Here is a 144,179-nt window from a genome sequence, read left to right on the forward strand (position 1 = left end):
TAACTAAATTCTTCATCTATGGGCAGTTAGAAATATTCTCGGCAGTTGGTCAACGATTGATAAGAAATTCCATCCGACGCCGACATAGACAAAAAAAAACCGCCAAATCTAACACCGTTCTTTGGTTGTCTTAATTTTGGTTGACTGTTATTTTGAATAACGAATGACATTATCAAAATAGTAGTGCTTATAGACTGTTTACCCGACACCTTGGAAGCCTCGCTAAAAGCAGCGGCATTTGTCTACCGACTATCGGAATCATATTTTGACCGTGCTTGCAAATATCACTAACTGACCATAGATGACAGATTTTGTGAATATCGTATTGACATATGGATCGGTATAAAATCATCGGTAGCTACGCCTAACGATTTTAAATGATTTAAAGCAATTATGCACATTCCACAGCGAAAACGAATTTTTTTCAGTGTTAGTTTCTTGTTGTTTGTTATTGTTTTTACACGTGCTATGAATTGTATACATGGGTTTATTTTATGTGTGTGTAACGGTATGCGAAGCTAGATTCTATGTATTTCTTAGAAGGGAATGGCTGACACATGTGTCGAGGCGGTTTGCTATCCATCACATCGTAAAACCTTCAGTAGCGCAAAGAAGAGGGCAGAACGTGAAAAATGTCAAATTACTCGTATGATATATTATTTAAAATGACGATGGTAAAATTTGGTGATACAGGGCTGCAGGTTTCAAACGCGCTACCTCTGGGTCAATAGTCGAGATAATAATAATATTATTTGTAAGGCTTAGCCATAGAGGTTCTCACATGTATTTAATAATTTTAATTTTTCACTCTCTTATCATGGCTTCTAACCTGTAATAGAAAATTTTGTAACTTCATATCACTGACAATCAATAATTTAACAATTTATGTTGCGCAAATCTGGGATAATCGATTTTGGCCAAGTATTGATTGGCATGATTTACAACCTTCATCTGCAAGGATCGTATATCTATTAGCTTAAACAATACAATACCTAGTACAACTAACAGTAGCTGCTTATATTTATACAAGAAAACTAAAAATAAATTGGTAAGTTCACATGCTAAGTTCAAAATAGTTCGTCTTACTTAAACTTGCTTGAGGTCTTGTGGAAAATATCCACATTTCCTCCAGACAGTTAACTAACTAGTAATTATTATTAATTCTTCCCCGAGGCATCAACAATATTACGTTGGATGTGCATGTATAACGTATCAAAAACATATGTTATCAGCCTAGCGTGAATTTATCCGCAACATAGACTCTTACTTCATCATGGATATCATATTGATAGGTCACCGTTCAGAAGTTTATACGCCATAGCGGTAATTAATTAAATAGTCTTCTGTTGGCGTATTACAGGCTGCAAATACTAAGCATTCCTTTAAATTGGGGAGGCTGGTTTGGGTACCGCCGACCCGGGAACCATTTATTAGATAACCAACACCTCTGCCAGGTCACCCCAAGTGGTGCGCTATTTTTGGTGATTTAGCAGGGGTGCCCGGGATCATCGGATGAGATATGTTCAGGATGCGCTTGTCCAGCTGCGTGACGTGCCAGATCAGGAGAAGCTGGTTTGGTAGCTCCAAATATGGTCTCTCGACCAATCGCCTTGTGCTGCAGTGGGAGGGATATATGCATACGTCCGTCACTGCTGGACACACTGATCCCTAGATTCCTACCCAACCCGCAAACTCTTTACCTTCCCAGAATTTCCTTTCTTTCCTTTCCTTATAAAAAACGCTCCACACCTCATCCCAAAAGATGACATAGACTCTGACGGAAATTATTTTCCTCAGGGCCTTCTGTGTGGGGTTAATTTAAAAAATATATATATTTCGGAGATGAACTCTGTTGAGGACAGAAAAGGGTAAAAACCAAACTACTTTATCACGGAACAATGGAATGCCTTATGACTACAATACATCAACGCTTATGGACAATTGTTTCGGTTACCGAGGTCTTGCAGTGCCAGCGAAACGTTAACTTCAGGATGTTGCAATGAGCCATAAAGCAACCAACTCTCGATGTAAGCTATTAAATTCTCGAAATGCTCTAAATAAAAGTCGTAATCGGTTTGTTAAACGCCCCAAAACCAAAACATGAATGCATCAAAAACATTCATAAGAGGAACTTACGATGTAATGTTACCAATATTGTAACGTCAATATTATTATCTTTTTTTGTTATTCCTCTTGTAAAAATGTCTATTCAACACACGTTTGAAATGTTTAATAAAGTCATTTATAGTGATAACCTATAAACCTACCTTAACGCAACCTATTAAACCCAGTATTTTTATCACTTTTCAAAAGTGTGTTTAAATAAGTTGAATTGCAATTGCTACAGTTAATTGTACAGTTATCTTTTTTACTATTTCATGTGCGAGGAACAAATATTTTTTGTTGATTCATTGCGTTCTTGTTTTCTATATTTTATAATGTGCTGTGCCAATATAGATAACATTGTATTGCTCAACGCCCGCATTCAGTCCGGAATAAAAATATGATTACGTTTTTTTCATATCACATTAACTGAATATTACCAACAAAATCTCCCAAAGTACCTACCATTGCTGAATATTACCAAAAAAATCTCTCAAATTACCTACTATTGCTGAATATTACCAACAAAATCTTTCTAGACACATATTATTGCTGAATATTACCAAACAATCTCTAAACCTACCTACCGTTGCTGAATATTACCAACAAAATCTCTCGATCCATCTACCGTTGCTGAATATTACCAAAAAAATCTCTCAATCCATCTACCGTTGCTGAATATTACCAACAAAATCTCTCAATCTATTTACCGTTGCTGAATATTACCAACAAAATCTCTCAATCTATCTACCGTTGCTGAATATTACCAACAAAATCTCTCAATCCATTACCATTATTGAAAAATGAGTTTAAAAAAACATCGGGGTTGCTGTAAAAAAATTATAAATCATCAAAAATACTAGTTTCGGTTATCTGCAAGTTAACCCTGTGTGAAATCTGGTAAAATGAACTCAAATTTGGTTTGAATTTAATCGTCATTTTCAATTTGGATCGTATAATTAAATACAGTAGTTACCTACTAAAATTAAATTTTTAACTGAAAATTATTATATTTTATCTCGTTTCCAAAGTAAGAACTCATTTATCAAGAATTCAGACTATCCCGTGATTTTTAACGGGTCTGCTCTAGTGTATTAATAATATTATACGTGTCTTAAATGTACGTAAGTTGCACGTCTCTCCTCGATCTTTTATATTTAGCGTCAACAATATAATATTATTATTTTATTATATTCAAAGTAAACATCCTAAAACAAAACAATTTTCCGCCGCCTCTGCATTTATACAGTTTAATAATTAATATTCCCCATCACGTTATAATAGTACAACACCTGACATATCTGATTTCTAAGGCTTGCAGTGAAGGACATTAAAATTCTTAAGTTTGACGGTAAAAACTTTTGCATGTTCAAGCGAGAAGGACAAAACTTACCTACCCTTAAATTTAAAATGTGCGTGGGTTTTGCCAGGCTTACAATTCTCAAGGGTAGTATTAATTAAAACTAACTAACGACCGCCTCCGTGGTCGAGGGGTAAGGCTTTCGACTAGCAAGCTTAAGGTCACGGCTTCGAATCCCGGCGTGCGCAAGTAAATTTTATTTAATTTAATGTGTTTTTTCGAAAATTAATCAATTAAAATAAAATATAGTATTTTTGCGGCACGTTCCAGAGTGGAATATACTCTCAGTGTAAGACCACCATTCAGATTTGAAACGTTCCTTAAAATGGCTTTAGCCGTATTTGGTGACCAGATCTGAATAGCCATGTACTTCCTAAACTTCCTCTTTCCTTCCCTAATATCTTCAGCCTCACAACATTCCCCAATTGCATATGCCATAGTCTCACTGGCTCCAGATGGTTGGGAGTTGTTGGGACACTTGTGCAGTTCCATATTAAAAAAAAACTATCACGCCGTTTCCCCGTTTAGTCTTGGCACACATATTCCTTATTTCATTCACATTCATACAGTAAATTCAAGCTTTGGACAAAGACACTACCAATACCATGCAATAAAAGCTTTCAACAGTTTAAAACTTGAAATTAAAATTGAGGAAGATAAAAATAAATTCACACACAAAATTACAAAATGGATTAAAGAACAAAAAAGACAATATTACCAAAATGTCATAGCATAAAATAAAAATAAAACCTACACGTAACACACAAAACCAATATAAACACACATCACTCACAAACACACAAGATTTATTTTCATTGTATTATTTTTTAACTTAAAATGTATTATTATGTATTTCGTATTTTTAATTTTAAATTTATTATTTTATTTTTAAAATTATTATTTTCTCTTTGAATGTAATATGTAGATTAGATTTTCATATTATAAAATGAAGGCCTCAACACGGGCAAGCCACCCAGTGAGGCCTACATTACTGGAAAACATAAATTGAAAAAAATAATGTTCCAAATAAAATAAAATAAAATAAAAAAAATTTTTTTATGAAACTATATATTTTTTTAAAACCCCATAAATTCTTTGAATTTTCAAGGATTTCGATAAATCAAAATATGATATTGGTTTAGAATCACGCGGAAGAGAATTCCGAAGTACAGGCGTGTCGAAAAAATGAGAATTTTCGGTAGAAAAATTGGTTCCGGGAGGTACATTTGAAAATGAGTAATTTCCGGTGTTACTCTCCATTTCTTGGTCACGATCCGAAGAATTACTGGAAATTCGCATCCTGCGGTTTGGAAACACAGATATGACATCACTCTCATCAGAGCTACTCTTACTCGAACTTGAATTAGAGGAGTGGAAATCGTCGCTCCCGCTATCAGACATTTCAGAGGACGCCCTCGACGTTATATTTTTTCAATTAACTAAAATAAAAAATAAAAATAATAAATGAATCTGAAATTTAAACGGTTTACTACGATCTTACAACTATTAAGATAATATTAGAATAATATTTACCAACGCCGCAGCACCACACCCGACGTAGGCGCGAATCAGAACACGACTGACGCAATCGACGGAAATCGACGATCGGCAATCTTTGTTAAAACACGAATCGACGAAAGTCGACGATTGGCAATCAAGCGGTTAAATAACCAACAAAGCATCATCAGCACATAAAAGGCAACAGACTTTAAGAAATGATTTTTCCCAGCAGTGATAGTAATGGTTTTATAAAAAAATATGTTTTTTGGCAGGCTTGGTGTAATTCCTATTATTTTAACAATTGACGGATTTACTCATGTAACGTACATACAATAAAAATATTTAATGCTAAGTACTACATAGCTTTGCTCTGTCATCTTCATTTTAACGGAAATTTAACGCTCTATTCAATAGGCCGCTGATCAAATAAATTTTATTATAAAAGCTACTTCATTAAGTAGATATACGAACCGAAAAGATTAATGGGTTCGGTTAAAAATAATACCCAAAAATAAATTTATTAAAATGATTTACGAGCTAAACCAAACATATTATATTGTTTGAAGCCACGAAATAGCAAATAGTATGGAGATATATTTATAATAAGGTGTTCAAAATTACTACACAAACATAAAAATTCTCTAAACACACTCAATACTGTGAAAATAAGGATTAAGTACAAAAGACACACGTCTTTCCTCGCACATTTAACCCTCCCGTTTTGAATAGGAGTAATTCACCCAAACGAGTTATGTTTTTATTTGTGTATTTGTTCACGTCTTGAAGGTTTTTAAATGAATACTTGAATTTTACATGAATTTTAATAGTTAAGTTGTTCAGGACTGCAATAATTACTTTATAGTGCATGTGCAGAACATAATAACTGAGTATGAACGATATAAGGAGGTACAATACAAAATGTCATGGAGAATAATTTTGTTCAAAAGAGTTCAATACTTTTTGTATTTTAAATTATTCATTGAGTTATTTTATACATAATTTGAATATTAACTAATATAAACAAGATAATATTTCATGTTGGAACTTTAAATACTTTTACAATAAACATAACATTTCTTTTTAAATACATTCATTCTTCAGACTTTCAGGCATTTCATCATACATCTTTAGTCCTTTGTACATTGTGACTGTGATGCAAACATAAGTAGCCTACCGATATGCTACTCTTTCATTCAGATTTCTAAACTTGATCATTTTTTCAAGTGGAGCTGTGGAATTATTCTGGGGATTACGTCTGGGGAATTCTAGCAAGGAAAACAATAATAATGTTCTTCTTTATATTTACAAGCATAAGAAACGATTTTGGGTTCACCCACACAACTAAATAAGTGTTAATTGTAGGAAACTCGTCGCCGCCAAGGTACTACATGGAAAAGTTGACTTGTTGCATTGTTTCCAACCTCAATCTACGCCTTCTTTGCTAAATCCCTTCTAAGATATTCCGGTAAATTATGGTTAAGTAAACATGGATATTTTCTCACTTACAGTACAAAATTAACATTCAAATAATGTTCGGACGTCATTTTTATCAAACTGGTAGTAGATAGCGTGCTACCTGTACTGTCAGTAGCGTGCAACTGAAGTCAAACCCGTAGTCGACGCGTTGCTTCGTGTACGAACGCTGGCAAAATAGTAAATGAATACTCACGAGCGCGAGCGTCGCGTATGCTACGCGCACAGAGTCGCGTGTAAGTATCACTGTTTACGAATGGCCAACACCAAAAAATTAATAATCAAATAAAATTTAGAAAACTACGGTTTTCCAATATTACTTAAGAGTAACTACTTAAATTACCAATGAACTTGCCCTTAATTTTTTGTATAGCCGTTTGACATGCGATTACCATTCCGTTTAATGTGGCCTTAACGTTGGATCAATGGGTTCGTGTATGCAAATATTTGCACCAGTGAGGTAAACACGCCCTCACCTATTCAGACAAATAATTATGTCTACAAACCCATACGCATAAGTACCGCAGGGAGGTATTGCTTGTTCAGCAATCACAGGAATTGGATGGTAACCAAAATATTGAATACACAATACTATGGGTACATTCATGAACTAATTCAATGTATTTTAAAACGTGGCATATCTACAGTTTACGTGTATAGAAATTCACACAAAACTGTAGCTACAAATAATACATATGTTTAAAAACTGTGTACCTACAATATATTAATATTTTACACACTTTACAAATGCAAGGCAAAAAAGTCCCGATAAACTACTTTTTAGCAGTTTGTCTAACGGGTTCTTTACATTATAAATCTTATTATTGATTTTGCATGTTTATGAGCACTACGTCAATATGCTTCTATCACATTTTTTGTGATGTACGTCTCTGCACGTATACTATAAAATATCTTTAAAAAGCTGTATTCGGCCAATTGTTGATTTTCCTTTGTGAAAACACGCTGAACGTTTTCTACTGTCATTGCAAACAGCACTCTCAATTCGGTACTGTCATATCACAAGACAATACAACTACTAGAAATGTACAGGTGTGGCGCATCCTCCTTTGAAAGACGCTATAATATGTCCTTGTGTGTACAAGTATTATCTTGCAACAGACGTGCCACAAGCCAGTAGTCGTGAATGAATAAATATTACATACCAACGTCATGTCAAGAAGAATATGGGTAAAATTTACGTTGCTAGAATGTGAATGTCAAAGTAAAGAACACTGCAGAGAATTTCGTCGATACGCCCACAAAAATTATTTTCTTTTTCGTACGATTACATTGCTAACAGCACCGATGTAAAATTAAAGTGTGCTAAGTGATGTCTATGAACGTCTTGATGATTAATTAGTGCGGGATATTTTTGCTGTACCCGTGTTAAGACCTGGACGAAAGTGTTTTTTTTAATGATTTTTTTTTTCATTTTTTAAATGAGTTTAAAGATATGAACCCAGAATTTGAGAATCTGCTTTGTTTGTCGTATATGAATGTAAAATAAGATAAGTTCCCGGCGTTGCCCGGCTTTGGGCAGATTTTTTCAAAATCAGAAGTAGACAGTGATCTTCTTTTTATTTTGATAATATTTCAAAATGTTATCACTCTCGGAAAAAACTGTAGATTTGTATAAAAAATCAAATCCACGCCCTGTGTACGCCCGCCTAAAAAAGATATTCTTCATTATATAAAATTGTTCATACGGGTCGAAGTAAATTGAGGGCCATGGGATTGATGTTTGCACAAACGTTATTCTATCATTCGGAATAGAAAAAAAAACGTTTTTGAGATATTCTCTCTTTATATGCATAGCACAGCTCCGTGAAAGTAACATTTAAAAAAAAAACAAGTACAAAAAGTATAAAGTTTAAAATTTAAAAATAAAATTGCCATGGCCGAGAATGGAACCCCAATTAACTGCTTGGAAAACAACTACGCTTAATATTACTATTTTAAGAGGCAGCATAAATTTATTTCTATGTAGAAAATATATTTTTTATAATTATAGAATACTCATATCACTACTTAAAAAATTATTGTAGTTACAAAATATTACCAAATTATCAAAAGTATATAAAAAAACGAACTAAAGATATTAAAATAAAAGAAATCTGGTAAAAACATACTAATTATTATTTTTTTGATAAATTAATGTTTTTAAGACAAGATTTTATTTTATGCATAGCACAAAGGATAACAATTATTTTTATAAGCAATAATTGTTCGCCTGAAACACTCATCCACATTGAAAAAATCTCCTGATAAAAAATACATGACGCCAACGGGACTCGAACCCGTGTCCATTCGATTTCCGGTCGAAAGCTCTGACCACTGAGCTATGGAGGCTTATCTCTTACCCGCGAAATTATTCAATATATGCTAGTGTTTCATTCAACAATTACTGCTTGTTACATTTTTTTACCTGAGAATTATTATCGAACAATTATTGCTTATAAAAATAATTGTTATCCTTTGTGCTATGCATAAAATAAAATCTTGTCTTAAAAACATTAATTTATCAAAAAAATAATAATTAATATTTGACAAGTTCAAGTATTTCACCTAAAAATGTAGACAATTTGTCTCAACGCCATCTAGTGAGAGAGTTAGCACTTACAATTTCTCATATAAAATAAAGTTGGTTGTTCTCAGGTGAAAAAAATGTAACAAGCAGTAATTGTTGAATGAAACACTAGCATATATTGAATAATTTCGCGGGTAAGAGATAAGCCTCCATAGCTCAGTGGTCAGATTTTTCGACCGGAAATCGAATGGACACGTGTTCGAGTCCCGTTGGCGTCATGTATTTTTTATCAGGAGATTTTTTCAATGTGGATGAGTGTTTCAGGCGAACAATTATTGCTTATAAAAATAAAAACATACTACATTATAGCTAGGTACCTAAGTACTTTACGATTTATTGCTTTATTAAAATCAGTTCCAATTTTGAAAATGACACTTAAACCCAAAGCAAATTTCAGTTCTAGAGTTCTTTTAACTAGAGTTAAAGACAAACGCGCAACCGAAATTAGTATTTTTTATTAGATTCTGACAAAATATAACATCACAACTGCTAATCTACAAGTAATTAAACAGTTTTCATACACCAACACTAAACCAGCCTTTAATTCAGACATACACCAGCATAAAAGACGAACACAAAATCAAATGCACTTATCGTCATTTTTTTCAAATTTGGAATTATCTCCTTACAATACATATCATTTACGCAATACCGCATTATCTAATAACCTAAAACTTCCAGTAACGAACTAAAAAACATTGACAAACGGATATTTTCTTAGCAGCCTTTTTAACCAGTGACACGAGCTTTCTTTGGAACTCTCTAACTTCTTTATATCTTTCTACATGTATTTATGTCTGTCTGTATGTTTAGTCTGTTTAAAAATCTATGTACACTCTTCGTTAATCTGTGAGAAATAGAAAGGATGCATGCGAATTCTCCAATTAATGTTTATCACTGTCTGTATCTGGGTTATCTCCAAAAAAACCTCATTTTATTTAAATTATTATCTAAAAATAATTTCCTTATAATTGTGTAATGTTATCTTTCCTGAAATGAGTTTAATTGAGCTCATTGGGGATAATGTATCATAAATAGTATTTTGTTTTTTAAATGTTTATAAGACAAGGTTTTATGCATAGCACAAAGTATAACAAATTATTATAAGCAATAATTAGTCGCCTAAAATATCAATTCAAATTGATACAAATAATCAATACAAATAATTCAATATGTACAAATACTTCAATCAACAATTACTGCTTATTATTTTTATTCTTATTTTTACTCGGGAGTTATTTTCAATTTATTTTTGATTATTGATTTTGACCGGTCGGTGGCCGAGTTGACATCGCGTTTGGGTCCCACCCAGGCGTAGTGGGTTCAATTCCTCGGCTGGCTAAGTCCTCCATCACAACATAAGCAAAATTTTCAGCTTACTGTGGTGGTAGTAGGAGATTTTCAAATATTGTCAGGTTATGCCGGGAATGTTTGTCTTTCTTTTAAAAAAAAAATAATAATTTGTTATAAATAGTTTTGTTACTAATTTGTAAAATATTTTATCACTTAAATAAATAAAATTTAAATTATTTTATAAAATCATTTTTACGGTAATTTTTGACGGGTTTTATCCAACAAGTAGTCTCAGTAAATTCTAAGTAACTAAGATCGCCATATTTTAAATTGTGAACGTTGTTTAGTTGTTTACCCCACCCTATCCTTGTGTATTTTGTCACTTTGTCTACTGTACCCACTCACGTAGAATACGGCAACAGTCAACCTACTCCCCGCGCCGCAAATGACGTCATCAACGTGACAAATGAAGGGGTAGGTTCCATGTGGTAATATGTGTTAGGCGGTAGAGGTAAGCAGATTACTCTATTGTTTATTTGTGTAAGAATACATAGTATAATTAATTAAATTGCTTCTGTACTTGTGTAATTGTAATATTTAATCATTGAAGACAATATTAGCGACTCTCAAACAAAAATTTGAAACAGAAAATGTTTCAGTCGCATCTAGCAATTGAACCCAGGACTTCAGCCTTTTCTAAATCTTCTGTTCAATAATTTTATTTGATAGAAGTTAATATTGAGTTAAACGATACATATTACAATTCAAGAATTTACTAATTAAGTAATTCTAAAAATATTCATCCCAGACTTGTAAAAAAGTTAATAGATGTCGCACATTAAAATAAAAATGGAAATATTTTACCAAGACACTATCTAGATAGCATTTAGTTCGGGAAGAATCTTGCAATCATACATAAAGACATGTGTTGAGAAAATTAAGATAACGTTAATTAATTATTATTAAAATAAGTGGAAAAAAGTTTTAAATTGCTTCTATATATCATTTTATTGGAATTATACAACGAATTGTCAGCTTCAAAAATAGAAATATTATGATAATGCTGGTGGTTAGTCAAAGGATGCAGTAAAATATGACCGAAAGGGATAGGATCAAATTAGATCAGTTGTGGAGCAAATCTCTGGCAAGGCTGAGAGCGTTGGTTCAATTTTATATTTTCATTTGAGAGTTGCATTTTTTTCAATGATTAAATATTATTAATTTGACCCATCCATAGTGGGAATAAAATTCCTTGTAAAAAGCCTGTCAAACGTGGCTCCTTGGCTGTCAGTTAAATTTGGGTGATTGTTGTAATACTCAACTTTTTAATAATATCGTTTTTTATGCTAATTTACTGGTTTGTTGATGAACGGAGGCAGATTAACGAAGCTCGTGGAATTTAAAGACGTTATTTATGGGATCAATTAAATCAGTTCAAACATAGAGAGACTAAATTCAGACACTTATTTCGTATGGTGACCGGATAAATCACCACAATGATAATTCATCACATCTTTAAAAAGTTATATAAAGTCATGGAAAGTGATGAAACAAAAACTTTTTAAACTCTGTTAAGTAGGTTATGTTAGGTTAAAAATACATTTTTTTCATCGTTTCTAATGACTGTATATCACTTTTTAAAAGTGTGTTGAATTGTCACTGTGTTGAGTTATCATTGAACCATATTTAGGTATTTAGTAAGACAATGCATATTTAGGTTAGTATTTCAATGTAATTTACCAATTTAATTATAATTTTACGTAATTTTTTTTTTCTTTATTTATTTTAATTTCTTTACATATATTATACATAATAATAGACAGTAAATAATAACAAAATATATATTACCAAATTGTAAACACAAGAAATTTAAACCCACTAAGGCACTGCCTGAGTGTGGGTAATATAAAATCGTTAGGTACTATATTTCAAGTACCTAAGTATAATATATATAAGTAGAAAAAGTTTTTTTTTGTTTATAGTTATTATAAAAGTAAAGAGAAAACATTATGTACAATAGTTTATAAAGTTTCAGCAAGTGAGTTGTAGAAAGGATCAATAAATTTATATAAAAAGCGTTTCAATATCTGCGTCATTCAGCCATAATTTTAGCTCCTTAACATATTCTAATTGTATGACGTTTGACTTCAGATACCTGCAGTGTTGCCAGTATATATCAATAACTTAACAATATCGGAACGATAGGCGGAATAACGGTATTGCATTGATTTACCTAGCACAGTCGCACAATGGGAAACGACACACGCTGGCAATACTGGCGTATATGTAAATTAAGGCGATGCAATACGTAGTAATTCAAAATAATGTGTTTTTGGTTTGAAAATTTTGTCGCCTAGAAATGTTTCAGATGTTTTAATTAAATACTGCGAGTAGAATACATCTTGGCCTTTAAAATGATCCAGTATTTTTTATATAAGTCTTTTTATAAGCTCAGAAAAAAATAATGTATAAGGCCTATGAAAACTGCTTTAAAGTTCAAAATCTCCTACTTACAAACCCATTTTCGGTTATGGTTTTATTGTATAATGTGGCGATTTAAGTTATTTGTAAAATGATCGAAAAACATTTAAATGTTTATGCCCGAACATCCACAAAAAAAAATAAAAGGTACTTTTTGGCCATGTTTTTTTCATGCATAAATATAAACAGATGGATTGTGTTAAGCGGAAATTTAAACCTTATCGCCATCTACGTAAGGGTTGTTATTTATAGCGGCTAGATTCAAAATATTACACGACGTAGTGCATCGCCTTAACGTCAGATGGCTACGGAAAAGTTAAAAATACTAATTAATTGACAGTGTCGAATTGAAATTATTATTATTTATTTTGGCTTTCACCCATTTACTGTGATATTAGACATACACAATTTGCATTTTTTCATATAAATAACTAGAGCAAATTACAGAATATAAATATACATTTGAATATAGAACATAAACAAAATATAACGTAAAATGAATAAACCTAACATAATAATAACATAACATACTTAACATAAACGGTACAGAGTTGAACAAATAATTTTAAGCAATAATTAGTCGCCTGAAATAATAATAGAAATTGAAAATATCTCCGGAGTAAAAATAAATGCCGCCAACGGGAATTAAACTCGTGCCTTCTGATGTCCGGTCAGGTGCTCTGTAACCACTCAGCTATGTCGGCTTATTTCCAACCCGCCAAATGATTCAATATGTACTAGTACTTCAATCAACAATTACTGCTTATTATATTTTTTCACCTGTAAACAACCAACTTTATTTTTGTAGGAAACGCTTTGCTAAATTTCTCACTAGATGGCGTCGAGACATATAATATCGTCATTTATTGGTGAAATATTTTTGACTTGTCAAATATTATTATTTTTTAATGATAAACTAATGTTTATAAGACAAGGTTTTATGCATAGCATAAGGGATAAAAATAATTATCAGCAAAAAATATTTGTTGAGCTGGTTACAGTGGGTAATTACAAAATTATAAAAATTGGAAGATGTGCACAATAATAATGGGCGATTTTTATTATTAAAAAAAAACAGATTTTTCTATAATTGGTGCCATTTTTTTAAACAGAACTATGTATAGACAAACTTTTAAACAAATACAGCAAATGGGAGTATATAAATATGATTGCAAAACATAAAGATAACGTAACATAAACATAACACAAACATAACATAACATAACATTAACATAACCTAAAATTAACATTATACACTTAACAAAAACAATACAGAGCATGTGTAATTACAAAATTATATAAATAGGAACCTAATAATAATCATATTTTGACCGTGCTAGCGAACATCGCTAACTGACCATAGATGACGGATTTTGTCAATATCTTATTGACATATGGATTCAGAGGCGGATTTGCCCTTAGGCCTATGTAGGCCCGGGCCTAGGGCGGCCAGATATTAGGGGCGGCCAATCGTGACAAAAAAGTCACAGATGATAACAAGAAATTACTTCCTAAGTACCTAAATATTCTACGTACGAAATAGCGATATGCAAGAGCGTGTTCACACACAGCACACAGCGCGCCCCCACGCCCCGCAGCCGCCCTCGCCACACCTATCATGCTCCGTCGCTCGCCCGCTCGCGTATTTCCAATCCCTACCGTGATTCAGTTGCGCTAGTGACTGAACCGCGTTAGGTATTGTTATGCATAATAGCTAAAAGTTGTCAATAAAGTAAATTCATTATGTATTCTATAGTCTATATCAGGGGTCTCCAAACAACGGCCCGCCAATATCATCAATCCGGCCTGCGACAATCGACAATTATACAGCGCCCTTGAAGTGTTTTTGCACAAAAACGGCGCTATACAAGTCATCCAAGTATAATTATTATTATTTTTTATTAATTGAACTGGAAAGTTAATTATGAAGTATTATTGAAGTTCTGAAAAGGAAAATGTATTAGGGGTGGGTAGGAATCTGGGGATTAGTGTGTCCAGGAGTAACATACGTATGAATACATCCCTCCAACTGCGGTGCAAGGCGATGAGTCAAGATAGTCCGGCTGGAAAGGTCAAAAGGCCTCCCTCACTCGATCCGGCCCGCCACGCAGCAGGTGGGCAGACGTATCCGCCGCCAAGACCTGGACAAATCTCACCCCATGAACCATGAATGATAATGGCAGGAAAATTAAAACGGTTTTGACCCTAGGAACTTACTGAAAAGTTTGGATACTCCTGGTCAATATGATGGGTACTGAGAAAGGGGCGGCTACATGTTCTGGAGCCTAGGGCGGCCAAGACTGCAAATCCGCCTCTGTATGGATTGGTAATATAGTCCTGCCATCCTTGCCACTATTAAAATACATATGCCGACTAGGAATACAAGACAAAATATAACATTCTTCTGTAATACATACTCGACCAACTATCAGACACACTCACTGACCAATAGGATGCATGATCTGGGCAACAAGTATTGGGGTGCTATTGATTTATTTATTAACTCCATATATGGAACTAAGCATAATCTACACCAACACTTTGTCGAATCCTACAAATTAGAGTAGCGTTGGTAAATTAGTTTGAATGATTTGTCTTGTATGTAGTGTTGTTGTAATTTCTTTTTTACTTTATGTTACTCTTACGTTTTACTAATATTGCTTCATATTTAGTTTTTTTTTGAATTGTTTCTAAATGTTTTCTCATTAGATATACTTGTAATCACAATTTTACAATTGTGTTTTTTTTTTTTTTTTTTTTTTTTTTTTTTTTTTTTTTTTTTTTTTTTTTTTTTTTTTTTTTTTATAAATTTAATTTAGATTAAATTTGATAATATTATCATTAAGTTCTGCAAGTGTTTTAGTTTTTTATTATTGTGACAGCTGTTTCGGCTTACAAGGCCATTTTCAAACTGTGGTTAGTCCACATTGAGACGACGTTTTTATACTATTTCAAATGTAAATTTTGAAGGTGCATACATTGATTTATTACTGGTTACACCGATGACATGATCTATTGTTGGTTAAACCAATCTATGTTTTCCCCTCAGTAAATGGTAATGGGTTCTTAATTATTTACTAATGACTTTATTGCTATGAATTATTTGGGTGCATTATACTGCTTGGGTTTTGTGAAAATACTAAGAAGTGGTGAGTAAATTATTTTCCGTACTTTATTAATTAGTGTTAAATTTGGGTCATTCGTTCGTTTATTGATTTCTAATTGTTCAAGTAAATTTAATCTAATGCCCTTTTTTTCTATATGCAATGGTTTAGGACCCTTGTTGTTAAGTGGGGTATGATTATTCACCAAGAGATGTTCTGCGAATTTTGAGGATGTGTTTTTATTATTATAACATCGTATATGTTCTTGGAATCTAGTTGAGAATGCCCTCCCCGTTTGTCCGATGTAAGTGGCGTTACAATCGGCGTGGTCACATTTTAATTCATATATGCCACTGTTATTGAGTATAGGGATTTTACTTTTAGAGTTTTTAAGGCTTGTTCCTAAATTATTGTTTGTTCGAAAAGCTATATTTAAACCACATTTTTTAATTTCTTTTGCAATTTTTTCAGATATTGGGCCGAGGAATTCGAGACATGCAAATTTTTCTATATTTTTGTTATTTACCGGATATATTAAATTGATTTTATTTTTATATTTCTTATTTTTTATTATTTTTTCAATGTTATTTGCCTCATAGCCGTTATTAATCGCGATCGTTTTTATCGTTTCCTTTTCTTTTACATAAGCTTTATTGTCTAAGGGAATGTTAATGAGTCTATGTACCATTGAATGGTACGCTGATAATTTATGAGACCAAGGATGATTTGAATTTGAATTTATTGTTGTATCTGTAAAAGTTGGTTTTCTAAATATTTCAAAGGTATGTTTATTATTACTTTTACCAATTGTCAGATCTAAAAAGTTTATTTTACCTTCAATCTCATGTTCAACTGTGAAGCAGATTTTATTATTAACGGGGAGGGCATTCTCAACTAGATTCCAAGAACATATACGATGTTATAATAATAAAAACACATCCTCAAAATTCGCAGAACATCTCTTGGTGAATAATCATACCCCACTTAACAACAAGGGTCCTAAACCATTGCATATAGAAAAAAAGGGCATTAGATTAAATTTACTTGAACAATTAGAAATCAATAAACGAACGAATGACCCAAATTTAACACTAATTAATAAAGTACGGAAAATAATTTACTCACCACTTCTTAGTATTTTCACAAAACCCAAGCAGTATAATGCACCCAAATAATTCATAGCAATAAAGTCATTAGTAAATAATTAAGAACCCATTACCATTTACTGAGGGGAAAACATAGATTGGTTTAACCAACAATAGATCATGTCATCGGTGTAACCAGTAATAAATCAATGTATGCACCTTCAAAATTTACATTTGAAATAGTATAAAAACGTCGTCTCAATGTGGACTAACCACAGTTTGAAAATGGCCTTGTAAGCCGAAACAGCTGTCACAATAATAAAAAACTAAAACACTTGCAGAACTTAATAATAATATTATCAAATTTAATCTAAATTAAATTTATAAAAAAATTAAATGGAGTTCTACGAATTAAACACAAAAACAATAAAAAAATTTACAATTGTGTATTTTGTACCTTCTTTCAAATGGATTACATCTATTTACTGTCAGTATCTCCTGTATAATACAGATATTCTCCTATGTAGACTGCATCATGTATCACTTGTATGTAAAAGCCTTTTTAACCGATGATTTTATTAAAATAAAATCATCGGTAGTTACGCCTATCGATCCCATATTGTAATGTTATCGCTTTCACTGTACTAGACCCCATGATACTTGCTTATCTTCTTTTCAACATCTCCTTCCCACGCCCTTCAACCTCACAACATACCTTAATTGAGGATGTAATAGTCTCACAGTTGAGCTCAGTCACTTCTGTACTTAAGATACATTAGGAGACTAGCAGGAATGAAGACGTTTCCGAGAAGTTTTGTATTAGATAAATGATTTCATGCTCTAAATAAGATATAGTTAGGATAGTAGGCACCTGGAAGGTTGTATGAGACACAAGAAACTCGGGCATGATTGCATGCATGTTTAATATGCATTAAACCGTTGAAATTATCAAGGGGTCTGAAGAGGCAAGCGAACATAATATTAATGTAATAAAATATTTCGTATTTACATTAAATAAGCATAGAGACAGTAAAACTCAAGTTTACGGTTCTTCATTTTCAAACTATCAATACCTATTGAACAAAATTAATTATATTGATTTAATAAAATTATATTTTGATGGGAATACCGCACAAGAATCCCAACTACTGCCAAACGTTTGGAGCCAATGAGACCATGGCATACCCAATTGGGTTTCGTTGTGAAGCTGAAGGTTGTGAGGAAGGGAAGGAGATAGGAAAGGAAAAGGTAGGAGAGTACCTGGCTTTTCAGTGCTGGTCACCAAACACGGCTAAATCCAACACAAATTCATCAAATAAAATTTACTTGCGCACGCCGGGATATGAACCCGCGACCTTCGGATTGCTAGTCGAGAGCCTTACTTCTCGACCGCGGAGGCCGTCAGTATACTAATTAATACTTTTATTTATCAATACTGGGTTTATACAGATGTTCTCACTTACGTTAGAACTATCCAGTTACAAAAACTCAGTTAAGTTACAGACAAAAATCTACAAATTACATACATACAGGTAAAAATGCAATAGCAGGTTACGTACAATTAAATAATAATATAAAATTATACATAAGCTCATTAAAATGACAAATAATACTAGGAGAGTTACAGTGATACATAATATAATTATCTAAACATAACTAATTACTTATACAAAGTTAGTTAGTATACATAACTGAACTGCCACATTAAAAATATTTTGTATTTGTTTAGTGATGAATTGTCCACCTTCTCGGTATAATTATTTCCCTTCATTAGTTTTCTGGGCGGGGAGTAATACATATGGTAGTTAGTCCCAGAATTACTGCACTGAAATAAATCCCGACTTCTTGTATTACGTAGTCGTATATGAAAGCTTATCAATGCAAGCAAATCTGGACTATCAAATACATCATTTATAACATTATGTACAAATACCAAATCAGTGAAAATCCTAGAATATAAGAGTATTGTTGTTCAACAAATTTGCTAGAAAACCCATTTTAAAACATAAAAAATGTAAGAAAGGTATAAAAAATATAAGTGATATTTACAAAGTTATTATTTCATTTTAAACTAGTGGACCCCACAGTGCTTTACTATTGCTAATGTCTTTCTCGAGCGTCTTCGACATCTTTCACCATTCACTACTGTATGCACAGACATTTGAATATATAGACTAGAAATTAAAGATGAGGGGTAAAATCAACTGTTGAAGAACGAAGGGGGTAAAGCTGACTGTGATTCGTCAATAAATCAATCTGACAGTATATAGGCATCTCGCATTATAATATCACCATTTAGTTCTTAAAAGTAAAATCTGCTTTTGAATGAATATACATTTTTACATGGGAGCGCAAATTACTCGCCACGTTAAGAACAAATTTGCCAAAAGTCCAAATTTGGCAAAATAAATTTCTTCTATTTTCAGAGTCGAATATTTCGTTTACGTATTTAGTTAAGACACTTTTATAAATATTCATAATTTACTTCCCAGCAACCAACCTGCTTTGTGTTTCGCGTCCCGACGCATCTCGATGTGATAGTATATGTTTCTACAACTGATCCATATTATACGATGTGAATATGCTTAAAATAAAGTAAAATAATGCTTATATATGGAATGTAATACGACAATTGGGTGTATTCTCTTTTTCACATCTATTTTTACAAGTTTTCATAACAAAAGTCACCATTTTGCCGTGTTATTTCGTAAAATGAACCGATGATGCCTCGACCATAGTTTGCACAAGAATGATGACGTCACGTTTTCTAAATTCACTTGAGGACATACGCGAGCACAGCCGGCTCCAATGGAACCGGTATGGGGAGTGGGGAATAATACGCTTTTAATCACTTAGGGCAGGTCTACTAATATTCATATGTCTATGACTGTATGCTACAATCTCACTGTTAAAAAACTTCATTACATCGGCATTAATTCGACTCCTAATATCTCCGTATCGTATCTCCGTATCTCTCCGTATATCATCCGTTGCAGAGATATTGCATTAAGCATTCCTCGGGGCGTCCGAGAATTTTTTTACCATCTAAACACTCCTGGCACTAATAAGAACAAACTTTGTTTCATTGATATCGGTAGACTAGTTTTCGAGTTCTGCGAGTACAGACTTATCCAGGCTGAATTTTTATATGTTATCCTTTCCCTTACTGTGCTAAAAAATCCACGCGTTCCGGTGCTGTGTAATCAATACACATCTCAAAATAAGCGATTTAATATCGGAAAAATATGAATATTCATTGCTAGTTGCTTATGTTTATTATATTTTTTATCAAAAGTGATAATAATTGTAATTTAATTGCTGAAAACATGAAAAAACCATCGGCAGATGCTAAATACACGTGCGAGAAGCCCATATCTAACGACGGCTCGCGACCGACTGGCGCTGGATGCTATGCGGTCGTAGGTATAGATGGTCTAAATTGAATACAACTACGTGTGAATTTCTCATGTTCCCGCATATCGAATTAAAGCATCAATAGCGTGTCATTTCCTCGCACACTCTTCGCGTAGCAGTGTCACACGGTTGATTATATTGGTGTATTTGATCCAGATTTTTAACAAAATCTCTGATTTTTAATTGAATTTAAAAACTATGTAAAATATATTTTTTTAATTCAGTGCATAAATGTATAACGGATGAATACCTAAAATCTGAACCCAGAATTCCTTATATTTATAGAGTAATTAAAGTTATTAGAAGCATTGTGTAGTAAATACACACCACAGATTAGGAAAAGTGAAAAACGATTTTAATTTCACGAAATATCTGTTTCGTATGGTATATTGTATTTCATATACCATTCATTTACAATCACTGTGATAAGATTGATGCAAGTCGAAACGATATTAATAATAAACGTGTCAAGAAAAAGTCATGTATATTTTAAATGTCATCATTCAAATAAACCTTTTTTATCTTAATTTCGTTTTATCTACCCATTGGTATAGGGAAATATCGAAATTTTATGAGAGCATATATTGATTTTTCATACGGTCTGGATTTTACAATCACATTTAATTAATATAAGGCTTTTATAAATAAATTCAATAAACCACGAAAATCTCAAAAGGCAAAAAAAATATCGTAATTGGATCAGGGATAATGGTGTAATTAAGGCCTATGCTTAATGCGCCGGTAAATACCGAGTGACATAAAAAGTTGAAAATATTAAAAAAAAATTTTTGTTATTCTTATCTATAAAAATTTATCAAAAGTCCTCATGTAAAAGACCAAATAACTTTACCAAGCGATATTAGAAGATTATCTTTAATGTTTTTAGATTATTTACATTGCTCCTTTATCAACGAATAAAATTCGTTCAGAAAACTTACAATTTGTGTGGATGATTTGAAACAATTGATAGCATGCTAAAATATAATTATGGAGGTATAATTGGGATGAGTCGGGATTTTTAAATTTTTTTAAATTAAAAGAACAGAAAATTAAGCAGATCGTCCCGGGATCGGTTACAGTATGACTTTTGTGGTGACTTTTAAATGACATTTAAAATATGTTTTCAATTTTTGAGGTAAGTTTTTAGATTCTCACGGCCAAAAGCATTTTTGTTGTTTGTTTTTGGGTTGTTATGCCGTGTTGCGCTAACTCCTTCTTTAGCCGACGTTTCGGACAGCGTTGCAGTGTCCATCATCAGGGCAGATCCGGTCACATCTTCGGATCTACCGGATCTGCCCTGATAATGGACACTGCAACGCTGTCCGAAACGTCGGCTAAAGAAGGAGTTAGCGCAACACGGCATACCACCCCAAAAACAAACAACAACAAAAAGATCAGAAGTGAATTAACATCTTTCTAGAAATGTTGCGATCTGATTAAATGATTGGTGTTAAATAATCAACATTTATATAAAGCCTCACCTTTATCTGTAAATAGTTTGAGCCAACGACCCGCATCCCCGTCACAATCAATGACAGCAATCACGATTGTCACATCATGTGACAAAGAACGATTGATCGGACCTATGTCGGTACTGTAGTTTATTGCGGGTACAATTAGACACCTAAGTTGTTTAAAGTTATATTTTATAAATAATAGCGTAGCCTTCAAATGAATTAATATTGAAGAGAGAAATTCACATTCCCTAATATTTTAGCCACACTGTAAAATAGCATGATATTTTTGGGAAAAATTAGGAATTTAGGAAAATTAAAGTATGAAATTCATATTACCGTACAGCTAGGTGATTTCTTATCAAATTACTCTGATGAAAAGTTGAATTCCTGTTATGATTGACATTAGAGAGGCAGTCGATTTAAAATTTAATTTAAAATTAATGTGAATTGATTTAAAAAAATATATTAATATAATATATATGAATTAATTAATTTTAATATATATAATGGACAAAAGAGACATCTCTGGTCAATTTTGGATGGATTTTTCTCTGCAGGTGTGATAACTGATTACCGACACCTTTTTTTGCATTGAGCAGTTGGATTCTTCCAGTTTGTATTTTTGTCAAAAGATCTATTGAAGGCTAAATTAATTGAAACATTCTTTGACAATAATGTGACATACGTGTGGAATTATCACAATGTGCTGATTCATCTTATCATTAATAATTCTACTCTCGTGAGGGCTGGTGACATTATAATCTCTTAGTGCAAATGCAAAGTTATTGTGCTAATTGCTGCCTGCTGCCGAATTTTGGAAATCAAGGAGCCGAACTCAATTGCAAGTGTATTCTCTGGTGAGTCCTCTGTTCAAATGTATTTTTTGGTGGCTGGTTTAAGTTATTTTCTCCCTTCAGAGTGAATTCATTAATCAATCAATTTATTTTCATAAGGAATAAAATATTCCCTGATGGTCTGTGTTATTTACACGCCAGATCATCATCCATACATTTATGTTAAATATCTAGAATATGAATTCGTAGAAACTTTATAAAAAACACGTTCATATAAGTTTTCAAAATATTAAAAATGATTTTTCAAAATCATTCAAACCGATAACTTCGTACTTTCTTAATAACATAATAATGTGCTTTTATAGTGAAGCGTCTGAAAAATCTGGTCAAATAATTCTTGTTTCTGTTAAAAACGGTCACAAATAAATTGACAGCTTTCCTAACAAAGTATCAGTAAAACGTGAATGTTTTATGAGGACCGTGGAGCACCTGTTTGTAAGAATTCAAATATTGTGTCATTATGTCAATATATTTATCAGGAAAAGGACACCTGCATGAACACGTGTTCCCACATATTCTTAATGGAGAGATATTTTATCAGAAAATCGATTGCCATCACGTTTTTTCAGGATTTCATTAAATCAGCCATACTCTTTTTTCTCTGTGTGCAAACGCCTGGTTGATATTTTCAGCGAAAATAGATAAAAAGTAATACTAATATGTATTTATTGAATTGTACTATTTTAAAAATGAACTTTTTAATTTAATTTAAATTTTCTTTTATAAATTAGAATGTTTGAATTATGATTTATGCAGGCAATGCATACGTATGAAGAGTTACTATCAGGTTTTAAGCCAGCATGTTGTGGATCCATTGACTAATATTTTAACATCAATGATACTTTGTTTGAACTTTATTTTTATGTCAGCCGACCGATTTCGGAACGACGTATTTTAAATCGGAAAAATCATTATACTCGTAGTTAATTAATTAATACAATAAATTATTTTTTTTCCAATTTCGCCAACCATATTGTTAGAAAAAAAAATAGTTTTGAAATAAATATTTGAGGATAAATATTCTTCATATTAATAATAAAGGAAAATTATAAGATAACGTAGAAGACTTAGAAATAAAGAAATTCCTTAATTATATCGAATCCACCATCAATAAAGCAAACATATTAACTTCAAGTCCCATCTTAGACATGTTCTCTTTCACCGTCTCTTCTATCCCCCCCCCCCCCACTCTTCACTAATTTCTTGTCATGCCTCCACCCCCACTTCATCATTTAGTTATATTTTGCCCCAAGGAAGAAATGGTTTAATAAATAAAGAAATTATACTGGTTCAAACAGAGTAACATTGTTTCAATTATTTGTTATGGATAACTGTAAAGTTATAAGGGTTTTCCAATAAGAGGTGTTATTTTGATATTCAATCGTAAAATATCAATGGTTTCGTTGCTTGTGTGGCACGTAGCGCCGTCTTGTTGAAAGTAAACGTTGTCCAGATCAATACGATCCAATTTCGGCCATGAAAAATCATTAACCGTAACTGTTGCTCCAGCCTCATTTTCGAAAAAGTAAGGTCCAATGACTCCGCCGGACCATAAACCGCACCAAACAGTCACACGTTGAGGAAAGAGAGGCTTTTTAACGATAATTCTTGGGTTTTCAGAGCCCCAGATGCGACAATTTTGCTTGTTGACGAAGCCACCGAGATGGAAATGGGCCTCATCACTCAAGATGATTTGCATTTGATTCACTCAAGTGAATTTTAATAATTTCAATGCATTGTTGAAGCGTGTATCGTTCCATTTTTATTAATGGCGTAGTTTTTACTTGTCAAATGTCAAAAAATGACAGTTTCAAAAGTAACATCTACCGAAATAGCGGGCTTTTCAAAATAACACCTCTTATTAGAAAACCCTGTACATTACAAATGACAATATTCAAAATTATAATATATTTAAGCATTCTCCAACGAAGTTAAGTTAATCTAAACGGACGAGTAAATAAGAAAAACTACGTTAAAGTAGTGAATTTCTTTATATTTATCGGACATTAAATTAAGTACAGCTATTTGAAGGTGCCCTTCATGGCCAGACTTAAAATGAATCCCTTTCCAATGTTTTCTGAGTAAGTTTTTACATGAAAAGTGTTGAAACACACTCGAAAGACATACCATCGTCTTTTATTATCTGAGATAAAGACGAAAATTATAGAGGATTCTATAGAAATCATCTTTTATGGAAGGATTTAAAACAAGTCAAGACTGTTTCGATGGTGTGGGTTATTGATGAAATAAGAACTGAGGATTTGAAACAAATTTATTAATTTGGCAAAAAACAATTTTAATAATATTATTACTTCCCTTTTTTTTTAAAAAAAGAAAGACAAACATTCCCGGGTTACGAATAACCTGACAATATTTGAAAATCTCCTACTACCACCACAGTAAGCTGAAAATGTTGCTTGTGTTGTGATAGAGGACTTAGCCAGCCGAGGAATTGAACACACTACGCCTGAGTGGGACCCAAACGCGATGTCAACTCGGCCTCCGGTGATAATACAAAATAGTTCAGATAACCAAAGGATTGATTGGCACAACAGTGAATGCAAAAGAAAAGGATTTAGTATCTCAAATTATGAATTTTTATATCACTTTTTAGACTTATTTATATTTTTCAAAAAATAAGTATTGTATTATCAAACGGGTACTGTACACTGAACAGGGCACACAGGTTCTTAGAAAGAACACATCCAGATCAAAACTGTTTTGAAAAAAACTTGACGTGTGAACTAATGAAATTAGCAGTAAAATGATGAAATTTTAGCTATGGTTTGATGTTGTTTTTAAGTTTTTATTTTATCGATGGTTTCAGATAAAAAATTGTCATGCTATTTTTTCAAGTGTTTATGGCTTTCACCTTTCAAGTGTTTTCTAGGTTATCACATCAAATTATGGTGATAGAGAGGGTGAATTTATTTATTAATTTTATTTAAATGGGAAAATTTTATAATTATTTGGAAGATTGCAGTCAAGTTAAGAGAAGAAAAAATATTTTGAACGTAGGAGAGGCAATTGAAAAGAGGATAAGGCTTAATAGAAGATAGGGTATTATTTAAAGATGGACGACCAAAAAAATTGTGATCTAAGGTTCCCACTTATAGACCTTTGAAAGTCCAATTGAGTCGTTGATTTGCAAAACCCTTTCTAGAATTTTTCTAAAATATGCAGATGTCCTGGAAAACTATTTGGAACACTCTTATATTTCTTATGCTAAATATCAACATGATAATACATGTTTTTATACTTTTCCGATTTTATGTCCGGGTTAAATCTTCCCCATAGGAAAAACTAAACCCTTCCACACACTTTTCCAGAAATATTATATTATTGTATTTATATTATAATATTTTTCTATTGATTATTATTTAGCGAAAAAATAAATATTTTTTTTTATTTTTTACTATTTACTTTAAGCAATTTTTGTGGATGTATCAAAATCAGCAGAAATTTCCAAAGCGTATTTTGCAAGTCAAGCAAGTGAATTTAAAAAAGGGTAGAAGGAATCAATCAAACACATAATTTAGATGCAAAAAAAAGTTATTTCAATCTATTTAGACTTATCTAAAGCCTTCGATACAATTTCACACAAACAACTTTTCAAGAAGCTAAAAAACATTGGCATTAATGGTGAAAAGTTTCATGTCTGACAGAACACAACAAGTTAAAATTGACAACAAGACAAATGAACCACTTTTAATCACGTACGGAGTCCCACAGGGGAGTGTACTTGGCCCTCTAATATTCCTCATATACATAAACGAATTATGTGACATTGAAATCGATGGTAAAATCGTGACCTTCGCTGATGATACAGTTCTTCTGTGTCAAGCAGCCACATGGAAAGATTTATTCATAACAGCTGAAAAATTTTTGTCAAATGTCATAAAATGGCTAAACAGAAATACTCTTACCGTTAACACAGTCAAAACAAAATACATCACACATAGTATTACACAAAGAGGTCAAACTCTTTCCAACTTGAATGTGTTTTTGCATGACTGTAAACAAACATCATCCTATTGCCAATGCGAACACATCGAAAGGGTAAAACAAATAAAATACCTCGGAGTTATTATTGATACATATTTACAATGGACTGAACACATAAATATCATCATAATATAATTTGATTTTTTTGAAATTTATGTAATTAAACATATACTTAAATTATAGAAAGACACTGCAAAATTTTATCTAATTGTAGACGACTTGGATTGTTAGAAACGTGTATTTTGGTATTTGTAAAATTATTTTCATACTTTACAATCCTGGGCTATTTCACTTGTGTTTCAGTAACGGATGAGTACATCACATACTTACATAAGCAATCAGTCTTCACTCGAATAAATACAGGAAATTCAAATATCGAAAGACTTATTGGAATAATTGTTAGAAAAAACATTTCAAAATTAAGAGAGGCAAGCCCTCTATAAAGACGTTCAGATCCGACCAAAAAATTATTCCAAAAAATATATATATTGTAAACCTTGTTGAATCGTCTCAAGGTTAGAGCTGTAACGAATGAGTCAAAAAATTGGATAAATTAAAAATGAAAGGAGCTGAAAATAATAAAAAGCAGACAGACCAACGAGAAATTGTTAAATTGGAACATTAACATTTTGGAAACATGGAGCGGAAGGACGTCGAAAGAAGTGCAAGAGAATATTGTTTAGAGTGCAAGTGGATAGAAGCAGATATTTTAAGATATGTAACAAGCAAATAAATCCAATAATTGAGCGAGTTATTTAAAAAATAATTGTTAACTTCTTTTTGTTAATGATTTGGGAGGCGAGTTTGGATACTGCCGCTCCTGTGGATTTATTGGATGACGTTTTCTACGTTTATGACTTAGCAGGGGTACCCGAATTCGTGGAGTGAGATTGCGTCTGCCCAACAACTACGTGGCAGGCCGGATCGCAAAAGACTAGTTGAAGGAGACTCTTTGACCTTGCACCGTAGTGGGAGTGATGGTTTTACACGTCCGGCATTCCTGGACACACTGACACCCAGATTCCTACCCACCCTGACTATTTTTTTCCCTCCCTAAAACTTCATCTCTTTCTTTTCCTTGAAAAGACCCTCCCCGCAGAATTCCTAAAGATTACATACTCGTAGGCCCATGGGGAAATTGTTTTCTTCGTGTCTCCTGTATGGAGTTTAAGATAAAGAACTGTTCCTGTTTGAACACTTTTCATTCAATGTGGAGTTCAATTGGAAATTCTTCTATAGTATTACTGTTTCATAGCAAATGAGGATTCCGTATGAATTTTTTAATGTTTAATAGACAGAGGAGGAAGTCGGAGGCATCTCGTACATTAAACATGATTCACTAAAATATGATGTCAGACCTAGTTGTATTTCACAACACATCGTCATTAACAACTTAATTGATAGCCCTGCCATCGTCAATACTGTTAAATTCCATGTATCGATCAGGAACACAAGACAAAATGTAACATTCTTTTGCAATACATATACAACCAACTATAAGACACACTTACTAACCAACATGAAGCATGATCTAGGCAACAAGTTTGGGGGTACTATTGATATATTTACTGCCACCATTTATAAAAATAAGCGTATATATACCTGAACTTTGTTGAATCCCACAAATTAAATTAGCATTGGTAATGCAGTTTTAATGATTTTTTCAGTAGTATTGTTCTAATTTCTCTTTTATTTTGTGTTACTGTTACATGTTTTAAAAATATTGTTTCATATTTAGTTTATCATTTTAATGTTATTTTATGCTTGAAAAACTTTGTATATAATTTAAGATAGCTCACAAGGTATATATTTTTTTAATAATCCATGAAAAAGATCATTGGAAATTGTGCCAATATAGATTTAAATAGCACCTCACCCTCTCTGCTTACGCCTTCGATGAAAAGGAGGGATGATTAGTCAGATAATTTCATCCCTTTTCAGCGTCCAGTAAAGTATTTACACTCCCTTAGCAACATTGATGTTGACATTTTAGGAAGATAATCACAACTTATTGAAACAGAAGATTCCGATGGAAGAGCTTTGCTTAAGGACGCTAGATGGCACTTGGCTTTTAAGTGTCCCTTTGATGGCTAATGGAGTAGAAAGGTACGTCATAATTAAATCTTTTCCGATGGAGATCTTTCTTATTTTTTTAGTTAGTGACGTAAATAATAATTATTATTAAACAAACGTTAAATACAACCCATAATAATCTATAAAAGTTATGACTCTTTAAATTGACTTTAAGGGACACTTTTTAAATTTGTTATTCCTACAAGCAACAAAATGAAACGAATTTAACTCTAATTCCTTTGCTGTAAAAATAATAATAATAATATTGAAGAAATAATAATAAGTATTTTAATCTTCTCAGGTTTTCATTTACATATTATTAAATTTAGTAATATGGATAGTATTACGTTTTTTTTTTTTAAATTGACTGTAAACGCCACTTTGAAAATTTGTAATACAAGCAATGTATCTGTAATAAATATTATAATACAAGCAACGGGTCTGCAATAAATGTTGTAATACAAGCAACGCGTCTGTAATAAATGCTGTAATAAATTTTGTAATACAAGCAACGTATCTGTAACATAAACGATATACCACTAAATTTTGCACTGGTGGATAGGAAAAAGTTACCAATAAAAATCATATATTTTAGTGCAAAATTTAAATTCTATGAAATTCGAATGACAAGTAGTCCTTCACAAGGCCGATACTGGGAATATCCACCACAGCAAATCGTAATAGTAATAATGATGTCCCCTTAGCACTCTTCAAGGAGTTTGTATGTTAGATTTGGATATACTTATGAGAGTTCTATAATGGATTGTTACGATTTTTTTCTTTTAATTTTCGGTTAAACAATAAATGAGTTAATTTGAATCAAAACACTTTTAATGGAACAACTTTTCCTAAGCTTTTGAAGGTTTATACCCATCAATAGTTAACGAAATATCTAACAGTGTTCAAGTAGCTAAAAACGTTTTTCCGGAAGAAAGAGATCTTGGGTACCATTCCTTCGTGTTTGATTTAGATTTGTTAGTATTATCTTCTTTTTCGATAAAAATACTTTTATTTCTTTAAATTTTAATAACGTCTTATCGCAAAGTGATTTCTTAATATTAAATTTAAAATACTTATTTGTCATTTTTACTGCAAGTAGTCTTATTTGTACGTATCTTGCTTCGATTTTTCTTTCGTTGGTGTCAGAAGCGATTTAAATTGTGATAAAAACTGCTGAAAACAACAGCGTGAAACAACAGATTTAAACCGCTGGTATTCCTATAAAAACTTTTATGGGTGTTGGTATCTTGTTTTGAATAATGATTCTTCGAATCGACTAAAGGTTTTGTTATGAGGAAGCATTTCCTAACTTTAATTTCGTCATTTACAGTCCAACGTGGTACGGGTGTTATGATCTCCCTTCGGTTTAATTAATTCGAAAGCTGTTCCCCAGCCGGTGCATATGCCCATCAGAACAATAAATTAAAAATCAATTTGTTCCTCGAAATTAGAATAATATAATAATAGTTGTTAGTTGTTACACATTTAATACAATATACTCATAAACAGTACAGTACACGAAGAAAAAAATACAGGTACATAGCCAACATGGTCGCCAGGAGATTCAACTGGTGCAGTCCACCGGTGAAGAAGCAACTATACCAGACAACCTGATCGAGCTTTTACACTAGCTAACTATGGACAAGGTACAAACACGGCGTCATCAACACAGTCCGAGAACAGTACAACAACGCATACAGGGCGCTGTTTGGCCACCCTTGGCGATGCAACTCCTCGCAGTAATTCTCAAAGACAAGAGTGCATGAGTTAGCTAATTTGGTGCGCCTCAGATTCGCCGGAACGAGTCATTGCTATCGGAAATCGGAAAACACTCTCGTCCAGGCTGTCGCCTAGTGTGAGCCCAACAAGGATAATATTCCTTTACTCCACCGTCGTACAAGTGCTAATAATGTTAATAATTTTATTTTACTTTTTTCTGTTGTCCATTTTATATCACGTATTTCATTTATATATATGCTTTTATATGGAAAGGAGAGTATTTCACTCACCGCTCTAAATTAAACAAACAATATTATTTTTATTATTATTATGGTAGGAAGTAAGACAGAAAAATACCCAGGTATTTTTTTATATATTTTAAAACGTAAATACATATCAAAAGTTAGTTGTTCGTTAATTTAAGGTTAACTGAGCCATTTGAAGATATCATCGCAAGTCAATAAAATTTTGTGTTTTTTCTCATATAGTTTACAATCAATGGTTAAGGCGAAGCTTAGTGCTAAATCACTATTTTGATTTATCTTCATAACGAATTGGTGTACATTATAAAAACCAAAAAATATGCTTTAGTTAAATTGAAGGTTTTTCTATCGCTTTGCTTGAGTAGAATACAAATAAAAAAATAAATTACTCAATAAAAAATATAAATGCAAACTACTACAAAAAATATTTTTTCAACAGAAATGTATGAACGCGTAAAGGAAACAACTTTAAAAAAAATATAGTTTTATAGCTAAGATTATCTGTGACAGTTTCACTTGATAAATTTTTTTGCTTTCTTATAAAATTATTTACAAATAAAGTAAAAACTAGTTTTTTGCTTGAAATCGAACGTTTCTAGACTCCGTTTGTCAAGCGATTTTAATGCCTATTACCTACGATATAAGGTTTACCAAGAATATACACATTTCGGCTTGTAGCTTCCTCCTTATCACAAAAGAATTGTGAAATTCTAAAATTGATTAATCGGATATATACAATAAAATAACTATTTATAATTTTTTTTTCATTTCTCTGTGTCATTTCCTTAAAGAGGGTTGAAATATCTATGTTACTGTCAACTACTAGATGAGATTTGCTTGGCCAAAAGTATTAAACAATTAGTTTTGGGGTATTATACCGTGTTTCGCTAATTCCTTCTTAAACCAACGTTTTGGGAGCTTAAATTCAATAATGCAATGATATTATATGATGTGTCCAAATTAATTTTTTTTTTGTTTTGAAACGTATTATTTAACCGTATTCTATTGCAATTTGATTAATCAATGTAAAGAATACAATTTTTTTATGTAAATAAAATTATTTATGAACCATTCTATTCCGAAAAATCTTAAAAGGAATTCTCCTTCTCTCGATACTTCAAAAGACCTACAAAACGGCCGACCCTAGCTATAACGAGCCTAAACAAATCTAAAAGACTCCTTGAAGGGTTGCCATGTTAGTGTAACTGCGAATAACGCCCTTTTCCAGCCCTTCTACAAAACTTGACACTGATATATTCAGTTGACTCGGGAGTTACGCTACTGGACTTGTTTATTGGAGTTCTTGCGATCGGTTTAATTAAAGGGTCTTAAAAACAGCCCTTTCGCAACTTAACGAGAAAAACAAGTATTCGAGAGCTTGTAGACATATTATGCAAGGTAGTAAACATTTTCAGTAATTTTTTAGCACGATTTTGTGTACTAACTGTGAAATTGTAACAGAATAAAAAAATTCTAAAAGTACAATATATTCTTTTAATCTTCTCGTACTGCTACTGGTCTTAAAATTATAAGCACAATTGCTAAATGTAAACAACCATCTCACTTTTTTATTCTCATTTACTATTTTGTTAATTTACACAATTTTGTCTGTGATGTGTTTATTTCAGTAATAGAGTTACTAGACATTTACCATAACTGACCAAAAGGTTTTTTCTAAAAGCATTTTCATGTTAATTTTTCTGATGTAGGTACCTATTTAGCGGAGCAATATTTTCTGTATCGTGTTTACTTTTCTCATATTCTGTATTCATATCTTTAAAATAAAGTTGATTTTTCTGTGATTTGCTCTTAAAAGGGCCAATATGAGTTTTTCGATAAATATTTTTAAAAGATTTCGAATTAAAATTGGGTTAGCTTCCGAATTCTAAAAGAAATTTTGATTTCAAAAAAGGAATTAAAATTAAATATTCTCTTCTTAAAATTAAAACTTGCTAAAAAAAGCGAAAACACCTCGTGAAATTTGAAAATCTGAAGTTGGTCAATTTATAAGCAAAACAAAGTTTTATTTTTTCTTCTATTACAATTCTTTCTTCGAGGCCTAGTTTATTATTGATGATTTTGGGGAGAGTTTGGTTGTCACCGTCGCGTTAAGAAATAACTTTAGCTGTATTTCCTGACATGATCAGAATGATTGGGTAAACCTTAATTTTTCTCGTCTTGGTTATTTATTACATTTGTTAACAGACTATTATCCAATAATAACAGTACAAAGCATATCATACGAACTGAAACGCTGTAGCAATGAACAGAGAGAGTGGTAGGTACTTAGTTACAAAATTAGCTTTTGATGAAATACTGCAGGATTTATGCATTATTGTAAATCTAGTTTTTCTAGTTACATTGTAATCCAGCCCTGATGAATATGAAGGCGTACACAGAAGTAGTTTTTTATTAATAATTTAATTTTTTTATTCCAAAAAAATAATATTTCAATATTATGTACAAAATGTTCTATTTTATTTTAATTCAATGTGTACAAGTGTTATTATATGTTGTCGGGTCAATATTAGTCCCAAGGTAGGAAGATTGCCAGTTCTATGAAAAAAAAATGTTAAAATGCCAGATGAATCATATTGTAATTGTTTTAAATGAAACCATCTATTAGGTTTTTACTAGGTGTGTCAAAACAATTAAAAAATGATGTGGTATTATAGTAATAGAGTCCCTTCTATTCAAGCCAATCAGCCATTTATTTATTATTGAACCGGTGTAGGATATTTTGCATGTTTTAATATTTGATGCTGGGGGGGTGTTATTATATAATTTCGGTCCCAGATATGTATACGTCCGTCGATACTTTGCCATATTGATATTGGGGACCATGAGATACTTTCTGGAGTGACTTCTTGTAATATATTCACGATCAATTTTACAAACATTTTCTAGGTTTTTATGTACGTGAATAGTAACATTCGCACTTAATCTTTGTCGAAAATCGAGGATAGAAGAGTTCACTGCTAGAGAACTTATATTGGTTACGCAAAATGACTCTAATAAAAATAGTTTTTTGTTTACTTGATAATTTTTTACTTTTTCCTCAAAATTTTGTCTAGTAATGTACTCATAGTAATAATTGACGACGAACTGGCTCCGGGTAACGAGACTTTTGTCTTATGCAACACATAAAAAAGCTTCATTTCCAATCATCTCTCATTTGACGACGAGCCAAGGAATTAATTAATTTTCACCAAATCATCAAAATAGGAAAAACATCTTTGTGCTGTGTTTGTGAAAGTTATTTTACTGACTTAGGAGAGTTGTGTGTTAGCAATTCTCTTTGCTTCTATGAAAATGTTACTTTTAGTTGCAAAAAATTATAAAAACGTAAAAAAAATATATGTTTCAATTATGTTGGCTCTTTGTTCTGAGTTTGCTATACCCTCGTGGTTTATTTTGCCGAGGGATGTAAAGTCCTACTGTGAAAAATAATAACAAATTATTTTGTAGGATTATTTTGTTTCCACGTTCTCTACATTTTCTAACGCAGAAAAATTCAATGCGTCATGACGTGTAATTAAAATTGCTCCTGCAAAATTGTAGGGACTTACTTTGTACTGGAATTTTTTAAACGTTTACATTATTGTGTAACATATATGTAATAACCAGGTACCTTATTGGACAGTTCCTACATAAATATGCATCAAACAGTTTGGCTCTTATTTTTTGACAGTTGAGTTAATTTTTTAAAGCTCTCTACCCAGCGGTTGATATTAAATTTAGAACTCGAAATATATTCGATGACCTTGAAATTTCCGACTAACTTAACCTTGCAAAATTTTTGCTTTGTCAGATATTATCACCGTTTGCCTTAGAATCTGTGAATAAGGTAAATAAAATTTGAAATGTTGTTAAGCTGTTTCGTTTCTGAAGGATTTTAAACTATGGTATCGCTACGGTAGATTAAAAATTATCCCCATTAAAATGTTTAGATTTCTGACTAAAATTTATTCGATTTTCTAATGATTTTAATGTTACGTTTCAATCAAATGTCGTCGTTTGACGCTATTTTTTTGGGGATTGATATTTTCACGGCCACATATATTATGCCAAGCTGTATTTCCTCCTTATTTTGGACAGCGTTACATTGTCCATCATTACGACCGGTCGGTGGCCGAGTTGACATCGCGTTTGGGTCCCACCCAGGCGTAGTGTGTTCAATTCCTCGGCTGGTTAAGTCCTCCATCACAACACGAGCTTTAGCTTACTGTGGTGGTAGTAGGAGAGTTTCAAATATTTTCAGGTTATTCGTAACCCGGGAATGTTTGTCTTTCTTTTAAAAAAAAAAAAATTAGGGTAGGTGTGTAGATTGTGTTGAAACGTGTATTTATTATATAAAAGTGATAACATGTTGTAAGTGTTAATCCTATTAGTGTGGTTTTCTGCATTTAGTTTTGGTGCAGCCGGATACCATGAACTATCATTAATGTTATTGTTTTATTTCTGGATATCGATTGACTATTTGAATATGATATTTTTCTACTTAAAATAAATTCATAACTCCCTTTTTCTCTTTTTACTTCTAACCATAGATACGCACTTAGAAAATCCAATATACATCTCAAAAATAACATTTAACGATCTCACTTATTTTACTCACTTAAGATCACTTTATTTCCTAAAAAAACAATCAACAAGAAACCCGGTTTTAGTACTCGTAGAAGGAGATAAACAGGAAAATAAGGATATGAACACTGGTGACCCAACAGTTGAACCCACGACAGTTGGCCCCCTGACAGTTGGCCACCGACAGTTGATCTCAGACAGTTGACCCCCAACATATAAGTTTGTTAGATTTTGTTATTCAGCCATATATACTCACCGCCTACTCTTTTGAGGATACGACATTATTTATACAAAAATATTTGCATAGCGGATTTCCACTTAAAACGCCTGCAGATATAAGTATTTCGACTTTGGCTATAAGGTCGTACATACTATCTGCGTGCTTATTTTATCGATGAAGGTACGTATAGAAGATATTTTTTTTGGGAATCAACTGTCCGAGGTATCAACTGGCAGAGGGATCAACTGTGCAGGGAATCATCTGTCCGAAGGATCTACTTTCCAGGGGGTCAACTCTCCGGGGGACCAACTGACGGTGGACCAACTGTCGAGGGGCCAACTTTTGGGGGATCAACTATCATTTTAACACACCCAAACACTCTTAGGCGGAAAACGCAATAAGTTAAGAGGACATTACACGTTTTTGTACTTGATTATTTCCGATTTTGTTGCTTTTTTTCTCAGAATAGTAAACAATGTTTTCAGAGTCAATTGAACTTGAGCCGGATATTATAAGTCATTTGAAAGCACTGTGAGACCCGACAACGTAAATAAAGATATAAATATTACTAATAATACGCACAACAATTCGCAGAATATAATAAAATGTATTAATTTTTAAATTATTCTGGTTTTCCTTGCTTTACTAAAACATGTTTGCATTTTAAACAATTTTTTTGTAGTTCTATTTTAACTCCAGTGGAACGGAATAAATATATCAGAAAAAATTTATCTATAATTGTTTTTAGTCTTCTAAAAGAGGTTTTTAACACAAGTGTAACAATTTACAGACTTGACATTTCAAACCATCGCTTGTACCTAAATTACATAAAGCCAGTAATACAATACAAACGCAAAGGTTACGAACCTATTAAACTGCACGAAAACTAGGGAAAAAAGGCTATAATGTCTTATCGTTTCAATCAATATTCATTTAAACTAAGTCTACTTATAAGTTTTGTTTGTACTTGTATCTCCTACTTTTATATCTAGTAAGAGCTCGAATTCATTGTTTAATTTCTGATGCCATTGTAGGACTTTATCAACATTTAAGGTTTATATAAAAAAATATATTTCAATAATTTGCTATGACATGTAATTATTATTTTTGGTTTATTGATACCGTTCATATAAATATATCAATATTTCTCTCTGGTTTAATTCTGGCTCTATTTTGTCTGAAATGTAGTCTCATAATAACCACACCTTTCATGTTTTGTTTACTATATTTACATTTAGTAAAGATACTCAAATGGAACAAAAATTATAAACGTATTTTTGGTATCATCGTTGCTTTTTTAGAGAGTCAAAATTAGCCAGAGTATTAAAAAATGTCAAAAAATTAATATGTTTTTACATAGACGATTACACATTTATGAGAAATTATTTATAATGTTTAATGGGCTTCTGGCATTTGTGCCAACGAAGTCACGAATAACTTCATTATATCAAAAACAGCAATGTTTATTCTCAAAACGTACCTCTACCTGTATAAAAAATACGCCACGCCACTGACATTATGTTTAATACAAATCGTTTTTCAGAGGCTTCCTTTCTAGGCCCTTTTCAGAGAACAGTAATAAAATATTTTATCTTTCCTTGCGAAATAAAAACATATTTTCAAAAATATGCCAGAAAAATCCACCGGCCTGGAGGGGATAAATCACCAAACCAACAAAGCAAATTACAAAAAGGATATGAAATAACAAAAATCGAGAATTTAGCGGTATTCAACAATGACTTATTATAGTAATTAAGACATCTTTATTTTTTTTAAGCACTTTTTTAAAGGGTGACCAAACATGAATTATATTGTGGAATGGGGAAAGTGCTTACTGTCTCAAAAAGGGCTTTATTTTTTGTAAACAAATATGTCGCTTCAACGTGAATTCAAAAGAATAGTAAATATTTTATAGCTTGAAGGCTTTAACGTCTATACCATAGACATATGAATATTAGTAGACCTGCCCTAAGTGATTAAAAGCGTATTATCCCCACTCCCCATACCGGTTCCATTGGAGCCGGCTGTGCTCGCGTATGGCCTCAAGTGAAATTTGAAAACGTGACGTCATCATTCTTGTGCGAACTATGGTCGAGGCATCATCGGTTCATTTTACGAAATAACACGGCAAAATGTTGACTTGTACTATGAAAACTTGTAAAAATAGATGTGAAAAAGAGAATAAACCCAATTGTCGTATTACATTCCATATATAAGCATTATTTTACTTTATTTTAAGCATATTCACATCGTATAATATGAATCAGTTGTTACTATCACATCGAGAAAAGTCTGGACGCGAAACACAAAGCTGGTTGGTTGCTGGGAAGTAAATTATGAACATTTATAAAAGTGTCTTAACTAAATACTTAAACGAAATATTCGACTCTGAAAATAGAACCGAATTTTTTTGCCGAATTTGGACTTCGCAAATTTGTTCATAACGTGGCGAGTAATTTGCGCTCCCATGTAAAAATGTCTGTTCATTCAAAAGCAGATTTTACTTTTAAGAAGTAAATGGTGATATTATAATGCGAGATGCCTATTTACTGTCAGATTGATTTATTGACGAATCACAGTCAGCTTCACTCCCTTCGTTCTTCAACAGTTGATTTTACCCCTCGCCATTATCTTCTCGTCTATTAATTCCTATGTCTGTGGTCTATACATTGTTATAGGTAAGTTGTTCAAGAGTTCAATAATACGTGTATAGCACATAACACAATAAACTGAGCATTAACGATATAACCAGGTACAGTACAACTTATCGCAAAGAGTTTTGTTGTACAAAGGAGTTCAATGATTGTATATAATAACAAATAAGAGTACAAAATAATCACTTCTTGGAGCGTTCTGTTACATATGATTAATGTCAGCCTTCGTTGCTCGGAAATTTTGGAAATTTGAGTGTTCGGTTTGGAAATTTTCCTCCCTCTTTCAGAAAATTATACCTCCGAATTTTGATATGGAGTACAAAGTGCTTATAGTGCTAAAGAGCACCTACATTTGATCAGTTATCGCATGTTTTTAGGATTTATGAAGAAATTATAAATCGTGAAATCTGCTAATTATTTACTTCAAATTTGCCGTTTGTGGTATCTACTTGGAACAATATTATTACTTCTTTAAGGCGATGCACTACGTCGTGTAATATTTTAAATTGAGCCGATATCAATAACAACCCTTACGTAGATGGCGATAAGGTTTAAATTCCCGCTTAACACAAGCATGAAAAAAAACATGGCCAAAAAGTGCCTTTTATTTTATTTCGTAGATGTTCAGGCATAAAAAAAATTTAAAAATCATTTTAAAAATAACTTAATTTGCCACATTATACAATAAAATTATAACCGAAAATGGGTTCGTAAGTAGGAGATTTTGAACTTTAAAGTAGTTTTCATAGGCCTCTACATTATTTTTTTCTGGAATTATAAAAAGACTTATCTAAAAAATACTCGATTATTTCAAAGGCCAAGATGTATTCTACTCGCAGTATTTAATTAAAGCATCTGAAACATTTTTAGGCGACCAAATTTTCAAACCAAAAACACATGATTTTGTATTAATACGTATGGCATCGCCTCAAGTTAAATTCATATTTTTTACATGATATTATGATATATTTTTAAATTCAAATGGTAAAAAAAAATATTTCAATAATTTCGGTTCATGGAATCTCAATAACAAATTAGTCGGAAGAGATGCGATACATCTTTTATTCGATTATAAATTTACCAAGTTAGCTTTATGATTAATCGAAAATTTTAACGTGTTGGAGCTAACAAAATAATTCCAATAATTTTTTTAAAATATCTTCTTAAATTTCCCACATTTGGAATAGCAAAAGCTTGCGCGGGTTCACAAATTGGCCAAATTAGGGCGAAACAAGGTTCAATGGTTAGGCAAAAAGTCTAGTAAAATATGTATCATTTAAAGGCCCATCTGTGCGTCTAAATTAATAAATAAAAATAATAAATATCACGCGCAGCTGTTTGCTGGACAGGCTTTGAGCGAAAGGCGCCAAGCGATTTGAAAAAAAATGGTAAAGTGCCCTTCGAGTGATTTTTAACAATACAACGGCAATATAGAAATCTGAATTATTTATTTATCCCTGTTTCTTAAAGATGATCAAAATAAACATAACCTACATACAATTACAAAAATCTGCTCAGATATAGGAATATTTATCTGCGTAAATTTAAATAAAGATTCACAAACAAAACTAATAAAAAATACTCTTATATAAAATAGTGTAAAAGTTCACTCAAATATTACAAAGAGAAGCAAAAGATAAAAGAAGCATACACATAAGTAATACATGTTTGGTTTTATATGTCTAATGGTGAATGTTTTATTATTGCTTTACTATTCTATATTTATAATCTTCACAATATTTTTTTTATATAAACTATGTAAAATGGCTGACCGATCGCCCTCGATTTAGCAGGCCACTACAACCAGTCAAACGCAGTATATTTGTTAACAATACTGCCAATCTGATAGTATTAATACTCCAGCGTCTGGACGATGTAGGCCCTCTGATTGGTCAAATTTAAATTGTTTGTTTCGGTTAAATTCCGCTACGTTAACTTGAAAATTAAGACACGATTTCATACTAAAATAGGATCGCCTCATAATAATACGAGATTTCTTCAAAAGCATCGTTTCTCCTCATATAATTTTTGGATAATATCAAAGAAAATATGTTTTAGAAAGTTCATAATCCATTGGATTAATTACATTACAGTGAAAATTATCCACAGTTACGTGATTATGTTTGACGTTTATAAAAAAATCACGCGTTCCTTCAATGGCCGATACGCACGGCTATAGATTAGATCGCCGACAGAGCGCACCTCTGGCGGTCTAAAAACGAACCAAATGAATGGCGCGAATATTTAAATATGCAGCTCACAATATTTGAGTACTTACGATTAACAAGCGTTTAATACATAGACTAAATACATCAATGGTTTAATAAGAAGATTTCTTCTGGAAGCTTATCACTTTGTAATGGCATTTTTCATTATTATTTATATTTTTTTGTTTATTAATTATATCTGATTTTATATTGACATGTTTTCTAATTTCTAAAATTTCAAAATTATTTATTTGCGATGCTTTATATCCTGAGTGAAGTATTTTAAGACCTGAATTTTTTATCGAAAGTGTGATCATTATTCAAAAGATGATTTGCAAACTCAGATTCACTATTTCCATTTAGAGCCGTGCGATATTCTTTAGTTCTGACTTCAAAATTTCTATTGGTTCTACCTTTGTAAAATAAATTACAATCATCCCAGTTGAGTTTTTAAACTCCTGATTTTTTGGTTCGAATTTTGCTATCTTTATTATTAAGAATATATTTCTTCATTGTTATTAGTGTAAAACGCCAGTTGAATAGTACCAGGATTGTTTTTATATATAATTTTAGAAGTATCTTTATCCACAAACAGAATTCTACGCCATTGTTTATTTCTATCTTTAGAAAGACCGTTTGAAGAGAATATGATTAATTTTTTTATTTAGTTCAACTATCAATTTATTAGAATAACCGTTATTAAATGCTATTTTTCTTATGGATATATTGTTTTATGGTTGTATGCTATTTGTTTTTTTCAGGTCTTAAAATACTTCACTATAAATAATATATAAATTTTGGAAACGAGGAAACATGTTAATATAAAAGCAGATATAATTAACAAGAATTTTTTTATAAACTATCTTTTAAATATTTTCCCACTCATCTGGTCTTTCCCGTCTAACGATATTGTAATTCCTAATTATTATAAACCCAGCCTACTCTTACCCCTCCCCCCTCCTTCCACTTCTTCTTTCCCATTTGCAATCTATATTTAATTTTTGACTTCGGTGTATACACAATAAAATGTAAACATTATATTAATTTATTTATTGGACAATTTGCATAGCGCCGCTTTTGTGAGATATCACCTCAGGGGCGCTATATTGTAATAATCTACCTTTTTATATAGATTTTTACTCTCCTGATGATGTTGTATATATAATCTAACTTTAAACTTTATTAGATACAGTAACAGTTGTAGGTAAAGAATTACCACCAGTTTGAGTAAAATTAACACCTTTTAATTAAACCGACTGCTAATCTCATCGCACAATTACCCTCCTTTATTCATAAACACGGGTACAATTAATCAATATGTAATAATCTATTATTTAAATCAACTTTGTTATAACTATCTTTAATTGTTACAAACTAAACGATATTGATTCAACTTATAGACATTGACGGTTGTAACACATATTTAAGCACTGCAAGTCTCCTATGAGCTAATTATATTAGGTACCTAAGATAACAGTTAATATCAGTTGTAGACATGTAGTCAATAATAGTGTTTCATTTGAAATAATCCATCACAAATACGTAAAATTTCATTTATTCAAACAACTGTCATTCTTATTATGCGTAAATTTACCATGTTATTATTAATTAACTCCTTTCTGTACCGTGTTTTAACAATATATATACTCACCCTCTATCTGTGAATGTCCTAATATCTATCTATTAAATGTAACTGTTGTTAATATTACTTAAAATGGACGAAGCCCAAGGAAGAGCCGCCCGCAGGGCCTAGCAGAAAAAAACCCGCGGAGCGGGTTTTTAACTGCTAGTAATAATTATTTCGTTAGCTTTCTTACTCAAAGGCCTCATACACTGTGTGTCGTATTGTATAATGTTACTGCTGCCACTACCTAGCATTTACATATAAACTTTACATTTCTTATTAACTAATTTAAGTCTGTATAACTTAGGAGAAGGAATATTCTTATTTTTGTACTATTTACTTGCTGATATAATATGTCAAATGGATATGGTAATCTGTATTTTTACTATTACTTTTGTGAACTTGCAATCTTCAGAATATTATTTTTTTATGAACTATGTATGTAAAAGCCCGATGGGCGTATAAATAAATAAATAAATAAATAAATAAAATAAATAAATAATGTAATTAGCGTCACATGTATTTGAGCAACAACAGAACATTTTTCAAATAATATTCTTGTGATATCATGTCAAATCGCAATAACAGAAAATAATGTATGAAATTGCTTGAGGTAGGTATGCATGGAACAAAGCAAATATTGTCAGGAGACAGATGCACGGCGTAATTTAGTTAATTAGTTGGGCTTCAGTGCCAAAAGCAATATTGGTATTTGACCCCTGAAATTGGGGTACGTTTTGGGGCGGAAGGAAATGGACGAAGGCGAGAGATGGAATGTTGGGTTTAGTTACTAAACCGTTGACTAGATAAAAATTTAGAACTATGTATTTCCAGCCTATTCGTGTGCGAAAAGTGTGTACAATTTCTTACTTTTTGTGAAAAAACACCAACATTCTTCCTTGTACATAAAATCAAGGACTGTCTGAAGCCGATGATTGACAGCTCTTATAATATTTGTAAGCTACATACACTTCTTGGGAATATCTGTTCGGTGCTATTTAATGATTTATTTGAAGAAAGGGTTCATACTATCAGTTAGGTAGGTTCAGAGTCCTAAAGAGCTCCCAACCGTCTAGAGCTAGTGAGACTATGGCATCCACAAATGGGCTATGTTGTAAGGCCGAATGTAATAGCATGGGGAAGGAGATGGGAAGAGGACGGTGGGGAAGTGCTTGGCTATTCAGATCTGGTCACTAAACACGGTTAATTATTATTATTATTTTTTTAGAAAACTAATGTTTAATACAAGATTTTTTATGCATAGCACAAAGAGTAATAATTATTATTTCAAGCAATAATTATTCGCCTGAATCACTCATCCACATTGAAAAATCTCCTGATAAAAGATACATGACGCCAACGGGACATGTAAAAAGCAGTAATTGTTGAATGAAACACTAGTATATATTAAATTATTTCGCGGATAAGAGATAAGCCGCCATAGCTCAGTGGTCAGAGGGGTCAAGTTGGCGTCATGTATCTTTTATCAGGAGATTTTTCAATGTGGATGAGTGTTTCAGGCGAATAATTATTGCTTGTAAAAATAATAATTAACACGGTTAAAGCCTTTTCAAGTAACATTTCAATTCTGAATGGTGTTGTTATACCAGGGCGATTCTGAGAGTATCTTTCATTATGGAACGTGCCGCACATACACTGAATATTGTTTAAAATTTTAAAATTTGTGCAATTGCAAAAATTAATCAAATAAAATTTAATTGCGAACGCCGGGATTTGAATCTACGACCTCCGGCTTGCTTATCGTGAGCCTTAACCCTCAACCAGCAGTCTAACAAATATTTTTGTACTGACATGTATTATAATATGTAGGTACTGCATAGACTAAAAAATACATCAATGAGGTACTCATATGTATTTCTGCGTAATGTTCCTAATAGATCAACATGCTTATAAAAGCCTAACGGGAGATCATTAAATAAATAAATTAGGATGAAGTCTTAATTGATAATTGAAAATGATCATAATCTTTAGATGAACATTATAGTAAATCATTTATATCCATGTACTGTTAGGATTTGAAGTAATTAAAAACCTAAAAATAAAAAAAAAAACAGTGCCCTCATTTGTCCATTTGTATTATCACAGCACAACCAAAATAAAACTTTGAAAAAGTAACATATAATCCTGCTGATATGTAACTTGCTGGTTTTTTTGTTTTTGTAAATAATTTGCAGCTTCGTTAATGGACAATGGAACCGGGGTTCAATCATTTCCTTTTCGTCAAAATATGTAAATGATCTGAGAGATCAAGGTACTTAAATAAATTATGTTCAACTATATTAAAATGTTTCGTTTGCCCAACTCTTATTTTTTTACCAACTTTTATTTTTATTTTGGTGCAAACTCAATATAAAAAACATCGAAATAAAAAAAATACGGGCAGTATAATTTCCTTGATGTGCTGAGAGCAGGCGAATGAAAAAAAAGTTAAGGAGAATAGGTTTCAAGCGCGTTTATATACATCCTGCAGGGTAGCCTGACCATCTATCTGTAACGATAAAACTGCTGCTGGGACAGTACAATAGTAGTACAATATTGTCTTGTCCTCGTGTAAACTAGGCATTAGACACCTTTAAAGTCTCTTTTATTTATTGATCAAGTGAAAAATGTCAAACAAACAATATATATATTTACACAGGTAAATATAAATATATATTGTTTGTTCGACATTTTTCACTTGTTCAATAAATAAAAAAGACTTTTAAGGTGTCTAATGCCTAGTTTACACGAGAACATGACAATATTGTCCCAGTAGCAGTCCTATTGTCCTAGTATGAACAGAAGTGAGGATAGGAGTATAGGAAAATGAACCAAGACAATTTCCAAGAGATGGTCAGGCTACTCCACAGGACGTATTAAAACGCGCTTGGACAATACTGTCAGCTGCTTCACGTATACGTATCTCAGTTTCGGCTTAAAAAATCAGTTAAATGGAACTGAGAAGAAATTACTAAATTCGTGACATTCTCATGCATATTTTAATACTCCCGAAGATATTCCACTTCTAATTCTTTAAGGACCATTGCAGATAATCCCAGTTATGATTTGTGCCCCATCCTATTTCTAATTCACAATTTTTTTATGGTTTTCAGTATTTAATTCATCCTACAACAATTCCAATACATCTTGGTATTAAGGTCCTCACATTTTCCGCGAACTTGCTCGTAACGCTCGTCGTCGTGTACCTATGCATATTTGCAGCGTTCCGCGTTTCAACTACGATCGAATTGTTGTATTGTATTGTATAAGCTGTAGGTGGTGTGACAATACAATATATCACTGTCTTCTATATCATCCACGTGTGAACTCGGCATAACTAACTCTTTTAGTTTTTAATGGATAGTAAAATTTGATATTTTCGTGTTCGTTCATTATAGTGATTATTTTTGGGTTATTAAGCCGTGTTGAACTTCCTCCCTGTTTATCCATCATTTCGGAAAGAGTTAAACTTATGGATGTTTCAAAGCACCACAGCTCATTTTAAAGTTGTGTGGCAGATAATCTCAATTACTGAATAAAAGCAGTGATAAGAAAATCTTAGATGCAATAAGTAAGGTTTGAAAGTGTGTTTTTAATCACATTTTCCACCAAAGCTGTACCTACCGATTACATCTTCCACTTTTGTTGAAAACTTTTTCATTTTTCTAATTCTTGTTAAGTAAAAAAGTTTTAAAATATATTAATCTTAATTTTATCAGTTTCCTTTCCATCTCAGTTTTACCGTTACTAATGCAGCATCTACTCAGATCTTCAATTAAATTACCGGGAGACAAGAATTTATTATCAAGAAGTCACAATTAAGTTGAAAGTATTTCAACTTGAACCTTATATTCAGATAGCGGGCATACTTGACTTGAGGAAATTTGACCGAGGGTAGACACTCGTTGCTTGTCGCTACGGCATAGAGGAATAGCTACGGTTCTAGTGTACTACGATGCTACGAGCTTCTGTAGCCGAGTCAGATTTCGTTACGGTACTAATTGAAATAGGACCCTTTAGATGAATAGCATGAATTTGAAAAGATACGTAACGTTGAAAAATAAACACGATAAACGAATATAATCACGAAGCCTAGAAACTAAAAAAATATGTGGGCATCGCACAAGAATATGGCGTCTCCTATTGGGATATGTTGTGAGGCGGTTGTTGGCATGATGGCATGAAAGATGAAAAAGATGGAAAAGAGGAATGTGAGTAAGTACCTGGAACGTGCTGCAAATTTACTTATACATAAAGAGTGTCCGTGAACTGTGGCAGGCGGCGTGGATTTGGTTTGAATATAAAAAAATATTTTTGTCTTTAAATATTTTTGAAAAAAACCTTGTTTAAATCACGGGAAAAGCCGGGAAATATTTCAAGAATTAAAATATATTTAAAATATTTATTTAATTAAAAATATTTTTTTAAAATTGAGCTTCGATAAAATTAGGTAAGTTTTTAGATTTTCACGGCCAAAAGCATTTTTGTTGTTTGTTTTTGGGGTGTTATGCCGTTTTGCGCTAACTCCTTCTTTAGCCGACGTTTCGGACAGCGTTGCAGTGTCCATCATCAGGGCAGATCCGAAGATGTGATCGATAAATCGATAAAATTGTAATAAAAGTGTTTTTCATCAAATTATCGAGCGGGTCTGTAGTTTTGTTTCTGACTTCTATAAAGAAATTCTCAATTTATTGTCGATTTCTGACGTTAAACGGAATAATGTAATTTGTTGCAGGATCGACCACGGCTTAAGCTCTCTTGTAGGAATTTTCTGATTGAAACGGAAAAAAAAATTTCAAAAAGGGAAAAACAATGAGGTTTCTACCCGCCAATTTATTTTCAAATAATGTGTATATCATAATTACAGAGAAAAAATAAACTTTGTGCAGTTCGCCTTCTGACGTTTCAATGACTGAACAGTTAGGATTTAGAGTTCACACGTTCGATACCCGGTGCTCGAAGAAAATCGAATTAAGTTTTTTATTTACAAATAAGTAAAATAAAATAAAGAATTTTATATTTGCAGCACGTTCTACGTTCTCGTAATAAATTCTCTCAATATTACTCTGATAAAATACCAGCAATCAAAATTTTAAAACTCTGCTTAAAATGGCTTTAGACTTAAGTGGTGACCAAATTTCCTTTCCTTTTCACATCTTTTCATGGTTGAAATTAAAATATTGCACTTTTTAAATATCAAAGTATATTTCAAATACAATAATAATTTTATCTAGTTTCTAAAATGGTATTTATTTGTAACATTTATAACACCTTGGAAAAATTCCGATATTCGATGAGAATTTATTAGTATTTCATGTTTATACAATAGATAAACAACACCCTTTGACTGATTAAGCTATTTATATATCTTATGTATCATTGCAAAAATATTTTATCTTTATTTCAATTTTTAGTTTCAATTAGTAAGGTTTTCACATAAAGGGTCGTATATCAATTAAATAAAAATTTCACTACGTTATTTAGTATGACCGTTAGGGTATAAGGTTGAAAAAAATTAAACAAAATATTTTTAAAATTGATTCTTATAAATTTCTCAAGCCCTCAGAACTCAGATTATCAATAATGGACATTCATAGAAATAAGTAGAACTTCATAACTGAAGTTCCCTCAGCTAAGTCGAGTTGATTGATTATCGCACACATAAGTTCGGTTCATTGCGTAATAAGGACCAAGGGTACAGCGCTGGACGCCGTTCTACGTTTGAAAGATTATCAGTAAATAGTTCCTAAATTTCGATTATTGTATTAAAACTGAATACTTTCTTTCAAGAAAAATTCGCTTACATCATAAGCTTTGTCCAAAAGGTCCACACTACTCACATTATCCATTCAATCAAGAAATACAATATTTAAATTAAAATGAAATAATGCCAAAAAAATGTTTGTCATTTTTTTGGCATTATCAGCTTTGTTCTGCTCCCACCAACCATAGAGCAGGAATTAATAGTTCGCGCTTGATTTTGTACCTGAAATAGGCACGCACCGGGAAAAAGTGCGGAAAGTTACAATCCACCAATCAACTGTCATCGACAAAAACCGGAGACAGAAACCGCCGTTTTACTTTCATTATTCATAGCACATGCTTGCCAATTGTGTGCATTAGCTCATGTTAAAAAGGTGACTTGTGATTAACCGAACGTTCTTCCCAAGAATCATTTACCTGGTAAGTGCAGAAATATGGCGAATACTTTGTGTGTTGGTTGGGGTAGCGCAATCTCCTTTTCAAATTACAAGTCTCCTGAAACAGAGAAAGGATAACGCCTTTTTCTGCCCCAAATTACGGTAAAAAATGCATATAAGTTAACAAAATATAGGAAACCAAAAACAGAATTATGTAACATAGTTCGCATGTACGGAGCGCGTATTTGAAGTTTGCAAAGTTAAAATTATTGTCAAATACATCCATATCGTTCAAATATTTGTTGGCAAGACTGTAAACGTTGTACTGGGGAACGCAAACATACTTGGAATGAGATATACATAATATATGTAAAATGTTAATGTTTGTCTAGTCGTTCGTTTAGGTACATGCAGGAGTTCACAACAATTGAATTTAGGGTATGACAGTTAATTTTATTAAAATGGTTGGGTTGTTTATTATTCTTCAGTTTTCTAAATTTGGAATATAATATTCACTAATTAAAGGTAATTAATTTGTTTTAAAGCGATTGTAATTGTAATTGAGATATTTAATATTATTATATCTACACATTATGAGTTTTTATGATTCATATACGGTGTAATAAACTAATATCATGACAAAATAAGTTAGTACTGAAAGTGAATTTTAATCGTGAGATGTACTGTTTCCCCAGCGTATGCTTTGAAAAACTATTTTTAACTTTCTTTAGTATGATTTTACGTTTATACACGTCAAACTTTCATATTATAAAGAAAACCTACGTCTTTACACGTAATGTGCCTACGAAAGGGGGATATTCGCGTACATACGTTAGTAATATTTAGATATTTATTTTTCGGAATAACTTTACTGAGTAAAACCTCAAATTGTAATATTTAATTATTGAAGACAATATTAGCGATTTCTAAACGAAAATCTGAAACAGAAAAATTAGAAAAGGATACGGTCACATCTAGGACTCGAACCCAGGACCCTTGTCTTGCCGGGACACATAAAGATATTTGCCAATAAAAATGTGCTGTGAAAAAATGAATACAATGTTGGTAGTTCTTATTCGAAGTATGATACAGTTAAAAGTGACCGAGGGGGATAGGGTCCCATTTGCTGAGTTGGTAGAGCGGTGTCCCGGCAAGACAAGGGTCCTGGGTTCGAGTCCTAGATGTGACCGTATCCTTTTCTGATTTTTCTGTTTCAGATTTTCGTTTAGAAATCGCTAATATTGTCTTCAATAATTAAATATTTAGATATTTATGAATCCAGGGTGTTTAGCGTATTTCGACAATATTACTACAATATTAAATTATTTATGTCCATATTGTCCATGTGTGGTTATGTAAAATCTTGGTGAAGTATTTAAAAACTTTTTGAAATATTGTGTGATTTATAATTTTGCGCTGAGCATGTGTATATCAATGATTAAAGAAAATACCCTAAAGTATACACGCAGTACATACTCGTTAATATAACAATATAAATAAACACGTTATTGTCCGGCAAAATTAACCCAAAATGCGGCAAGTAAAAAACACTATTTTGTTTCCAGTAAATTCTAATTTCAAACGTTGATCATAGATAGACAATCAAAGAATATGTGCGAATTAACAAAATAGATATTGAATCGTTCAGCGTTTACGAACGGCATTTAAACTACTAAATTCTACATCACGGGCAAGACCGCCGGATGGAAATATACGCTAACTCACTTACACTAAAATGAATACAGAACACTGTATTAGACAAATTACTGCAAGTATTTTGTTTATTTCAATTTAACGGTTTTTTGCTAGCCAAAAGCTTTATGATTAAAACTTGTATTTATTGAAATAATAAGCTATCTGTGTGTATTTACGAATGGAGAGAAGCTCAATAAGATCTGTCTTTTGCTCGCAAATGATTTTTGCGTCTCTTAAAAGCACAAGAAGGCATTTTTTCATTAACAAAAGAGTCTAGAGTGACGTACTTGTGGCAGCTGGTGACAACTTGTCTGACAAACGAACTTGTATGCGATACTAAATGCAGTAAATTCCACTGGACCTAGTTTAGTAAAACCATGCGCATTGTCTTAGTAACGTTTGAGTTAATACTGAATCGAGAACTTTTCTTTGCAAAATGAATTATTAATTAGGATTTTACTCGTAGCATCGTCCATGCTGAATTTTATCCTCTATTTATTAGTTGAATGGAACAGAAAAGTTGTCCTTCGTCGCCTTGACATGGACAACCCGTCAAGTTTAATTGACAAAGTTTGACAGAAATAGTTCCTAGAAGGTTGAAGACGGTCAATGCATAACGAATTACAAAATATTATTCCAAATTTTGATATTTAATGTCCCATTTCTCTGGGAACAGCTGCGTACTGCCATTCCACCATCCCTTTGTTCAGATGTCGAACTAAAAACAACATGCCTTTTCAATTTTGATGTTTTAGAAATTGAATCATGGGAAAGAATTCCTTGACAAATAATTATTTCGAATGATGATTGATGAAGTGATGATTTTTTATTATTGTGTTTATTTTTGATCTGCCCTCACTCGTATTATTTGACAAGTAATATATTTCCTACTGTTATATATTTAATTTTTTATTTTGGCTTTCAGTTTACAGTTTTTTTTAATACTTTTAACATTTTTTTATTTTTAAACAAAACTACAGGTACCTGAAATATACAAACATATAAACAAATAAAATAAATGAGTGTACAATACAGATGATTATACAAAATACACATTATATAAATGAAAATAACATACTTAAAATAAACGGTACAGACCTGGTTACAGTAGGTTATTACAAAATTATAAAAATAGGAACCCGTGAACAATAATATTGGGCCATTTTTTGTTATTTAAAAAAACAGATTTTTCTAATTTTTTTTCTAACAGAACTATTAACTTATAAACAAATGAGTCTAGAAAAATATACAGCTGATTATAGAATAGTCTTTTAATAAAAACAGTCGGATTAAATTATAATGATCACCAAATTGTATGGTATAAGGTACCTCCAAAAAAGAACCTGAACAACTGAACACAATAGCACTGCAAGAACGAATGCATACAAATGAAAATCAAAGAAATGTGATTAATTTTCAAATTTTAAGGCAATTTATATAAATATTTTTTTGTTGAGACTAAGAAGGAAGCGAAACTTTTAGTGAGTTCAATTCCAATTTTTATTTTAGTTTTTCAAAAGAGTCCCAACTGCTCCCAACCATCTGGGGCCAGTTAGACCATGGCTTTTCAAATTGTGGAGAGTGGAAGATAAATGTGATGGGAAAGAAGATGTTGACAAATACCTGGCTGTTCATGTCGAATCACCAAAGATGACCTTAAGCAAAGTTTCGATTCTTAATGGTGGGATTTTACGGTTCCATGATAACTCAACACAGTGACAATTCAACACACTTTTTAAAAGTAATATTAAGTCATTAGAAACGATAATTTTTTTTTTAACTTCCCTGACCTATCCTAACCTACTTAACCCAGTTAATAAAGTTTTTGTTTCATCACTTTCCATGACTTTATATAACTTTTATAAAATGTGATGATTTATCCGGTCACCGTTGAAAGTATCTATTACTCTGGGTGAATTGTGTAAAAAAAATCAAATATAGCTTTTCTTTCTATGTCAGATAATCAATTTATTTGAAAATCTGGGGCCAAGGAGTCAAAACATCATATGAAATTTTTTTGATTTCAGTTTTCAGTATACAGCAAATCAATACGTAGCCCAAATAAAAGACAAATCTATTTGTATTAAGCAGCATTTTCAAATTGATTGTGAGATTTGACCACAATATGTTTTGTTTGGCTTTTTCCATCTTGGAAATTTATAGTAAGCCGTTGAGCTAATCTTTTGTATTGATCGTTTTAAATTCATCGGTTAATGGCTGATTTGATAAATCTTTTGGGTTTCCACCAAGGCGTCGCGTCGTCGTGGGCTTAATTTATCTCCTAGATGTGTTCACCCTCATTCACGAGCAACATATTTTGCTATTAATGATGATAGTAAGACTACCCGAAGTTGTTCGACTTTCCATAAATATTATATGCATAAATATTATATGCATGTAATAAGAATATTTAATAATATTTCGAAAGAAATTCTATAAATTATAGTGAAAACACTATCAAAATCCGTTGCGTAGTTTATAAGAACTGAGCACATAGACAAACAGATGAGGATAGGACTTTAAAAAAACTATTTAGAGATAAGAGATGAATATTTTTGACAAATTTTAAATAAATACACATATATATTTTTATTTATTTATTGATTATCTCTTTACTAACTAGCTGAGGTGCACTCAGTGTTCTTATTTCACATGTATATATATATTTTTTTTGAAGACAAACATTCCCGGGTTACGAATAATCTTTTACAATATGTGAAAATTTCCTACTACCACCCAGTTGCTTGCATTGCTTGAATTATCCAGCAGAGGAATTGAACACACTACGCCTGGGTGGGACGCAAACGCGATGTCAACTCAGCCACCGACCGGTCATTTTTTAATGTACGACAGATTATTAAATCAATTACAGTAAAAGATTTTTTTTGACATTCTTAACATTTGCGAAAATAATCATACAAAAATCTTAAGCTTATTTAAAAAAAAATGTATCCACTGTTTTATAAATTTCACTTTCAATAGCAACATTCCGCTTGCCATAATATGTTGTGCTAGAACATCTGTTCTGCCTTGATTAAATCGTGGTGACGATTACTGCTGAAGTTTTCAGGCACTTATAAGCATTGGATTCCAAGAGGAATGGGCTATCAAGCGAGTTATGAATAGGTATATTATTATGTATGTACCTATACAGGCAATTGTAATTTTTCTTACAGGATGCTTCATGAGAAAGTACTTTTGCACGAACGCTTAACATAGAAGAACAGTTTTCAATTTGGGAGGCAGGTGTGGGTACCGCCGCCCCTGGAACCATGTATTGGATAGCCAACACCTCTGTCATAGGTCACCCCAAGTGATCAGACAAGTGACCCAGGTCACACTCCATCGACACGTTTGGTGACTTAGCAGGGATAACCGAGTTCATGGGTTGAGGTTTATCCGTGACTCGGTGGTAAATGCGTCTGTCCACCAACTGCGTGGCAGGTAGGATCGAGAAGAACTGGTTGAGGGAGACCTTTTAGTCTCTACAGCAATACTCTCTCGAATCGAGAGATGCATTCATAGACATACTGATTCCTTGATTCCTACCAAACCCTCATACGATTTACTTCTCAAAACTTCCTTTCCTTAAAAAATACCCTCCACACAGCATCCCAAAAGATGACATGTTCCCTGAGGGGAATTATATTCCTCAGGGAGGAGTTTGAGGAGGAGGAGGGGTTTCTATGTGGAGCTAATGTAAAAAAATAACAAGATAACTAAGTATCTGCCGACCAAACCAAACGCGTTATACAATTCATTAGAGGATGTTATCGGGAGTACGATAAATTATAGTGACAGGATTTCCATTGAAAACATCCCCTTTTGTTCCGCTTTGAGTTTCGAGTAACATTATTTATTAATGAAAAATTCGCCGAAAGTTTAGAATTAAATGAATAGATATTTTCACCATGATGATTTTTCTGCAAAAATATTTTACAAATCATGTTCCACGCAATTTATTAAAAAATATATATTCGCCATTAAATTTTATCTGTCGTGTGTGCTTTGGAAAAATACTGATGATTACTAACCTAGTCTCTAATGACAATCTAGTCTCTTTCCACGGAAGCAATCTTCTAAACAAACCTTCCATCGATATGCTTGATGTAACTCCAAGTGACCAGCTTAGGTACTCCATAGAAGCCAGAGTCAAGATAGCCTCTCAGAAGCAGGGCGTACTGTACAGGGCCCGCAGATACTTTAAAAGTAGACAACTGCTGACGCTGTACAAATCGCAAGTGTGTCTCACTGTTGAATTTGGCAGCCACCTATGGTCTTAAGCCCCAACGTACTTGAAAAAAAACCCTTGATTCTGTACAGAAACGGGCGGTCCGTTAGATAGATTAACCTATCTTAACAAATGGATTGAAAATCTTTAGACCACAGCGTCAGATGTGTCATGTCTTTGAGTCAGGAATGCTGTCGAGGAACTAGCGTCATTGATCCCTTCGGCACCAGTTCAAAGCGGAAAACACGCCAAAAGCATGCCTAAAATTTGGACTCATTTAGCATTTATTACATGCAAACGGGTCGTTTTTGCGATCCGTTCTTAGATTCAACAGCTAGGCTATGGTATTTTCTCCCTCCTATAATATGAGTCTTGAAGATACTCTACATAATTTACTAAAAAGACCGTCCACACGCCATCCCCAAAGATGGCATAGGCCTTGATGTAAATTATTTTCCTACAGGCCTATTGTGTAGAGTTAAGGTAAAACACTCTCACTTTTTTTTTACATTTACTTCACACAGGGGCCCCAAGGAAAATAATTTATCTTAAGGCCTGTGTCATCTCTGGGGATGCTGTGTGAAGAGTCTTTCTGAGGAGAGGAAGGAGTGAACATAAGTCTTGGAGAGACCCATGTTGTAGGAGGGAGGAAACACAGAGGTCTGCAAATCGTCCCACAGCCGAGCTACTGAACTCAAGAACGAGTTGTAGAAGCGAGAAAGAACTGTAGAAAGATTAAGTATCAGAAGGGGAAAATGAAAGAACAAATCAATTACTTTTTTAACCCCAACCTAAGATATATTGTAAAAACTTTGTTTGTTATTTTTTCTTTAAAAAGTGATTTTTTATAATAAAATGATAAACCCACTCTGCTATACTTTGTTTTGTACTTAAAGGTAAACGTAGCGTACGTTATAATCTACGCGTTCATAGATGGCGTTAGTTGAATTATTTTATGACAATAAACTTGTTGCAAGTTAAGCTTTCAAATATGAAGACGAATTATTCGTTCGCACCTGCATGTATGCAATTTGAATGCGAATAAATATTTTTGTCGGTATAAAAACTCAATTCTTTCAAGAAAAGCATAAAAATACAATATTGTATTGGTGATACAATCCAATATTGTATTATTATGCCTATCTTAAAAAATTGAATTTGTGTATGGACAAAACTATTAATTCATATTTTTATTGAATATATTATATGCAAGCGCGAACAAATAATTCGTTTTCATATTTTAAAGCATATCTTGCAAAAAGTGTATTTTTATTAAAAAAAAATTAACGCCATCTATGAATGCGTAGATTATAACTTGCTTTACGTTTACACTTCATATATGGACAGGTGACCGAGTTTCGCTTAACTCAAGCTTCGTCAAGACTAATATTATATCAATTAATAATTATAATTAATAACAGACACGGATTAAACCTATAATAAGAAATTAATGAACAGAGAGGTACAAGTAAAACGGAAGAGACAACATATTAGATTAGGGGGTATATAAGGAACGGGAAAGCTTTACTGGGGATTAACGGAGCAAATTATGTGTAGAACTATCGGTTAATTTTTTTGGTTATTAATTATTACGATGCCTTAGGCGACACCTGGTGTCTATTATATTAAGTTTAATATAGTGGTGTATTACAGAGCGTTTGGCATTTAATATTATGATATACCGTGTTCCAAGCTTGTGCATTGAAAGTTAGGGAGAGTTATTCAAGATAATCGAAGAAAAAACAATTCTCATTCACAAAAAAAAATCATTGAACGTTGTTCTGTGAACTTGTAACATAACATAATATCCTCAGATTTCAAATCTTAAGTTGAACAGTTGATCAAGTACGAATTGACGAAGCTTAGTGCTAAATCACTATTTTGATTAATTTTTATAACGAATTGGTGTACATTATGAATACAAAAAAATATGCTTTTGATAAATTTAAGGTTTTTCTGTCGTTTCGCTTGAGTAGAATAAAAATAACTCAATAATTAAGTAATTAAAAACAGTATAATAGCTAAGATTATCTGTGACAGTTTCACTTAAATTTTTGGCATTTTTATAAAATTATTTACAAAATAAATAAAAACCAGTTTTGTGTTTGAAATCGAATGTTTCTAGACTCCGTTTGTCAAGCGATTTCAATGCTTATTACCTACAGTATAAGGTATACCAAGATTATACACATTTTTGGCTTGTAGCTTCCTAAAAAATAAGAAATTTATCAAAAAAAAATTATTTGGGCATTAATGAAAAAAAATGTATAATCACCCCAAAGCTTTGCGGTACAACCGTGGACAACGGTGAACAATCAACACAAACCTGTAAGAAATTACGGGATATTATTATTCAATTTTGAAAATTGAAAATTAATGATTTTCTTTCTATAAATATTTTACCATGAATAAATTGTTTAGGTGTGTTTTTAACATCGGATTAGTTACGTTAAATGTATCGATATCATTAATTTGTACGTTCTAAACTATGAGTACCTATGTAGGCAAAGAATTGGAGAGTTGGTTTCTTGATTTCTTTGTGAATGTTGGAATTTAAATATTTGATGGTGCAGGCAGCACATTAATGTATTTTATATTTTTAACTACATATGCCGCAAGAGTAGGCAGGGAAGTCATATTTAACTAACAACTAACCATCTTGCCGTTTCCACGCAGGGTTAAGCAGAGAGGAAGAACCGCCAAGCAACTCTGTCTTGGCACATACTCATTCACATTCATAGATTGTCTCATATTACTTTTCTATTATTCTCACTCTTGACACGAACCAACGACTCAAGTATTTGATTCACTTGATCGTGTCATGTCTTCCTTGGGCGTCCCTTCGCCATTAATTTTACATGACCAAAAGATCTGAGCTTCACTTTCTTCATCGTACAACATGAAGACCGGTCGGTGGCTGAGTTGACATTGCGTTTGGGTCCCATCCAGGCGTAGTGTGTTCAATTCATCGGCTAAGTCCTCCATCACAACACAATCAACATTTTCAGCTTACTGTGGTGGTAGTAGGAGATTTTCAAATATTGTCAGGTTATTTGTAACCCAGGAATATTTGTCTTTCTTTAAAAATATATTAAAATATATATATATATATATCTATATTTCTGTTACAAATACAATATTGGATTCGTAATAGTTTCTTGAAGGAATCGAATTTTAATACGGACAAACTGTTTATTCATATTCGTATTCCGTTTGTACAACCACCGAAAAACAATTTAATCAGTTTAATCTTAATAAAATCGCCGCCAGGAACTTTTTTTATCATACAAATTACATATAATTGATCCACCCATGGGAGTGATTGACACTGAACCAGCTAAGCAAGCTGCATTTATTAATACCATCGGCTTTCCATCTGAAATACGAATGTCGCACACCGCATGTTCTGGGATGCCAAAATCCTAAATGACTAGAAAGCTCCGTAGTTTTTCATTCAGCAATATATAAAGAATGATGGATGATGATGACACATAGGTATGAAATATTACATTTAATATCGACCACAAACTGACGGAAGGGAATATTCTACCCTTTTTGCGAAAATCACACATTTGCAATTTTATAAACATTCTGTTTTTGTTACAAAATAAATAACATGACAAACACTCGTACAAATCCGTATGTATGTGAGACAGTCTTATGAATAAAATACTTTTCTTCCATTTTTATTGATACAGTCCTAATTCCCTGAAAAAACTGCTGCTTTTTATTTCAATAATGAAAACATTCACATATATACATTTATATATATATATATAAATTTGAAAATTTATTATTTATTAATTTAATTAATTAATTAATTAATTAATTTATTATTATTCACAATTTTTTTAAGGTCACCTGAAAATAGCGTTTCACTGTAAAATAAAAATAACAAAAAATCCAAGAATGCCGACAACAGCTTTGTTTCGTTACGAGAAAAATTGGATCGTATTTTTAAGCGAGTCGTTATATTTGACAAGTGTTTTTATGGTCAGCATTAAATACATAAAAGCAATAACTCAGCTAAGGGTGGCAGGGGTGGCTTGGAGTGGCATGGTTTAGCTTGGGGTAGGCTGATGGGTGAAGGCTGTTGGGATGAGATTAATAATCTCTTTTCGCGTATTCGTCACCTCATCAGTAGCCGTGTACCGTTTATTTTTAGAGATTGTTTTATTCGAAACCATATACGAACTATGCAGTTTGCGATAAATTTGAAAAAATGGTCTGTAAAACAAACAACAAAATAGCGTAGTGCTGTTAAAATATTGGAAATATCAACAACGATGGCCGCTAGAGGTGCCAGTGTTGGATATGGACGTTACATTCCGTTCAATGGCGACATATTGAATTTATTTATTTCTTGAAAGCGGTGTTTTACGCTTTCTAAATTGCATTTTGAACAACTTGATAAAATATAACACAAAGTAGGTTATGTGTGGGCAGTTTACGGATGTAATAATTACAAACAACAAAAACAAGTCGTTTTTCAGGATACAAAAAAAACGTTGACAGGTTAGTTGGTGAAATATAAAGTGAGAAAATGAGGACAACGTTGGTAGCTCTCAGTCAGTTTATGGTAAAGATAAAAATGACGTATATTGTTGAATTAGATCAGTGGTCAGAAAACTTGCCGGGTAAGGAAACGGGTGCTGGGTTCAATTCCTGGATGGGACTGAATCTTTTTCTGTTTCACATCGTTCATTTGAAAGTCGTTTATTCTGTCGTCAATAATTATATTTTACAATTTGTGATTTTACTCATTAAGTTATGTCACTATAAAAAATAAACTGTTATTATGTTAATATTAATTCGCTAATGTAATTTTTTGTTTTATGTAAAAGCTCTAAGGGCGTAAATAAATAATAATGTTATTTGGATGATTTTTATAGCGCCGTTTATGTGAAAAACCACCTCAAGGGCGCCCTACAAATATTTTTTCCGAGGCTCTATTCATATACTAACTATAGACAATATATAACAACAATTTCAATTAGGGAGGCGAGTGTGGGTACTGCCACCCCAGGTATCATTGGATAATTAACACCTCTATCATATAATTGGTTCGCTACGTTTGGTGACTCAGCAGGAGTGCTCGGGTTAATGGGTTGAGTTTTTTTTGGGTTGCGCCTACCCACCTAATGCACGGCGGGGCGGATCTGGTGAGACTAGTTGGGGGAGACTTTTTGACCACTCCAGCAGGACTATCGGAACATTGCCTTTCACCGCAGTGGGAGCGATGGATTCATACGTCTCTTCCTTCTGGACACTCTGACCCTCAGATTCCTAAGATCCCCTCATTTATTTGTCCTTCCCAGAACTTGCTCTCCTTTCCTAAAAAGATTCTCAACATATCACACAGCATCCCCAAAGATATCATAGGCCTCGAGAGGAATTCTTTTCTTGAAGGACTCGTGTGTAGAGCTAATACAATTTTTTTAATAATTTTTCTAGCATTGGTTATTATTACGCGTGACGTTACTATTTAGCATCGAGAAAGCATCACCAAAATGTATAAAAAATCGATAAATACTTTAACATAATTAAAAATCTTTTCCTTAAGAATTTCAAAATCTTATCTCAGCATCTCCAAGAAATACAAACCCAGGAAACACTTCTTTTCAAATAAAGTAGTGGATGCATGAAACAAACTTTCAAAACATGTCATCGATTCCACTACAACAAATCTATTTAAACTAACTAACTAACCATCATTACGTTTGCCTGCAGGGGTAGGCAGAGAGGACGGACTGCCAAAAAACCCAGTCATTGGACGTTACTCCTTGCCTCATTCACATTACACTTTTGTTATTCCGACTCTTGACATGGCCAGACTCACTGTGAAAATTTAATGATAATATTCACAAAATACGTTTTACTTTTGCCTCGTAGTATAGGATTTAATTACATTTTATTTTATGTGTGAACTCAAATATCAAAGTGATTGCATTCTCGGAAAAATTAATAATATTTTTCTTATAATTTGTTCAGCATTTTGTGAAAAACCAAGGACATTTTATATCATACAAGAGTTACCTCGCTTAAATTGTATTAATCTGAAATAAAACGGTAGCGGAACCAAAAGAACCCTCACAAAAGAGAACATTTTTGAAAAGTGATATAAAATAATAAAGAGTGATAAAAACTATGTTAAATAGTATTAGGTAAGATTGATTATATCAACACTTTTAATAAATTTGTATGTATTTTAAGTTTATCAAGCTGTGGTACCATTTAGCAGACTGTGGCAATATTTATGTTTTAAATAATAATATTTTTTTTTAATAAAAATTTTGAATTAAAATGGAGTTCTACAATTTTAATTTAAAGTTAGAATTCTTTTTTACTCTGTTCTGTTTAGTTATTGAACCAACTAATTAAATTGAACCAACTAGTTTCTTTTTATTGGAAAAATTGTTTTTGTTATAATAACATCATAAACAAACTTGTGGTTTCTTTAGAAGAAAATTGCTTGTAATTTAGTTCAATAAAACATCGTTCGAAGTTTTTAGTTTTGATGTTTTTGTGGTTACCCACTAATAAAATAAATGACTTACTTTCCAGCTTAAGCTGAGATTTCAAATTAAATTTTGTTGATTAAAAATAATTGTGTAAAAACCATAGGAAAAAAAAGTATTTTAAGCAGAAAATTCATTAGAGTTGTGAAGCGGGTGAATTATTCTGCATTAAATAAAAACAATTGCACAATATATTTTATAAATTATTTATTTGAATGTGATCGAAATGCCAATATTATTTTCAAAAGTCGTGGAACCAAACAAATACACGATTTATTTTCTATCTCAGTAGATTTAGACGATTTTTATTCAATTACTTTACTTTTCTCATTTTATGTCCGGGTTAAATTTTCCCAATAGGAAAAACTAAACCCTTCCACACACTTTTCCGCAAATGATCATCTAGTCAATCAACATTATGCAAATGCATTATATGAGCCTTTTTATGACAACTTCAAAATAAAGTATTCAAAACCGCCAATACAAATCAAAAGCATTTTGAAACTCCGTGAAATTTCACCGTGTCATTGGGATTTGAAGTAAAAATAATGTAAAGACTGGAGGATTCAAATATAAATATGTAAGTTTTCAAACCTTTCGAGAATTGAAGAAACGCTCAACAAAGTGCTCCGAATTGTAGATTCATATGAATCATAATAATAATGGTAATAATTAGAGAGCACCAGAAAATCAGAAAAAAATAAACCATTCAACTCGGCTAAAGCAAAGGATCCTTTGAAAACACCACTAGTTCAACATCGTTAGTTGGAGGTTTCACATTGGCTTCAAACACATTTCTTTTGTTCGAAACTCTCTGCTGTCATAAATTTTGTTCAACGTTTTCCACACACACAAGTCAGTTGTACCTAGTAAAGTACTTATTCAAGCATGCTTTCAACTTACATACAAAATTTGCTCTTTGTGACCAAACCATTCGAGATAATATCGAAATGATTTATGAAGGAGTTTGTATGCGTCTCTTCGTCTTACATTTTTATTCTTCTAAGTCTGACATGGTTAACTTTGCAGTCGGTATTTTCTCTACTGTCTGTGTTAGGGATATCAATGCAAAATAAACGCCTATATGTAGGCTTTATTTGGAACAAATAATCAACATATTTAGAATTTGCATTCAAAATTCTTAATAAAAATGATACTTACAAAATACGTGTACAAATTTATTGTATTTCAGATTCGACGAAGGCGTTTATTTTATTATTTAAGTGTGTCTTCGGATGGCAGAAATATATTTTTTTAAGATCTCAATAATTTTCGTTATCCTTTCTCATTTTTAATGAACGTACTATTCATATTCAAAAACAGATAGATTTGAAAACTCGCTGGCACACAACACCATTTAAAAATATTTATCTTCGTATATATTAAAAAATAATGTATCTTTGTTTGTCCCCTACAGACTCAAAACAACTGGACCGATTTCGTTGAAAATTTCAAATTTTAGTTATTTTTAGTGTCAGAAGTATTTTGAATGGCAGAAAAAATTAACTAATTAAGGAAGACTTAACGCATTATTTTTGCACTGGAATGATATACTAAGTCGAATAACGTCGATATAGGGTAGTTTTTTTAATAGTACAATGTGGTATTCAGTTGTTAATGGTGGAAGTCGGGGACAAAAACATATGAAACATTAACTACTTCAATTTTTTTAGTATAATATTACTTTAAGTTTAAAATTAAGTTTTCAAATACACTAGATTTCACAACCCAAAACTTTACTCAAAGCCATTCATAATTCCGAACAACGCCGGGACATGTAAGCTAGTAAGAAATTCAAATGAAAAATATTTATTATCATGTTTTTTTCCGCAAAGATATGCCGTCTGATGATACTTTGGCGTAATTTGTAGACGATTTGCTAATATGATTAACATTTAGTCGTTCTATAAACAAGATGCACTTTTAAGAGTACTTACCTATCTAAAATTGCAAGTTCTAATTTAAACTAGTGACACAGCTCGTCCTGATAGTGAAAATATCGGATTTGTTTGTTGCCGTTATAATTTTAAAGTTCATGAAAGCTAAAAACAGCAGAATTTAATTCCTCTTTTTTATACATATCTTTTATATCAAAAAACTAAAAATGGGCAATTTGCGTAAGAATTTTGACTCCTGAGGCAATGCCTCCTGACGAGGCAACGTAATTGATTTTTTTAATGGAAAAATACCGATATTTGAAATTTTTTGATCAGTTTCACCAGACGTAAGTGAGAATTCTGGTACATTGTTACACCCGCAAAACGTTTCTATCGGTATATTACTACAGTGAAAAATCAAATAAAAATATTTTGACACATATTAAAAAAAAAAAGTTTTAAGTTACTATTTTGCTCGGCTGGAAACGTTAAAAACATCAAATTGTACGTTTAATTTGAACCTACAATTCGTCACCCGGGCTTATATTCGTAAAAGGGTAGTTACTCCTACATTGTTCTTAATGATCTTTAATTCTAAGCCGTTGAAAAAAAATTCAGCGCGCCATCATTTCTATCCGATGACAGCCACTAAAACTGTCTACACTGTTTTCACAAAGTGCTGCCGTCGGCGGCTTTGTGTATTTTTCACGTTTTTTCAAAGCTTTTCTCGAATCAGATAAGAAATGTCAAAAGAAGATTTTTTTATTCTGAAGTGGACAAATAAGTGGAAAACTTAATGTTAGACTCTTTTTGGTTTGATTATTTTTAGACTATTTCATATCAACAGATACAAATTATGTTTTTTTTATGTGTATACTGCGTAACAGTCCCAACTATACGGTGTTGGTGGTCCTACGCCATGCTCATTGGGGATATGTTGTGAGACTTAAAGTAATGGGCGGAGAAGAAGATGGAGAAGAGGGAGGCTGGGAAGATCTGGTCACCAATTAAAATTATGTATTTCAAGCAACGTATCTATTTTTTTATTTTGTTCAAAATAATTTCAATATAACTGATTATTATTATTATTATTATTGTTTACGAAGTGCTGAAAATTTAACAAACTCATTTTATGTGGAAGAAGAATACGTCTAATTTTTCGTTCAAAGTGTTCAAACAGCTGGGCCTCTATTCTCCATAAACGATAAATAATTATTCGTTATGCGCAATCTATGAACGAAAAATTTAACGGTCGTATCAACAACATTTGTCTATGTTACATTTAAACGTGTTCTTGAAAGTCAAAAGGTTGAAGACATGATTATATTGACAGCCTTGTGAATATTGTCTATGTTTCTGATGTTTTTGACGTTTCTATGGTGAAACGTTATTGTTGGTCTCAAAACAGCTGCTTTAGCTTACTTTACATTATGTACTGCAGCCAACACCGCCAGTAAATCAGCCATTATATGGGGCCTTAAAACCACTTTGTAAAAATATACCGTGATTGTACTGGAAACGATATGAGGTTAAGATACAATAGAATAGATTTTGATATATCTCGAAGACAAGACCATATCGACAGATTCGTCCCACTTGTTGTTCTACGCATTTCTAGTGAGTTTCAATTTGTCATGCATACAATACAATTGGACGAATATAAATAATGGCACTTTCCAAAAAGGTTTTAAAAAGACAAAGTAAGATTTTTTCATGATATCTAACTGTCGTGTAGTGTTAAGTCCCTCCAATGAGCAACACTCTGGGATTATCTGAAGATTTTAATAACACTTCGGTTCTTTCTGGTATTAAGGGTATGTTTACTTACTGGACTCACGTCCGATTTATATGATGCACGTCATTTTAAAACGGAGGAAACGCTCACTGAGATGCTCGCCTGTATATCGGCTAACATCGACTATCTTCGTAAACGACCGACGCGACAGTTGTCTCATCATGTGCTACTACTACTGACACCTATCGAGACACATTAAAACTACATTAACTTTATATCCTAACTTGAAACTACATATATTTAAAAACACTACAAAGAGAGTATCTACCACTCTGTAACTCCATTTGTTGTTGAAATGCCATCTCAGGAGAGTTGAAATTTTAAAAAAATTCTTTCCAATAAAGTCACATGATTATTGGAACATTCTTACGATATACGAGTATATAAATAATATAAATTTATATTTGCATCGAAATACAAGTATGAAATATATATTAGTTTACATACATTTCGTGTGTTTCAAAAGTATACTGTTAGCTTTATAGTTTTAGATGACAATATCAATATAACAACTCTTAACAAATGTCTTATTCGATTACCTGTTTAGCGACTTACTGCTAATTTACGTACATAACTCAAACAGATAGTGTTTCGTAATACTCAAACATTAATAATATCCCTATTTGTTACTTCTAATAAACCTTCAAAACAGTTTTACAACTTTAATCAAAGTATTTATGTTAAAACTTGAGAATATTAATAGAAGTCGGGGACGCCTGAGGAAGACATGGCACCAGATCAGATCACGTCAAGAGTCAGAATAATAGAAAAGTATGATGAATGTTGACGAGGCAAAGAATGTGTGCTAAGACCGAGTTGTTTGGCCGTTTTTCCTCTCTGCCTACCCCTGCAAGCAACGCATTCTCATATTTAACATTATTTTTTTTTTTTTTTTTTAATAAATTTAAAATAAATCAAATTTAATAATGTTATAATAATTATTAAGTTCTGCAAGTATTTCTGTTATATTTGCAGAACTTAATAATTAAATTTGGTTTACTTTAAATTTATTTATAAAAATTAAATGGAGTTCTACGAATTAAACACCAAAACAATAAATAAATTTTACATTGATCGTCGGTAATTTTTTAAACTTATTAAGTTATTCCAAAAAATAAACAAATATATTTATGCTAGACTTTGCAGAAATGTCAATAGATGTCACACATTAAAATAATAAAAAAAACGAATATATTTATCCAAGACAGGTAGTTCTCAGTCGAAGTTTGATAGTGTCGAATTAGCTCAGTGGCAGATCAGAGTCCGGTAAGGCTTAGATCCCGGGTTCAATTCCTGGGTGCGATCGTACTTTTTTTCTGATTTTTCTGTTTCAGCTTTTCGTCTGAAAGTCGTGAGAAGTAGAGTCACGAGTAGTGTTTCACGTTACGAGTAAGATTGTGAAATAAAATTCACACGAGAACGAGTCGTAGAAGCAACCCGTTCTCATGTGAAATTTCAACCGTGTACATCATACGAACTGCTTACTGCGGTTTAAAGCTAATGAATCCACCTAGATTTCACCCATTCTATATTCTTAAGTTTTATAAATTTGGCATGACAAGCGATCGATCTCAAAGTTTTCGCCAACTTGCAAAAAATTGCTATGTTATTATATTTATGTAGATATTTTTGTTGTTGTTATTGTTTGTTTAGCAAAATTTAATTAAATTTGTATCAGTATTAATCCCGAAGATTCCGTTTGATATTCAAATTCCTCAGCTGTCACCTCCAGCTTTGTCTTATTTCAAAAGCAGATCCATGGCGGGCCTATCAAAACGATACACACACGCGTAATTACTGTTGTTATAATAATTTGTCTGACACTGTAGTGAATAGGGGAGGGCTGGGCTCCTATGACACTGTGGTGATAATACCACAATGACAGGGGAGGGGTGACATATCATCTGTTTAAGACATAATGGGTAGGATATCCGCTGTTAAAAAGTAAAGACGGCCTAATTGCAAAGTTAGAAATTGGTTTGTAAGAATTTCTGCGAATTTGTAATTGGTTTATAAGAATTTTTGCGAATTTGACATTGGTTTATAAGAATTTCTGCAAATTTGAAATTGGTTGGTAAAAATTAATTCAAATTTTAATTTTTTTTATAACCATTGAACATTTGAAATTACAACAATTTGAAATTGGTTTGTAAGAATTTCTGCGAAATCGACATTGGTTTGAAAGAATTTCTGCGAATTTGACATTTTTTTGGTAAGAATTTACGTGAATTTGAAATATTTCGTATTTAAAATTTGCTTATAAGAATTTTTGCGAATTTGAAATTGGTTTGTAGAATTTCTGCAAATTTAAAATTGGTTGGTAAGAATTTCTGTGAATTTGAAATTAGTGTTTAAGAATTTCTTCAAATTTGATTTAAGTCAATACTACTGAAGGTATTTACACACGTACACATACAAAGTACACACAAACACACAACTATTTACTACCCCCATGAAACGATAATTATTTAATTTAAATATCACGAAATACTCTATACGGAGACGTTATCATGGATATACAATAAGAAATATTTAATTTTTCATTTATATACCCCATTTTTAGATGCTTTAAATAGGAATAGTAAAAAAATATACATTATTATAAGCATAACTGAACTGCCCCAGTAGTAATCTCCTGTATTTTTTTATTGATAAATTGAAGATGTTCACTGACTCAACATAATTATTTCTCTCCATTAGTATTCTGGGTGATGAGGAATACATAAGACAGTAAGACCCATAAATACATCTTTAAGAATTTTATGTAGAAATACTAAGGACGGGTTGTTTCAGAGAATTTGTACAAGTCTTCGAATTTCAAAGTTAAAGTTCTGTTATTATTTCAGCTATGTCAATTAACTGGCCTTTAATGATATAGTAACAGAACTTGAATTGGACACTCACAGAACCCGAAAATGGACGTTGAAATGTAATGAATTGTTTAAATTCAATGAAACAACCCATCCTTAGTGAGTGAAAATACTCTGTCCGAAAATTTAAGCATATTCGCGTCATTTAAAAGAGTGTTTGTAGTTCAACAAAATTGCTAGACTACTGATTTAAAACTTAAAGAACGTAAGATGTTTTTAGTGTTCTTAAAATGGCTTATACATGTATATTGTAACGTGGGTTCCAGACAGTAAATTTTAATTTCATCAACTTCTGTTTTAAATGCCTGTGTTGGTTCGATTTTTCAAATTTTATTTTAATTTGGTTCATAATGCACACAACAAAGTTTTAACGAAAAATATTATAAAGAAATAACACGGAATAAACACTAACCACCCAATAGCGACGTACAACAATATGTACATAACAATATAAAATAATAACCGTCTTACTAATTCGATTCTGAAATTATTTTTTTGATAGTAAAGCCGGCCTTGAGCCTGGTTTAAGACCGTTTTAACCAAACACACGCCGTGGTAATAAATTAAATTTTCACTGTTCTGACCATATGCGCCACGTAATATACACCACGGTTTTTAGTAAGGCAGTGTGTAAAATAACAAAAAAAAAGTTAGATAAAATATGAGTCAAGTGAAGTCGAGTTGACACAAGAAGTTCTGGAGGCTATCGCTAAATATGTTAGAAATCTTGACACTACATTGGATGTTATATAATTGACACATTAGCACAAGAGGTCGGGAGAAGATTAAGTTTGGTCTTTGGAAAGGAACAATTTCGGGGTTTCTTAGTAGACGATGTAAATGTATTGATTTTGTCTAAAATGGAAAATTTTATTCTATACTACACGCTTAGAGGATGATCTTTCTGGTGTATTATTATATTTAGTCAATTCCCAAAGGGCTTTAACATGCAATGCAGTATACATATTTTTTTATGAAAAACGCAATGAAAATATAATATAATATAAGAGTTTTAACAAATAGTAACATAAAATATAGCATTTGTCAAAAAATAAGAAACATAAAATATAACAGTTATCAAAACATAAGTAGGTAACATAAAATAAAGCAGTTATCAATAAATCAGTAAAATAAGCAGTCATCAAAACATATGTGACATCAATTATAAATAAGTAACATAAAAATAAGATAAGCTAAAAATATCCTCCAAATCAACGACAATATAAATAAATGTTTAAAACTGTTTTCAATAATTTATTAACGGTTCCATGATAACTCAACACACTTTTAAAAAGTGATATAAAGTCATTATAAACGATGAAATATTTTTTTTCTTTAACTTAACCAAACCTAACCTAACCTACTTAACTCAGTTAATAAATTTTTTGTTTCATCACTTTCCATGACTTTATATAACTTTTTAAAGATGTGGTGAATTATCATTGTGATGATTTATCCGGTCACCGTTTTTTGTTGGAGAAAACACAGATACAGACAGTAATAAACGTGACAATTAAAAAACCTTTACTGGAGAATTGGGCTGCACCATAACTATTTCGCCCAAATTAACATTGCAGCCTATAAAAAATAATAATAAGCTTTTACAAATGAAAGAATTGGAGAAAGTGCACAATATCTATCAACAAACATTTTTAGAGAATAGAAGATAAATTCAATTAATTTGAAAATACTATTAAACATAAAATTGAGAAGAACATCATTATTTATGAAGGAAGTATGTCAAGGTAGTTTTTTTATAAGGAAAACATCTTTCAATTTTCTACTAATGTTTCAAAAAAATATTTCGGAATCCTTCAGGTTTTCATTTTGATTAAACAATTCACACATTCTTCTAATTGGATCACTGTCACCGGCTTATGTGAAATAAGTCGTTAAACCTAGTTTTTTGGGAAGGTATTTTAAAGTTTATTAGTTTTAGTAAGTCAGGGCAGTCGAAAACGTTATTGCAGACTTTATACAGGATCATGAGATCAAGGTATGTTAGCCGATTAGAGAGAGTGGAGACATTATATTTTAATAGCATATTTATGTAAATTGAGGCACTGCAGAAATTTCTTTTGGATACTTTCATTACTTTCTTTATAAATACCGTAAAGTGGAGTGCATATTTATTTATTTATACTCGGTTTTTAGAGACGATCTCACTTACGTGAGAATAATCCAGTTATAAAAACTCAAAGGAGCAATATTCACGCTGAGAACGGAGTTGGAATGAGATGTTTATATTTTTATTTATAATATTTTTGTTTGTCTGGTTACTCGTGCAGTCACATGTAAATTTATTAATTGAAGGAGTTAACAACAATGGATTTAAGAGTTTTACAATTATGATCTTTTAATTTTCGACTGGTTTCTAAAATTGAAATATTTTAATTATTCATATGTATAAAATGTATTTAGTCTTGAATTTTCATTTGATTTTTATTTTAAATTATGAATATGAATTTTATAGAAAGGCAACCAGACTATGGATTTATATTTTATTAGGCTTCTAACTAAGGATTTGTAAAACAGTTTTACATTGTTATTGTTTTCCATTGCAGTATTTTTAAAGATATCTTCTCGGTTTATCCAAAAGCAAAACATTATTTTAATAAACAGTATATTTATGATTGTCTCTTTGTTTTGTAAACCTTGTTTTTCTTTTTTAATATAGGTATCTATTTGAATTTCATTCTGGCTTTCGTTAATGAATTTACTTAAGTCTTGAAAACGGAAAAAAGCTCACTTCCCTAATATCAAGCTAAAACTTGGCAGATAAACTCATTTTCAATGAAAATACATTCTTTTAACCTTGTATGGCAACCTCGTACATATACGAATTTCTCTGAAATATGATGATATTACAGCAGTAAATGCACGAAATAAATGTCGGCCCTACCCGATCGGCATTTGGACAGGTAAGTAGAGTTGTCAAATCTATTACCTGAATAGGAAGGTTCAATCTTCAGTAAAAACAATAAAATTGAAGTATCATACAGTAAAATTGATGTATCATAAATTAAAATTGACGAATCATACAATCAAATTGATGTATCGTACAGCAAAATTGATGTGTCATACAATAAAATTGATGTTTCATACAATACAATTGATGTATTTTACAATAAAATTTATGTATCATACAATGAAATTGAATTTTTAAAACCTGGTTTCTCCGAAAAAATTATTACAGAAACGGCATTCAAGATAAATCCCTTTGGTGGTACGAATATTCTTATAAAAGGAATGTGCAAGTTAAATTGTTTTTATAATAATGATAATGTCTATTTCGTTTGTGATAACTGAAATAATATGATGTCAAACCATATTAGGGTTAACTATTTGTCATGATATGGGAATTATAAAACGTGTCTACATTAATACTAATAATTGTGAAAATACTGAAAATGTTCCCAATAATGGGATGTCAATTTATATTGTGTTACTTGTATGTTATTTTGACTTTTTCGTTTTTTAAGAAAAGAGGGATGTTGGATATAGTAACACTGCCAACATATTATCTTTGTCTATTATCTATGCCCAGATTGTCTTTGCTTCTGATCTTGTTCCTGTCAAGCACTTGTTAAACGATTGTCAGTAAGAATGGGTTATTTATTAAACTCAATACAATTATAATCGTATTCTTATTTCACCACAATATAACACATACACTAAAATTGATGTATTTTACAATAAAGTTGATGTACCGTACAATGAAATCGATGTATCATACAGTAAAAAATATTTTTCGAGTGTTGATTTTTATTATCTAAATATCATAACATTTTATTATTTGGTGCGGATGACATATACTACCTAAAGTTTCAATATAAGAACAGTTCATAAATGCTACAACTCCTGTTTTTTAATTTCGTTAAGTTATTAACGACATACCGAACAATACCCAAAATCAGATAATTGAAGAAAATCTATTACTTGTAAGATAAATTTAAAGAAATAATTCCGTTTTCACGGTCTCCGTGGTTGAGTGGTTACAATTCTTGGCTACGAATCAGGCTTGAAAAATAAATTATTGAAATTAATAATGCATGGTATATTTGCGGACGATCCAGAATAGTAGATACTTTAAGTATCGTCATGGAGAAGATTCAGAATCAAAAACGTTGTTGCCTCATTTTTTTCTTTCCAATTTACTTCCTCACTTTGCTACCTTCAGCATCATAAAATATCTCCCAATTGGAAATTCTATGGTTTCACTGGTTCTAGACGGTCGGGATCACTCTTCTAAGGTAGTCTCATAAAAAACAAAAATTAAAAACCCCTGAAATAAAATTTCATTGGAAATGGTTTGAATAAGATATTATAATCATATTAAAAATAAACGACACTTAGAGTTAACCACGATAGTTATTATATTTATCGTCAACCGGTTTCGCTAGTCATTAATAAATAAACCTAATATTCTGTCTGAAGAAAAAGCGATTGCAGTAAAATTAATTGATTATGACAAAAAAAAGTTATAAATGTCGACGCCATGTTTAAGCAAGCTTCCATTATCAAAATACCTATATTAAGACAAATTTTTCAAATAATATCAAGAAATTTATAAGCTAATGAGAAATGGAAAACAATTTCTTACACCTAACTTTGAAACAACAAAAATGCAAAACTATTATTTTATTTACCATCCATAAAAATTACAATAATCTCCCTTCTTAATTGATGTATATTATCAACCAATAAGAAAAAATAAATAAAATTAAACAATTTAAAAAATACTTACATTTAAACAAATAATATTTTTTCGAAACACATCATAATGTTCAACTAAAATAAGAATCGTAGCTCCTTTATCATACATCAGAGTGTAACAAAAAAATATATTATATTTGAATATTTCCAGTATATTCACTTTTCCGTAAATCGTCAAACTGCTGTTAATTATACTTTGAATAATATTAATAATCTTTCGATGGAACCGTTAATACCCCTGCTCATAAATATAATTACATAAATCACACTGTATATATATTTGTCAAGTCATTTCTCATTACGTCTGCGTAATTACTGCCATTTAAAAATTCATACCAATCAAATAAATCCACAGAGTAAAAGATATATCCATTTAAAATTATCTTAAAACTCTAGACCAGTGGCTTCTGAGATATCAAATTTCTGTCAGTCAAGTCAGATAATATAAATAATTCATTTTTAATCTCTTACCTTGACGAAGAATATTGAGCTTTTCTTAACTTCAGGACGCTGAGAAAAGTTTTAGGTCCAACAAAACTTGTCGTAAAATTATTTTTAATGCGTCGTAAAATTTATAATTATTTTTGAACTATTGCAGTAATTTTAGGTAAAACCAAACTTGTGTCACTTTTTTTAATATGCAATGATTAATGAAAATACTTATAACACAAAAAATATTAATTTTTAAAATTAGATATTAAGAAAACGCTTTGAAATTATGATTTAAATGTTATATTTAATACTTTTTTTTTGCTTTAAAAAAATCAATAATAAACTATTTTCTTACCTTTTATATACTAATCTACAACCTTAAGTTCAATTATATTTGTATTTTAAACCCGAAAGATTCGATTGAAAACTTTTCACACAAATTCTAAAACTTCACTCGTAGAGCATCATTTGTATGGCGTAGAGCTTCAGCGTAGCACTCGCTAGTTCGGAGGACACTTCCCAACTAATGCTACGCATCCCCGTAGCGCGTACGTTCGGCTGTTTCCGCCTGGCTCCGGCAAACTCCGGACAGAATCTGAATATACTGCTCGGAGCGGACATGTAAAGGTGTATTGTTAAGGACTAAATTTCTGTTCGTTGATACTAATTATACGTGCCTGTGGTTCTATATAATTAATCACCGAGCTGGTGATCACGATATTTTTAGATAGCATTTACTTTTGTTTTCAAGTTGTGGCAATTTATATTTTTTCTACATTTGTTTTTTAAGTTTCTTATACTAGGATTTTTCGAAATTTTTTTAAGAAAACAAAAAAGGAAAATCAGAAAACCCCGCAGAGGTACGTGGGCAGAGAAAAAAGACCCCCAGGCAACTCTGTCTTTGGCATACACTCCCTTACTTTATACACATTCATACATCGTCTCATATATGCTCTTCTATCCTTTTGATTCTTAACGTAACCCGACCCAACTATTCGAGTAACTTGATCGTGCCATGTATTTTAAGGCGTCGTTGATATCTCTTAATATCCGATTTACATGTCCATTTCAAAACTTTTAAGCGCCCGTTTATTAAACTTTCTCATCGCGCAAATAACAGCGTACGAGCCTAAATTATATAGAATTTTTATTGTTTTACTAAATATCTGAATTTGACTGAGCACTAAGCATATGTAGTAATTATGGCACGTTAAATGATTTCAAAACAAAATTATTAAAATTGAAAAAGAAGGTAATTCTTGTAAATCTAAACGATACATAAAATAGAACAAGACAGTTATTTTTATTTTATTTTTTGTCTTTTAGTCCGTTTAGATTTATTAGTATTATCTTTTTCTTCAACGATATATTAATTAATTTTTTTTTTTTTTTAAAAGAAAGACAAACATTCCCGGGTTACGAATAACCCAACAATGTTTGAAAATCTCCTACTACCACCACAGAAAGCCGAAAATGTTGCTTGTGTTGTGATGGAGGACTTAGCCAGCCGAGGAATCGAACACGCATATATTACATTGATTGGTAAAACCTTCAAAATAAGTTGAAGAAAAGAATTTTTCCAAATAATTATTGATCAAATATTGGTTCCGCAGATGCACTCCTGTCGAATGTTGCCTATCGTTAGAGCAGCCCTCTGCAACTTGTAGAACCAAAAACGGCACTCATCAGGTAATATTTTTAGATTTCTTGAATAATTTTGTGTTTTGTAACGGTTTAATAAATAAATAATTTTTATAAAAATAACCTTGGGTATGTGATTAAATTTAAAATATTAATTTTTTATCTAAAATTCATCTATTTATTTTGTATTTTTATTATCTATGTCTCCTTTTTATGTTGTCCACATTCGACGCATTGAATCTGTTCAACATCGGTTCTTAAGAGGGATTGCTAGGAGGCAAGGTTTAGAAAAAGGCAAATACTCATATGATGAAATTGAACTAACTCTAAACCTCTCTCCTTTGGAAGTCCGTCGGGAAAGAAATTACCTCATTTGCTTCTTCAAAATTTTAAATGGTATTAATGATTCACCTACTCTACTGCAACTCATTCCCTTCAATATCCCCTTGCACAGACTCAGAAATAATTAACTGCTCTTCCTCAACCATCATTCGACAAATTATGGATATTATTCACCATTGTCCAGAATGTGTAGACTGGTCAACTAAAGTCAAAACCTTAATTTTTTTGGGATAAGTCTGAATGATTTTTGCCGGTCGCTAAACAAGTGACGGAATATTATTAGTGTCCCGTGGTTCTAAACCACGGCGTAGTCTTGACTTGATTCGACTTGTCACTTTATTTTCTTATATTATATCTGCCTTATGTCTTTGCTTTCATGTACCTTTGTCTACTCCTATATTTTTCATTTTACTGTATTCGTGTTATTATTTTGTAATTTGGACGATGTCCGTTAATAAATAAATAAATCTAAGTTATTTTTTTAAACTATTTCAAAGGATTAAAAACATTATATTTAAAAAAAATAGTGTTTTATTTTAACACTTATTAATTGCTAATAGTTCTTGATAATAAAAACTACATTAAAACACTTATGTCTTTCATTTAGACTAAAAATAAAAAATAAAAAAAAACTATAATCAGAAACGATTTTGTAGGATGGCCTCGAGGCCAACTTCCTCTCTGTAATGTTCTCAAAATCTATCCGATCTTAAAACCTTTCTCCCCGTACCTTGGTACTCACCATCGAAGGAAGACCTTTTATACTACTGACATCTGTCGGATAACTCTACAACCAGAGGCGGTTCCTCGGTACGTGCATTTGTGCATTGCACTGCTTGTCTTCAATCTCCACATAACAAATTACAACGACATCTGTGCCCCAGTGATCCATGTAAGAAATTCGTTATTCCCGTCAGGTCATTATTTGAGCTATCTTCTAGTAAAAAAATCCCGCGCAAGAGCAAGCGGTCGTGCATACCCCGATATGCACAGAACCAACTTTTACCACTAAAAACTTTTACTACTAAAACAGCATCGGGCGGTATCTAGACAGCCCGAAGTAGCCGAAACGGTGACATGAGCGAGACAGATTACACTCTTAACGTCAAATTACGTGTAAGAGCAGTGCAGATATATGTATCAGATGGGTTATTACTTATTACCCATCCGTGCATTATCGAAGTGCTTTGCATCACTTTGATCATGTGTAATCCAATGCGTTTGGAATGGATTCGCTTAGAAATACTAATGTTCAATGTTAACGCAACAATATTAACACATTGGAACTCGTTCGCGGTGAAATCAAACGGTTTCGCTATATTTTCAACAATGAATTGAGTGTCTTTTATTTTCAAGATAATTTTGTATTATTTAATCACTTATTTTACAAATATAACTTAGAAGATAGAATGAATTGCAGTTGGTGTTCCCATTCATTAATTTGCTCCACCTAAATTACAGACTAGGTACATTTTAAAAGTGAAATGCACTGCTGGTAATTACAGTCACAGGCCGCGTCTGTCTACAACCTCGATGATCTATCCACACTAGAGCTGTTTAGTAGCTAGGAATATAAAAGTGGTAATTTCTTTAAGAACCTCTACAATATTCATCATATCTGAGTTTTTTTTAGGACACCGTAAATTAATTATACTTCAAAACACACATTTTACAATAAAATAATTATAATTTAAGAGTGAATATTCTGCACAATAGGCATAAGGACCTATTTCAATGTCACACAAAGAAATTATGTAGCATACTCGCAAATTCCACGCCTACATAATTCAGCGAATTTAATGAATATACCAATATCAATGATAACAACATTTAAAAAAAATCAGTCATTTTAAATACATGAAGAATTACGAAAATTTTTTAAAAATTTTATATTGAGGGATCAGTAGGATTTATAGGTCTAATTAGAAGTTCTACCGAGCCGAAAATATCTGGAGTCGGTGAATTATTTTCCCATTTGATCTCTGGTGATTTGACGTGATGTTTTTGTATTTAATATGCCTATATAATGCACTTGCATAATGTGGATTGACTAGATGATCATTTGTGGAAAAGTGTGTGGAAGGGTTTAGTTTTTACTTTGGGGAAGATTTGACCCGGACATAAAATCGGAAAAAAAAATTTACAAATTCTTCGTTTAAAATATACTAAAACAATTTTATTTATACTATCAACCTATTATTTATAATAATTAAAATGTGTAAACATTTTTTTATTTTTTGCAATTGTAAACAACTGTACTGTAAGAAATTAGTTTTTTCAACCATTGTTTTCAAGCCTTATCGAAACTAATGTTAATATTTCAATGCACACAATATAAAATCCCAACAGAGAGAAAATAAATAAAAAATCTTGTATATTAATTATTAATGTATATGTAAAACATTACATTTGAAAATGGTTTAATTCCAGCGTTTTTTGAGTCATTGAAAATTGCGAAAGACATGCTGTGATTTCGCCACAGGCGCATTGTAAAAAAAGTTTTCACAACACGTTCATTCTGCAACAAAACTTGCACACACGTGTCGATTGGCGCAAGGCTCCTTAAGAATGAACTCGAAAACATTTCAAGAGAAAGTTTCTTTTGCGTTCCTTCAGAGTCTCACTGTATTACATCGGATCTCTTACGGTACTCACAATCGAAGAGAGGTTCGATAGTCAAAGGAATAGGCGAGACAAAGGAGTAAGGGAAGGAGTTGGAATCAAGTTTCAATGAATGCCTTTGAGTAGTATTGCATTATTTACAGAAATCCAAAACTCGTCGCACGATATACGCAAAAGACTGGCCAAGGAAGGTTACGAAGAGAATGTTTAAAAAAAAAGAGTGAAAGCAATAAATTATAAAAAATAATATTTTCAGTGGTGCATATGATCCTGGGGCAAATATATTGTTTTAATAAATACTTTCAGCTTCATAATTCCTGCATTAATGTTGCGCTAGTATGTTATATTTTAGTAAGTTCAGAAGCTAAAAGTAACATATTAATCTACATTTGAATAACACACAATAGTCCCAGCTACTCCGAACTGAGTGAGCCAAGTCACTATGGCATCCCCAATTCTTATGATATGTTGTGAGGAGGAAAGAAAGGGATATGGAGCAGAGAATTGGTTTGAAGGGGTTGGATTCAAACATTTTTTTTTTTCATAAGCGTGTAGCCTTCAAAGGCCAAAAAGATGTGCCTACCCCGAAGATAAACTAAAAGATGTGTCTTTATTTATATTCTACGCCCATATATGGGTTTTACAAAAATGTTATATATTATAGGTGCATAATAGTTCAGCGGAATAATAATCATGAAGTGAAATTTGTTCATCTTCTGTAATCGATTTCTCAAATACTAGACTTTAATTCAATTATCTTACCCCTTAAGAATAAACCTCGATGTTTGATAATTTATTTCTAAGTCTCTTCCTCGAGTTTTTCCCACGCTAGCTAGTTCAAATAACAGCAGAGAGCTTTTGCTTGTAAAGCTTTTTACGTCTTTAAAAAAGGTTCGTCGATTCTGATAAATCCGGCCGCCTGACAGAACACTTTGGCCACGGCTAGAACAAACAACGCTTCTTGGTATATATATTTATATTATTGTTCTAGCGAAGTCAACTTCATTTTGCTTCAATGCGCTGAAATAGAATACCCGGAAAACAGGTCACTGTGGAATGGTGACGCATCAGGTAGGTAAGGACCTATTCTATGCGGATGACATTTCACAACGGAGTTCTAGTACGAAACTTGATGTTTGGTAGAGGCACGAAGTTAGCAGAGCAAAGATTTTTTACATTCGCTCTACACAAGAGACCCTGAGAAAAACTATTTCCCTTGGGGAAGGAAAAATGTATGAGGGGCGGGTAGGAAGCTGGGGGTCAGTGTGTACAGGAGTGGCGGACGTTTGAATTCATCCCTCCCACTGTGAAACAATGCGATGGGTCGAGAGAGTCCTGCCGGAAATGTATCCAGCATTCCACGCAGTAGGTAGGCAGACGCATCCGCCGCTCAGACTTATTCTCATAATCCTCACTCCATGAATACAGGTACCCCTGCTAAGTAACCAAACGTAGCGAACCATTTGGGGTGACCTACGGCAGAGTTATCTTATGAATAGTTCCTGGACGACAGAACCCATATCCGCCTCCCGTGTGATCAAATCATGTATGACCGTATTGTAAATGTGGAGAAAACCGTTTTTTTACAATAATTCCACACAAGGGGCACTGAGGAAAATAATTACTTTTATGGTCTTGTCATCTTTGCGGATGGTGTATGGAGGGTCTTTTTGAAGAGAGAATGGAGCCTACATAATGTAGAAGGGAGGAAATTGGCTAATTATTACGTAGCCGAGCGATAAAACTCAAGAACGAATAATAGTAAAAACTAATTAATTAATGAAAAAAAATAATTTATTGAATCTCCGATCAAATAATTATATTCGACTTAATATTCATGTTCAAAATGTAAAAAGGTAGTGTAAATAGCCTTAATTTAATTAATCTCATTAAAATTCATGTACTCATAAGCGCAACTCGTTCTAAAACCGTTTTTAAATGTAACAATTCCAGGACTTCCAGCATTTCATAAGCTCGCTTATACCTAGATTACATGAAGTTAGTAATAGGTACGCAGATGTAGCGGAAAAGCTAGGTACAAAAGGCTATACTATAATATTTTCTGAATAATTATTAATTAAACGTAAGTCTGCTCATACTTGTTTGTAATATTTTGTATGTTCTTGTATCTCCTTCTAGAGCTTGTATTAATGTTATACTTTGTATCTTCATTTTGTGATCAAATGCCACAGTTAATTAATTTTTTTGTTTAAATTATTAGAAGTGTTTGATTATGCTTGTATTCTGTGACATGAAATTATTTTGAATGGTATATTTATACCATGAATATTAAATAAATATATTAGTAAAATTTATGTAAGATAAGATATTAGAAATATATTAGTAAAATTTGTATCAGATAAAATATTACTAAAATTTTTATCAGATAAGATATTAGAAAAATATTACTAAAGTTTGTATCAGATAAGATATTAGACATATTTTACAAAAATTTGTAACATGTAAGATATTGGAAATATATTACTAAAATTTGAATCAGATAAGATATAAGAAATATATTACTCAAATTTTTCTCAGATTTTTTTCCCCTAATATGCACCGGTGAGGAAGGGATCGTGATGCCAGCTCTTCGGAGCATCATTGAAATACGAGTAGAACAAGAACAGCAGCCTACCTGACGCCTGTGCTTTAAAAATTGCAATTAATGTGTGAAGATAGGGGAGTTAAAATCAAAGATAGGGCAATTAAAAAAGTATCAAGGGTTTTTATCAAATATTTTGGAGCTCAAATTCAACTGCGGGGAGTCAATTCCGATTTGTTCAGAATCAGCAGTGGTTGTGTTTTATTAACTGCATGACATGGGACTATCCCATCATAACCGTGGTTTCAACGACTACCCAATTTTTCCAAAAAATTAATATACTCACTTATTGGAATGAGAATTAGACATTTTCCGTTCCTTGTCTCCTTCATAAAATCTACGTGCTTGACTCAGATCATCCATTCTATAGTCGGAACTTTAAATCACATATTTTTTGGTTTTCTCTTTCTAAACAAATAGTATATCTTCTATCAAGCCATATCTAAAATTGTCTGCCCTCCATTCAACATATTATCTCTTCTAAGACTGAATTCGACTGCAATCTTCAATATAATTTAAAAATTTGCTCATTTAAACTAAATTAATTTACCTTCCCTCTCTCCATCATTTGAAATGATGGTCTAGAACACGCTTGAAGGGTGAAAGCCAGAACCGTTTGAAAAAAAACGTAATGAGGATGAGGAATAATGAGAAAGGGAGGCCAGGATGATTTGTTTTTTTATTTTATTTTTAAGGTTGATCGAAGAAGTAAGGGTTGTCGTGGACGTCCCAGGAAAAACATGGCACAATTAAGATAGTAAAATACAAGTATCGACAAAAAGTATTGACAAAAATATACAATGAGCGGTGATTTATTAGTTTTTATTATTTAAAAAAAAAACAATTATTTGAAATAAACAAAAAATTATAAGATAGGTAATAATTGTATTAAGATTTTTTAATTACAAAAAATTATATTATTATGAATATATGAAATTTAATTTTAGATAGATATTAATATATATTTGAATACCATCAATTTTTCTAATTTCTAAGATTTCAAATTTATCTTATTGTAAACGCATTGTAATTGTATGTACATTTTTCAATTCTTTATTTAAATCACAAGAATGATTTGTTTCCAAAAGGTTCAACTAAAAATTCAGAATAATAAACATTAGTCAATCCGTTTAGATGCTCCCTAAAAATGTATTAAATATTTTAGAAGTCTTGCCTATATAAAAAAGGTAAATCGTTACTAATTAATTTATAAACCCCCATTTTGTTCAAAATATCACGTTATTTAAAACGTAATCTTTTAAATTTTATTTTTAGTTTTAATTTGAATTAGATTTATAATTTTGGATGTTTATTATTACTAAATTCGAAGTATGATTATTAAATCACACTGTTGAATAAGTGAAATAAAGTTCTTTAAAAATATTGACACACGGCTCAAAGATAAATTTATTGCTGACTTCTAAAATATTAGTTTCTTTTTACGTTCTGTATATTTAGCTCGAAGGCCTTAAAAAATAATTAATGTTAGTAAGTTTGCTATAAAAATTAATTTAATTTTAAAGAGTGTTTTTTTTTATTAAAAATCACATCAAGAACGCATTCCTCGAAACACGATTCATTGTTTGTCGACGAACACTTCCAAATGTTTAAAATTTATAATAAATTTTTTTAATGGAGATTTGATTACAAACTCAATAAAAACCTGTCATTTTACAGTATGGTATATACATATTGAAGGTGAATATATCGTCTGCCCTAACGGGGAATGAATTAACATTCATCAGAGGTGAAAATGTCTACGGAACGCAAAACAATTATAAAAAAATACTTCAAGTATCTTTACAACTTATAGGATAGTATTAATTAATTAAAGAGCACCTTACCGACAATCAAAAGGCTTCGAGCTCAATTCCCGTCGGAGGCTTGTATTTTTCAATTTATATAGGTGTTTCAGGCTAATAATTATTGCTTAAAAATAATATGTTATTTTTTGTGCTATGCATAAAAAAACTGGTCTGCAAAAAATTACTTAATCATTAAAAATAATAGTGTTCATTTATTTACAAAAAAAAACTTTATTATTTTTTTTCCTGTGATTGTGTTCCTTTTGTGGAATTCCATTTAATTTTTTTAAAAAATTTAAAATATAATTGATTTATTTTTGACGTCTGTGGTTAGTCCTCGATTCTGCTTAAGGTCTAGGACGATTGTCGGCAGAAGATGATAATGCGAACTCAATAGATTATAAAAATATATTAGGTTGAAACACATAAAATAAAAATAAAGTTCAAGCCAGACATTTAATCTCTCAACAATAGAATTTTCAATTTTCGGAGAAGAGAAAAACGAATGAATGAGTTTGCGTCATTTATTAAGTTTTACATTTGAACACCACGTTCTATTTTATTTATTTGGTTGCATTTACTGCACTGAGTTAAGAACTACCGTTTTGCTTAAAGAGTGCAGCCATGTGCTAAATTAAACTAAAATGTTGAAAACGAAGATTGAAAATTATATGAAAAAATATACTAATATTGATAATTAAATGATCTTGATCACTAATGACAGCGTTCAGAGATAATTTGATGATGGCCACAAATTATAAGCAAAAAAGTTCATAGCTAACGTTTTAAAATTGCTACGAGAATCAGCATCTTTGAAAGTTTATAAAATTATTGTAGTTACTACGGTACCGAAATAACTCTATGACCTTGTAAAGTTATTACGGTAATAATTTGGGAGGCCGGTTTGGGTACCGCCGCCCCCGGAACCATTTATTGGATAATCTACACCTCTGACATAGGTTACCCCAAGTGTTTCGGTACATTTGGTGAATTAGCAGGCGTGCCCGGGTTCATCGGGTGAGGTTTGTTCAGAGTGCGCTTGCTCACCGGCTGTATAGCTTGCCAGATCGGAAGAGGCTGGTTTAAGGAGACCCTTTGACCACTCCAACTGGTCTCTCGACCCATTCATATCCACTCCTGATTCATTCTACCCTCCCAGAACTTCCTCTCCTTCCTTTATTAAAAAAGACTCTTCACACAGCATCCCAAAAGATGACAATAATTTAGAGCCTTCTGAGTGGGGTTAATGTTAAAAAAACTTCATTATCAGTTTCGTAATAATACGGGTTTGTAGTTTCGATGGTTTTCATTTTTCGCATAATTCAAACTGCTTTGAATAAAGATGGTTAATTTAATAACTTTTTTACCTAGTGATAATAACAAGTAATTAATAATTTTCATAGAAAACCGTGGATTTGCCTAGGCTATCTCTTGTTAATTTATCCCTTTTAATCAGCAGGTTTTAGAGGTGACCTTCCATCCTCTGTGTTTTATTTGGGACTAAAATATTAGCAACAGTTGTCTCTATTCAGCATAAATTTATTTTACCATTTTCGCATTTTTATTAGCTTTTTGTTGCTTGATTTGTGAATGTGAATATCATGCAGGGGATTCTACACTTGAACTATCGCAAGAGATATCTCTTATAAACTTTGGGAGCTATGTGGTTTTAACCTTAATTTTCATGGTGATTGACTACTTAGAAGAATTCTATAAGATGTTTATATGTTACTTTTGTTCGTTCTTTAAAAAGTTCGTTTTTTAGATAAGCACGAATCTAGAAAAAAAACAATTTGACTTCCAACCAGTAGTGGCTCCTGACTTTTAGGTGTACTAGTGTGCTAAAATTATTTAAAATGGTATTTCTGATGTTTTTACAGCTGAAAACGATTTTTTTTTTGGTATGAAGATTTTCAGTTTAGCCGTGAGCCGCACGGAATTCCTGAAAATATTCAGATAAAAAATCAATCTTTGAAAAAACATAAAAAATCATTTTCAGCTACAACAACGTTAATAACGCAATTTTTTGTAATATAAGCACTCTTGTAACCCAAAAGTCACAAGCTGCCACTGCTTCCGACCAGGATTTTTTTTAATCCGTGATTGAAATTTTAATAAATGAATACAACAATCTGTCGGTCGGTTCTTGGTAAATTTTATTCCATTCAAATTTGGTTTTAAAGCTGACAGATTCCTGATGTTTGCACGCATGTACGATTTACCGATGTAGAACTAATACTAGGTACTTTTGGTATGAACTATTTTTTTATAACAAAAAGTTCAATAGTAGCTGAATTCAAACCGCGCCTATGGAATTCATTTTGGATACGCTCTCGGGGAGTATAAATACGGACGTTAGATTTTTTTGCACGGGTTTTGAATAGCATGTACAAAACTGTTTTGATACTAAGCAATATTTCAGGTATTTTATTTTAGTATTTTACTCGTCATTCCCCTACCATATAAATCTACCTCAATGCAATCTCAACAGGATTTCCCTTTTAGTAGTCATTTTTCCCTATATTAATAATTTTATTTTAACAAATAAGTTGTTGGCAATATTTTAATTATTTAGTAGACGGCCGGCATAGTCCAGTGGTAACGCATTGGACTGCCATTCCGAAGGTCGCGGGTTCGAACCCGGCGTGCGCAAATAAATTTAATTTGATTAATTTGTGTTATTTCACAATTAATTAATTAAAATAATATATAGTATATTTGCGGCACGTTCCAGAGTGGAAGATACTACCAGTATCGCCCTGGTGTAAGACCACCATTCGGAATTGAAACGTTGCTCCAAATGGCTTTAGCCGTGTTTAGTGACTAGATCTGAATAGCCAGGTACTTCCCCACCTTCCTCTTTCCCTTCCCCACTTACCTTCAGCCTCACAACATCCCCCAATTGGGGGTGCCATAGTCTCACTGGCTCCAGACGGGAGCAGTTGGGACTCTTGTGAGGTATTCACTATAAAAATAAAAATAAAAGTCTTTAAAATGGGAAATTTTTGAATTTTTATGTGAAAGAAAATTTAACAAGAAACCACCTTCAAACACTAAAACACTTTTACTTAAGCCTTGTCCAAATTCTCGAAAAATTAAAGTACTCAAGGGCACATATTCCGAGAAAAGGGATTATATTGAAGATTATGAAAATATTTAGCGGTTAAGTTAATTTGTTAAGCCTCCGTACAAAATCATACTAAACATATAATCATAATAATCACATACTAAGTTTGATGGTTAGAGCTAAGGACATAGAAGGATTTAGTTTAGATATATCTTATAGGTTATATACTTATCCGACAGATGTAGGTAATATATTGTCAAGGGAAATGCCCATCTCATACAGGATCCCACAGAGAGACAGGTTGGGTTCTCATTGCCTCGCAAAACCTGGTCTGCCATCAATAGATTAAGGTGCTCCCATAGCCGCTGTGCCCACATGGGGCCTTAAAGAGTCGGCGATGTGTGAATGTGGTGCGGTACAGACCACCGAACATGTGGTCAGCGAATGCCCGCTCCATTAATTCCCCGGTGGGATTGATGAGGTCCACATGGTGACGCCTGAGGCCCTAGACTGGCTCGCAGACCTACATGTCCCCCTCTGACCCCCCCACCATACGAAAGAAAAGAAGATTGTGAAGCAGTTAAATTTCAAGCAAAATAAAGACTTTCAGAGCTTAATTTTCAGAGCAGGCCGTCCTATTTACTTGTCCTGATTATAATAGTGTTCAAAATTAAAAAAAAAAACATTGTTTTGTTGTGAAGAAAGCGGACTTTTTTACAAGTTTCACTTACGAGGATGCTGTGCGGGGAGTTTTTTTTAAGGAAAGGATGATTTAGCTAACTTGGATTTAAAGATATCTCTGTTGCAAGAGGAGGAAACTATGAAGACGGTAGAAGATTCCTCGGCCTCCATAGTAAGGAAGTAAGGTTTTCGACTAGCAATCCGGAAGATGAAGGCTCGCATCCGGGTGTGCGCAAATAAATTTTAAGTGATTGATAAAAAGTTAAAAATAGTTTTCTCAAATAAGCCATTGTACGAAGCCAGGTTAGGTTAGGTTAAGTCAGATTTAAGTGTCACGTTTACAGAATGAAGCAGTCGTATTTTTAACGACTTTCGTATTACGCTTCCATGCGGAATTATTGTTGTATTTGAGTGGTTCGACGTCTTATTGCGTTAAAGGCACACTGGGAAGCTGCCCCGAGACACTGGACGTGCCTGAACCTTTATTAGGCAGCTTTTTACAGCTTTTATAGCTAATGAACGAGGCACGTACGAATACTGTATTGGAAATTTCGGGGAAAGCTGTTCCAACTTAAGTCGAAATAAATACGCGAAGTGACAATTCAATTCGATACTTTTATTCTCATTGAATTTAAATAAGGCTTTCGTTTTCTTTAGGCTGTTTAATTAAATACAGAGTTTTTATTTGAATTATAAAATTTGGGATGAGAAAATGGTTACCGTCGCCTCGGAAGTCAAGTGGTTCACCAGGTTTAGTGACTTGGCAGGGATGCCCGGGTTCATGCATGGATGATGGAAACCCTTTGACCTCTCCAGTTGGACTCTCCCGACTACAACACCTTGCGTCGCGGTGGGAAAGGTGAATTCGTATATCACTTCTGGATACACTGACCCCAGATTCCTACTCACCCCGCATATATATATCTTTCCCAGAACTTTTTCTCCTTCATTCCCTTAAAAAGTCCTGCCGTACAGCATCCCTAAAGATGACATAGGACCTGGGGGGAATTATTAATCTATATTCCAGCTGCTCTCCGCCACGCATTGCTGTGGCTCAGTCTGTCTGTGCAGATAGAGAAACAATAGCGCGTGTTGCTTTTACGTCCAACAGATGCGCTGTTTTTTTAAACTTGTTTTTATCTGTCACATAATATAGGTTTATAAAAACACACGTGTATTCAAATGCACCTTTGTGTCAAAATTTTAAAGCAATCGGTGAAATACTTTCGGAGATTTAAGAATTTGAATAAGCGAACATTTTTATTTTTATTTATATAGATATGAAATAATGCAACATGAAACATAATATAATATTTACTTTAGCCAGCCTGCAATTATATCGTCGATTTTCTCAGGATCTTAATCTCTCGGCCACGAATATCAAAGTTTATTCAACACTTACATTTTTTAAATTTGACTACCTATACCTATACATAACAGGAGGTTCCCAACTTTTTGGGACCAATTGCCCACTTTTTGTGTACATGTTTCTTAAGTGCCCAATTTACTAGACAAATGACGAACCAATAAATACTGCTGATTCTAATTGGTCAGAAGGACAGATTCCTAAGAAAAAAATTGTCACGATACAACTTTCAATTTAATGATACGGAAACCTTTAAGTTGCCTTAAACTTGATCTCAACAAAAAAACCTCGAATTATTTACAGTTCTACAGTATTTATAAGCAATCAGATGCACAAAGTATGCCTCTAGAATACTAAATGATATAAATTGCACCTTGATGCACTTTCCATTCTTGATTGCCCACAAGCTACTTAAATCTTATATTGCCAGGAATAGGAATCCCTTGCAAATTAGAAAATTTTCTCGGCTTATGGTCTAAATTCATATTAATTACATTTTTAATTATTGAAGACAATATTAGCGATTTCTAAACGAAAATCTGAAACAAAAAATCAGAAAAGGATACGGTCACATCTAAGACTCGAACCCAGGACCCTTTTCTTTCCGGGACAAGGGTGTCCTTCGAGTCCTAGATGTGACCGTATCGTTTTCTAATTTTTCTGTTTCAGATTTTCGTTTAGAAATCGCTAATATTGTTTTCAGTAATTAAATATTACAATTTGAGGTTTTACTCTATAAAGTTATTCCGAAAAATAAATATTCATTCTAGACATGCAGAAAATTCAATAGATGTCGCACATTAAAAATAAAAAAAAGATAGGTTTATCTAAAAAGACGTTGTCTAGATTGCATTTAGTTCGGGTTGAATCTTGCGATCATACATAAAGATAGTTGCCAATAAAAATGTGCGGTGAAAAAATGAAGGCAATGTTGGTAGTTCTTATTCGAAGTATGATACAGTCAAAAGTGACCGAGGGGGATAGGGTCCCATTAGCTCAGTGGTAGAGCGGTGTCCCGGAAAGACAAGGGTCCTGGGTTCGAGTCCTAGATGTGACCGTATCCTTTTCTGATTTTTCTGTTTCAGATTTTCTATTAGAAATCGCTAGTATTGTCTTCAATAATTTTTTTTTTTTTTTATTGTGTTTATTTCTTGCTAGAGTAATCCCGATGAGTAACAGAACTCATTTTAGGACAGGAGGAACTTACAATTCATATGTAGGAGGTAGTAGGAACAATTTTACAACGGTATTTTGATATCAAATATAAGTTTCACATTCAATACAGCATAAAAATTAAAAATTAAAATAATGACACGTTTAGTAGAACAAACAACAATAGAAAACAAGTACAGAAAGAAAAAAAAAACATGGATAAGATACAACAAGAAATGACAACACAGTTACATATTTTCATTTTTAAATGTAGTTAAAAAATATTCTTTTAAAGCATTGCTTTGCAATTTTTTATTGTGGTGGATGTATTTGTACATATCTGGAAGCGAATTATATAGTGTATAGGCAATATAGTTCAGTGATTTTAACCCATATTTTGTAGTGTGTGTTTGAGGATTTTATTGTTATTTCGAGTATTGTGGTTGTGGATGTCTTGATTGTAAAGTGGCTTGATGTTGGTGTGAGTTGATTTTTGGGTAATTTGTAGGATGGTGCTTGTGATTTCATATTTAGGAAGGATTGTAATTGGAAGGATACCAGAAACTGAATAGATGTCCCTAACATGAGTGTCCCATTGTAATGTTTTCCCCCTCCCTCAACGTTCTCGTTAACGGATTAATCTTTTGTTATACGTTTGATTTACAACTTCCCGCGGTTTATCAACCCTTCAATCTTAACGAATTAATATGTCACGTTGTGTCAATTTTTTGTTTTGACAGGGATTAATTCATTGAAGGATCCTTTTAATTGGTTGTGGTAACTTTGGTTCTTTTTAGATGAGGCGTGTTACATTCTGTATGGTTTGAAAATAAGACAATGACCGACTACCCTGATTTTAACTACCTTTTCCTACCTTGTTTGCTCGCTCAAACGTTTCCGGTCGCTGCAGTCGATAGTGTGCTAATATAATGAGACAATTAATTACAAGTACATGAAATTCGCTATACACAATTCAACTCAAGATGCACAAGATTCTAAGTTAATGATTTGACTTTGGTTTGTTAGTTTTGTGAGTTATTTCTATGAGTAGGTATTTTCGGGAATAGCTAGAGACAAAACATGTGTTGCTTTCGATTGGTCTCCGTCCAAATCCCATCCATCAACGTGACCAGCTCGAGAGCAGCCAAGTTGGTGGTCCAATCCCAACACCTCCAGAAATGAATTGAATATCGCTCAGCGACAGATGAGATAATGACATGTTTTGCCTCCTGCCGGAGGGTGATGAAGGTGGAATGTGGGTCCTTGGTGGTAACTGTTGATGTTGATGTTGATGATGAATGATGAAGATTCATCTTATACCGTTAGGTACAAGGAGCTGCTCTGGTCCAGTGGCATGATAGCCTGGTGTCAGGAACCATTTGGGCCACGTGGGTAGCGCGAGGTTTAGGTCGCGTCAACCTCCCCCAAATCGATGATGAGTTGAGCTTCGCCAGCATGCCGAAAATTAGGAGTCCACTCTACTAACCTCAAACATAAACATATACTGAAGTGGTTTGCATCAGCAACGTCAGGAGTTCGGGAGTCCCGTGAACACCCCTCTGGTTTACGCTCGTAAGGATAATGATGAATTCAGCTTCAGTTTGTTCGACTTCGCCTCTGCAGTCACGCTACTCCAAATAGCTCCTGGCTCCAGCCTATACAGCTTCTCGTTCCAGTAGAGGTAATGACACATATTTATCATATGTACAATACAGAACATACTTCAAGTCTTTCGTCCACACTCAAAATAGTCATGTCAATATTTAATTTGGATGAGGGCGTCCATCCGACATAACGAATGTTTCCTAGACGGGAGATTTTACCCCACTTCAAAGTCATGGTCATTCGCTCTATCGTTTGTTACCCTCCGTTCGCTTCAAATATCAAAGAATGGTAGAAATTGATATCCTCGACTTCCGGCGCTAAGGATCAGGGATACTGGAATCATCAGGTCGTGAATCTGAAATCATCCGATCTCCGTCAGCTCAAACGGTTTCAGTCGGAGTCAATTTCCAACCTAATTCTGGATGACTTCTCCTCCTATAGTGGGGTAAGTACTTATTGAATTTGACAGGAAGGACGTCAGAAAGCGCCGAAACAACTTCATATTCGTCACGATCCCTTCGTTCTGTCAGCGAGAAAATCCTCCTCACACGCCAGCCAAGAATAGCATAGCCCTTATCCGCTTTGCTCCTTCGTCTACCAGCTAACTCAAGTAGGAAAACCCATTAGCAATTTTCGTTCCCTTCGATCTGAACTCAGTGAAAGCGTCCTCTCACCAGCTGAAAATACTCGAAACAGGGGTCTATTCCAGGTGACTATCTAAGGCTGGTCCGCCAACACCTTCGACAGAAACCGGTGCTTTTACGGGAATAACTCAACCACACCAATAGCAGGGGAAAAAGCCGGCGCTGCTATACTAAAATAGACGTTATATCGGTATCCAGGGTTATCGACTTTGCTAACACAAGAGTCCCTATTAGGCAAGCCAAATTACAAATTTCGTTCCCTTCGCTTTTGTCGCTTTGGTAAGATAGGACAGCCTACGGAAAATTCGTATACTTCGTCCCCGTCAAACCCATGAAAAATTAAAATCTCGCTTGATAGAATAGGAATGCCAGACAGATGCACTCTCTCGGCGACTAGCCTCGATCCGCTGCGTTATTCCGATTCAAAAATGAATTAAAAGAGCGATGTTTGAATAAATTATATTTAATTAAATATATTTTATGAATTCCGTATAGAATAAGTTGAATTCCCAAGGAGGATACGACAACTCATTTTCAAATAACAGGCATTGAAGCATTTAATTTACCGTTCTATCCGTTACTATAAAAACACTGCATAAATACAATGGTTTGTGTTCTTTAAATTTTGGCGCTAAATATAACTACTAGAGAATTATTAAATCATTTTAAACTCATAAACAATGTCTATTGTTGGATGATCTAAAGCGGTTTCAGGGTAACCGTTCTTCGTCCCTTTTTTTTAATGGCCAGGTCTCGTAATTTATGACCTCCTTCGCTAACGGGTACCTATAGTGCTCAAGTTGAATACCCTTACTTCAAAATACAATTGGATTATTTGGTTTACATTAAGGAAATAAGTGTTAATAATTAGATTATAATAGACTTACCGATACATCTTAGTGTCAACAATCCAAATAATTATAAAAAAAAACAAACACAGTCACATGCAGAAAACTCATGCTGTTAGAAAACCGCACCTTCTACACTAAATGATTTTAGCCATGTTCGCGTCCCGACGATTAATTCTTGTTGACGCGCTTCCTAGTTTTTACTAACTCGACTATCTTAAAACGCTGACCGATCCTGATTATTCCTGACCGTCTCCCAGACCTTGGAACTCTGACCCCCTTGACTGTATTTCCCGCCTCCCAACGTTTTCAAACTGACTATCTTGAACCGCTTTTTCTAACCACCGACTATCGACTTCCTTCTTCCGTTCTTCAACGCTAACTGTCTCGACCGTCTCATTAACCACGACTATCGACTTCCTCCTTCCGATCTTCAACGCTAACTGTCCCGACCGTCTCCCCGCGCTTTCAAATCCAGACTCCCAAAAACTGACTACCCGCCCGCGCTCCTTAACCACGACTATCGACTTGCTTCTTCCGACCTTCAACGCTGACTGCCTTGACCGTCTCCCCGCGCTTTCAAATCCAGACTCCCCCTTCTCAAACCAACCCCCCAAATCACCATATGCGATTTCTAATTTATGTTCTTTTGAATTCTGAATGCTTTTTGTTTTCAAAAGACAGAAATGCACTAAAGGAACACATCAATTATGGCCCTAGAACCTGTCACATTAATTTTAAATCGTCTCAAAACCAATAAATTGTTACTCCTCCAGTGAAATGTCTAACTCTTTGTTCAAAGGATGAAACTTGACTACCCCCAGTCCAGTGGCGTGTTGGCCCACCAGCATTTTAGCTCGGCTTACTATTATTAACCACCATCACGGAGGTCTCTGACGATACAGTCATGTTCCTATTTTTTTTTTCTCTACCCTAATAAATCTAAACACTTGTTTCTAAAGCAGCTTTAAGGCCAACATCTGGTAAACTCCTACTTCGTGAAATCAACTGAAAAATTCTTTCTAACCATAATAAATCAACAATAACAAAAATTTATCCCAGGGCGAGTCCATCACAGCTCCCTTCTGGAAAAATAATAGTGGGAGTAGATACAGAGATAAGCTATTGTCAGCTATTATTGTTCCATCACCCTTAGCAGCAGAACACGTTTGAACTCGCCAATAATACATTTTTTTTCCCAACCTTCCTAGGTTTCACTCGCTCCCCACTGCCCTGTTCTTGTCGCTAAAATTGTTAAAACTCCTAATCCCTTTTACCTTTTATGTTATTTTTTTTTTATATATATTTTTTTTTCTACGAAAGATTTCCCAATCCGCCCCTGTCTCACTTGACGTTATATCTTATCTTTCTCCCTAGGCCGAACGCTATCAGTTAAACCTCTGGTTTGTCCGTTATGGGGCCCTTTTGTTAACTTTTTGTGTGTTCCTGCCGTTGTTAATTGTTTTATAACCGAGATCTTGAGAGTTATTTCGCATTTTTAAGCGTTGGGTAATTCGTTTAGATTTTTTTAATTCATGTGAATAGGACTCCTTCTATATGATCAATCTATTAGTGTACCTATATGTTTTGCGGTAATTCAGTTCCGTCTAATTAGAGTGGATAATCTCTTTACCAATTTAATTGATAAATTATTTCTCGTAGAACCGTGTGTCTAATTTCCTATTGCTCCTTACAGGACGCCTAATAATAATAATAATTATTATTGAATAATTTATATAGCGCCGTTTTCGTGAAAAGCTACCTCAAGGAACCTAATATTGTAGTAGCTACTTATATTTTGATAAGAGTTTTGTTGAACAACTAAGTCGTATTATGGGAAAGGAAGTGTGGAGGGGGAGGGGAAGGAAAAAGGGGTAAACTATACAAATGAAATCTCTTTCAAACTACGCTGTCTTACATTAGCCAAACAATAACGGTGAATGGTGATCAGAACTCAAACATTGACATCAGCGTGTCTTAGGCTATACTCTAATAGCTGGCGACCCACTTCTTAAAGGTACCGTGACCTACCAGAACCCACCACGCCTGAAGGAAAACGAATTGAGACTTCCCAACACTTCCAGATATTGTTCCAGCGTATTCACTTCTGTGAACCTACTTTACTGTCTCTAAATGGGGAAAGTAATTTCATCCCATATCACGATGCTTACGCGAAAATGTGTCATGTAAGTTTCGTCTGATGAAGCCCTCCTTCCACGTGCTGTCAGACCTACACTTCACCTCTTAGAATCTGTTGTAATTAAGCCAAGATTGCGTTGGCTTACATCAGGTTCCAGGTCGACGCCATTGGAGTATTTGATAGAACTTTAACGGGTTTATTCCTACGGAATATCGCGCGAACATCTCTTCCACATAACCTTGCAGGAACCTCGCAGGTTACCTTCAGCTAGACGCCTTCAACAGCGAATTACGCTCTTTTCATCCCAGAGTCACTCATGTCTTCTCACCCTGTCTGTCATTCCCTTTTTCATTGCATAAAACCGCGAAAGGGTGAAGCTTTCAGTACGCCGCGCTGAACTGCCCAGTTTATGTTGGAGCCCCCGTCCTCATGATAGCGCAGGAAAAAAACCCATTTCGGCTTGCTAATATTTGTGTGATATTATTACAGCGAAACTATCTAATTCTCCAATTATGAAGTTTAATCGTTGGTCGAAAATCGGGACAGGGAAAGGTTTAGTAATGTTGATGACACTACCGAGGTAATTAATGTTGAATTGGTGGGGAGTCTGAAAAAGTATCAGGGAAACCCTAGGTATAAATATGTTTATATGTATACATATTTTTTTTTTCACGAACTCTTTATTCATAATACGCAACTTTTATTAGAATCTTAACACTCGTGTTTCTATTACGTTTCAGGGATCCTATTATTATTCAACCGTTTTGAATTGAAGGCCCCGATCGATTTTACATTTGAACTGTGCTTAAGATGAGTTAGATTATTATTTTTATTAAATTAAGTTGATTCCTACGTTTATTACTGTAGTACATATTTTTTTGTTTAATTTGAAAAGAATTTAATTGTTTTAATCACAAAACTTAATCACTGATTCACGCCGTACTGTCCTCATCATCACTTTATTCAATTAGCAAGTTAGGTTATATCAAAATTGAATCAATTTATTGTAGATATTCACTGCACAAGAACACGGCCTTCTTCTCATGGAAGAATACCCGTTAGGTAACGAAACATAAATACTCTACCAGTGCCCACTTTTATTGTTCACTGAATCTTTACTAACATCTCAAGATAATATAAATCTGTTCCGTCGACCCACTTATAAATGGTCAAGTTCATAATAAGTGACGTAATAAGCTATTATTTGGTTTTGTCCCCCCCGGGAAGAGGCTCCGGTCTAGTAGTACAATACATCTTTGTTTAGATTTTACAACCGTCTTAACTTTCTCACCGTACGTATTATTGACTTTAAAATGTTTTGTTTAAATTGCACTCTCCCTTCCGTCTCATTTCAAAGTTGAACTTCAAAAAAAAACTGTTATCATAAGTGATTTTTTTTTTGTTGTCCCTGGTTTTCTACCCCCAAAGTAACACGGGCATGTGCCAGGCATGGTGGTCGAAAAAAAAAATCCTAAATGCATGTACTAAATAATTTCAATGAATAAGGAAACATAAAAAAAAGTTTTATCTGTTAATTCAGTCCTTATCGGAGGTTGGACATCAGCCTCTAGAATGAACTGGGTTTGTGTCTACTACTTGAAGAAACTATTTTCTCCCTCCACAATGTAATACCTTTAATAGCTATGTCTTATCGGAGGTTGGATGACAATACAAAATTTTGTTTTACAATTTTATTTAAAATTTAAATAATCTAATTTATTCCCTACTGATAAATTCACGGATATTTTTATTACGGATACAATTTTATTTGAAGTTTAAATAACCTAATTTATTCTCGGCTTATAATTCACGGATATTTTTATTTCGGATATTTAGCATTTAAAGCAAATAAACTAATGCGCTGTTGTTAGGTCTACTACTGAAGGAACTATTTTCTCCCTCCACAATGTAATACCTTTACTCACTATGTCCTATCGGAGGTTGGATAGCATCATAAAATTTCGTTCGTATATTTTTATTTGGAATTTAAGTAAATTAATTTTTTCCTTAGTGATAAATTCACGTATAGCTCAACTATTATTGTAGAAATTCACTACCTTCCGCAGTTTTGTGTTTAAAACACTGAACTATTAGCCCTGGCTTTTTTATATATTTTTTTTCATTGTCTTGAACCAAACAGAATGTAAAACATTTTAAAACCCCACCTCCTGGTCCAACGGCATCACTGTAATGTTTTCCCCGTCCCCCCTATTTTCTTACTAACGGATTAATCTTTTGTTATACGTTTGATTTACAACTTCCCGCGGTTTATCAACCCTTCAATCTTAACGAATTAATATGTCACGTTGTGTCAATTTTTTGTTTCGACAGGGATTAATTCATTGAAGGATCCTTTTAATTGGTTGTGGTAACTTTGGTTCTTTTTAGATGAGGCGTGTTACATTCTGTATGGTTTGAAAATAAGACAATGACCGACTACCCTGATTTTAACTACCTTTTCCTACCTTGTTTGCTCGCTCAAACGTTTCCGGTCGCTGCAGTCGATAGTGTGCTAATATAATGAGACAATTAATTACAAGTACATGAAATTCGCTATACACAATTCAACTCAAGATGCACAAGATTCTAAGTTAATGATTTGACTTTGGTTTGTTAGTTTTGTGAGTTATTTCTATGAGTAGGTATTTTCGGGAATAGCTAGAGACAAAACATGTGTTGCTTTCGATTGGTCTCCGTCCAAATCCCATCCATCAACGTGACCAGCTCGAGAGCAGCCAAGTTGATGGTCCAATCCCAACACCTCCAGAAATGAATTGAATATCGCTCAGCGACAGATGAGATAATGACATGTTTTGCCTCCTGCCGGAGGGTGATGAAGGTGGAATGTGGGTCCTTGGTGGTAACTGTTGATGTTGATGTTGATGATGAATGATGAAGATTCATCTTATACCGTTAGGTACAAGGAGCTGCTCTGGTCCGGTGGCATGATAGCCTGGTGTCAGGAACCATTTGGGCCACGTGGGTAGCGCGAGGTTTAGGTCGCGTCAACCTCCCCCAAATCGATGATGAGTTGAGCTTCGCCAGCATGCCGAAAATTAGGAGTCCACTCTACTAACCTCAAACATAAACATATACTGAAGTGGTTTGCATCAGCAACGTCAGGAGTTCGGGAGTCCCGTGAACACCCCTCTGGTTTACTCTCGTAAGGATAATGATGAATTCAGCTTCAGTTTGTTCGACTTCGCCTCTGCAGTCACGCTACTCCAAATAGCTCCTGGCTCCAGCCTATACAGCTTCTCGTTCCAGTAGAGGTAATGACACATATTTATCATATGTACAATACAGAACATACTTCAAGTCTTTCGTCCACACTCAAAATAGTCATGTCAATATTTAATTTGGATGAGGGCGTCCATCCGACATAACGAATGTTTCCTAGACGGGAGATTTTACCCCACTTCAAAGTCATGGTCATTCGCTCTATCGTTTGTTACCCTCCGTTCGCTTCAAATATCAAAGAATGGTAGAAATTGATATCCTCGACTTCCGGCGCTAAGGATCAGGGATACTGGAATCATCAGGTCGTGAATCTGAAATCATCCGATCTCCGTCAGCTCAAACGGTTTCAGTCGGAGTCAATTTCCAACCTAATTCTGGATGACTTCTCCTCCTATAGTGGGGTAAGTACTTATTGAATTTGACAGGAAGGACGTCAGAAAGCGCCGAAACAACTTCATATTCGTCACGATCCCTTCGTTCTGTCAGCGAGAAAATCCTCCTCACACGCCAGCCAAGAATAGCATAGCCCTTATCCGCTTTGTTCCTTCGTCTACCAGCTAACTCAAGTAGGAAAACCCATTAGCAATTTTCGTTCCCTTCGATCTGAACTCAGTGAAAGCGTCCTCTCACCAGCTGAAAATACTCGAAACAGGGGTCTATTCCAGGTGACTATCTAAGGCTGGTCCGCCAACACCTTCGACAGAAACCGGTGCTTTTACGGGAATAACTCAACCACACCAATAGCAGGGGAAAAAGCCGGCGCTGCTATACTAAAATAGACGTTATATCGGTATCCAGGGTTATCGACTTTGCTAACACAAGAGTCCCTATTAGGCAAGCCAAATTACAAATTTCGTTCCCTTCGCTTTTGTCGCTTTGGTAAGATAGGACAGCCTACGGAAAATTCGTATACTTCGTCCCCGTCAAACCCATGAAAAATTAAAATCTCGCTTGATAGAATAGGAATGCCAGACAGATGCACTCTCTCGGCGACTAGCCTCGATCCGCTGCGTTATTCCGATTCAAAAATGAATTAAAAGAGCGATGTTTGAATAAATTATATTTAATTAAATATATTTTATGAATTCCGTAAAGAATAAGTTGAATTCCCAAGGAGGATACGACAACTCATTTTCAAATAACAGGCATTGAAGCATTTAATTTACCGTTCTATCCGTTACTATAAAAACACTGCATAAATACAATGGTTTGTGTTCTTTAAATTTTGGCGCTAAATATAACTACTAGAGAATTATTAAATCATTTTAAACTCATAAACAATGTCTATTGTTGGATGATCTAAAGCGGTTTCAGGGTAACCGTTTTTCGTCCCTTTTTTTTAATGGCCAGGTCTCGTAATTTATGACCTCCTTCGCTAACGGGTACCTATAGTGCTCAAGTTGAATACCCTTACTTCAAAATACAATTGGATTATTTGGTTTACATTAAGGAAATAAGTGTTAATAATTAGATTATAATAGACTTACCGATACATCTTAGTGTCAACAATCCAAATAATTATAAAAAAAAACAAACACAGTCACATGCAGAAAACTCATGCTGTTAGAAAACCGCACCTTCTACACTAAATGATTTTAGCCGTGTTCGCGTCCCGACGATTAATTTTTGTTGACGCGCTTCCTAGTTTTTACTAACTCGACTATCTTAAAACGCTGACCGATCCTGATTATTCCTGACCGTCTCCCAGACCTTGGAACTCTGACCCCCTTGACTGTATTTCCCGCCTCCCAACGTTTTCAAACTGACTATCTTGAACCGCTTTTTCTAACCACCGACTATCGACTTCCTTCTTCCGTTCTTCAACGCTAACTGTCTCGACCGTCTCATTAACCACGACTATCGACTTCCTCCTTCCGATCTTCAACGCTAACTGTCCCGACCGTCTCCCCGCGCTTTCAAATCCAGACTCCCAAAAACTGACTACCCGCCCGCGCTCCTTAACCACGACTATCGACTTGCTTCTTCCGACCTTCAACGCTGACTGCCTTGACCGTCTCCCCGCGCTTTCAAATCCAGACTCCCCCTTCTCAAACCAACCCCCCAAATCACCATATGCGATTTCTAATTTATGTTCTTTTGAATTCTGAATGCTTTTTGTTTTCAAAAGACAGAAATGCACTAAAGGAACACATCAATTATGGCCCTAGAACCTGTCACATTAATTTTAAATCGTCTCAAAACCAATAAATTGTTACTCCTCCAGTGAAATGTCTAACTCTTTGTTCAAAGGATGAAACTTGACTACCCCCAGTCCAGTGGCGTGTTGGCCCACCAGCATTTTAGCTCGGCTTACTATTATTAACCACCATCACGGAGGTCTCTGACGATACAGTCATGTTCCTATTTTTTTTTTCTCTACCCTAATAAATCTAAACACTTGTTTCTAAAGCAGCTTTAAGGCCAACATCTGGTAAACTCCTACTTCGTGAAATCAACTGAAAAATTCTTTCTAACCATAATAAATCAACAATAACAAAAATTTATCCCAGGGCGAGTCCATCACACCATGGAAGTTCAAACACATTTCTGAGAGCTCGGTTTTGAGCCACCTGCAGGTCAGCTATCAATTTCTTTGAGGCAAAACCCCAGATACAGCAGAGATAGGAAAGGTGTGAATGTACCATGGCATAGTATACTGAAGTTAGTAAAGGAATGGGTAGTAACCCTTGAAGCCTATATAGTACACCAGTTATAGGGGTAATTTTCTATTTTATATGATTTATATGGAGATCCCACGTGAGTTGGGAATCTACGATCAGACCCAAATATTTTGTGTTCATTTTCTTTTCGAGGCAGTTGTCTCCAATTTTAATATCGAGGCTGAAATTTTTCTTCTTACCGAAAAGTATAAAATGGGTTTTTTTTACGTTAAGAGTTAGTTTGTTTATTCTCAATCAGTTTGTGAGATGGGAAATATCAGCATTCATCTCCGTTTCAAGCTCCGCTAGGTTCAGTTTATTGTAAAAAATTACCGTATCGTCAGCATAAAGTTGTATAGTTCCTTTAATACCCCACTTTGTTATGTCATTCACGTAGATTTGGAATAGCAACGGTCCAAGAATTGATCCCTGTGGTACTCCACATGTTATTTTACCTAATTCAATCATTTCTCCTCCAAATTCTACTGCCGAAAAGCGATTTGATAAATAAGATCGGAAAAGCTCCAGAGGTGTACCAACAATACCCAAATGCTTCAGTTTTTCGATCAATACGTTATGATCCACCGTGTCAAACGCCTTCTTTAGATCAATAAATATTGCCGCCGTAAAATCACCGTCATCTATATGTTTCTGCAGATTCGATATAAAATCGAAGGCTGCACATTTAGTGTTAGATCGTCGTCTGAAACCATATTGTTTTGACGTGAGAATTTTGTTGTTTTCGAGATATTTCAATAGTCTTTCTTTAATGACACTTTCAAAAATTTTAGAGATAGCTGGAAGTATAGAGATTGGACGATAATTTTGGACATTTTTTTTACATTCATCTTTATGTACAGGAATAATTTTTGCAATTTTTAGTTTATCTGGAAATATACCCTTTGATAAAGAGAGATTTATTAAGTAAACGAGGTCATCCACCAGTTCACCCTTGCAGTTTTTGAGAAGGAGAGAGGTTACACCATCGGAACCAGCTGCTGCTTTAGACTTAAGGTTAGATATGATCCGTAAGATTTCCTTTTTATTTGTCCTGATCATGTTAAAAGATTGTTTTGCTTGAGGTTCCGTGTAGATCGTATTTACATCAGTTTTTGAAGATTTTATGACTGATGCTAAACTTTCCCCAACTGAGAGAAAAAATGTGTTAAATGCAGTTGCAATCTCTTTTGGTCCCTTTACTTCTTTGTCATTTATGACTAGAGATTTACAAGCTATTGTTGGGTTTCGCGAGCTATTTGATAGAATGGAATTGATTGTTTTCCATGTTCGTTGTGGCTTATTAATGTTTTCATTAATCAATTTCGTATAATATTTAGATTTAATGTATCTTCTATAGTTGGTGACAGTATTACGAGCTTTATTTTTTTCTATTGTCAAAGGAATACTTTCTTGATTTTGTTTCCAAAGTTTAAATATACTATTTCGTTTTTTAATAAGTGTATCAAGTTCAGCATCAAACCATGGAGTATTGTTCAGTCTTTTGTCGCCTGTATTTGTTTTTACTTTTGTTTTGCTTGAATTTATAGCATTCTGGAGATAGTCAGCGAAATTATTATAATTTTTGTTTACATCATCAGACGAATGATCAAATTTACAAGTTTTAAGTGAAGTATTTAATTTTTGATAATTTATTTTGTAAGCATTTGTGAGGTTTATTGCGGATCTGTTATTGGAAAGGTTTTTCAAGGAATTTTCATAATCCAATATAAGTATATTGTGGTCACTAAGGGGATCATCAATGTTTGAAATTGTGCCGGAAAAATTTGTCCTATTTGTAATGATGTGATCTATCAACGAGCTAGTGTTATTAGTTACCCTTGTGGGAAACATTGTGTTACATAGATAAAAGTTATATGATTTCAAGGTGTGAATATATCTTCGTGTAGTATCAGTGTCTTTTGAGATATCGATATTGAAATTGTAATGTGTCTTGTTTGTTATTGTTTAATATTATTTCGAAAGATTCAAAGAAATCTGTTATATTTGAGTTCGGCCTACGGTAAAAAACATACAAATTTAGAGGTTTAATACTTTTTGACGTGACTGTAATTCCTAGAAAGGTATTTTCGCTGCAGCATTTTTCGATCTTCTTACTGTTGAGTGTATTATGCATGTAGATGGCGACCCCTCCTCCTCGGTCCATCTCGCGGGAAGCAAAGATTCCAGAATAGTCAGCAATATTGAAAAAAGTTTCCTCTCCTTTACGTAGCCAGGTTTCCGTAATCACGAGAATATGTACTGTTTGTGTAATGTTTTTGAGGGTTTCTTCGATTTCGTCTATTTTGTTTCTGATGCTTCTAGCGTTCATGTACATAATACGCATACAGGAATTTATAGTAGTGTATTCTTGTATACTGAAACATTTTTTTTCCTTTATGTTGCCTTTAACAGTGGCGCACGTAGTCTACCCTTTCTCTGAAGCGCTCATCCATTAGCTTCCAGAGTGGGCACTCTGGATTTGTTGCCCGGTGGTTTCTCGTACCTCCACTGCAATTTGAACATGTTGGTTCTTTCGCCTTGTTGGGACATATGTCATATTTATGACATTCGCCACAGTGAAAACAAGTTAGCTTCTCTGTACAGAAGCGTTGGGTGTGACCAAAACCTAGGCACTGATAGCATTGCATCAGCGGTGATTGGTCTTCGACCACAAGCCGTTGGTATCCGACGTTTATTCGTCCAGCGTTTACCAAGGATTTCCAGTTTGTAGGGGACGCTTCTAGGACAACGTTACACAGAAGTTTGTTTCTATGGTTTTTTTTATATTTGATTCTTAAATTTTGTGTGAAATCTATTTCACACCCTTTATTTTGATTTTGAAGTGACTTGAGTAAGTCTTCGTCGGAGGCACCTTTTATCAGTCCTTTTACTATAACAAGCGGATCGAGTTGCTTTCCGTCCGTCACTGTTATCTGTCCATGGAGTCCTTTGCTCAACTCCGCTTTGAAATCATTTTTATCTTGTAGTGAGGCCATCTTAAAAATTAGTTTGTCGTTATTTGTTTTTCGCATACCCGATACACCAATTCCAAGGGATCGAACATCGATGTGCTTCTTAATTAGCTGGTCCAAGTCATCAGAATTTTTTCCCGGGTCATCTGAGCTAATTACTACAGCGTGACTCTGTTGCGTAGTTCTCGGCCTGGCTGTGACATTCGCGTACGTAATATTGTTGTTCAGTTTAGCCTTAATTTCGTTAATGTTAGTGGAGAGCGATTTGATGGATTCTAAAACCATTTCCAATGGTTTCGGTGAAGAAGTACATACTTGCACCGTAGCCTCCAGGTGATCCATAATGCCACTGACATAGTTCATGAGGGATGTCCGCTTTTCTTTGCTTAAAATATTGATGGTTAGCATATTCTTTATTTTTTCTTGGAGAGCCCGAGCCTCATTTAAACGGTCGGTCGCAGACGGCAACAAAACAGCGGACTCATTCGTTTCTGCTTTATCGAGAGTCATACTTATATTGACATTTTTTTTAAACTTTAGAACGGAGTTTTGCACGTTACGCCTATTTAACGTCAAACTGATTATCACAAAATGTCAAGTTTGTTATTTGCAAGTTCTGCGCCTGAAATTTAGTTTACCGCAAAAAGCTTATCACTTTCACTTTGCAGTGCGCCTGCGCGAACTTTTGTAGATGTTTGTGACAGTTTGGGTTGATTAGATTAGGTTATGTAGGATAAATTATTTAGGATACAGACAGGTTATTTGCACGGAATTGTTTTGTCGCACTTATTTTTCGATGGATATAAAGAAGAGCGGAAATGAAGAAATAATGCACTGTGTAATTCCTGTAGGTTTCTGTCACAATAAAAACACTAATTGAGATAGTCACTAGAAGTTATTCCAGAAAACGACAGAAAATCATCACAGTTTAGCAGTTCAGTTGGCTTATGCTACCAAGAAGGTGGAATAATCCTTTACAACAGACTTCACTATTTATTACGCGCAGAAAACTATAAAAAAAAGGATTTTTGCGGGAGCAAAACTGACAGCAGTCACTTCTCCATAGAAAAATACTATCTCTGTTGATTTATAATTAATTTTATAATTAAATATTACAATTTGAGGTTTTACTCAATAAATTTATTCCGAAAAATAAATAATCACATTTTCATTACAATTATTTTTTTATGGCAAGTATCAAGGTAAGATTGTGTATTTACTATGTAAAAAAATGTTGGCATAGTGACCAGTAATGTATTATTTTTAATCTTCGTAAAAGTTCTCCTCTCTCTTCCCTTGAGAAGTAGTGCGTAGTCATGTTTTTATTGCAATTTTATACACCAATGAGGCTTAATGTTTGGTACACACGGTGACATTTTTTTACACAGAGGTTAGTAGTAAGCAATGGATTTATAATGTGGTTTACAATTGTATAAAATTATTAAAAAAAACAATAATCTAAACATTATCAGAAATAATATCTGTCTTGAAATATTTGCTTAGGTATGTTTTAAACGTCGAATTCGTTACGTCCAAAATGTTGATATCATTTGAATATTCATTTGCTAAACTATGTTGGCGAGGAATTGGTAATTTTGCTATATAATTTAGCATATATTAGTAAGCGGTAGAAAGTCATTATAATAAATAAAACTAATTTTATTCTTGTATCTGACACATGATATTCTATACTATCTGATATTTAAAACCTGTGTCCAAATGTCACCAAGGCACATTTCTAACACTGTTTTACAAATTGTGTTTGTGATAAGTGTCAAAAATATTCACATTCGTACGTTAAATCACAGCAGGTATACGTTTCAACTTCAGGCAGCCAGAACGAGAAACACGTCTTTCTTCAGTGGAACATTGTAAAAAAAGTGAGGAAGGATAATAGGATATTCGCTCGCCTTACAAAAGAGGTCGAGTAGCGGCGTATTAGATCTACCCTGACCTTATAAAGGATAGGAAAAGGTAAGAAAAGGTAGGGGAAGGTAAGGAAAAAAGGGGAACAGGGTGTAGAAGGAAAAGGTTCCACTCAGTTACATTGCAAAAGGGAAGCAGGGAAACATTTACCTGCGCGCCAATTCCTTTGCATTTCATTGCAACAAAGTGACTCATTTATATCTACGTAGAGTAGAGACAGTTTGTAACATTCTATGCAGATCGTCAACCCTCACTCTTGTATTAAAGTTACAAAGAGTCATTTTGTAATTTATATTAAAACAATGTTTAAAAATAATAATTCATGTTTGCCATTCGTTTTGAACCGTTTCAAGAGCAATAAAATAACTTGAAATGACTAAGTCCTTAGGGTGGCTTGTTTCAAAATCCACCGCATATTATGACTACTTAATTGACGGTTTCAAGATAACTCAATACAATGATAATTCAACACACATTTAGAACGATATACATTGAATACTCTAACAGCATAATTAAAACAAATATGACATTATTTTTAAATGAAATTAGTATTTTATTTATAAAATAGGAGTAAACATTCTTAGTTTTTCTCCGTTCATAATCCTCATCTTCAACAGAATTCGCTGTGGTGCACTGCATTGCTTCTAAAATTTTAAACGCGTAAAATAAAAATATAACAAAAATCCAATTTTTAGAGATGAGAAAGAGGTTGGATAAAAAGAAAATAGAGATTAATAAGTGAAGGGCAAAGCAAATTATGCTTACTTGTTAGGAGCATCAGATAATAGTATTATTATGAGCGGGAGCGTGCCTCTAATGCAATAAATTAATACACGAAGAGTAAACTGACCGGGCGGGCGGGCGCTTCACTCTCTGCGGCAATTCTTCTAATTTTCGTAACACGATTGTGACTCACAGGCGATGACTAGATGATCGAGGGTAATGTTTCCAGATCGAAAATGTAATGATCTAGAATAACATTAAGATTTCGAGACATTTTGTTTATTGCTTCCCCTCACAAACTGCACAAAAATGGGAATGCTGCATGCAATACGGCAGCGCGCCCGCCGATAGGTTAAACTGATTGTCCTGATTTAATTAACAAAATTTGATTTGAAATTACCTTAAGGTTAAACGCAACGCTCGTTGTATTCTACGTGTTCACAGATGGCGTTAATTAATTAATTTTGTTTAAATACGCTTTTGCAAGATATTGCTTTACAATATTAAGACAAATCATTTGTTTGCGCCCGTATATACGCAATATGAATATGAATCAATAGTTTTGTTCGTTTAAAGACTTAATTCTTTCGAGAAAGGTACACAAATAAAATATTTTACCGATGATTCAATCCAATATTGTATTTGTATGCCTTTCTCGATAGAATTGAGTTTTTATATGGACAAAACTATTTATTCATATTCATATTGCGTATATGAGGGCGCAAACAAATAAGTTGTCTTAATACTGTAAAGCAATACCTTGCAAAAGCGTATTTAAACAAAATTAATTAATTAACGCCAACTGTGAACACGTAGAATACAACGAGCGTTGCGTTTAACGTTAACGTCACACACGTTCATGAAATATTTTTTTAATTAAAAATACTATTAAACTAATTCAAATCAAAATACTTGCCTTATAATACAGTGGTCAACATAATTTCATTACATTCTTCTAACTGTAATCATATCCTAACTAAATAAAATGTAATGAAATTTATTATGGAGTAAATATTTTTTTTATCTATAAATATTATAAATTAATTACACTCTGATTTCCCTGAAATAAATTCACCTAGATTTACATTAGCAATTAATTTGTTTCAAATTTCATTATTTTAGTAATAAGTTTTTCGTAGCCCACTTCCACATCCATTTTTAAATATAAAACTCACCTGTCATAACCCATAATTCGAAGTAAAATCAAAAACCGTTCGTTGGTATTCCCTCTTGTCTAAACGTCAAAATGTACCTGTATCTACGTGGGTTCACAGACGTAATAGCGGGGTAAAAATCTGCTTACGCGTAGCGTAAATAAAAAGAAGTGGTACAAAGGGTGTCCTTCTTTGACTCTGGATGCTCTCTTCTCTGAAATAATATTCCAAATAGAGGGAATATTTCCCACTTTTACCTCAAAGGCCGGACTCTCATTTAATATGCGAGGAAAGGGTTGTAGGGGAATAAGTCTTAGCTTACTGCCAATAAATTATAAATGAAAATTTGAAAATAAATACTTCGAGTATTTTTTTTCTTTAGAATGGTTCTGATTGTAAATACAGCACATGATTTCTCTATTAAGTATTGTCTCAGTTTGTGTTACCAAACCTAACCTTACTTAAATACACTAGGTACCTGAGACCATTAATTAAATAATAGAGTTTTTAGTCCAGTCAGTGGGGGATAAAAAAGGGCTCCACCTTGCAAAAGGTTAGGTAGTAGCGATTTTCACATATGTTGTTAAGATTGGGACTCTAAAGAAAAAAAAAAGTTTTCGACCTTGGGGGGGTCGAGCTCGACCCGCCATCTTGGATTGAAGGTGCCAAAATTTGGTTTTTTCAAAATAATTATGAAGTGGTTGATTTTAAAACCAAATTTTTGAAGGCAAACTTAAAGAAAACTAAATTACCTACATTTTTTGTAAAAAGTTTTTTTTTTAAAATCTAATAGGTAACGAGTTACAGCGGTTGAAAGAAGAAAAATTTGACAAAAAATTGTAAAACTCCAGTTTTCTTGATAAATTTTGTACGAACATATTACACAATATCATTTTAACGTATTTTTACGTTACAATATACTTATATAGCATCATCCGTGTGCTCGATGACGTTGATTTGTTATAGTGGGATCCTAGTCTAAAGCTTCCTTAAATTCGAACTCGCCCCATTTCCTTTGTCGCTTTTCACTGAAGAAGGAATGCGCAAAGGTACGAAATCATCATTTTATGGTGTTTTCGAAAAACTTCCAGAAGGCGTGCAACTTGAAGGTAGCAAAATTAATGTTGTGGATGGAGGATATCTTTTACATAAAGTTGTATGGAATCGGAATGATTATTTTGGGTTAATTTGCGAGAAGTACGTTCACTATGTAAAAAATCACTATGGATCGCTTGATGATGGTGAAAAAAATACGAAAACCGCAGAAAGACTTCGCCGATCGAAGAAGCACATGTCTGCAGATGTTCTTTTTGATGAAATAATGCCAGTTCAAGTTTCACAAGAACGATTTTTAGCCAATGAAAATAACAAAGTCCGTCTGATTTCGATGCTTACAAAGCAATTTATACAGGATGATTTTACAGTTAAGCAGGCTGAAGAAGATGCTGATGAGTTGATTGTCAATACTGCGATTTCCTTGTGTTCATCATATGACGCTGTTTTCATTATTGGCGAAGACGTTGATCTCCTAGTTCTGCTGACAGCATTAGCACCACCCAAAAGTAGTATATATCTTCGCAAACCCGGGAGAGGCAAAACTTTTGAAATACTGTATTCCGCGAATAGTGTGAAATACAAAGAGGCGGCTGAGAATATTCTGGTTTCTTCATGCCTTTAGCGGCTGCGATACAACATCGTCCTTCTTCAACCAAGGAAAAACAAAATTTTGTTTGCTTGTGCAAAACGATACAAGACTCAATGCCATGATAGGAATCTTCAAACAACATGATGCAACACCAGAAGACATAGCAGTTGCAGGAACACGCTTTCTTGTTGCTTTGTACGGGGGTGACATGGATAAGGAAACCTTGGAAGAAGTACGCTACAAACGTTTCGCAAAGTCGACAGCAAAAAGCAAATTCAATCTTGCCTTGTTGCCAACAAAGAACGAAGCTGCACGGTATGGAATCCGAAAAAATCAGAAAACTGGGGCTGGAAACGTGACACCAACGGGCTTGTTCCAGTAAGAATGACAAAGAAACCAGCACCCGAGACTTTATTAAAATTTATTTCATGCAATTGTAAAAAAGGATGCGGCGTTGCATGTAGCTGCAGGAAAGCTGGATTGAAGTGTTCTATTGTATGTGGGTGCTGTAATGGTCAAACATGCCGAAATTCGCCAGAGGTTCACATCGATGTCGAGGACGAAGAAGAAGAGATTTTGTCCATGGAAGCCCAGAATCTCAGTATCACAGGCAATGAGTTAGATGATGACATTGATGATGAAGACTGTTATTAAGTAACATAATTTATAGTAACATAATTTCGAAATCTACCATCGCTGGTATATCTGTGGAGCAGACCTACTGAAGATACAACAATAAAAAAATGCGCCATGTTCTTGACCTCATGGTGGTGTGGAAATGAGTTAGCAAAATTATTATAATTATGTAATGAATAACCCGAAAAAATTACAAAGTTGGGAATTTCATCATTTTTTAGAAAAATATTCACATTTCCGCCACTGTAACTCGTTACCTATTAGATTTACAAAAAAAAACTTTGTACAAAAAATGTAGGTAATTTAGTTGTCTTTCAGATTGCCTTCAACAATTTGGTTGTAAAAACGACCACTTCACAATTATTTTGAAAAAAATAAATTTTGGCACCTTCAATCCAAGATGGCGGGTCGAGCTCGACCCTCCCAAGGTCGAAAACTTTTTTTTTTCCTTAGAGTCCCAATCTTAACAACATATATCAAAATCGCTACTACCTAACCTTTTGCAAGGTAAAACTCCCCACTGACTGGACTATTTAGCAACATTATTACACTTATCTATTATCTAAGTATACCATCCGATTTGAAAAAAATGCAAATATGTTTGGGTGTGCGTGCGTGATTGCCACCAAAATAGAATGCATTGTCATCAAAAACGAGTATATCTGCAGAGTGTTAGCTTGATCGGACATCGGGAAGTTACCAAGATTTGCACTAATTTATTAGCGAAAACAAAAGTGAAATTCAAATAAATGTATTCAAAAAACAATGCGTCTATTCCAGAAAGAATTTTTAACCACAAAGGCTACAACATTTACAGCTTTACCAATAAGCGTGTTTTAATATTTCTATTTTTGAGACCGATAATTCGTGGTGGAATTCCATTATAATTTATTATAATAAAACAAACAAAAAACTTTATTCCACTTAATTTTATTTGGACCGTAACCGGTTTCAGCTCGTCAAAGCCATCTTCAGACTGGTACACAAAATTCTTAGTCTACGGTTTATATACACAACATATGGGAGAGGGGGGAGAGGGGTAGTTTATAGGGTTTTAATCAATTTTATTTGTTACTAAGTCGTTTAAGATTGTCGAATTTCTAAATATTTGGTAATTCCAGTTCATTCATCCAATTCCATTCTTATAATAATTTCTCAAATGTAAACATGTATATTTTCAAAAAGCAAATATAATCCCATCATAAATAATGATTTGACAATAAAATTGGGTCATTAATAATGCATATTACCTGTGAGGTTTTTTCCCTAATGAATATTGAAATGAGCTACAAACCCAAGGTAATTAGCTTACTGGAATTACCAAATATTTAGAAATTCGACAATCTTAAACGACTTAGTAACAAATAAAATTGATTAAAACCCTATAAACTACCCCTCTCCCCCCTCCCCCATATGTTGTGTATATAAACCGTAGACTAAGAATTTTGTGTACCAGTCTGAAGATGGCTTTGACGAGCTGAAACCGGTTACGGTCAAAATAAAATTAAGTGGAATAAAGTTTTTTATTTGTTTTATTATAATATATTAAGCGTGTTTTAAATTTTACACACCTGATAAATAACGTTTACCATTAGTAAATGGTTGTTTATCAGTTGTGTAAAATTAAAAACATTTTTATAAGTAAGGCTGCAAGTGTGTAGCAACACTCGTTTGTTGTTATCTACTTTGTGACCAGGACAATATTACGCATTATCAAAACACGTGTGGTTTCAATATTTTTCGTTGCTATATTTTTCTTTGTCTATATATTCTCTTTATATTAAAATTTTTGTCTATTAATTAAATTAATAAAAAGTCGTGATAAAAAACATTTCTTTTCCGCCGTTATTTTACAGTCACAAACTGTGAAAATAATTGAAATAACAAAACGATAAAAGAGTCCATAGGTACCAAGTATCAATGTTTGAGTTTTTATTAATAATTTAAATCTGCAGACAAAACTTAATTATTTGTCCGTTTTTTAGAACTATTTGTACTATCTGATAATGGACTATGTATAAAACTAAATAGATATATGAAATCAATACGGAAAAAAATCGCAGTTACCTACCTATGAACGTGGATATGTAATATGTAATGTAGACGCATGGAACTTATCCGAGGTTGATGCACAATGTGCAACGGGAAACTATTTTTTTTGTCATAAAACCATACATAATGCAAATTTTGCAAATATTTGATTTGATTTAGTACATCACTATGTTAAAAGCACATAAGGTCAAAGAAACTAAATTTATTTTGCACCAAAACTCCACAACATCCTTCTCCAGATATAAAAAGAATAGAATAGTTTAATGAGTATAAATCATTATTAAAAATCTATCATACACTGGTCAGTAAAAAACTTTATAAACTAAAAAAAAGACATAGAAGACAATTTAAATAGAATAAATAACATTAGTCCGCCTCGGCATAGAACACCAAGGAACAGTAAGGAGGACTAAAAATAACTTAAATTCCCATGACATTTTGTATGTACATACCCATTCTTCCAAGAACGATATGCCTTTTTCGTGCCTGAAAACTTCTGCCCTAGTCCTCGCGTCGACATGTTCAAGATACCACACAGCAGAACAGATTTGTTGCTCTATCACAACCATAAACATCCAACATTATATGACAAGATAAACGGTGGAAAGAAATTGAATTTCTAAAACAGTAGAGATATTTAATTGTACTTTCAAAAGATTTCAAACTATTTGGTGTACCTCTTTTTTCCTCCTCGTTAATAACGTTAACATATGAAACTATAAATGAACTTTATTAACTGAAAATTATTAATATGTCGTAATATACAATAAAACAGAAATATACTTTTTTAATTTCCCATAATCTGGGTATTTGGTTTTGAAATCACAATTGTAATTTATCCAGTTCCCACTTATCTCTAACCATTACCGTGCTTGAAAAATATTTGAAATTTATAACAGTGACAAGAACACTTTCCGAATTTCAAGTGCATCTGTTTGGAAAAGACCAGAACAAGAACTGAATTACTGGAAGCTATTCGTTTGTGTTTATTGTGTGCATAATCTTTGAAAATAATTATTTAAAGTATATTGAAAGTGCTTATACATTTGATGTGTTGTGGCCACACTTATTATCACGTGGTATTGAGGTGGAACTCATGGGATTGTGTTATGCTTGAACTATCTATATTGTGTTGTGTGCTGCTTTGTGGCGAATGCTTGTTGTCTCTTTTTTCCTTCTTTCATACCTTGTTCACCCCTACATATATGATAACCCAATTCCAACAAACATATTTCATTTCGTTTAATCTCAAATTCATTTACAGTCCATCATTCAAGTTCACCTGAAACTGTAATTCGGAAGCAATTTCGAATGCAAAACTGGGAAATGTTTCAAATTCACGGGATAAAGTTTCTTCATTTTCCAAATCCTTCATTGAACATCACCTGAGTTATCGGACGTGCAATTTTATCTATTTATCGACCATAATAAATATTGGAAGCATATTTCCTTTTATATCTCCTGCAATTTCAGGCAACATTTGCCATTAAACCGATTTCAGGGAGCCATTTCTAGAGTACTCCAAAAATTTGTGTTCAAAATCGTGATAGCTTAAAAACTCTCCTTCAAAAACAAGGTAACAGTAGTTGTTACCAACTTCATTTTTAACAACCAATATTTTTGGGTTCACCTATTTACACAAGTCAATAAACGTCAAAACAAATACAAACAGAAGTACTTAGCGTACTGTTGGTAATCGTTGTATTTACTTGGACCGCTATCAGCCCTCCCCCTCACGGAAAGCAGTTGAGTTAAACCGAAGAGGGCGCCATCTGTGAATAAAATTAAATATTTCGCCACCTCGTTACTTCTACTCGGGGCGAGTACTTATTGCTATCGGTTAAATAGCTGTTTAGGATGCAGAGAACAAACGAAAATTTCTATCATATACTAGTACCTGGCTACATTGATACATTATTATTAACATGTTTTCTGGAAATATTTTTACTACCGGCTGCGCCAATGTTATTTAGTATTTTGTGTGAGGTAAGTTTCTTGGTTCTAGAAGAGTTCTTTAATAAAACACTTTGTTCTTCTCTTGATGTCGTTCATTGGATCGATGCACATATTTTAGGAATAGTATTATTGCGGACTTACTTCTAACTTGGATGATGGTTTGGTATAGAAAGAGGCTGAGTGAGTCCCCTATACTGTTGTCTCACTTTACACTAAGTAAATCTACTTAGCGACTTTCTATCCCCACGGTAAACATCAAAGAGTATAGATTTCCTGAAACTGCCTGAAGCCTTGTAAATAAATATTCTAGATTTGTGTATTTTAACTTGCAGATTCTAAGATATTGTACAATTTCTGACTCCATGCAAATAGCAAACGAATCTTTCTCTTGAGTTTGGCCGCCACTTCTGGTTTGAAACCACAAACTAAAATTTTGATTCCGTGAATAAATACATAATCTGTTTGACACATTGCAGTCAGTGTGGAAGTTCTGTGTTTTTTCGTGGAAGATACTCCGAATGACTAGCTTTTTAAAAGAAAATTACATGTAACTAGAATGGTTACTCTTATATCCTTGAGCTCACCTATAGATAACACTAGATAGTCTATTAGGTAACCCATAAATGACGTTAGCTGTCAAGTATTGTAGAGACCGATGGGATTGATTCTCAAGGTCGGGGTCATTATTATTTCAACCGCCTGCTAATTAAGATATCAGAACCCATTGAAAATCTATTACATTAGAAGTCCAAGTGTTGTGTTGAAGCCAAAGTTATATTTAATCAAGAAGAGTTTGTGAGAAATTCCGGAGATACAACACAAAAATTTTAATAATTTTGTTGATTTAACTTCAGAAGGAATATTGTTTTACAATCCTAAATATTTTTTTTTTTAGCGTCGTTTGGAAGACAAATATTTTATTAATTGCCATCCTCGTTGCTAATGGATTGCTTACCGTATCGTGTACGTTACATGGTGATTATATGGAGGCTGTGCGTATAACGTTTAAATGAATTCTGTGTTTGTGTATATGAGTTTAATATTTATTTTAAATATAATGAGACATGCGTTATGTTCAATTAGTTTTCATATTGTTAACAATATTGTTTCCATACATATTTTTGGAGTATGTTCGAAAAATAAAGCTTTTCTATTATTATTTTTTGTGTTAATTGTAATTAATAAGTGATTTATTAATGATTTATATGTATTTCCCGAGATTATAACTAGGTGTTTTAGACATGATTGTTCCAGGACTAGGCTTGTAATGATCTGCCCTTTCTACTTCAAACTTTTCCTTCTCTTCTTTCTACGATACATTTTCCTTAAGTCCCGTAGGTAACTTTTCCATAAGGCTTTGGTTATATATATATCCGGGGTAGGAAGGTCCTCCCTGCCGTCTTTTCTTTATTACACACCCCTTCAAGTGTGTACATCCTAGTTTGTCTACGTGACGTACGACCTTGAACGTACTCATTTCACGTGACGGTTCAGTATAAAAAGGCTTCACCGAACGTTGTGTTGGGTTTTTGTTTCTCGGTTTAGAAACCTAGTTATTTATGTTTTGTGTGGTATCCCTTGGTTCTTTTGAGATAGAGTGAGTTGAATCCATTACCGCTGTTTTTCAAAACCATTTCATAAACCTTATCTTCTAAGTCGCCTGCTCACCCCCCCCTAGCTACTCGATTCTACCTATCGTAGGGTAATGTGAATATAATAAAGTGTTAGATTTTATATATGTGATATACATACGATAAATTTATGGTGTTAGTTGTCGGCGCCATCCATGTATATATTTTGGGAGGGGAAGGAGAGGAAAGGAAATGAATTTTTTTCAAGTTAAGATTGGCTCCTCCGCTTACCAAACAAAACTGATGGATGATAATTTGAGCAAGGCGATCGATATCTGCGTGTCTGGATATCACAACCGGCCGGGTCTCCCCTTGTTCCAAATCGGCAACCTTCACGCCAGAATAAAGAAAACCAGGTCTCTTCACCAATTTCAGAATTGCCCCAATCTCAAACACCTCCAGGATAAACTACTTTACTGAGTGTAGAAGGGGTAAACCATAACATCCCTTTATCACGAATCTAGTCGCGAAAATGTGACACGCAAGGTCCTAAGTTACGTGCCACCTCCAGAAAACGTTGTAACTCCCACGCCGTCGGGGATTTACATCCCTTTCTAGGTCAATACATAGATAACACACGACAATCTTGTCGACATTTTGCCTGCTTATTAACGATAGGTTGTGTGCCTACCCATTCAGCCAATTATCATGTGAGATATATGTAAGGTCTACTCGAAATGCCAAATTTGGGATGAGGACTGTCTGTATTTTAATATTTGGTTCCAGTATTTATTTTATGAGGTTACTAGCATCCTCGTGTATTAGGTATGGGTAACTTCTACTGAATACCTATCCTATCAGGTAAGGTATAAACGGATAATTGGTTTGATGTTTTGCATTTAATTTAAAGAGGCTGCCTACCTCTCGAAAGATACCTGTTGAGAAAAGTTGTTCGGTTGGTAGTTTTATTTCGGAGATTACCATCTCCCTCTTTCGACTTTAGATTTGTTTTCGTGCATCCCAATTCGTAACTTAGAAAGTCAAACAATAGATGAAAAGTATTAAATTAGAAAAGTCAAATAACAGAAGAAAAGTTTTCATTTTGTTCCGTCTGGTTGCATCCGAACGCTTTCAATTTGGGACGGCATACGCTAGCAAAACTTCCCCTTTGACTGACTGTACTCCGCGCCTCTCGGCCTATATATGAAAAGTCATTGGCCTGTCTCTCACTCACAGCTGATTGACAATCCGTCTAGGGTATTCCTTTTAATGATAACATTATTTGGGCGGCAGGTGTCGTAAACTTAGTTGTATCCGTCTTTTAAAGGGGGTCCTCTGGAATTTAATAAATAATATAAAAAACTCACCCAGTTAGGCACCTCTCATTCTCAGCGTGAAGCTTACCTGGTTACACTATATAGCTAAATCACTTTAATTTTCGACCTCCTCCCTACGCTTATAAAAGGGTAATTGAATATTCCTGTAAATAAAATTGTACCTCCCTAATCTGTTAGGATTCGAACCCACAGTTAATAATCTATTTGATTCTCTGGTTTTCGGTCTCCGTGGATAGAATGCCATCTCGCCAAATCAATAACTTAGCCCGATTAAACACTTCCTGCCTTTAAGTACATTCACTCTATTTTAAAACGCAATCAATATTTTTATTATTTTCATGTTTTTAAGACAAGCAATCTAGTTCGAACTGTATACGAAATCGCGTTTAAATCAACACAACTTTATAACACAATCGCGATTGCACAACACCTGGCGCCCCTGAGGTGGGTTTTTACAAAACGGCGCTCTACAAATTATCCAATTATTATTATTGTCATTATTATTAATTGTTTTCTCACTGAGTCCAACCACTTTCACTTCGCACAAAACCGGTTCAATAATATTTCACTTTAGTTCAAAATTCCACAATACTATTAACACCATCTGAATCCACTAATTCACTGCAATTTCACACAACACTTCTCATTTGTATAGATTTCATGGAGCTGTCAACGCACTCAAGTTCCAAACCTGACTGTCCGTCCCTGCGCCCTGTTCCGTGTGAATGTGTTTCTTCAAGGGCCGCCTGTCAATAAATCTTCTCATATTCTAAACAAAAAATTTTTTGGAGTATGTTTGTCTCGTTTATTTTATGTGAGTATCCAAACATCACAGCCTCCCTTTAGTTCTAAGCCCAGCGGGTAATCTCGCTTCCTCGTGTTAGTCGATGGGATTAGAAATAACTATAGGTAATTTACGTTTCTCGAATACCTCTGTATTTATTTTTTTATTTTTATTTTAAATTTTATTTTAATTCTTCCAAAATGTTGAGCGCCCCTGTTCTTCGGTTTTTTCTTCGCAACCTACCATCTGTTTATTTTTTGGTTTCCGTGATTATCGGCTTGTTCTACTGGTGAGTTTTTCTCAGCTTTTTCAAGTGTTTCGTGTCGCTATGGGTAGAAATTCAATATGTCATGTCACACTTGTTTATTTTAGAATTTTAAACTCCGAGTTTTGTTTATTACATAACAGTACTTGACTTAACTTTGTGTTTTTTTTCATCTCAATGCGTTATTTGTATTATGTTCGAGTGTTATTTATTTTCATGTTGATTTATTTTGTGTCCTCGGCTGTGATCCGATGGTTTTTTGTCCGTCTGTGTTATTTATGACTTAAACATTCTCTGCCTTTTAGATCTGGAATAAACAATAATTGTTTACAGTTATTCTAATATCAACGGTATAAAATATGCCATATACTTCACGATATCCGATGCAATGTTTATTTTAGATTTGTCCCAGCTATCTTATTCTTGTGTTATAATTAATCCGATTTCGATGTTTGTTTATCCTTTGGCTTCGTTGTTTATGAACATTTTAGATGTTTTTTGTCGTCACAATGAATTCAATGTTTTCCGGGTCTGTCTGTTTATTCTATTTTGACTTTGAAGTACGATGTCTCTGTTATCATTTTTGACGATAGGTACCATTTCTTTTGCTGTTAATGTGAATTAATAAGGTTTATGAAATCCATTTTTTCCTCAACAACAGTAATGAACTCAAGCCAGCTTTTATATCTATCTCCTCCTGGTTTGCGGCATCAGATGTAATGATCTGCCCTTTCTACTTCAAACTTTTCCTTCTCTTCTTTCTACGATACATTTTCCTTAAGTCCCGTAGGTAACTTTTCCATAAGGCTTTGGTTATATATATATCCGGGGTAGGAAGGTCCTCCCTGCCGTCTTTTCTTTATTACACACCCCTTCAAGTGTGTACATCCTAGTTTGTCTACGTGACGTACGACCTTGAACGTACTCATTTCACGTGACGGTTCAGTATAAAAAGGCTTCACCGAACGTTGTGTTGGGTTTTTGTTTCTCGGTTTAGAAACCTAGTTATTTATGTTTTGTGTGGTATCCCTTGGTTCTTTTGAGATAGAGTGAGTTGAATCCATTACCGCTGTTTTTCAAAACCATTTCATAAACCTTATCTTCTAAGTCGCCTGCTCACCCCCCCCTAGCTACTCGATTCTACCTATCGTAGGGTAATGTGAATATAATAAAGTGTTAGATTTTATATATGTGATATACATACGATAAATTTATGGTGTTAGTTGTCGGCGCCATCCATGTATATATTTTGGGAGGGGAAGGAGAGGAAAGGAAATGAATTTTTTTCAAGTTAAGATTGGCTCCTCCGCTTACCAAACAAAACTGATGGATGATAATTTGAGCAAGGCGATCGATATCTGCGTGTCTGGATATCACAACCGGCCGGGTCTCCCCTTGTTCCAAATCGGCAACCTTCACGCCAGAATAAAGAAAACCAGGTCTCTTCACCAATTTCAGAATTGCCCCAATCTCAAACACCTCCAGGATAAACTACTTTACTGAGTGTAGAAGAGGTAAACCATAACATCCCTTTATCACGAATCTAGTCGCGAAAATGTGACACGCAAGGTCCTAAGTTACGTGCCACCTCCAGAAAACGTTGTAACTCCCACGCCGTCGGGGATTTACATCCCTTTCTAGGTCAATACATAGATAACACACGACAATCTTGTCGACATTTTGCCTGCTTATTAACGATAGGTTGTGTGCCTACCCATTCAGCCAATTATCATGTGAGATATATGTAAGGTCTACTCGAAATGCCAAATTTGGGATGAGGACTGTCTGTATTTTAATATTTGGTTCCAGTATTTATTTTATGAGGTTACTAGCATCCTCGTGTATTAGGTATGGGTAACTTCTACTGAATACCTATCCTCTCAGGTAAGGTATAAACGGATAATTGGTTTGATGTTTTGCATTTAATTTAAAGAGGCTGCCTACCTCTCGAAAGATACCTGTTGAGAAAAGTTGTTCGGTTGGTAGTTTTATTTCGGAGATTACCATCTCCCTCTTTCGACTTTAGATTTGTTTTCGTGCATCCCAATTCGTAACTTAGAAAGTCAAACAATAGATGAAAAGTATTAAATTAGAAAAGTCAAATAACAGAAGAAAAGTTTTCATTTTGTTCCGTCTGGTTGCATCCGAACGCTTTCAATTTGGGACGGCATACGCTAGCAAAACTTCCCCTTTGACTGACTGTACTCCGCGCCTCTCGGCCTATATATGAAAAGTCATTGGCCTGTCTCTCACTCACAGCTGATTGACAATCCGTCTAGGGTATTCCTTTTAATGATAACATTATTTGGGCGGCAGGTGTCGTAAACTTAGTTGTATCCGTCTTTTAAAGGGGGTCCTCTGGAATTTAATAAATAATATAAAAAACTCACCCAGTTAGGCACCTCTCATTCTCAGCGTGAAGCTTACCTGGTTACACTATATAGCTAAATCACTTTAATTTTCGACCTCCTCCCTACGCTTATAAAAGGGTAATTGAATATTCCTGTAAATAAAATTGTACCTCCCTAATCTGTTAGGATTCGAACCCACAGTTAATAATCTATTTGATTCTCTGGTTTTCGGTCTCCGTGGATAGAATGCCATCTCGCCAAATCAATAACTTAGCCCGATTAAACACTTCCTGCCTTTAAGTACATTCACTCTATTTTAAAACGCAATCAATATTTTTATTATTTTCATGTTTTTAAGACAAGCAATCTAGTTCGAACTGTATACGAAATCACGTTTAAATCAACACAACTTTATAACACAATCGCGATTGCACAACACCTGGCGCCCCTGAGGTGGGTTTTTACAAAACGGCGCTCTACAAATTATCCAATTATTATTATTGTCATTATTATTAATTGTTTTCTCACTGAGTCCAACCACTTTCACTTCGCACAAAACCGGTTCAATAATATTTCACTTTAGTTCAAAATTCCACAATACTATTAACACCATCTGAATCCACTAATTCACTGCAATTTCACACAACACTTCTCATTTGTATAGATTTCATGGAGCTGTCAACGCACTCAAGTTCCAAACCTGACTGTCCGTCCCTGCGCCCTGTTCCGTGTGAATGTGTTTCTTCAAGGGCCGCCTGTCAATAAATCTTCTCATATTCTAAACAAAAAATTTTTTGGAGTATGTTTGTCTCGTTTATTTTATGTGAGTATCCAAACATCACAGGCTATAATAGAATCTTTTTTTAAATTTTGGTAAGAGATATGGTAATCTTTAGAAAAGACGTTAGTTATGAGGGTGACTTTATTTTTATTTCTAGTAAATGTTAAAAATGTTCATGTTTTTATTTTAGCCATTTGTATATCCGAGTTTTTAAATATGTAATTCATTATTACATAAGTACATTATGAGAGTTTCTTTTGTTAATATGGCTTCAACAATCCAGCTTGAATTCATTAATTTTTGCAGTCGGTTTCCTACGTCGCATTATAATGTTGCATTCTGTTATGAAATATTATTTCATAAACTCAAGTAGGCTCAGGTAGGCTAATTTCGAAAGGGTAATAAATTAATTATGATTCTTGACAGGCAACACAGAGATGAGCGGTCAGGAGAAAGGGGGGGGGGGCCGTTTCCTCACTCTTGTTAGAGAGCCGGCGGGACCCCGGTTCGGTAACGACAGTCGCAGAGATTATTAATTTAAAAACCGGATTACGGAATGTAACACAGTCAATCGTGAATCGATAGATTTTTACCCTGATGGGTTTGTTATTTTATATATCCAACATGATATTGGAGTTATCGAGAAAGTGCGTGATTCACATTTTAAAACCATAACGGCGACATTTTGATCAGCATGTCGGTAGATGGTAATCGACAATTAATCGGAGCCATCTCTGGGTTGACCGTGGTCGCGGATATAAATTCATCATCCTGGGCCTTGTGCAGGCAAGTTATTAATATTCTGGGCCGAGCCTTAATTAATCTCGCCGAGCAAATCTGTGGGCGGATGTCGATTGGTGCCTAACACACGAGAGGGCCAGCGCGCAACAGCAGAATATTCCGGAGGAGGGATGAGAGGCATCCGACTTGCCTCGGATCGTACCGATGCATTCCTCACCGTCATGGATTTCCCATCATCAAGAATACCTAGCCAAGTTTAGATAGTCAGAGTAGCTCATAACACGGTCGATCTCGGGTGAGTGTCTTAATTTAAATATTGATATGATCAGACAGTTAAATATATAATCAGTGTGCAATTTAAACAATTAAACTGTTTTATTTAATCATCACATCACCCTGTGACATAATAGCATGACAGCAGTGCCCACCGCCCGAGAGGTAAGTCTTTCATGATCCGAAAGGAGCTGGCGACGCGTCGGACAGACATAGCATGATAGAAATATCATGCTTTGGCGCTCTATTCATTAGAAAAGTTTGTCCGACGTGTCTTTAACTTTAAACCAAACATAATAATTCTTATGAATAGTAAACTATTTTGGGTATTGGCTTTGTCCCTCTGTCCCTTTTGTTATATGTCTGAATTTTGGAAATAGGTTATTTCTTATTTTATGTATAAATATCATCGCATCAGCCAATTAGCAGTGGCAGCTTCCTCTTCTTCATCTCGTTCTCCTCCTCACTACCTTCAGCTTCACAACATATCCCAATAGGGTATGCCATTGTCTCAGTGGTTCAATTATCAAATTAAATCAATGATCTATCAATTACCAAATCAATTAAAAACAAAAAGTATTACTTAATATACTTTTCAGAATTTGTAATTCGATCTCTTTTAGTTCTATTGGTATATATTGTGGATTTATTTTACTGTTTGAACTTTAAATCAAGAACTACTAAAATATTTTCATTTTACCAATGATCCACATCTTCTATCGTTCTTTCTTCAACTAAGCTCAGTGGATATTCGAAAAGCCCTGCATTAATATTAACGGCTCTTAAAATTATTATTTATTTGGCAACCATGATAAGAAGAAAATACTGAAGGTTTTTTTTTAGGTCAGCTAAAATTATTTTTCAAAGTAAATAACTTGAAAGTAACAACATAGCATTTGTTTATTTTATGCAACTTTATTTGAGATTTTATTATGAAATTATGGAATTCGATTAAAAAAAATCATTGTTTTGCTGCAGAAAAGATTTAAATAATATTCATATATTGTACTTGTATTGCAGTTTTATTTTTATTAAAAAACACATCATTCTACATAATTCTACACAATTCTACATAATTTTACATAATTATACATAATTGTAATTTTAAAAAATCGAAAGTAATTTTTTTAACGTACTGGAACATTGAACCCAGGTGATTGTTACATTAACACCAATACACACTATATATCGATATTACAGCCGCATTCATTGAAGAGATCGGAACGTTATCCATGACTTCAGTCTTGAACGAGCGGTTTCAAAGTTTAAACTTTCACTTAAAACATTTAGTAATGTATATTATCAACATTTGTATCAATCAATCTATATTTAATTCTCATATGTGCTGTAGAATTCAAATAAAATAGATGATGTCATATCATAACATTTATTTGCAAGTGTACAAATTTACGAGGATTAAGAAACTAAATATGTTATACATTATAAGAATAAGAGATTCTATAATTAGGTCTGAAGAATATTTCAGAGCGCGTGCAAGGTTACACAGAAAGCACTTGTAGATTGGAATTATTGTAAAACATTATTTCGTACATGTGACATTAAATAAACCATAAGAATTGACCTTGTTACATATTGTAGGGCGCCATGTGAGCCAAGGAATTGATCTCACATAATTTAGAACATGATATCCAGTAACATCAAGCTAGCTAACTCGTTCCAAAATGTCGTCTAGAGTTCACCCATCAAAATCCTTCCAAAAGACCGCTTCCGCGGGCTCTCCGTTGAGCACTGATTCGCTCGTTCTCCGCAAGTAGCGCTGTTACATCTACTCCAAAACGAGCGGCTATTCGAGATGCAAGGCGTTCTGTTGCAAGTCAAATCTCAGTTCCTACTTACTGATGGTTTAACTTTAGATTCCTGGGGTAGCAATTGAAACTGTTACACACTTTGTTTACCTTTTGCATCAATCAGTTTTTAAAAAAATGCATAATTGTGTTTATAAATGACATGGCGCCCCATGAAACGTGTTATTCGACTTATTAATTTATCTACCGACATGCTTATCATAGTAATCACGCATGTGAATTTAAAGTTATATCTGTAGCGATCGACGAGATTCATCTAGAAAAGAATCTAAAATAGATTCATCTGACGAAAACTTTTCGAATCATATCCATACCTTGAGATATTTATTAAATCAAATTGAGTCATGATCTAAAAAAAAGATGAAACCCTTAAAACTGTTAGCTTCATTATTTCCAATAAATCTTGTCATTTCGTTACACTCTTGTATTGTAACCCCTAAATACGAGTATTATTATTAGAACACAGATCAATAATAAGTGTTAAAATTTAATGTTGAACCACTGTAAACCCACTGTGACCCATTAAAAACATATTTTATTTGGCTGGAAATAGTGGGTTCCGAAAGTATACATAGTAAGCCAAATATTAATGAATCTTATTTCTTTATACTTCTGCAGTAAAACTTTCTGAAAATACATTCAATAAATATCTCGCAGATACCTTAGCGTTCCTAAGAGCAACTTATTGTAAGTTTTTGCTTAAGTAACACTTAGCGTAGGTCGGGCATCGTAATAATTAAAAGTTAAGTTATGATAGTTTCGTGCGAGCTTTTGGGTTATTTTTCATTGAAAAACACGCAGGCTGTAGATTCTCAGGCAGTACTTTTACAAGAGACTACAAAGGAAGGATCTTGATTAAAAAAATCTAAGGTTTAGTGAGATTTAGGTGAAATTATAAGAGAAATCACTTAAAGGTACGAATTTATCTTATTTTTTCGGAAATACTTTGACGTTTTTATTGCTTCTTTTACTTACTAGTTCGACTGAAATATTAAAAGAAGTGCAATCTTAAGATGTAGAGTTTAACAACGATTAATTGACTTTTATCACGAACGATCAAGAAAAACATATAGTAAAAAAGTTGGATGAATTGCAAGAAATTCTTTCAGTTGTTCTAATCATTTTATAAAATCATTACAAATGATCACCGCGTATTGCAAATCCACTTACGTGATGGAAGATAATTTTTCAACTGTTCTCAATAAATGATAATTTACTAAATAGTAATTTTCTTTGATTAACGCAACAATTTGGGAGGCATTTATGGTTACCACCGCCCCGGGAACCATTCAGTGGATAACCGGTCAGTAGATGAGTTGGCATCGCGTTTCGGTCCCGCTCAAGTTGTTTTGTTTTTTGAATCTTTATTTAGATGTACGCAAATTTTTTCATACATCTAGTAGGAAAATATAAAAAATACAAAAAATAACAATTACATCATAAGAGAAAAATATAAACACACAAAATTATATTATCTAGGTGACTAAAATAATATTGGTGAGTATGTTCAACAATCAAAAATTATTTTTTACATATAAAGCACATGTCCTACGAAAAGTGCTAAGGCTTGTGGCTTCCTTTGTGACATTTGGTAGGTTATTATAAAGTTTTTGCCCTTTATAAAACGCGCTGTTTTGTGTGCATGAAAGTTTAGTTTTGGGAAGCCTAAAATCTCTGCGTCTTCTCGTAGGATAATTGTGAACATTTTCATGGTATAACACATTTCTTTGCAGATAATTTGGGAGCATATTATTTTGAAGCTTATACATCATTGTTATGTTGTTTGGTTGTCATCATATTTAAATTTTGTAACATAATTTTAACTCTAGTAAAAATGTTGCATTTTAAAATCATCCTCATCCCCCTATTTTGTAAAACCTGGAGTTTATTATTTTTGGCTTCGTTACATAAGAATAAAACACTAGAACAATAATTTAAATGCGGAGTAACAATAGAATTAGTGTCGCACGTTCAATTATTCTGCTGGCTTCTTCTCCTCCAACACAAGAAATATTTTCCGTAGGAGATTTTAACATATTGTCTGGTTATACGTAACCCGGGAATTTTTGTATTTTTTATAAAAAAATATATTTAAAAAAACCAACACTTCTGCAATAGATCTCCACATGTGGTTTGCTACCACTTCTGCAAACCCTTTTTACAATTAACTCAAATTTACTTTGAATATGAGTGTCATTCTCGAAATCGGAACTTATGTTTCCAAAATTCAGAGTATACCTTAATTTCCACGGTTCTGTGCACTTCAGAAAGAGACAAAATTGCAGCTGGTTTTTTTTTTTTTTTTTGGAATGTTCTTAATAATACAGATAATTCAATGGCAGCTATGCATAGTGCAGATTTACTTTTTCATAAATTTCAAGTGTTAATATTTTATGCGAGATTTAATCTTTGAACCTCAAATATCTCAGTTTCACATCAAAAATGCAGATGTAACTTTGAAATGAGATGCCCTTTAATTTCAGGGTTCTCATTATTAAAACTTATATTCTGCAAAACAAATGACATAAATTCATATATAATATAGCCACCGGTCGGTGGCCGAGTTGACATCGCGTTTGGGTCCCACCCAGGCGTAGTGTGTTCAATTCCTCGGTTGGCTAAGTCCTCCATCACAACACAAGCAACATTTTCAGCTTACTGTGGTGGTAGAAGGAGGTTTTCAAATATTGTCAGGTTATTCGTAACTCGGGAATGTTTGTCTTTATTTAAAAAAAAAGTACATGTTGGTTTAAAACGCTATTGAATGCTATATTTATTATTTTAGAACCTGACGTTATAGTTTTAGATCATTTTAAGTTCTTTTGGTAGCCCTGATACTGGCTCAAACCGTTTTATTTATTGATCTCATAAAATTTTCCATCAATTCTATTCGAAGAATTGAATAGATATGTTCAGAAAACCCACCCCAACCCTAGATAATAGAACCCTATTCTTGTATTGTTTTAACGTTTATCGAGGGGGTTTGGGGAGGAAGTCGTTCTGCTTCCGGTGATCCAGGTTTTTTGTAGGTTTTGTTTTTGATGACAGCCATTCATATCGTTTCTGGAATGATTCCGGAGTGAATTTCGAATGGGATAATAAGGAAAATTGATGATTTCACGTGTGGAATGTAAAAAAAATACGTGGCAAAATGCTAGAATGCTGAATTACGGTCGAAAACGTGCTTTATTCCTGGACTATGTTTTTTAGATTTACTTCGGTGATAATGACAAAAAATTCTATGATGAAGATGTACAATTTTTAACCTGTAGTCCCGAACATTTCAGCAAAACTGCACTCAATACCACAATAGGATATTTCCTCTGTTTGCTTTAATTCAAGAAAAAAAAAAGAATTAGGGTATTGTCATTATGACGAATCAATTTTCTATAACCGTTTAAAAATGACACAAACAAGAAACAGTATAAAAACATAGTATTAATTTTTGTTCGTAAATATAGCGCTGTCGACGGCATACCGGCCAACGTCCATGTCGTAATGACGTTGTTGCCAGTTGGAATCGTTTCGGAATGTGCGGTTTTATATCATTTTTAAAATCAATAATTACGAATGAAAGTATTAAAATTACACATTTTTAGTACGTTGGTCTGAATCAAAAAAATAAACTTTAAATCTTTCGGACATTTCAACAATATTCATAGTTTGTGACAATACCCATGTCTAAAATCAACCATTTTTAATAATTAATTTTTGCCTTTTGACAATTTATCTAAAAAATCCATAAAAACTGCTTTCGTACCAGCACGGTTTTGCGGTCCGGTATCTTTCTCTACTTCGTCTCATACTATTTTTTTGGTGACCTTTTATGAAATGTGCGACATTTCATTATGGTCAAAATTTACTTAAATTTTATAAATATTTCCTATCCAAAACAAAAACGTTTTAAAATGACTAGGTTTTAACACCTTAACTGCTGGATGCTTTTCGAATGATATTAAAAATATTAAACTTCCTTAAATACTTGGTTAAGTATCTAGATTTCTGAGCCAGGAAAACATAAACCCTTTTCGTTGGTTGAATCTACATTATTAATTTGTACACGGTCTAACATTTGTACATGGTTCACTTTGTTACATGAAAAATGATCGTTTTTACGAATAGTTCTTGAGGTCAACCGCTCGGCTGTGGAACGATTGTCCTCTGTGTTTCCTCGTCCACACAACATGTTTTTCTACAAGAATATTTTCACCCAGCCTCTCAATAAAAATACCCTCCACACAGCATCTTTAAAGATGGCCCTGAAGGAAATTATTCTCCTTGGCCTCCTGTATGGAGGTATCGTTGAAAAATACCACTTATATTACTTTTCCGAAATCGGAAATGTTCGTAGCTATTTAAAATCTTAAAAGTGATATCAGATAAATAAATATTTTAGTTTTAAAATTGCGTAACTATCTACCAATCTATTTTGCGTTTGAATTTAATGTCAAAATGATTTTCTATCTTCCACATAACAAAAGCACGATAGCGATCTATTCTTGTTCAGTGCCTCTCTCGAATAGCAATGTTATGTTAAGGGCACGTTTGGGTGTATGTATCTTAGCAAAGCTTGAGTTATTGAAATTGGAAGTCGTATTGAAATCATTAATGTGTAAAAAAAACCGCGCCTGAATGGCGTAACATGAAAATAGTGAAAATTGTTTGGGGAGGTTTTATGATGTGCTTTGGAGATACTTACACGAAATGGGGCGTGTTTAATACATTTAAGGGTTGTTATGTGCTGTGTCAGGGTTAACATATTAAAGATATGTTTGGTATTACTCTTAATGTATTCAAGGACTTTATTATTTGTTAATTTATACTATACGCCCATACCCACTCAAGTGATTTTTGGCATATTATGCCAAGTCTGCAAAAACGTTTGGGTTATCGCTTGCCATATTCTACCAAATTTAAAGAACCTAAAAATATAGGATAGACGGCGAAATCTACGCTTATTCATTGGCTTCAAACTGCAGAAATCAGCTTCATATTTTTCCAAATTAATATTTTGAGGCATGGAATTAATTAAATAATATTGTAAATGTATGTATATGAACGATTATATTTAGAAAATATATAATCGCTCTAGTGGATACGAGTTTTTACAAACATGAGATGTATATAATTATTTTGTGGGGTATTATTAAAGAACAATTTTTTTAAAGAAATTATGAAAAGGAACACATGCAGAAGAATAGAAAAGCTGACATTTATATTTATTTACGAGGTGTGTTATTATGGCCTTCTTGTAACTAAATTCCATGCAGTTGAACACATCTACTATTTCTGAGAAAGTATTGCCACCTGCATGCAATCTAGGTACAAGCGGGTATCTAAATGACTCACAAAATCGAGTTTTGTAGTTGCTTACGGACGTTAATAAGGCTAAATAAGTCAGGGTTGTCCATAATACCATTAGAAAATTAAATTTATTAAGATAATAGATGACCTCTGGGATAGAGCGGTAAGTTTATTTGCTCCGGACATAAAGATTGAGTGTACAAAACTCGACTTGGGCATGATTTCATAATAAAAATAGCTAAAAAAATAATAAACGTTAATTAATCGGTGAAGTTTATAGAGTTAGTGCATTATGTGTCTTGAGGTAACTCACTTATTTTATAGTAAAATATATTAAGTACATTATGTGTCTTGACGTGGCTCACTTCTTCTATAAGTATAATACATTTAGTACATTATGTGTCTTGAAGTAGCTCATGTCTTTTATAGGTATAATACATCATGTAACTTGAAGTAACTCACTTCTTTTATAAGTATAATACATTTAGTACATTATGTGTCTTGAAGTAGCTCACGTCTTCTATAGGTATAATACATCATGTAACTTGAAGTAACTCACTTCTTTTATAAGTATAATACATTAAATACATTATGTGTCTTGAAGTAGCTCACGTCTTTCACAAGTATAATACATTAAATACATTATGTGTCTTGAAGTAGCTCACGTCTTTCACAAGTATAATACATTAAATACATTATGTGTCTTGAAGTAGCTCACGTCTTTCACAAGTATAATACATTAAATACATTATGTGTCTTAAAGTAACTCACTTCTTCTAGAAATAAAATATATTTATTTCATTATGTGTCTTAAAGTAGCTCACTTATTTTATAAGTATAATATTAAGTACATAATGTGTATTGAAGTAGCTTTTTCTATAAGTATAATAAATTAAGTACATGGTGTGTCTTGAAGTAGCTCACTTCTTCTATAAGTATAATATATTTTTATTTAAAAAATCTAAAAATTTTCATATTCACTTTGTGGCATCATTATAATTATATGAACGCAAAAAACTTTGTTTGCACTTTATTTTAAACGTATACTTAATAAAAAAAATATACCAATGAAATAATTGGTTTTGAAACATGTTGATAATTTTGAATGAATAGTGGTTGCTTCAAAAATCGCCAATTCATTTTGTGGCGTTATTTTACTTTATAAAAAATAAATCGCTTCGAATAGTGGTTTAAGCAACGTCTGTTATTTGCATAAAATCTACAAATATTTGATCGCGTGAAGACCAGAAGGAAATGTATTTAATATAATAAAAATCCACCAATTTTAATTACGTACGTATTCAAATTCCTTAATTAAATTTGTCGTTTTTTCTGTCGGTTTCGCGGGCTAACGCGCCGGAACGCCCATACTAATTCTGCGGCCACCTCGGATGTTCGGCTCTTCGGGCCCGAGTAGGGGGTGGGAAGGAATTCGGGTACGGGTCCGACCACAATAAAGCTATAGAGGCACGAACAAATTGGTCGGAGAATTTTAAGATACTGAAATTTCGGGGTTTTCGGCATTAGAAGAGATAAATTCGAAAGCTGTGAAGTTCGGGGACTTTTAGTGCAAAGCTCGATTTATGAGAGCCAGTTGGTTTGGTGGAATCTTCGGCAATCATGTTCTTAAAATCTGTTACATTCTGGCTTGCTATAATTTATTTTTTATTTGATATTACAGAAACAGGACATGAGTTACAGTGAGAAAAAATATACAGAAATTAGATATTTTATTTTGGATACCTTTGATATGTTTCCTTGTAATGTTTGCTAAGTGGTACGTTTATTCCTTAATTACCAAGTGACGTGTGTAGAAAATAGGTGTGTGTGTGTAATGTGTATTTGTGTGTATGTATGTATGCGCACTGAACAGTTTATTTTATTGACATGATGCCACGTTTGAATTTGGGTAGTGAATCCGAAAAAATGTCAATGTTTGAGTTTAGACAAATATCATTTAGAGTATGAAGAGCTCGGTCGATTGGAGAATTAGATGCTGCATTTGTTTCATAATAAAGCGTGTAGAATAGCATTGTATGTCGTGTAAGTCTCAAAGGTGTGTTAACATTAATAATTATACTGAATTATAAACTTAAAAGCTTTGGGCTTTACAAATAAACTTAATAACAAATATTTTAAATTTTTCACAACTGATGTGGGATAAACGATTTTTTAAAGAAATTAAAACATGTTTATTTCTCTCTCAATTTCTGCGTTGTTGAAATTGTCGTTTTATTTAGCGACGATGCAGAGTTTTGATAGAAATTAAAGCAAAGTAAGTCAGATTAATTATATAACATGAATTTTATATATTTTTATATTTGAAATTAAATATTTGGAAAAAGGCCTGCAAACAGAGTTTTTATTTATTTTTTATTTTTTTATGTTGTCCATAAAACGGTTATACACCAATATATTATGGAGAAGATTACAAATTAAATAGTTTACAGAGGCAGTTTTACTATTTTGTGACATGTGTTAAAAGATAGTTACTGAATTGTCTGTAGGTGACATTGAAAATTTCGATGGCTAATGCATAATCGTTAAGCAGTTGAGTCGCTCTGTTTATTGACGCGTTCTGATAGGCAGAAGTCCTCGCTTTCGGAATATATAAGAGTGCATGGGATCTCCCTCGAGTATAATTGTTAGGGACATAAAAGTTAACCTCTTTCAACATAGGCGGATTGTGTATTGTACCAGAGATTAACTTAAAAAAGTGTTTGCCTAAAAATATTTTTCTGCGGGCTTTCTAATGTATTGAAATCGAGCATTCCTGTTAAGAACAAGGATGGATACAGGAATGGATAGTATGTATATTCCCTCATATACAGGTAACGTATAAACCTTTTTTGTACTTTTTCTATTTTTAAGATATGTTCAGAAGGGGCCCAAATAATGGAGCTGTATTCCAGGATGCTGCGGACAAGTGCTTCATATGTTCTCCGTATTGCAATTCTATTAGTAAATGATCTCGCATTACGAAGAACAAATCCAAGCATTTTGTTGGCGCGGGAGACAATGTCAGAAATGTGGGATTTGAAAGAGAGATTTGCTTCGAAGATCACCCCAAGGTCACGAATCTCGTTCTTGCGTGTTAATATATTTTTAATAATAAGATATAGGAATTTCATCAAAACGCAAAACAATTGCCGAAAAATTCTCACGAAGAATAAGAAAATTCCTTACCATAAAAAAGTAAAAAACGCATTGTATCATTGTACCACACTTTAATTACTGCAGCAGCGTTCAATTCTTAGCCAACGATGTATTAAGAAAACACATGTCAATACTATGAAATAGAGCTATAAGAATCATGCTGAAGAAAAAAGACACGAAAATCATTTAAATTATTTACTTCAATACTATATTTTTCAATAAACAAAATAATTAATACATTTTTTTTAATAATTTAACGAGGAAAACCTCAAATTGTAATATTTAATTATTGAAGACAATATTATGGCAGCGTGGGGTCGCCAGTATGATAGCAATGTGTGGAGTGTAATTTACGGTGGCTGCCGGTACCGTAAATCTGTGTTCAAGGAATTCGGATGCTTGAAAGATAAAGGTCTGCGATCTTTGTTGAATTTATTTGCGAGAATGATTTTACAAGTTATGCGAACGCAGAGACGGTGGTAGCGGAGAGTGGTGGTCTGGTCGAAAGTTGAAACTAGAATGACGGAGAGTCGTCTTCCCGTCCGCGCCTAGCTCCTCCGGGGCTTCAGGCGGCGGAGTAATTGTTTTAGTGTTATCATATGTGGGATGAGTTAAAGTAGTCCCACAATATGAACAATTCCTTAACGAATATTTGAAACAGATTTTTTATACTATTTTAAGTTATTCCAAAAAAAAAAATTCATCCTAGACTTGCAGATAAAGTCAATAGATTTCGCACATTAAAATAAAAACAAGATATATTTGTCTAAGACACTGTCTAGATTGCATTTGGTTCGAATTGAATCTTGCGATCATATATAAAGATAGAAACCAATAAAAATGTGCGGTGAGAAAAATGAAGGCACTGTCGGTTGTTCTTATTCGACGTATGATACAGTTAAATATGACCGAAGGAGATAGGGTCCCATTAGCTCAGTGGTAGAGCGGTGCCCCGGCAAGGCAAGGGTCCTGGGTTCGAGTCCTAGATATGACCGTATCTTTTTCTGATTTTTCTATTTCAAAAATTTGTTTAGGAATTAATAATTTTGTCTTCAATAATTAAAAAAAGAATAATGGTTAATATGTATCAATAATGTATGCATAAATTGATATTTTTACGAGGAAAATAAATGAAAGAAGGCTCACCTTCAGAAAAAAAATATTCCCTGACGTACAAAGCAATGAAGATATTTAAGGTAGCGAATTACCAAAGAAAATAAAATCAGACAATTTTTAAAACTTGTATTTTTTAATATGGGATTGATTCTTACTAAAACTATGAAAACTTACACTCAAAGTACACTGGTGTGTGCAAGAGTGTAATAGTCAACCTTTGGAATGGGTAGACAATATCAAATATCTTCGCTTAATATTTTATAGAAATCTTAAATGGAACAATCATATTACTATATCAGTAATATGATTTACTTTAACAAATGTATTGGACATAGATACATTAAAAACTGTATATTATGTGCTTGCTCAATCAATTCTTTAATTTAATGTTGTCAGTTATAGTTCTTGATACCCTAGAACAAGGCTGCCCAACCCCAGGCCCGCGGGCCACAATGTGGCCCGCGAACGAATTATAAGTGGCCCGCGTGAACCATTTTCAAAAAACCCGCCAATCCGCCAATTTGAAAAAGTGTCGCGGGCCCGCGGTAAAACAAACAATGCAGCTTGCGCGCGGTCACCAGTGTTGCCAACGAAGGCGATTTATCGCTATTTAGGCTACTCAGAACGAGAATCAGCGACGAAAAAAATCTAACCTGTTGAACTTACCTTTTAAACAAAAATACACCGGTTTTTGATGGAATCTTGTAGAGATCCCCCCCCCCATGGAATTCGAAAAATTGTTGTGGGGAATCACATATAATGTTTTTGGGTGCGCGGAACTTTTTCTCAGTTCCGTAACAACCCCCCCCCCCCATGGATTTCAAATATTTTGTGGGGAATTATGTTTTATAGAAATTCTCTAACAACCCCCCCCCATGGAAATAGGAACCGTCAGGTATTCAGTGGCCCGCCAGTGATTTAAAATCGTCAATTTCGCCCAACTGTTAAAAAGGTTGGGCAGCCTTGCCCTAGAACCTTTAAATGATGCACACAAAATAATTTAAAAAAAATGATCAGAAAAGTTTTTTGAATTCATCACTGTTATTATAAAGTGATAGTAAAATTATGTCACTAAGGATTTTGTACATAAAACAGGCGATCTGTAAATTTTCCAACAACATTGATACTGCCTTATCACAACAAGTGCGCAACACTAGATTGTGTTCTTATTTAATGTAAATACCAGAACATCCTATAGACAAAGGAGTTTTATATAAATTTAATTTAGATTAAATTTGATAATATTATTATTAAGTTCTGCAAGTGTTTTAGTTTTTTATTATTGTGACAGCTGTTTCGGCTTACAAGGCCATTTTCAAACTGTGGTTAGTCCACATTGAGACGACGTTTTTATACTATTTCAAATGTAAATTTTGAAGGTGCATACATTGATTTATTACTGGTTACACCGATGACATGATCTATTGTTGGTTAAACCAATCTATGTTTTCCCCCCAGTAAATGGTAATGGGTTCTTAATTATTTACTAATGACTTTATTGCTATGAATTATTTGGGTGCATTATACTGCTTGGGTTTTGTGAAAATACTAAGAAGTGGTGAGTAAATTATTTTCCGTACTTTATTAATTAGTGTTAAATTTGGGTCATTCGTTCGTTTATTGATTTCTAATTGTTCAAGTAAATTTAATCTAATGCCCTTTTTTTCTATATGCAATGGTTTAGGACCCTTGTTGTTAAGTGGGGTATGATTATTCACCAAGAGATGTTCTGCGAATTTTGAGGATGTGTTTTTATTATTATAACATCGTATATGTTCTTGGAATCTAGTTGAGAATGCCCTCCCCGTTTGTCCGATGTAAGTGGCGTTACAATCGGCGTGGTCACATTTTAATTCATATATGCCACTGTTGTTGAGTATAGGGATTTTACTTTTAGAGTTTTTAAGGCTTGTTCCTAAATTATTGTTTGTTCGAAAAGCTATATTTAAACCACATTTTTTAATTTCTTTTGCAATTTTTTCAGATATTGGGCCGAGGAATTCGAGACATGCAAATTTTTCTATATTTTTGTTATTTACCGGATATATTAAATTGATTTTATTTTTATATTTCTTATTTTTTATTATTTTTTCAATGTTATTTGCCTCATAGCCGTTATTAATCGCGATCGTTTTTATCGTTTCCTTTTCTTTTACATAAGCTTTATTGTCTAAGGGAATGTTAATGAGTCTATGTACCATTGAATGGTACGCTGATAATTTATGAGACCAAGGATGATTTGAATTTGAATTTATTGTTGTATCTGTAAAAGTTGGTTTTCTAAATATTTCAAAGGTATGTTTATTATTACTTTTACCAATTGTCAGATCTAAAAAGTTTATTTTACCTTCAATCTCATGTTCAACTGTGAAGCAGATTTTATTATTAACGGTGTTGGCCCAATTAGTAAAGATATCTAACTGTCGGTTGGTACCATTCCAACATATAAGGATGTCGTCTACGTATCGGACATAATATACTATATGTTTAGCTAAGGGAGATTTAAGAATTATATTTTCAATATAATCCATAAATATCTCCGCTAGAAGTGGACTTAATGGTGACCCCATGGGGAGACCATCATGTTGTTGGTAATATATATCATTGAAAAGGAAATAATTTGTATCTACGCAGATTTTTATGAGCTGGAATAACTCTTTTCTTATTACCGGATTGATATTGCATTTTACCAAGATATTTTCAATTATTATTAGGCATTCTTTAATGGGGATGTTGGTAAATAGGGATTTTACGTCTAGAGAAATGAATTTACAGTTATGCGGGAGATTAAAATTTTTTATTTTATTAACTAGTTCTATCGAGTTTTTGACACTGTAACGTGGTGAAAAATTTGTTAATTTTTTGAAGATGAAGTTAAGTCTTTTAGCCAGGTTTGATGTAGGGGCGTTAATAAAAGATACTACGGGCCTTATTGGATTATTCGCTTTATGGAGCTTAGGTTGGCCATACAGAGCTGGGGCTCTTGGGTTCATGACCCTTACGTTTTTCTTTGACCATTCGGTGGGAAATATGGCATTGCAATTATTTATTTATTTATTTATTTAAACGCCCATTGGGCTTTTACATACATTGTTATTAGTGTTATTACATTAACTATGTGACATTGAAAAGTTTACGTACATATATAAATAAAATAGTTATTATATCTGTAGTACATAAATGTTTTACAAATAATACAGAATACCATTATGGAGAACAGTTTTTTTTTTCTTTTTTTACTTACTTAGAAAAATAAATGGATTGAAATTAATCAGCATTTATAGGGACTTAAAATCATATTCGAATTGTTATTTAAATTACAATATTAATTTGTAAAGTTAAAACATATATATTAAAGTTAAAAAGTCATAAAAGAAGTCATAAAAGAAAAGAGTGAAAAAACAGAAGCTAAAAAATGGGTTTTTTACTATGGAGTGGAGAAGTCATACATATCAGCAAAGTGTTTATGTAGATTTCGTTTGAGCACTGCTACGGAATCTCTAAATATATCAACAACATTACCAAATTTATTACCAAAATTTTGTATTCGATTTAACGATATGTGCGCATGATAATTAGATTTGAAATTGTTACAGAAAAAGGTGGAATTTTGTCTCGTATTTTTGGAAGGTACAAATAATTTTATTGTGGCAAGAATTTCAGGGCTGTCGATTCTATAATTAATAATTTTATTTAGTAGAACAAGGTCGGAGATAATTCGCCTATCTGATAGCGTAATCAAATTTAGTTGATGCATGAGTTGGATATAATTTATATTTTGGATTGGAATATTTAGTTTAAAGTTAATAAATCTTAAAAATTTGTGTTGTACCCTTTCAATATTGTTGGAATGTACTTTATAAAACGGGGACGAAATAGGCGAATTATACTCTACTTGACTTCTTACTAAAGATGTGTACAGTGTGTTCAAACATTCTAGTGACTTGAAGTCACATGCGGTTCTACATATAAACCCAAGCATTTTTAGGGCTTTATTTGTGATTTCATTTATATGCGGATTGAATGTTAACTGTTCATCAAATATAACACCCAAGTCCCTGATTTGAGTGACAGCTGTCAATTTTACATTATTAAGCGAATATTCATAAATTGTATGATTTCGTATTTTACAAAAACGAATGACCTGACATTTTTTAATATTAAGAAACAGAGAGTTGATGATGCACCAACGATATAGTTTATTTAAATTAAGTTGCAAAGTATAACAATCGTCTAAACTGCGTATTGTTTTATATATTTTCAAATCATCTGCGAAAAGAAGAACTTCTACATCTTTAAATATGCTAACAATATCATTAATAAATAACAAAAAAAGAATTGGTCCCAGGTGAGACCCCTGAGGGACCCCACTTGTGGCTTCGAAAATGTAAGATTCCACAGATTTTATTTTGACACATAGCTCTCTTTTACTAAGATAACTTTCAATCCAACTTAACAGATTACCCTTGATACCCAACATACTTAATTTTTGTACAAGGATATGTCGCCTAACTTTGTCAAATGCTTTGGAAAAATCAGTATATATTGAATCCACTTGATGCTTCAAGGCAAGAGAATCAGTTATGTAATTTTCGTATATGATCAAGTTACTTAGGGTGGATTTACCTGTGATAAAGCCATGCTGGTTGGGTACAATAATATTATTAATTTGTTTACATATTACATCTAGGACTAACGATTCAAATAGTTTGGGAATAGCGGACAATATACATATTGGTCTGTAGTTCGATACATCGCTTTTATCTCCCTTTTTATGAATAGGCGTAAGATAGCTTTTTTTCCACTGTTTTGGAAAACACCCTGACGACAAAGACTTATTAAATAGTAAAAATAATGGATAAGTCAAACTGCGAACACAAGATTTTAAATATATTGGAGGGAAACCATCCGGTCCAGCGGATTTATTAGTATCTAATGCTTTTATAGCCTTTTCTATAGCGTTTATTTCAATAAAACAATGGTTTAGGTTAAGTGATTCTTCAAGTGATATATCATTTGGGATTTCATTATCGGTAATATTATCATCATAAACACTTTTGAATAAATCTGCAAAAAGATTGACAATGCCTTCGGTATTATCCGCACAATTGTTATTCAGATACATAATATTTGGTAAACTACCATCATTTTTACGCTGAGCATTAGAAAAGTTCCACAATTTTTTAACATTATCATGAACCTCCATTTCTATTAAACTAATATAATCATTATAACATTTTTTAGACAATTCTTTGCACTGCTTTCTTATGTTAGTAAACATTATATAATCATCGACGTTTCTAGATTGCTTATATATTCGGTGAGTTTGTTTTTTAGTATAAATCAATTCTTTTAATTCTTTTGAAAACCATGTAGGGTAAAGGGATGCAATAAAATTAACTTTTGGAACATGACGTTCTTTTGAAGTGTTTAGGATTGAATAAAATTGTTGGACTTGATTCACAATATTGTTTTCATCTTCTAGAAATGACCAGTCTATATGGTCAAGATAATCAATTATATTTGGGTAGTCAGCTTTTTTAAAATTGTACGATGAAGTTTTTAATTTCTGCAATTTTCTAGACTCATTTGTGATAATAATATCTAACGCGGGATGGTGTTGGTCTAAAGGTAACAACAATTCATCCGATTGTTCTACCACTGTACTTAAGTCACTAGAAAATACTAGGTCAAGCATTCGGTTATAAGAATTATGCACTTTATTTAACTGTTTTAGTCCTAGGAAAAAAGACATATCAAGCATTTCCTTAGATTTGACACACTGCACTTCTGTTTCGTTAATAATCACTTCATTGTTCTTATCGAAAGACCAGTCGATTTTCGGAAGATTGTAGTCGCCTACAATTATAAATTTGGCTTTAGGATATTTATATTTTAGTGTTTCTACATCCTCGATGTGGTTCTTGTATATTTGCAGATCTGACATTGGTGGAATATAAGTACAAGCGATAATGATTTTTGTGGATGAAATATTTAGCATTACAAACATCTGTTCAACGCTTTTGTGTTTAACTGGCAATTTTTTAGATGAAATGTTTTTAGATATGCACACCATTACACCTCCTCCTTTTGATTTGTTGCTTGTAATGGGGTCACGGTCAAGACGATAGATGTTGTATTTATTGAGACCTAATTCCGATGAATTGATGTCCTCATTTAACCATGTTTCTGTTAATAACAAAATATCATGTGGGAATGTGGGAGAAGTTATTTTAAGATGTTGTAATTTAGTTCTCATTCCGCGGACATTTTGGTAGTACCCAAACAATTTTAGGTGCTGTTTAAGTTTTTTGGCACGTTTTTTATTATTTTTGGAACAGAGTTTATGTACTTAATTGTTATGTTTGTTTCCCCTTCCGCTTTTCTCGTTTCAAACTCTTTCCAAACATCCGTCATTTGTTTTCTTTGCAGCTCCGTGAGATCTTGTTTAACTTTGATGCCATTTTTCAGTTTATATTTATTTATGATTATTTGCTTAGCTTGATATGAATCTTGGAGTTCTACTTTTATTGGCCTGATCTTGTCAGTTTTTCTTACGCCAAGCCTATATATTTTAGAAATATTTATCTGTAGTGTATCATCGATAATTTTTAACGTTGAACATACTTTGTTGTTGTCATCAGATATCCTGTTGGTTTGATTCTCGTCTCTACTTTCAGGTACGTTCGGTATTTATAAGGATCTCGTCTCTACTTTCAGGTACGTTCGGTATTTATAAGGATGTTGACGTTATTGACAATTTTATTGGTTGGATCCTTAGTTAAAATTTTAAAATCTTCTGGTAACAAGAAGTCTTCCACCTTACTGATGTAATCAATTCTATCTAAAATAACGATTGAGTTACCTTTGTCAGCTTTGGTTATAGTTAGATTATTATTTTTAATTTTATCTCTAATTTCTTTCAATGTTCGGGTTTCTGTACTGACAGCATATTTATTTTTATTGTTTATCGATTTTAGTGTTTTTTCTAAAATAACTGCCGTGACGTGTTTTGTTAAATTATTATTTTCCACTTTACGTAGAGAAATTTCAGTGTCGATAGCTAATGATTCTATTTGTTTGGGTGTTACTTCGCTAGGGATTTTATATTTAAAGCCTTTATCTAATAAATTATTTTCATCCGTTTCAAATGCAGTGTTTGACAAATTCACAGTTTTTTTATAAAATTATATATTTTTCCTGGTGGGAATCTTAGTTATTTTCGAACTTTTATTTTTGTTATCAATTAAATTTTGAAGTTTATTTTGTTGTGTTTTAGATTTTTCAAATATAATTCCGTTAATATGTTCACGTGTATCAAAATCTAGGGTATCAAATTCCCATGCGTGAAGTTTAAATGTTAATTCTGAATGGATCACCTTTATGTAGTGAAGCAATGTGTCCCGTTTCCGACAGCACTCCTTTGTTTCTTCCTTCAGCCATATCCTCTGTGCTCTCACCACAGTGGCTATGGCTGCCGTAGATGTACTTTTGATGGAGATCTGCACGAACTTCGGAATCACATTACACTTCAAGCACTCTTGGTTAAACCACAAATTTTGAACTATTTTTCGATGTTTGAGTTTAAGTCGTCTATATAAGATCACAAGGGTAGCTATATCAACTACCTTTAATTTATTTATTGTTTTTGTGTTTAATTCGTAGAACTCCATTTAATTTTTTTATAAATTTAATTTAGATTAAATTTGATAATATTATTATTAAGTTCTGCAAGTGTTTTAGTTTTTTATTATTGTGACAGCTGTTTCGGCTTACAAGGCCATTTTCAAACTGTGGTTAGTCCACATTGAGACGACGTTTTTATACTATTTCAAATGTAAATTTTGAAGGTGCATACATTGATTTATTACTGGTTACACCGATGACATGATCTATTGTTGGTTAAACCAATCTATGTTTTCCCCCCAGTAAATGGTAATGGGTTCTTAATTATTTACTAATGACTTTATTGCTATGAATTATTTGGGTGCATTATACTGCTTGGGTTTTGTGAAAATACTAAGAAGTGGTGAGTAAATTATTTTCCGTACTTTATTAATTAGTGTTAAATTTGGGTCATTCGTTCGTTTATTGATTTCTAATTGTTCAAGTAAATTTAATCTAATGCCCTTTTTTTCTATATGCAATGGTTTAGGACCCTTGTTGTTAAGTGGGGTATGATTATTCACCAAGAGATGTTCTACGAATTAAACACAAAAACAATAAATAATGGAGTTTTACTTATAAAGCTCCGTTGCTTTATAATATGCTTGGTGAAGGTTCATTAAATCTATTCAAGAAATCGGTTAAAAATTCTATAATTGCTGAGAGTGATGATTTCGGATTACCCGCAATGTCGCGTTGGTCATAAATTTGCGTAGAAACCCCATATTTGATATTATCCACATCAATGCATGATTTATGTAATCTATTTGATTAAATTTATCATTGTTGTTGCTCATCTCGACCCAGGAATTTCATACTGAGATAAGCAGCGGAGGATTGTATTGTAATTTACCATTTTATTAATGAATAAATAAATAAATCTCAAAATAAAATAAATACTCTAAACCGTCTGGAGCCTGTGAGAATGTGACTTCTCCAATCAAGGTATGGAGGGGAAAGAGATGGAGAAAAGGAATCTGAGGAAATACCTGGCTTTTCATATCTGGTCACCAAAAATAGCTAAAGCCATTTCAAGCAGCTTTTATTTCTGAATGGTAATCATGCACTAGATTCTTGAATCAATATACGTACACCCATATTTAATGCGACTTAATTTCTCAATCATGGTTTTATGGCAAGAAAAAGATTGAAGTATAACAATATACCTAACATAATCAATATATTATATAAGCTTCATATATTCAAAACTATGGAATAGAATTTCAGTAGAATAACATTGAACTTTCATAATGACTTCCACAAAAGGAAAAAATACTAAATGCAATTCCGATGTGCCCAAATTACCGCTCTACGAAAGTAGGAATACAAAGGAAATTTATGCCTTTATCCAAGGCTACGTATCAAATTTCTCACACACCATACGCCGCGGATGGTTGTCAAAAGCCTTAACAAAGGTTTCTACCGATGATGGAAGAACTATAAAGGCTCTACTAATAATTGTTGATTCCGTATCAAAATATATTAATTCCTTGAAAGCTTTTGGCATTAAAGGACAAATTTTGGTTGTACGAATTTGAACGACGTGACGTTAGATTCATTAATTCGTCAATCGTACCACTAGGATAGTTAAAAAAAAAAAAAAATTGACTTCCTCCACAATGTCAGTACCGTGTTGCCGACACTCGTGCTTATTTACGTACGAATTTGAACGACGTGACGGTAGATTCATTAATTCGTCAATTGTACCACTAGGATAGTTTAAAGTTAAATTTTTGATTTTATGGATTCTTTCGTAATCCTCTAACTAGCTAGGGCTTATAACAATACCCTTCATGTTTCTAGCTGACTAGTACTGCGGCTCATTTGGCCTTATTACTATTACCATCTGATGGTTGTATTTACTTGACTGATTTTATATTACATTAATGAGTTTTATGAGGAAAAAATCTTAACTGGATAAAAAAACCTCATAAATAAAAAAAAACTAGACTTCCTCCACAATGTCAGTACCGTGTTGCCGACACTTGTGCTTATTTTAAATTAATACATATGCCCTCCCCCTCAATCTTAATTCGTGGTATCGTCATTGTTTATTCTAACGCCTGTTTATGACGAACAGTAAAAAGTTTACATAAGCAAAAGAGTTCCTCATCAATATCTATAAATTAAAAAATACCCTTTGTTTTCTAATTCACCCACAATATCTAAATGGACATAATATATCTATTTCAGTCCGATTAGTTTTTGGTTGTACGTCTCCGTTAAAATAATAAAAAATTAAGTTTATGAATATTTCCCGATTTTCGTAAGGATGATATGTGTACTCGCAATACATAATGTGTTCTTTTCTAGCGCTCTTCTCGCAAATACTTCTTGAAATTTATCTAAGAGGACTGACATTTCTATAATCCAAGTTTTCCACCGATATTATTTCCCTCACAAACTCGCCCTGCACTCCTTTCTAAGCAGGTGAGCAATTCTAGAATCTCTACCATAAACGATATCTCACGGTACAACACTACTCGAATTTCAGCTAGTCGAATATATCGCACTATTTAAGTTTGAGTTAACTGGGATAAAATAAAATTGAAAATCTAGATTGAAATTCTTCTTTTTAAGAATAGGAAGACGCAAAAAAGTAAGGCTTTTTAGATTGAATATTCTTCATTTTTCAAATAAATAAATGTTTTGAAACGTGAGCAAAAACGAAAAAAATATGGTAGATTCCAATTAATTTTTTTAGTCACATTTAACGGAACATTTAACATTTAATGGAATGGCACAGTATTTTTTCTTCTTTGAGGCGATGCACTACGTCGTGTAATATTTTAAATCGAGCCGCTATCAATAACACCCCTTACGTAGATGGCGATAAGATTTAAATTCCCGCTTAACATCCGCTAATAATAATATCCGCTATAACTAATAATCCGCCTGTTTGATTTATGCATGAAAAAAACATGGCCAAAAAGTGCCTTTTATTTTATTTTGTGGATGTTCAGGCATAAATATTGATTTTTTTCCGATCATTTTATAAATAACCTAATTTTTCACATTATAAAATAAAATTATATCCGAAAATGGGTTCGTAGGTATTAGATTTTGAACATTGAAGCAGTTTTCATAGGCATTATGAATAATTTTTTTCTGGGCTTATAAAAAGACTTATCTAAAAAATTCTCGATCATTTCAAAGGCCAAGATGTATTTTACTCGCAGTATTTAATTAAAGCATCTGAAATATTTCTAGGCGTCCAAATGATCAAACCAAAAACACATGATTTTTCATAATATTATATCTAATATTATATTTATCAAAATAAACTCACCTGTACACTCACCTCACACTGTAGGCGTAAGTTCTTTGAATAAGTCTTTGAGAGCTCTCGAATTAAGAGGCTAACCTTTTGGAAGCTTTTATCAGAGACGGATTAATCCGATCTCCCAAATAAGTCTATGCTTATCTTAATATGAAAGAGTCAAATTCTCCCTATGAATAAGGTAATATAATAGAATTTATTGCAAATATAAGCCCCTAAAACGGTTGAGATTTTCACGGCCAAAAATAGTGAGTGAGTGATTTGTTTTTGGGGTTTTATGCCGTGTTGTGTTGGCTAAAGAGGACTGACATTTCTATAATCCAAGTTTTCCACCGATATTATTTCCCTCACAAACTCGCCCTGCACTCCTTTCTAAGCAGGTGAGCAATTCTAGAATCTCTACCATAAACGATATCTCACGGTACAACACTACTCGAATTTCAGCTAGTCGAATATATCGCACTATTTAAGTTTGAGTTAACTGGGATAAAATAAAATTGAAAATCTAGATTGAAATTCTTCTTTTTAAGAATAGGAAGACGCAAAAAAGTAAGGCTTTTTAGATTGAATATTCTTCATTTTTCAAATAAATAAATGTTTTGAAACGTGAGCAAAAACGAAAAAAATATGGTAGATTCCAATTAATTTTTTTAGTCACATTTAACAAATCAAAAAATAAATTATTTTCTATCTCCAAGCAATGTTTTGCCAACAACGTAAACAAATATATAAAGTTTCCTTGAAAAATACTATTTCGTTGTTTCGACGGTAATCTTTTAAAATCAGAACAAAAAAGGTATCATAAGGTTTTGAAATTAGAATATGCTTAGTTCTTACTGGGATGTCATTTATCCAGTTCCTACCTATCCCTTGCTGGAGAAGTATTTGAAATTTGGAACAATGGCAAGAACATTGTGCAAATTCGAGTGCATTTGTTTTGAAAACTAAGAAGAAGGATTGAAACCCTCTTGAAAGCAAGTTGTTAGCGTTTTTTGTGTGCATAATCTCGTTGAAAAATAAAAGACAGGAATTTGACTATCTTGAAAGTGAATGGTAGGTATATTGTTTTAAGTATTCATTCGTTTTATTGTGGCCATATAATTACCTAGAGGTATCGCGTTGGTATTATGTGTTAATATATACAAAGATACATTTTAAATTGAAAGTGCTTGGTCATCCTGCTTTTCGTTCGTTCCATTGTTCATTCCTACAGATTATTTCATCCATTTCCAGCAAACGCCAATTCATTTCGTCTCGTTTAAATTATTTATACATTTTCATATTCATCTAAAGCAGTTTCGGACGCAACAGATATGAAGTTCAAGAACCCACAAATAAATCTTGTTCAGATTATAATTAAATCTTATGCGACTTTTGCAGTGAAACGTATACGAATTTTTATAAATTTCAAGAATATGGTTTCTGGAAATCATTCCATGGAGGGCTGGAGAGAATAGTGCACGCGCTGTGTAAACGTGTATAGCTCACTTTATGCCGGTTTCAATGCAGAATCCCCGATGTATGCGTCCTTTGTTATTTCAATTGTGGGGTCTTTTCTTCTTCCTTTTGCGTGCGCCACTTTGAATTCGAATTTGGAATTTGGAACATTCCGCCGGATATGATCGATGACTTTTGCGAGAATAAGAAGAAAATCGCTAGACGGCGCCTTAGCAGAATAATTCAAATAATTTATATGGCATCATTTTGCATTCTAGAGCCTTAAATTTAAACGTTTAATAGAATTTTGAATGAAAACTTATGGGAACAAAATAGTAAAGTGTTTTCATGATTTATTTGTACTTTTCATATTTCATACAGTTGGTGATGAATTACACCGGTGTTATGGAAATGGGGTTATACACGGTGCAAAAATGTGAATGATGCAAGGGGCGTTTTGAAAGACAGGGTGAAGTGGC

The sequence above is a fragment of the Hesperophylax consimilis genome, chromosome 24, assembly GCF_061612785.1.
Source record: "Hesperophylax consimilis isolate HC1 chromosome 24, BYU_Hcon_1.0, whole genome shotgun sequence".
Classification (NCBI taxonomy): domain Eukaryota; kingdom Metazoa; phylum Arthropoda; class Insecta; order Trichoptera; family Limnephilidae; genus Hesperophylax; species Hesperophylax consimilis.